General features: G+C 41.2%; 2 protein-coding genes across 4 annotated transcripts in view; one reads left to right on the top strand and one right to left on the bottom strand.

Annotated features, from left to right (window-relative positions):
- The first annotated feature begins 23585 nt into the window (after positions 1-23585).
- WASF3 (WASP family member 3) lies at positions 23586-106308 on the top strand. 2 transcript variants are annotated; one of them, XM_074568821.1, is made up of 11 exons: positions 23586-23702; positions 48429-48522; positions 49257-49328; positions 73534-73676; positions 86818-86952; positions 90305-90458; positions 92595-92712; positions 100676-100842; positions 101692-101955; positions 103580-103950; positions 104630-106308. In XM_074568821.1, exons 4-11 carry the CDS (start codon positions 73544-73546, stop codon positions 104785-104787), a joined length of 1500 nt encoding a protein of 499 aa, XP_074424922.1. In that variant the 5' UTR covers positions 23586-23702; positions 48429-48522; positions 49257-49328; positions 73534-73543; the 3' UTR covers positions 104788-106308. The 2 variants fall into 2 exon arrangements, with proteins under 2 accessions (XP_074424922.1, XP_074424913.1); XM_074568812.1 differs by lacking the exon at positions 100676-100842 and adding an exon at positions 98692-98867.
- Positions 106309-133552: 27244 nt separating this feature from the next.
- Positions 133553-144179, bottom strand: part of GPR12 (G protein-coupled receptor 12) — a 12910-nt gene continuing 2283 nt past the window's right edge. For both annotated transcript variants that reach the window (XM_074568787.1, XM_074568797.1), the window contains exon 2: positions 133553-144179. This exon is cut by the window's right edge. The gene's annotated coding sequence lies outside the window, so the exon portion shown is untranslated.

The raw sequence follows: 144179 nt of genomic DNA, 5'->3' as shown, positions 1-144179 counted from the left end.
AGGGAGGAAATTTGAGATAATAGAGCAAAAAACAAATCAAAATCAGCTGCTTTCAAGTGCATTCAGGGGTTACAGTAGCTTGAGCGTGATTTGGGAACTGAGGGACTTCTCAGCAGCCTGAAACTGATGCAGTGAAAGAGGCAAAGATACAAGAAGGAGCTTATGAATAGAAACAATAGGTGCTGCAGTGGCTGCTGATAATATCTTTGCAGAATTAGGACTTTATTCTTCCTGGTGCTAAAAGCTGTTTTTTGCTGGAGAAGCTTTTCTGTGTATTTATTCACTTAAGGTTACAGCCTTGCTGGTGGACGGGGCTTTCTGGTATCCCTCTAGCTGCATCAAGGAGTATAACATATCATGTAGCCCAGGAGTATAACATATCACATGGCCCATGTAGCCTCTCTCTTTAGCTAACATAGGGCTAAACACGTGAATGCTTTTAAATCGCGGATGCAATGTTCAAACTAAGAGCTGGGAGGGAATTTCACAGCCATCAGCCAGCCTACGGAAACCGAAGCAGTAAAACTTACGCGGGCACTCAGAGCCTGTAATTCTTCGAGCAGCATGTTATCCAAGAGAATTTATACACATTTACCAGGGAGGTGTCAGTCAGGAAATTCATTGTGTCTTTTAAAGCCAGCCTTTTCAAAGCATGATTATTCCTCTCTATCGACCGTACAGAGAACTGGGCGCAGTCAGATGGTGCCGCAGGATCTCGCCGTCACTGCAGGAACGCTCTGCTCCCCCTCTGCCTCCTCTCCACTGTTCCATCCTCCCCGAGGATGGCTGTCTCCATCCTTCTCTCCCACAAGCTTCAGCGTTCCCCTGTTCCCTCCCAGAGCCCATTAACCCCACTGGGTCAGCAGAAAAACATTCCCCGCTTGCTTCACTTGTGAAGATTGACCTTAAAGCCTGGAAAAGAGGGGGAGCCGAGGCCTGGATGTCTGACCCATTTTATATCGTCATTTTCAGCCAAAGTGACCTAGAGATTTCACCCTGAGGTGGTAGCCAAAGCTGACCCATGTTTATTCAACTGGGTTAATTCTCCTCCCTAGCGATGCTTTCTAGCCACAGCCCATTGATATTATTTAGGCTGCTTCATGCTATCAGAGAAAAACAAGACCTTCAGAAGTTCTGCTGTGCTGATTGTGACATTTGCTGGAGGGAGAACGATGGAAACAAGGCAATATTTAAATGGGCGTCTGAGATGCAAATACGCAGCAAACTACATGAGCTTCACAGGTTTTTCTTTGTGGTGAATTACAGGTAAAGTATATAACAGCAACATATTATGTTATCTCCTCTGGAGACCAGAGGGAAGACAGTTTGTAGATATTAAAGGTGGTTTTCACTTCCAGCCTGATTCCTAAATACTCTCCTCAGCATTTGCCTTTATACCTCTGACTCCAGTCCTAAGGACTATAACCCAGCTCTGTGCTGGGGAAAAGATCTCTGCTTCTGGACAGCAGAGGAGGACACCGATGGGGGGATGGTGCCTTCAGCCCTTTCTTCTGAGAGCGGAGATACGTCCTAGGTAAGAGAGTCTAAGCAAACAGACACATTGTGCTGCAGGGCTGAGATTAAAACTGTACTTATGCTTTGCTGGCAATTTAGTTTGCAATCTTCTAACAGAAACCTGGCCTTATCTCTTGGTGAGTAAATGGGGTTTTGTCTTACTGGCAGTGTCTGTGTTTACTCTGGAGGTGGGCCCAGACAAGGCTGGAAACGTGAGGGTGAGGTGCTAATCTGAGGGTATCACAAAGAGAGGAGAGATGTGAGGGAGCCTTCACCCTGAGATACGATTGTGTCCCTAAGGACTGACAAAATATCTGCAAAAGACTACTCTTAGGGATGGTATCTCTTAATGCTGAGTTCTGGTGGAACCCTGTCCTCAGCAAGCAGAAATAACATCTTTCCCAGCCTCCCTTCTCTTCTAGGAACTACTAGATGCCTCCTGCTGTTAATAGGAAACCTGAAGTATCACCCTCACTAATCACATCATGCCATGTTCACAGTCATGCTCCCACAAGTCGGCAGCCCTGTGAAGAAAGGTCTTCCCAAACCTCTCCCACGTGCAGCCCAATCTCAGAAATGTGCATGGTGCCATTCTGAGGGTCTGTCCATGTTCCACTGAGAGCACGTGTTGCATCCCAGAGCTGCAACCTTCATTCACACAGGAGATGGAAATCAGAGCTCGCCGGTCACCAGGAGACCGCATGTGGCCAGTCATGCAAAGATGAAAGTACAGACAGTAATTCTGTGGTTTATGCATTGTTCATGGAGGTTCCACGATGTCTTCTCATGTTCCGTGCTGCTACGGAGCTCTTTCCTAACTGAGGAAAGATGAGCAATAACCAGAACATAAGGGCTACCAAGACAGACCTTGCTTCCCAAAGATGCCTCATACCTATGTGGCTCTATGTGCCGCAAATCCCTGAAAAATACAGACACGATTCCCTGAAGAAACCAAAGTAAAACTTCTATTTTAGGATATGTTAGAAGTACAATAAAGGATATCGTATTTATGAAATGACTTTAAGATGTAAATATTAATAATAAAAAGGAAAAAAAATCACACAGGGGACACTTCTTGCTTTTGTTACATTGCAGTGAGCCACGACCTGGGTAACACTTCTGCTAGATTTACTCTTGACCAATCACACAGAAATTACTGACAGAGGCTACAGATTTCGTTAAGAAGAAACCAGAAAGCAAAGCAAGCATTTTCTGTTAGTAGATTTTAAAGCACTCTCACAAAGCACCGTCTTGTAGCAGTTTCTCTCTTTTGTGCAGTTGAACTCCTCGTCTTGGCAGAGGAAGATGGCAATGCATTTTGGGAAGAAAAAAGCAGCCAAAAATTCCTCTGAAAAAATGACTTTTTCTCAAACAACCTTATTTGTATTTTTATTTAAAACTATATATGATGATCTATCCACTAAAGCATTTGGAGAATTTTACAATATTGATTAACTATTAATTACCTTCTAATTATATCACCTCTGTATTTAACATCAGTAGGATCACATTAACTTACCAAAACCGTTCTTGAAAAATAAATCCAAATTCACAAATGCCGTATCAACTTGACCGCCTAGTCTAAGTTCATTCCACTTAAAGAAATTATCAGATCACAAGCCTTTATTGACCTGGTGTTCAATTAAATATAGCTAATGATTGGTATGAAAAAGGTAGAAAATCTGTACTCCTGTTCCTGTTTTACCAACTGAAGCAGAGTGGCCTCCCAGGAGCCCTGTTCCTTTTGATTCATATTACCAGAGCTAGAAAAACTTTTATCATCTGCTGAACAGAGGCCACGTTGAAGAGTGCAACCCATTAGCGACCAGTTTGGGTCAGTTCTCCACGAAGTAGATGAGCGATTTAGCCTCCATGGCTCCCTCTTTCTCATCTTACTAAAGTGAGAAGAAAGACATGGATGTAAGGCAGTGGAGTTTGGGCTACAGTATAACACGAGTTTATAAATGCAAAGGGTAAAATCATATTTTCGGGTAAAACAGGAAGCAGGATATTTCCACAGCACAAGAAGATTTTGAGGCACTGAATATTATTTTTCTAGAGGAAAGGTGCATCCCGGTTGGGGAAAAGAAACAAGCATACTGGAAGACAGCAGAGGAAAAGCTTAACCATTTAAATATAACACTCCAGAGGACACACTGGGTACTGATGAAATCCAGAAGTACAGGGATAATCTGGGAGCCAAGTACAGTGTCACGGATCCTGAGCGACTGCATGTGGCCTGTGAGTAACAGCTCCGCAGCGGAGCTGAGCGCTCCCCCTTCCTCGGGAGGCCCTTGGTGACATTAAATAATGTTTCTGGAAGGAGTCATTGCTGGGAAAGCTCAACAAGACCAATACCACAAATCAAAATAAATTTAAAAAAAACAAACAAACCCCTTGGATTTCACAAATCTGAATCCTATTTGAATTTGACCAGTATCGTAATTAGAAGCAGACCTCAGCCTTTAGCCTAAAGAAACAGCAAAACCGTCTGCTTTGAATCCTGCCTGCGTGATTCTGCGCAGCGATTCTCTGTGCACACCCCCATCCCTCCTTAGAGGTAAGAGACAATGCATATCTTGCCTGGGAAAGCAGTAAAGTGCAAATTCTTCAGCAGAGAAATGGCCTATTGTTGGGTGTGGGTACACTTTCCCAGTCCATTCAGCGCTGACACAGATTATAGACTCTCAGCTGAGCCTCCGACTGCTTTGGGTAAAGCCCTTCCATTTAATCCAAATCACCTTCAGACAGTTTTATCAGGAAAAAGCTCAGAGATCTGGAACAGAAAAGTACCTTTTGAAGCAATAAATTGCAGATCTCTGTTTTGCTTGCTGAAGCTATTTATATCGTTACTTGAAAGATGGCATACAACAGGTTTGAGTCATTGCTGAACAGCTGAATTATAGAATTACTAATCTGAGGACTAATTGCACTGAGGGTTTAGTATGTCAAATTGTATTAGACATGTGGGGTTTATTTGTTGCCTCATACAAACAAGAACGATTTTTCCTGGCACCGCCCCCTCGTACCTTGTACTTACTGCCAGGAGGGACTTAAAAAAATAGCTGCAGTAATAAAATTTTAAATATTCTTACTGTAATCTCTTGCTTGAGGGGCTAATGCTGCTCAACGCAGAAGGCTTTGCAAAGCGTTATGTGTAATGAAGGATGAGCTACGAGAACAGAACTGAAGGAACGATACCATTATCACAAATTGCAAACTTCTTCAGAGTGATGTTTGGCAGGAAATTACAGGCTGTCTGTGACTTCCTTTCTGCAGCTGTGAGGTGTTTACTATCAGAACATGCAACCTTAAATTAGAGGGCAGAGAGAAAGTTGGGAAACACAAAGAAAATGCATGCACATTGTAAAGGCATATACACTGTGCATAGGGGATTGCTCTCCTGTCCCCAACTACTGTCCTTTCCTCACTCAAATTCCTCTTTAATTCACTTATTCTGCAAAGGATTTAGGTGCTAATCTGTCAATGAACCTTTTTTTTTTAAATGTATTTGTAATCACAATTTTTTTTTTTTCAAAAGCAACCTAAAAATCTATACAGCAGACAGATTGGGCATCCTCTTCTCCAGGGGGTACCGCATCTCTCAGAGAGCTGTTCTTGCATTTCATTCACCAATATCCTCTCCAGTTTGTCTGTAGCCTGTTGTTTTTTCCCTGCCAGACTTTCAGAGGCACTGAATTCCCACTGGGGCTCCTGGTATTGAGTGAGACTTGCAGGTAGCAGCTTTGGAAAGTCAGTGGATTATCTGGATGATTATAGAAGGAGATGCTGGCATTTCATCTCCTAAACTCATCCATTTCAGCAGACATCTGGTACTTTCTGAGCAAATGTTGGAAGTGCTGAAGCAACCAGGGGAAAAGCAACTCCAAGTAGTCAGTAAAAGGAGGATTATCCCAAGGAGTGTGGGCTAGTTTCAGGAAGGCTGTACTTCCATCTAGATGCTCAAATCCCTTTGAAACTCCAGGTCACTGACCTCATTTCTTGGTGATGCTGCACCTGCTTGAAATTGCTCTCCTCAGGCAAAATAACCGTAAAACCAGCACAGTTAAGAGCTGACTCTGCCTCTGTGGACAAGAAGCTGGTATAATGGATTCTACACGTCCAGTATCAGCTGGGGCTTCCTTCTGCTCTGTGATGCTTGGCTGAAGGCTGTCTTAATAGAGTGCCACAGCCCCTTCGCCACAGTGCAGAAACAAAAGTGCTGGGGATGATCTCACATTTTTTGGGACCTTGTTCCGTCATACTGAGAAAAGCAGGGAGAGCACGTTTAAACATACGGCACAGAGCTGCTAGGAGTTGGTGGGAATTATCTGCATGCACTGCAGAGTCATGTGAAAGAGTGATGTTTCTTACAGGAATTAGAAATCCTTTATACTTAGGTCGGCTATGTAGGGCCTCAGTGAAGCTGCTACTCCGGCTGAGTGGCTGTAATGGATGCTCTGAGACTCTGAGCGTCTCTTTCCTGCTCTTACTCACGTTGTTCAGGGAGAATGGTGAGAATGTTAGTGCCTTCAGGTGCCTGGTGTGCGTAGCTGTTAACAGAGAGAGAAATCAGAAATGGCCTCAGTCCCCAAAGCACCGGGGATTTATTGAATGCGTTAAGCTCAAAATCTTGTTATGGACAAAAAGGAAACACTCTTCATATGTAGCGCTAAGAATCTGCTGTTAACATAATTGAAATCTAAATGATCTAATCAAGGAATTCTTACTAATCCAGATCTAATTATTATAGGAAAAGAAAGACAAAAAAAGAGCAAAGAATACTACTACACAAAAAATTTCAATAATAACAATACAGATAAAATTATTATATCCAGTCCTAGTGTCTCGTCCTTTTCCCAGTGTTTTGCAACCCTGCACTGCCCTTCTGGGTGCTCAGACTGATGGCTTCAGACCAGGGGGACGGGGGGTGGGGGGGGCATCAGCACCCCTGAGTCCCTCGCCAGGTTGATGGTTTCTTCCCCCTCCCTGTAGGAACCAGTTGGGATAATTTTGTAAGTTTGCTAATTTGGTTCACACCTTGATTTGCCACTCTGCATGGCAATCACATTTACATATACGATACCTTTTCCTTATGTTAGATACTTGTTCTTTGTTCTGTTTGCTACCCCTGAAACATGCTTTGTCCAGCTCCCAGGTCTTCATTTCTTTAATTGACCGCTGGTGAGTTGTTTACAGCCCTGGGCTCTGCCATGTCGGCCTCTGCCCCTTTTCTTATCATCCCACGCCTGTACGCTGCGTCCTGTGTCCCCGTGTTCAAGGCCCCGGCTATTGTGCCCAGCCCGCCTCCCTCTCCACCACCTCATTGTATTAGGCATGAAGATTTCTTTCTGCATGGAAGAGCTAGTTGTTGCTGCCGTCAATGTAAACATTATGGTTATAGCATGCAAAAATAAGCAAAACGAAAAAAAATCAAGCATAGCCATGGTCATTAGAAAAAAAAAAGCAGATACAGCTAACCAGGCTTAAAACAAAGCTCTAGGCAGGTTAAGACGAGCTCAGAGCTGGATGAACCTCAGTCCTGAGACCTTGCAAATTCAGCACTGCACATAACGGCCCGTTACGAGCAGTGGCAGCGCTGTGCTTACAGGGCTACAGGGCTATGAAATGTTTAAGCCTCTCAGGAAAGCTTAGCGCTTGTGCCTCATTCTTCATCCTCAGCTTCATCATGCTTTGTGACAAAGCGGCAAGCTCTTAACTCCTCAGCACGTGGACACTTGCTTTCTGCCACGATCTGCTGCCTCCAGCCTTACTGGAAAGGCAATTTTTCCCTTGGTAATACAAGGTTCATTTCCTTGACTGTTCCTCTTTTCACCCAGTTGGGCTCTGTGCTGCTGGCTCACCTGTGTCTCCTTGCTGACGTCAGCCTCTGCTCCCTGTGGTGGCCCCAGATTCCCAAATTATGTGCTGTGATGACTGTAGATATTTCCATATGAACTGCATCCATAGTCACCCCAAACCCAGGCTCCTCGGAGGAGCAAGCAAAGAAAAGAGCTCAGATCCCACGTGGAACTGAAAGATGCCCCTACTCCTTGCAGGTACATGGGATGGGGACTCGGAGGGGGGGCTACAACTTCAGAGTAGAAATGCCCTTGCAGATTTTGTCTACGAAAAGCCAGAGGAGAAAATAAAAGTGGGTGTTGAGCTACTTGGACATCGTTACTCTCACGCTGTGTTGACCTCTCCCCAGCAAAAGCTGACCATCAGGACCAGTCAGGTGAGCAAACAGCTGTATCCTACATATATATATAAAAAATAACAGCCAGCTAGCAATAACATATTAATAAGGAAGAATACCGTGGTTAGACACTGAAGAAGCCTGGAAATCTTTCTAAGATAAAAATGTGCCAGCAATATATAAAAAAATCCAAAGAGGAAGAAATAAGAAATAGACTAATGATTTAAGTGTTGAAGGTGTGGAAAAGACAAGGAAAAAAAGCAGATTTTTTACTAGCAGAAAAAGTAGTTAAGGAACACGACTGAGAAAAGGTTATTATCATCTCACCCATTGATTTGCATTTCTGAAGCAGCTAGCTCAGAAATTTCTCAGTGCTTGGATGCAGGAGTGAGGACAACACCACTGGAGATCTTGAAGTGGAAATACAAGTGCCCAGGAGGTCCAGACAGCAGCAGAACAGTTAATAAAGAAGTAAAGGTCTCTAGGACAGTCTCAGAGAGCTCAGGTCAGATTATCTTTGCTGCAACATGTGCAGGAATGGCAGCAAAGGAGGCTAGAAAAATTCTGATCCAAATACAGCATGTAAAAATTCACGGGATCTTCAGCACTGACTGGGAACAGACATTATGCAGGTGAAAACGGGCTTCTGGGAAACGCGGGAAACTTGCATTAGAGCTTAGAGCACGATCTTTTATTCAAGTTACTTGCAGAAACCTGTCTCAGTAAAACCCGACACTCAGAGGGGCTGGCTGAAACACAAATATTTCCTCTTCTCAGCTGGTCACGTAACCCTTGGTGACAGAATAGGTTAAGCTTTGTGAGAGTTGTGTTGGCAAAGCAGAAGTTGCCAAATGCTGTGGGATTGCTCCAGGTTTCAGGAGTTGGCAGCCAGCTGTGCTGTGCCCAAGAGCTGGACTTTCTCCCTAATGCTCCTTGCTGGGAACTTTTGAAATACTTTTGGGCACAGCTGGGTAAGTGCACCTTGTGCTTGTGCCCACAGTGACCTGTGGCACAGCCAGGTCATGTCCACGGGGTGGGAAAGGAAGCTCTATTCAGCCCTCTCTGAAGGATGCTGGCAGCGAGAGGGGACTTGGGCGGTGGGGAGGGAGGCACTCGGCTGAAGACAAAAATAAGTATTGAAAGGGAAGGCAATTACGAAGCTAAACCGGTAGGAGTGATCTGGGCCTATGTTGTGCTGTCTTGGAAAACTTTCAAAGCCTTTTTAAGCAATTGGCATGAAGCTTTCTGCTGGCTATAAAAATGCCTTTTGAGAATCATCTCCCATTTGTACTTTTACAATTCATGCTTTTAATAGGAATATTGTACCCATTGAAATTGCAGGCTCGCTTGACAGCCTGAGAGAATGGAGTTCAGACAAGGCAACATCAGTAGGTGCCTCGGCATTATCCCTGCCCTGCGTGCGTCAACCCTGCCTCAAAGAGAAGTGTCTTGGGGTGAAAAAGCAGGTCTGTTCATAAGGCTGTTCCCATCCTTTGCCTTGTTGCTGCCCAGGTATGAAATGAATCTGGGTTGTTGTAGTGGCTCTGATCCCAATATCTGCTCAAAAGGAGCTGCCCATGGGCAATGAGCAAATTTCACACTGATCCAGTAAGGTCAGATGACTATCGTTCTTGGCTGGGATGAAGCCAGCAGCCATGACCACGAGGCAGGAGGCATTCCCACCGGGAAAGCACTTATGTGTAGTGTTCACTTTACACAAATTTCTGCTCCACTGAAGCGGATGGGAGTTCAGTGTGTAAATGAGAGCTCCTCTGAATAAAGATGTATTTCAGTGCGTAATTCACTACTGCTTCTGAAAATGGAATTCTAGACATGGAAGACTGAGGCTTCATCCTCTATTTCTTTCTTGATGCTCTGCATCACTTTAAATTTGGAAAGTTGTCTTCATGAATCACCACTAGAACTACATACCTCTTGGATCTGAGGAACCAAGTCATGCCCCAGCACCCTCGAGGCTGGCACCACAGCATGAGCACAGGGCTTCTCCGTGCTGCAGCAGTCCCAGGGTGCCAGCCTGACTCCTCAGACAGCTGTGAATGCATCAGAGTAGGCTTGAGGCTGCTCTGCTCAACTTCAGTGATCTTTGTAGGTAGCTGGGCTCATTCTGTAGTCAACGGAGAAAAAACAGGACAGTAAGTTAGACCCCTGCTCTGGCTCAGTTACAGGAGATGCCGGTGTTTCTCCATTCACTATAGCAGGACTCTAATCAGACATGTTGAGTTGCCTAAAATTGTGGTGTGAGCATCCCTCCCGTGCTCCCAGATGTGCTCTTGTGCCAAGTCCAGCTTGAATAATCCGGACCTCTATATTCCATAAGCAGTCCTTTGAGCTCTTCAGTCTTCTCTTTTGAATGCAATGTATTTTTAGACTGCAAACATGAGTTTGCAGTCTCAATGCATATGTTTTGGGAGTGGGGAGTCTATGAGAATGCCAAGTAAATCAATCCAGGTTTAGCACATCATTATTCTTTGTTGCAATGCCATGAGGCATTTATGTATGCCCTTTAGTAGAGTGGAAAAAGAAATGAGGAAAACTGTTATATATGTGTAGTAAAATTTGATTCGAGAGGAAGAGTTTGCATCTGAATTGTATGAAGTCTATTAAAATTTTGGTCTTCTTTAGACTAATAGGATTATGCCATTCCCAAACCGATTGTTTCCAAGCAACGATGCAGATCCTAGTATGTGTTTGCTTATCTCTTTAGTTTGCTGCTAAACCAGAGAAGCTTCCAAAGATAGCTGCAAAACTGATGATATCAGGTGTTATACATAATTTCAATACATTGTTTTGAAAAGATGGTCCATTTATCCTCTCTTTGGAAGCTGATTTAAAGGGTGCATCGGGGCTTATATGAGGCTACTGGCAAGTGATTTTTATTATTATTATTTTTTAATAAAGGAAATGACCTGCACTGCCACTAGCACGGCATGCTCCAATAAGCCATTTTCATTTGGACATAAACACTTTACTGTGGTTAGGGCGAATTGCTCTCTCTGAGGAGCAAGTCCTAAGTGGTAGCTATGAATAGCGGTACAGGTCTTCAGGAACTGCGGTTCAGCAAGGCTTTTCAAACCTCCTCAAGTGTGGCTGTCTAAAGGGCCAAATCTTTCCGGCTTTACTAATTGAAAGCTCCCTTCATGTATTATAAAGGAATGCGCAGCTATGTAGCCCTGTATACTAAATAATAAATAGCCATTTGCAAATGACATTGCTGTTTTATAATCAGAACTGTCCAAATTGTGTTGAGATTTTGAAAGGTGCGTTAAGAGGAGATTAGAGTATTTTCTCTCTTTCCTGGCTGCTTTTGGATTTGATGACATCATGGGATAAATATGATTTAGGAGTCAATGTTTACTATTTTGGCATTCAAAAAGGCTGCCTAAAGAGCTCTGTTGCTAGATGTCATTAATACATTTTCTTTAGAGTAAGAAAATTGTGCATTTATACATAATTTAGTATGAAGAAAGAGCTTTATAGAGTTCTCTGATGGCTACATAAAGAATATAGTGCAGCTCTGTGTACATCTGAATTTCCATAGAAGGTAATTGATCACCTCAGAAGAGAAATACATCAGCTATTTAGTTGTGTAAAGCAACAAAGAACAAAGTTTAGGACTGGAAGTGAAAAATACTGTTATTGGTAGAAATTTTAGAAGGAATTTATTGTGGCAGAATGCAATTACCCAAGTGGATGGAGTGCTGTGATTTATGTTTGTGCCTGTGTAAAACGCTTTGAGATGATTAATAACTGGCTCAATCCTTTATACTCATAACAACACTTCTGGCACAATAGCACTTTAATGATCTGTCACTCTGGCTATTGTGTTATTGGATATATAAGATCCCCTGCATTAGGCAAGTGTGGAGTCTTGGTGCTAGTGAGAAGGCAGATGCAGCTCCTTTACTATTTGCATTGCAGTATTACCAGAGATCTAATAAGGGCTCAGAGCCCTGGTGGGCTAGACGCTGATCAGTACTTGAAATGAAAGATAGCTTTCCCTTTCAGAGTTCACAATTTAATTATGTGATGGGAATCAATAGATAGATAGAGCCCAGAGGGAGGGCTGCATCATAGGAGTTGTTGCACTTCATATATTAAACACCAGCCAGAGTCCATCATCTGTCTGCATCTCTTACAAGACCACTATTTGATGGAAAATGAAATTATCTCATGTACAGGTTGAAGACAGATAATTTCTTCTCATTTGTACTTTAGCAGCAGCCAAAGATATACTGAGATTGTACTGTTCAGAGTTTGACTGCCCAATGAGTTGCAGTCAAGGTAAGTAAAATATAAGAGAGATACCCCTGAAAACGTCATGTAGGATGTGATGGTATCCACCTTAGTTTGGCTTCCTGGTTCTTTGAGGGAAGTAGGGCAGTGAGGAAAAGACAGTGAGGCTTGAATATTTTCTATTCCTTAGCTGGTTTAATGGGGGTGCATAATGACTAAACACACAAACAAATGAAAGAGATGATGCATACAAGTGAGGATAGGGTGGAGGAGAGGAAGGCAGAGATTGATGTAAGGAGAGTGATGCTGAGATGAAGACTTTGGAGGGATTTGTGAGAAGCCTATGAGAAGAGACGGGGGGAGTCCCAAGGGCAATTAGCAGTGTAATGATACCCAGTGTCTGATAGTCTTTGGACACTGTTTCTTGCACTTGTTTAAGACAACCTGGCTGCCTTAACCCTGAGGATGGCACTTCCCATGCCAAACAATGGGACTTGACATTTACAAGCAAAATTACATGGCTTCTGAATGAAGTGATATTGTGTTCAGAATTTCCACCAGGCCAGTGAAAGAAACTAATATTTGTCAGACAAAGGAACAATACAGTACAAGAAGCAGGAAAAAGTTTGCCGTAAAATTTAAATGTATTTTTTTCTGCAAAATCACCAGGGTCAAAATTGACCTCTCTGGCCCTGGAAAGCAAAACCAGTGATATTGAAAGAGTCACCGGGATATACACCAGTGTCACTGAGAAAAATTTGACTGACATTCTCCCCCTCAGCAAGACCACAGTTTTGAGTAACTGAGCAGTTAGAACGGTCCAAAACCAGTTTTATTTTGTGCATGACTTTGGCCGATGCTTCCTCTCTTCCTCTTCCTCTCCCAGCAGTGTGTGGGCACACACTGCTCTATTTCTCTTCTTTGTTTTTGTGCTTCGCTTGTGTTGAGGTCTCCTCCCTCCTCCTCCTTTGCAAAACCACCAAGCTCCAAGATATGCAGCATTAAAAAAAAAAAAAAAAGAAAGAAAAACAACAGAAAGAAAACTCACAACCAATTTCACATTGCCCTTTTCAAAGGGCGTGACAAGTAATGGGAAATAAAGCGGAGCCCTGGCTATAAAACGCAGTAAATCACAACACGTGTCACCAAGCCTGCTGCCCCTTCCCGGCCGGTTGCCAGGCGGGCCTGCTCGCCCACGGCTGGGAGCGGGCGGCCAGCCCCGGGGCTCCCCGCGGGGACGGGGGGAAGCAGTCCCCGAGTGGGGGGGCTGCCGTGCAGAGTTCCCTCCCTCTTTCCTTCCCTCCCTCTTTCCCTCCCTGCCTCCCTCCCTCCCTCCTTCCGGGGGTCCCGGCTGCCGGCGGCGGGCGCGGGGTTCGGGCGGGCGGCGGGGCCCGGGAGCACCCTGTCCATGGTGCTGAGCGGCGGCGGCGGCGGCCCTGTCACCGCGCCGCGCTGAGCCCTCAGCGAGGGGAAGCGTTTTTCCCTTCAGGTTTACCTTGAATTACTGCTGCTTGCGCGGTGCAACAGATGTTTGCCAGACGGGATTTTCCTCTTTTAGCCACCCTAAGAAGGCAGGGAGATTAAGTAAAGGCAGGGTCCCCATAGGTGAATGGCTCTCCATGTGCTCAGGGGGGTTCTCTCACTTTTTGTGTTTGTATCGTCATCAGCCTCTTGCATAGGAGAGAGGATTAGATCAACAGCAAAAACGGCTTCTGCTTTGGTTTGCTTATGTGTTTACTTTTAATTTTTAGGATAACTGCAGAAATAATGAGAAACAGCAGGGAATGGGAAATTGATTGAGATTGATCGTTTCGTGTATTCGGCTTGTGATGACCTTTGGGGAAAGTGGGTATTTAATTTTTACTGATGTTGTAAAGGCACAGACAAAGTCCTGACCTTTCTGATCCGGGGTGACCACTATGAGCATCCCACAGAGAATTAATTACAATTGCCTGGAGCGGCTCCAAGAAGCATTTATTAGAGTACTATAAATGTGGTAAAAGCGATCAGTATGCCTGGGAGAAGCCATTCCATGTGCCTGCTGTGATATCTAAGAGAAGCTCAGACTTGTCGGCTTGTTATTTTGTTTTGTTGTTCATTAACAAGACTGAAATAGGAGAGACAGCGTTAGAACTCCAGGGCAAGCATTTCCCATCATTCTGCTCTCTACACAGACACTTTTGTATTAGATTAAGGCACAATAGATAGAAGTAGGCAGAATAAAAATCAACCATCTCCCCAAGAGACAGGACATGGTGCAATTCTCTGCCTGTACAAAGCACAATACAACAGCCTCTTCTAGTAGCCTCCAAGAAACGTAAAGTGGAAGTGAACAGAAAGTTCCACGCAAGAACTATAGAAGGAAGTATTTAAAATTCAAGATATGCTATGATGCCATTGTATTTCAGCATCTAGCACAAAGCAGGGGTTATTAGTCACACGGGAGTTTGGGGTCCTTTTCCCCAGGGATCCATCTAAAAATGGAAGATCAGTTATGTGTACAAAGTTTAGGCAGAAATAGTTCATATAAGATATGAAGATATTGTCAGATACCCTGCCAAAAGGACTGCAATAAGGAGGTTTAAATAAAAATTGTAAACCCATCCAAATTTGTTTTGGAGAAAGATTTAATTGGGAATGATGATAAAAAAGCCAGAAATGTGGATTAACCTAAAATGGAAAGGGCAGCCAAGTTACAGCAGATGGCTTTTTCTTGTTCTTTAAGTACCTTATAATGAGGAAAATATGCTATGTAATGTCAGTTGTTTCTAAACTGACTTTTCTGGGGGGAGGCGGGGGAGGTTTCCCATGAGGCATTGGTTAAAAAAGGAGAATCAAAAAGACATAGCTGCAGACAGTCTGTATTGAACTGTTTTTGTTCCGGAGTTCCGGAGATTGGTTTGATGTATGGTAGGATAGACAGCCATCTCCGTTTCCGGCTAAAACCAAACGAGCAAAGAGCTTCTATTTCTCCCTTCTGCATTGTGTCCCTGAGCATCTACATTGCATAAGGGCTCTGCCTCTCTCTTCCTTTCATAGACCCTCCCTGTCGCCCTTTCTGTGGGTTGACTAAGATTTCTTTATTCTGACAGGTTTTTGTTCTGTCTTGCTGTGGTTGTTTTTCTTTCTCTCCTGTATCAGTTAGGAATTCCTCCTCTAATGCTGTTATCCAAACAACAGATTTTCCTACAATTGAAAAGCTGCTGTTAAGATTTACTTAAAATATCCCCCTCACTCTGTATTTTGATTCCTTTCTACTCAAAACGGGGCTGAGGGGGGGAGGGAGTGAAGGAAAACAGAAGAGACAGCCTATTCTATATGACATATGCTCGATTTCCCAGCAAGGCTTAATTACCGTTGGGAGTTCGCACTCCTGTTCCTTTTGACACACCAAGCACTCACAGTGCAGGGCAATGCCTCTTGCCTATTCCAGTTTGCATGCGCATGGATAAGATTTGCTTGTGCATTGGGGCAACTGTATATGAATTGTATACAAGAATGGAAACTGTAGGCATCTTCCCTGAAGACTGTAGGCATCCATGCAGATTTCAGGCAGAGTTAAGACTCACAGAAAACGATACTTTTCATGCTCTTTTAATATATGGTTTCATCCTGCAAAGAAATGAGTGTACTGACCCAGAAAGTACAGGTGGAACTTTCAAAGCCCCATGTAGCTCAGCCAAAAGGTCCTACAATAACACAAGGGCAAGGGAGCTTTGCAGTCGTCAGGACTGAACTCATGACCGATATCTGAAGAGACTCATGCTTCATGGTTTGTGGGTACACAAGTGTAATTGGAGACAACAGAAGGCTTAGGATATAATGTGCAAGATGGAAACCGAACACGGTGATTGCTTTTCAACCTTGCATAATGAAATGTGCATTGTGTTTTGAGGAAGAGCATGATTTCCCTTGGTTTCGAATGTAAAACATAGATAAATTGTATTAGCTTCAGCCAAAGAGAAGAATAAAAGCTAGAGAATTCACATACCGAAGCTCAGTTCTGTTGTTAAGGACAATTAAAGAATATGCTTCACAAAAGAAATCCAACAAATACAGCACTTCAAAATTCATTACAAAAAAGATTGTATTTTTCAAGATTAAAAGCATGTCTATGAAAATAAGTCCTTTCCCCCCTCCCTGTTTTCAAGCTCTAAATTTTAAACTATCAGTTGTATCTCAGCTTTATATAATTGCACTAACATTCCAGACTACTGCAGAAGTCTGTCCTACCAGAAGAAGCATTAATAAGTTGCTGAAATTATCTTGATAATTAAACAGTTTAGCTTTGTATTTATTTGCTGAAAAATCCCCCAGTGACATATTAATTATGCATAAAGCTTTGCCTTGTAAAAAAGTTGGTTGGTTTTCAAATACCCATCTCATCTCTATTTATTTTTAGAAAGCTGGTCTTTCAAACTGACAGCATTTCAACTATTTTAATACTTGGATGAAGATCTAACTTTCATCCTGATTATTTTTCAAAATTAACAGCTAGTGGTTTTTTTGATCAAGGCACAATCACTATTACTTCTGAAGCAGGAAATAACTTTGCTTTTAATCTTGGTCTTCATTGAGCTCTGCCTTATTCAATGCATCTTCTTTCACCAGAGGGCTGCTCAAAAGAGGAGCTCCGTCTATAGCGGCTGGAGCTGCTGAAGAAGGGCTTATGGTGAAAAAATATATTTAGAGCAATACAGCTGTTTGAGGGGGTAGAATGGGTATCGAAGCCCACTGAAGACAGCGAAAGTCCCTCTCTCTCATACGAGGTATCACTAGTCAGTCTTTACAGTGATAATATCATACTCCTGATAGAGTCTAGGCAAAATTTTTTAGTATCATCTAACTCATTGCTCAACTTTGGGATAATATTTTCAATGAATGCAATACTGCCAGATGCGTTACTGAGGGATACTGGGGAAGCATAGGGAAGTGATAATTTGGAGCATTAGAGATGGAAGGAGGCCTTCCAATCTGTGTAAAAGTGATGTTGACCCTCAGTCATGTAAGCAAACACTCAAATACAAATTACTTACCGACGCTCAAAATCTAAGGACCTTACAGGAGTGAAAATCCAACTTCTGCCTGCCTGGTGTGCAAAATGCCTGGCTTCCACTGACAATTCTGAAACAACATTTTGTGTCTCGTGCAAACATAAGTGTTCTACACTAGCTACAAGAGAGAAGTAATCAACTTCAATACAAACATGAATTTTAAGGAAATGTTTAACTTCAGCTCCCTCGAAAATGTTGGTATAGATAGAGGTTTTTTACATTGCTATCTGACGTGTCTGAATGACATTCTTTTAAGAAGCTGGAGAAGATTGTTTGGAAAGCAGTAATCAGACATTGCTATCTGACGTGTCTGAATGACATTCTTTTAAGAAGCTGGAGAAGATTGTTTGGAAAGCAGTAATCAGAGAATAGTTACTGAAAGTTCACTGTTACCATGGAAAACTTTTGGCTGAGATCCTCCAGGGATGTGTCTTGAGTTTTCTAATGTTTCGTATTTACTTCAGTGACCTGGATGATGAAGTAGAAAGTATGTTTAGCACATTTTCAGATGTCACAAACCTGGTGGAGTAGCAATCAAAATGATTCTGACACATGGGACAGCTGGTCAAAAAAACCAAGAGGAACTTCAAAAAAGGAGAATGCAAGGTCTGCACTTAATCTGGAAAAATCAAGTGCATTAACACAGAATGGGAAACAGCTGACTAGGCAGAAGTTTTGCTGAAAAAGATGCTGAGGTTACAGTGACTCACAAGTGGAATATGTATCAACAATGTCATACTATTACAGTAAAAACAAACATGCAGCTTTGCTATTGAGTGTTGCGTGTCTAGTTCCGTGCAGTGAACTTCAGCAAATGTGGAGGCAATCCAAAAGAAAGAAAGGAAAATGACCAGAGAATTAGAAAACATGCCCTATGAGGCAAGACTGAAAGAGCTAGGAGCTTAATTTATTGAATGAATGACTGGAAAGATGTGAGAAGCCTTCAAATAATCATGGGTTGTCATCTGTTCTCCACATCCATTGTGGATAGCATGAGAAAAGAACGCGCTAAAATTACATCATGGAAGAGTTACATTAGACATTAGTAAAAACTTTATAACAATAAACACTAGGCAAGAATGCAGGAGGAAACTGTGGAATTCCCTGATTAGAGAATTGTTTAAAATTCTCTAGAGGCTTTGTATTAAATATCTTAAAATAATCAAACATACGTCAATCCATATTCGTATATCTCTCATTCAGCCTTGGCACAGGAGAGTACATTAAGATGTCATTTTGGCCCCATTTTCTGTGTCTCAATCACTACTCTCCCTATTTAATTTTAGTGTGAACTTTTCTATTTGCAGTTAATTTACATATATTTTTGAAGGGTGGGCTCAATAAAAATCTGTCTCACTTCATCCAAACGATATGAGATTCATGCATTTAATTTCCTTCTGTTGCTCTCTTACTGTTACCTCTGTACCTCAAGCATTTACATCTCAGCTTCTTACTCACTGGGACACCAGATGCTGAGTCCACTGGGTAAGGCTAACTTGTGATCCAGCTGCGTCTAGGAGCTGGGGTCAAGGCGTTGGGGAGGGGCATCTCAACTAGAAAATGTGCTCCTTGGCAAGGTGCTGTGAGGAACGGAGACAGTCTTACCGGCCTTGTGTCGCTCCCCTGCCATATAACAGGATACAGCAGTGCACTTGTCATAGGACTCCAAAGAGGAGGCCTCATACCTTGGGCCAGGGAAAGTTCAGAAGCATTTTATGCTCATTGTTGTGCAAATTTATGCACACATTTGGTCCCTGCCACGAAAAGACTGCAACTTAAGAGCGGGCTGATAAACGGCTGTGCATATAGAGAGGTTGATTCCTGTGAGGCAGGACCTGGCAGTCCTGTGAGGACTGACACTGAGGTCAGTAATTAAGGTGTTCCCATGACAGTTTTATTCTGATGAGTTATGCATACTTGTATGGTTGAAAGACTGGGATGCTTTCAAATTTTTTGTATTTGTATTCATTTTTGATTGTATTCCCCATGCTTGTTTGATATGGAATATGCCTCTTCCTAACAATTCCAGGAGCATATTTTTTAGTGGCACCCACCATGATTTTTATAGTTGAATAAAAAAGATGGAAAATCATTTAATGTAACTAACCCTTTCATCACTGCCATCTCCTTCATTATTCTTCCCTTAGCCTACCTTACACCCTAGACTGCAGCTAATGTCCGTCCAAAGAGGTGGGATGCTGCTGGGACATTCCAAGATCTTGAACAAGGTTGGGTTTGGCTCTGAAGTTTTGCACATCCATGTGTCATTCCAAGTATCTTCATATCTAAGGCAAATCACAGAGGTTCAAATATAAACCAAAGCCACATGATGGTCAGATAGCTTATCTTCATGCTCTGCTCGTGTCTAACTGTCCCCCTGACTTTCCCAAAGTCAAAGATGTTCGTGGAGTACAACGCTGATGCACTCACTCTTGTGTGCTTCTATGGAAGAGAAGAGAGGTTTCTAAAGGCACATAGGGGAGCTAGATGATATCCTCATGCTGAAAGTCAGTAGAAAGTGGATGATCGCAGTCTGTCTTGGTAAACTTTACCCATGATATTACAAGAGAGACAGACAAATCAGATGGGGTGAGGCTACCAATAACTATGGGACATCAGGCTGGGAGCAATCAAACATAGTATAACGAATTTTTCAATATCCATGTCTGTTTATGGGCTCAGTAGAGTGTGAAAGCAGCTAGGGACTTCCCAGAACTGAGCTGCATAAATCCTCTGACACTGAGCAACATGTTGCTATTCCTTACCTTTTTATTTTTATGCAGGAGAGCCTATAAGAGATTTTCTTTCCGCCTTTGACATTAAATCTCTGTTATGATTGTCAATCATAATACAACAGGGCACAGAAGTTTAGGAAAGGACTGTTGGGTCTTTAACAAGCATATGTCTACCGTGAATCCAAACAGGAGAAATAAAATTTAGCTCATCCTTAGCTGATGGAAAAGTGTTTGGTACAGCCCACTTTGAAACACTACAGACTGTCCTGTTTGTAGGACTCTAACTATCCTTGAGAGCTGACCTTCTCTTCTCTTCTTTCAGATCAGATATTCACCCCATGGTTCTTGTTTCTTAGCTTCATCCCATTAGTCCTAGCTGCGTCCTGCATTGTACAGCTGCTAAACCAACAGTCTATTACTAATTACAGCTTTCTGTATATCATTTTTTGATCTGCTGAGGAACTTGGAATCATGTCTTTCATGTGTTTATTTTTAAAAAGGGAGCTTGTTCAACTGATGATGCTGTAAAACCATTAAGAGACTACGTCCACTCCCGCTATAGATCATCAGTCCCTGCTTTGTAGGATGCCCTACTACACTGCCCTACCAAAGTGTCAGAGCCAGCAAAGACAGATGAGTGCTTTGCATAACAAACGGTTTTATGACTTACAGTTAATGGACCTTACTATTAATTGGCAGAATTACAACTCTTCTTGAGCTGATGAAAGTAGCTGTCTTGAAAAGTTATTAGACTTCCTTTTGTTCTTGTTTGCCTGCATTTTTTTTCTCAAGATTGATTACACAGTGCCTCTTTGAACTTATATTGAATGTTTCCTTTGAGGATCTACTTGCATCTTGGTTTCATATACTTTGCTAGTCTTTCAGTATTCCAGTGATCCAGGGATATTAGAAGGAAAACAACAACAAAAAAAGCAAAACAATTAATAGTCTCAGGAAAATACTCCTGATAAATGTGAATAGTATGGAAATATCAATAATACTGAAAATATGAAGAGTATGAGAAATACGTATGCAGACTTATCAAGGCTAAACAGTTTTACATTAATGGAAAATAAAGTCCATCAACAGAGACATAGCAGTGAACAAAGCATCTTATGTTGTGCATTGCACGTATCTGCTAGCTGTCCTAAATCAATTACTTTAGTCAAGACATGTTTCCCCTTTCTCTGGGGTGCGGCTGCGGCTGGAGGGAAAGCAATTTATTTAAGAAGCTGATTCAGCAAGAGACTCTTCAGGGCCCCATCAATGTCCCATTAATAATCAGAGATGCTGTAATGATTATCGGTGGCATTGTAAATCATTTGCGTAACACTATTTGTTTTAACATTATTCAGCAATTTTGTGTTTCCTGAAAGACAAAAAGATTTCCGTATCATGAAATATGCCCTTCAGCAGGAAGCAACAAGAGGTATAACAGACTTTTCAAATATTGATTCTTCTTATGCTGTACCTTTTTTGGTGAAACTAACCATTCAAGAAAAGGAGGTCCTTATAAATTTGATCTAAGCCAGTGATATTATAATCAGATATTAAAAAAATGTCATGTTCACTTCCGCTAACTCGTCTTGGCTTCAGTCTCTAATAATCCTCCCTTTTCATTACTCTCTGAAGCCTGCTTCTGTCTTCAAGTGAAATTAATGGGAGAAAGATCAATCCTGGACATCTCTTGGTGTGTCAGTCTAAACCTGAACCTACTGCCTTCAGAGGACTTTTCTGAAGCATGATTTCAATAAAAATAACAATTGAATTATCCCTTGCAGAGAATTTAACCACCTTTTTTTTGTCTCTTGATGGAAACTCAGTACAGATTAAATGCAAAGTGTTTGGCAGATTTGCCTTTTTTGCAAATTCTAAGGCAAGGTCAAAACAGCCATAATAAAGCTCTGCCTCAGTTCTTTTTTTACAAGATGTAGATGTTATTAAAACAGCATTTAAAATGTCATGAATACAGAGGAGAAAAATGAAAGCTGAGAAGGAATCCAAGAGCCTGGAAAGCAGCTGGAATGAAATAAGTGTTCATTAATACCTTGCGTCACACAGACTCCTTACTTCTATTGATTGAACAGAAAAAAAATTACTGGTAGTGATATGTCTGTTTGAAATTAATATTTTTCAAACCTCAAGATCACATTTTCAGTATGAAAAAAGCATCACTGAATGAGCATAAATGCAGCTGCATTTTAGCAACGCCAGGTCATTTTCCTCCGTTTTATTTTACAGTCTGAAGAGTTTCCTCTTGCTGCATACATGTTTTAGGGAAAATACTCTCCTTTTGAAAAGAACGACCTTTTCTCAAAACCTAGAGACTATTTTCCTTTTACAATTTTTGTCTTAGTGAGTCCTTATGCTGAGTAAAAAGACTGCTGCTTCCTTTTTTTAGGGTTATGTTACTTAATGACTTCTTTTCTGTTTGCTTTGCTAGTGATCATAAAACTGTCACCATCCGCACTTCAAAGCTGCCTTGCAGCTTATTGTTGTGTAACCTTGAGTGATTACAGCAGTGATTCTCAGCTGCTGCGTCTTACCACGACCAGTATCGGTATCTTAAGCACAAAAAAATTTTCTAAAATTAATAGCAGTACTGTGTATTATTTTTGGGGAAAAGGAGGTGCGTGTGAGCCCGTGTCTTTGCCGTAAGGTGAAGTGTGGATAGCTGAAGCCAGTGGTGCAACTGGGTTTGAGTTCAGTAAACTTTCAGTTGCCAAACACGATTGACTCGAGACGGTGTTTGATAACCTCTGCTTTCATCTGTGATTATTTATTGAAGTGCCCCAGGCCATGAAAATTTGGTGATTATTCTAACCCCGAAATCTCATTCACATGACAAAGTCCGATTTAATTTTTTTCTAAAGGCTTTGCAGTGAGCAACAAAGCTCCTGTTACAGGGCTAACCACAAAAGACAACATGACATCTCCGGCAGAGCAGGGGAGGGGGACATTGCTGGGGCTGGGCCAGCAGCTGCGGTCCTCACAACACACCCCGCCCAGCGGGGCAAAGACCCCCGCCGCCCTCCCAGAAACCAGCCCCACCGGCGTGCGGCTGCCTGTCGGTACTAACGTGACTCCCTTTAGGGCCTGGCCCCGAAGTTGGATGCAGCGGGAATCGTGTGGGAAAGGCCGGCAAAGGGCAGGGGTGATGCCAGTGGGGGATGAGAGCAGAGGCCCCGGCCAGGCGGATGAGGGGCCATGCCGGCGGGTGGATGACAGCGCAGGCCCCATTAGCAACCGGGAAGGCTGGGGGAAACCCAAGACGGCCCCCATGGCTGCGGGGGACTGGGATGAGCGCCCTGAAGCCGGGAGAAGTGTGACAGGGTCCCGAAGGCCCGCACCCCGGCCCTGCGTGTGAGGGGAGAGCGGCCCTGAGGGCAGGGGGACCGCAGCAGCGGGGTCAGGCTGCTGAGGCCCCTGTGGGGGTGCGGGGGCGAGGCCGGCGCGGCGCCGGGGCGAGAAGCGACTGCTCCTGAGGAGGTTGAGGGGGAGACAGCCGCCAGGCAGCCTCCACAGCCCCGGGGAAGGGGGCGGTCTGGCGACCCCACCGAGCGGCGGGAGCGAGGCCCAGGGCGGCGGTGGGGGATGGAACGAGCTGCCGCGCCGGTCAGCGGGAGGAAACTCCCCTCCCCCGCCTCTTGTGAACCCCAGGTAGGGGCCGCTGATTGACAGCTCTCCCCCCCTACCCGTCTGGCATTTTGATTGGGCGTCTTTCACGCCGATCAGCAGTGTGTGGGGCCAAGCGCCGGCTACCATTGGCGCACCTTGCCCCGCCCCTCCCGGCACGGGTCAAAAGGGAGGCCGAGGGGGGCGGGGCTTGAGGCTAAGGGGCGGGGCGGCGGCGGGGGGCGCGGAGGCTTAGCCCGCGAAGGCGGTCGGCGGCGGCTGGAGCGGTCGAGCGGCGGCCGTGTGGGATGGGATGGAGCACGGCGGCAGGTGGGTGCGGGACCCCACTCCCGCCTCGGCGGAGGGAGGGAGGAAGGAAGGAGGGCGGCGGCGCTGAGCGGGGTCCGTTACCCCACCGCCGGGAGGGGCGCTGAGAGGGGAGCAACCGCTTTTTAACGGTCTCTTACCGGATAATCCCGTCGTTGCCCTGTGGGAGCCCCCTCAGCGCAGCGGTGGCGTCGCCTTTCTCCTCACGGCCGCGGTGAGGGCAGCTCGGGGCCGGGCTGAGCTACCCGTCCCGGGGCCCTCCCGCTTCAGCCGGGAGCGGGGAAGCTTTGTTTCGAGCCCCCCTGCCGGCCTCGGCCCCTTGCCGGTCCCCAGAGCCGCGGGCCGCGTCCCCTTTCGGGTCTCGGGGGGGGATGTTGGGGGGGAGCTCGGTCGGGGAAGAGCCGCCCCCCCCCCCACTCCCATCCCCCGGACTCGGCGGTTCTCGGAGCTGGGCGTCGTGTTCCCCGCAGCCCGGTCGGAGCAGCTCCGACCGGGCTGCGGGGAACACGACGCCCAGCTCCGAGAACCGCCGAGTCCGGGGGGCGCTTCTTCCCCGACTCGTAGCTGTGACACCGGCAGGTCTCTTCTGATGCCCAGCGGTCTTCAAGTACTTAAAAATAATCGTCTTTGGCTTTGAAGGGCGCTGGGAGACCTTGGCGGCTCAGGAACTTTTAAACGCCCCCCCCCCTTCTTTCCTTTTTTTTTTTTCTACTCGTGTTTTTTTGCAGATTAATCGGATTTTTCCCACTTCATAAGTGAATGTGCCGCTGAGAAGAAGCTGGGAGTCTGAGTGAGTGCAGGCGTGTGAAGGCAGGGATTTATTGTAACTGCTGAATGTCTAACGCTATCCGAAAAGTGGCTAAGAAATGCTCATTCTCTCTCTTGTCGTTTCTGGTCTAATTCAGTCATCTCTGCAGATAACTAACAGAAGGACTGAGCAACAAGGTCTTAGACTGAGCAACAGTTTGTGAAGTGGGGCCAGTACTTGAGTGATGGGTTATTGGTTGCGGTTGTGAGATTCCTTGATAGAAAGTACTTCAAAGCACAAATGGTTTAGTTTGTAGGCTGTTTGTGCAGCAATAGGAAAAAGCTGTCTAGCTGTGGTTCTCTGTGCTTCTTTTGTGAACTATTAGAAAAAGATGGGGGCAAATTACGAAAGCAGCCAGGAGCTTCAAGGCTTGTAATCTGAAGGTGACAAGGAGGAGGTAATTTTGCCTTGTGTATCATGCCAGACTGATTTTTTTTGTTGTTGTTCAAAACAACAGTCTGTCTCATACAAATGTAACATTTTTAATTACATTTATGAGAGACAGACTGTTGTTTTGAATTTGCCTGATACAGTGTTTTCCATAGTCATTAATAGCGTGTGTGCCTGAAGAAGGGAATGAAGTAATGGAATAAGGCTGTAGTTCTTGCTCTCCCACGCTACAGTGATCTGTAGCTCAGATGTGAAATTGTGTGGTCTCTAATATATGGAGGTTGACATGATACAGAATAATTATTTAGACTGATATTCAAGTTGTAAATCTGTTGTGTTAAAGTTATAGTGCTTGCAAACTTAAAGATTCAAGATTAAACCCCATATTTGAGCGGTGGAACTGAGCTTTGGTAGGTGTTGCGTTCAATTACAGCTTACTTTTGCCTTTGAGTTCTCATCATAAGAAAATACACTAAGATGGCAGGACAGTTATCTGCCTACACTTAAATAAAGGTCCTAAATTGTTTGTACTCAGGAAAAACATGGCTTTCAATAAGTCCTGTAAGAAGGATGTTTTAGCTGCAGCTCTTCAGCTGAAACCAGGACCAGACCATGTTCCCTTTGAGCAATGTGGAAGCTCCTTTTATTTTCAGCTGAATTTTGGGGATGAGTTGTGCAAAGCAGACTTTTCCTGTTGCTTGCTGGAAAATTAGTTTTGTGTTTGTATTGCTAGTGACAGTGTGAACGTAATTATTAGGTGGTGAAAACAGAGGTTTTATGGTACATGAAATAACACATAATTGAACAAGTCATCTTCTCCTTTTCCATGGCTATTTTCTTCAAATAAAGAAAAATTAGAAAACATTTTTTTAATTGGATGGATACTGAAACAATAGTCTTGATTATACACAATAGCTACTGAAACTGTGTGGTCTTTGCCAATCTTCCTATTTGTCCATGGAGGTAATAAAAGATGACTTTATATGTCAGAAATAGAATTGCTTGTGCTTTAAAAAGGGACTTTCATAGTAGGAATAAGTTATTGAGGCTTCATGTTTGATTTATATGGCACAACACATATGACATTTCATAGTTAATAGCAGCATAAACCTGCTTTATTTTCAGTATATGCCTTGTCTGTACAACATGCCTCAAAGGATTATGATTTTAGGAGTAGTAATATAAACTTCTTACAGGCCAGCTGCTCACTGGTGTGACTACTTTAGCTCGGGTTTATTTACTTTATTCTTCAGTGAGAAGGTACATGCCATATATTTCACTGAAACAAGAATAACATTGTCTGCAGGCAGTGTTCCTGTATGGAGGAAAGAGGAAGAAAAGCCATCATCTGACAGATGATAGGAATATTATTTTGAAGTTTCTTATATACAGTGATTAGCAGGACAGGATTTCTAAAAACCAAACCAGAGCAGATACTTCAGTGAAGAATTCCAGAAGAGCTGACGGTAGCTGAGTCTTTAAGTCATGGTATCAATGTCACCTGGACAGTGAGTTAGCTTTCATGCCTTTGCAAGTCTTCCCTTGTTGATTAAACTTCCTGCATGGACGATTACATCTTGGTGTAATTTGCACTAATTGGAGTGGGAGAGAGCCTTGAGAGAACTAAGTGGAGGACTCGTGATGCAAGATAATAAATATATGCAGTTAAATTTTTGTTCTTTTGAGCTCTCCCATAGCACCGTCTTCCAGAGCTCTCCTGACTGCTTTTAGTGAGGAATGATCAAGAAATGTTATTGCAGTTAATTGCAGTCTGCTCTTTCAGGCCTGTCTTTAGTTGGTGTTCACATGATATGGCTCTTGTAACTGAGCTTGAATCTGATGTACGTTGTATAATACATCACTTTTTGGCTTTTTTTTTTAATTCAAAGGTGATGTGTTGGTATCTTCCTGATTCATGTGTGGCTTCAATTAAAATTTTTGGACATCTTGTATTTGTTATTATGACTTCTTTTTATTTTATTTTTACTTGCATAGGCTATTGAGCTACAAGCTGTGTATCAGGTGAATTGCACTACTAGTGTAAGTTACTAACCAGGCTATGGGTGTCCAGTGGGTGTTAATACTAAATTTTGTTAATTACCTTATTAGCAGAAAGATACAAATTTACAGTACTGATGGGGAGAAGTTGCTTTTATCAGGCTTATTTCCTAGTTCTCTAATCTTAAAGCCATTCAGTATGTGAAGATCATTAATAGGATCAGGTTACAAATACATGTCTTCCAGTGTTACATAGAACTGTACATTGCCTTCAGAAGTTTCCTTGTACAAGGAATACTATGGGTCACAGATTATAACTGCTTATTCTCTTAGCAAAGAAAGAGGTAGAGGGTGAGTATTGATAACTTCTCCATATGGAAGACTTGCATACAGAATACCTGTAGTGTAAGAAAACTGGTGACTAGACTAAGAATTAAATTGAGGCATCTTGAACCCTAGCTCTGTAGCAGAACTGCTATAGCACTTTCATTCTCCCCTGAGAACTTAGTCTGCCCTTAGAGGTAATAATGAAAATAACCTGAAGTTACACTAGATTTATTTATTCAACTTTAACCTGTGAGTGCATTCCTTCACACTTGCTATTATTTAGATCTAACTGTTCAGAAGCCAGGCTGTTGTAAAAGCTGTTGAAATGTTGCACTGGGGTGGTGTTTTTAACTGGAAAAGCACTGTTGTTTTTCACCCCTCTCTTGGAAACTTGGAGAACTGAAATATTTTTAGGTGCTGATAGATGTCACTTCTTTTTCCTCAGCAAAAAGGGGAAACACAACATTTGGGAAGAAATTAAGAAATTTGTGTGTAGAAACAGCTGGAGATCAAAATGGAAGTCTTCGTGCTCATTTAAGATGTAAACTAGGAGCTTATCTTGTTGAATTTCTTTATTTTTGGCAGGTGAGATAGCTGGAGAATTTTTGTTGAAGGCTTATTAAGCATTTGTTGGATTTGCTTGTTTTTTTTTTTTAAAAACATATCTAAATTTATTTGTGTTAGGGATTTACAGGTGTTCTGAATTTAAACACATTGCGAATTAGTTTTTCCTTTCTCATACTTAAATATTCTGCCATTAAACTAATGGTGTTTTCTGGGTCTAGATTTGATCACTGTATGTGTTTGGGATTTTTTTTATTTTTTGGACCTCTCTTGTTTAGCAGATTTTTTAGTTACTCTTTTTTTTCAAGACCCTTGGAGCTGCTTCCTACCTATTGGTTACAAATATCATCTCTATTCTTACAGAGATTTGGTAGCCTAATACAGTGATGGGAACAATGTGTGTTTCTGTTAAGTGTAGGACATCTTTATGCCAAATGTATTTAATATTTTATTTTTGAATATTCATTATACTCGTGCCACTCGAAGGCATACTTCAACACTGAGTTAATATTTTGTATTTTAAAATACATATTTTTCAGAAGCAGAAAAATTGAATGTTATTCAGGTTGAACTTGGTTCATGTTTGTGTTAAACACAGATGTCATTCTACAATAAAACCAATAGAAAAATATTTCCCCATCACTTGTATACTATCAGACAGATTATACTTAATGTGTAGGTTTTCTTCTAAACCTTCATAACTGCAAATGTCCTTGTTTTGGTAAGAAGTACTGGCAAGAACTGACATGGACTCTTGAGTGCTGAGTTAGAGAGTTGGCTAAACATTAGTGAACATAGTAATGTAACTAAAATAAGTGTCTTGGATGTGGCTGGCATGCAGGTATTTTTGCTTTAGTTTTTTAATTAATCTTACATTCTGTAGATACTTAGGTTTTATAATAGTCTTCATGATATGATGCAACCTTTAAAATGCTGCTAAGTGACAAAGATAAAGTAAGTATAGATATCAGTGGTAATTTGAATCTGTTCAGTGTTCATATTTTACAGTCATCATAATTGATATAAATAGAAGTAGTCTACGCTAAGGCAGTTGTAACTTCCATTAATCTGTCAAAACCAGAATTTTTGGTTGAATGAAATGTGTTTTTCTCCAGGACAAGAAGAAAAAAGAGATTTTCAAATGCTGTGTACAGAATTACAGCCTGGCTTGTTTTCTCTCTAGTTCCATAAATCATAAATCTATTTCACTGTTCCTTTGGCTTTTATTGCACATCCCTGTTGTGGAAATCTGCCCAATATAGAAACTATAGAATAATTTCTTGTCGTTAAGCTCTGTTGAACGCTGTTCATTTACACAGCAGTACGCACAGATAAATTCACATCGATGAAAAATACTTATCACTATTAATTTCAAATGAGACAGACTTTCTGGAGGCTTCTGCAGTGGTTATGTTTCTTCCTATGCTGGTGTAAAAGCATAGTTCATGTTTGTTTGGGTGTTGTAACTATGCATTAATATGTTTTTGATGTTGGTTTTTTGGTACCTGAATATGCACTTGCACTAGAGTTCTATATAAGTTATGGTGATTCTCAAGTCCTCTGTCAACCTTGTGTTTGCTGATGAACTTCAAAACTATGAAGGAAAGTTCAAATTATAAGTAGTGAAAATACTGTTTAATACATGATCTAAATGAAATTGATAGATTAAAAAAAATCTTCAACTTTGTAGCAAGTGCTACTAGAAATTACAATTTTTCAGACATTTGAAATTTTACATAAGCCTAATATTTGATACTTTTCATTAGGTAAAGAATGCTGAAATACTTTGCTGTCATTCAGACTTTCTAACTTTTTTTTCTTTGAGATTTTGTTGAAATTGTGTCTTTCAGCCTTTCTAAGGTAATGTCATGTTTTCACGTGCCTGGCTTGTCTGTGAGCACATGTAACTATGTATATTTAAGCTGTGTGCTGAACTGTTAAATATTAAAACAGGGTGCTGTTTGGGCTGGGGCTCTGCTAGTACAGCGTGGAGGCTACAGCATCTTGTTGAGTTGAAGTGCTCTGTCTGCATGGCCACACTCAAAGGGTACTGCATGTATTTTCCTGTTGGGTTACCTGAGGGGAAGCCCCAACATTTTAGGGGTGTATCTCTTAATAGTGAACACTGTACTGTCTTACCATTAATATGTTAGAGATTCCTCATTCAGGAAACACTTGCATCTTCTTGCCAGGAATTGGGGTGATGTTATATTTTTCTTGGAATGCTGTAATCTGCTACTTCTGCTTCTATCTGTCTATGTTCTTCTCTAGTGTCGTGTCCTTTAGGTTGCTGGGTAATTAGTTGGATTTTGGCATGTAGTAATATTCTGGATTAAAGGAATGTGCTTTCTTCATGACCTACAAAGCCTGTTTAATGTTCTTGATGTATTGGTAGGTTATGAAGGCAGAGGTTGTTGACGAAATAAAATATACCAACAGTTCTGGGCTTTGCAATATAAGCAGGATATGAAAATACTACAGTGTGCCCAAAGAGGGCAACAAAGAAGGTGAAAGAACTAGAGGGCACGACTTAGGAGAAGGGGCTGAAGATACTGGGTTTGTTCAGCTTGGAGAAGAGAGTACTGAGGGGTGACCTCATCTTTGTCTACAGCTTCCTCATGAAGGGGAGCGGAAAGGGAGGTGCTGATCTCTGCTCTCTGGTATCTGGTGGTGGGACATGAGGGAATGCCTTAAAGCTGCATCAGGGGAAGTTCAGATTGGGTATTAGGAAAAAACTCTTCACTGAGAGGGTGGCCAAGCACTGGAACAAGCTCTTCAGAGAAGTGGTTGTGACCACTTGTGTTCATGTTCGAGAAGGGTTTGGACAATGCTCTTGTGCATCTGTTTTAACTTTTAGGTTGCCCTGTGTGGATTCGTGAGTTGGACTTGATGATCCTCATGGCTCCCTTCCAACTCAGGATACTCTATGATAACATGAAAGCTATAATGCAATAGTATTTTAGAGGCCTTACAGGACTTGAATTTCACTGACTATTTAGAAGATAGCATATGCAAAAATATTTCCTTTTATTGTTGATATGTTCATAGAAACTAAAAGTGAACAAAGCACCTCATCAGTGAAGACTGAAAAGTGTGTATAATCTAATAAAAAATGTACTGTTCCAGTCTGGTTGCCAGTGCAAAGAGAACATAATGTTAAGGCTGTGTGTAAAGGACAGTGAGTGTAAGTTGGGAATTACTGGAGATCTGCCATATTTATAGGCAGGGAATATGATATAAAATGTGACCATCTGGACTATTCCATGGACTGGTTAACTGGTTACCTGCTTGTCACTTACTGCAGAGTGGAATCCCATTGACAGGGCTGTTAGTAAAGGTTTGGGTTCAGATCGAATCTGGGGGTGAAATTTGTTCCAGTGCTGAAGACTGTAATTGGCAGCTGAGTCTGAATATTCCCTTATTTGAGGGTTTATAGTTGTATGCAGTCATAGCTGATGTATGCAGCTCTTGTCTGCTTGTCTCTCTCAAGAAGCTTTTTCTTGCAGCCTAGCACTGCTGTTCTTGTTGCAATGCCCGCCTTTGACAGTCAGAAAGAGCTAACGTATCTTTTCTGTTTTGTGCTTCTGATGCCCTATAGGGTAGGGACAGTGGTGTTTGGGTCACTGTTGTGTACCAGAGCAGAGAAGCCTGTTAGAGCAAGTGAGCAGTATATAACTCTTGGATCAATAACTCGCTTCATCAAAAAAGGTTGGTAAAGGTTGAAACAGATTCTATTCTGCATTCCTGTGACTTGGAAAATTAAATGGCATTTGGGCACAAACTTTCCTTGTAGCCATAGATTTTAGTTTTTCAGCTGATGGATCCCAAGTTTTTTGTGCATCTTCATAGTGGTAACCAGTTTGCTTGTAATGAGTAGTAGTTGGAGAGTTTGTGTATGTAATGGGTGACAGGCATAATATGTCAAAACATGTTAACAGTATTTCAGTGAATGTTGGAATTGATTTCTTGATGTTTGTTTTGAAATCTCATAGTGGAAAACGTTGGTATTCTCTGATGCTGAGGAGGACCATTCATCTGCTGTGGACTTGATTCTGTCCTAACAGAGCAACAGGCAGCTGTGGGGACAAGTGTGCTACAAGACAAGGCCTGGGAAGCTTATTTTATTTTGAAACTTCAAACAGCCTTTGGAAATGCTTCTTTGAGAAGTTCCTCTGCCTCATTACATGTGAATGAAGAAGAGTTTGAACTTCCGAATTAGAGGGGGGGGGCTTTAGTGCAAATGTGGCTTTTTAGTTCTTTCTTATACAGCAGTTGAGCTTGCTGCGGAGTCTTCTATAGAATGTTGAAATTCTCTGGAACTCATATCAGCACAGGTTTATTGTAGAGTTATTTCCTGGGAAAGTACTGTTTTTCTTTTTAAAGCTTGGCTGCTGCTTTGAATGCTTAAACAGCTGCAGACATGGAACAGATAACGCATCACTTAAATGAAGCCTGTGTTTGATTTTATGCTGAATTTGAAGACACTTTCATATATGTATTACTGTTTTTTTGCACACGGTTTGACTGTTGAAGTTCCCTCTAACCACTGCATGCCAACTCAGGAGCTGGAGTGGGGCTGCAGTTAAGTAAGTCATGTTTAAAGAGAATGTCTTGGTACAGTTATACAAGTGTTTTGGTTACAGTTTCAGGTTATCTAACTTTGTAGTAGGAGAAGAGTATTTGCCAGGCTATGCTAGACAAGCAGATTTGCAAGCCACACGCTCTCTGTCCACCCTTTTTTTTCGCAGAAAGAACCAGGAACTAGCATTTTAGCAGCTTCATTTTTTTCCCAGATGGAGGGCATTCTGTCTCCTTCAGCAAAGTCAGCATGCCTCTCTTGAAGCTTTCCATTCTTCAAATCCTACAGGTCTTGTACATCTTCACTGTAGCAATCACTTTGTATTTATAGCAATTAAAGAGATGAAGAGTTTGTGAATGGCAAGCATGAAATACCTGAATGTTGAAGTGATGAGGTACAAATGCCTTCAAGAGGAGTGTCTGAGACTGCACTGGGGTATAGTCTTCCAGCCCTCAAATGAAATGTAGTTATTAGAACATTTGCCTCTGTCATCAAATACTGGTCATGCTCTTGTAGACTAGCTTGAAATTTCAAGCATCCTTTGATTCAGGGTGGGTAACACAAGTGCATAGATAAGATTAGGAGCAACACCTAGTTATAGCTCAAGCTAATAATTCTGTAAAGACAGACCATGTCTAGCTGCTGAATTTCTGTGCTGGATTTGCACTGCTAATGACAGGAAAAGCTTCCATGTTGGCGGACTAATAAGCAGTTGGGTTTTTAATGTTAAGGATTTTTATTAGCCTGAAATAGGTGCATCTGAAATACTACTGTAAGATCATTTGGATTCTGACCTTATTTTTCTAAAATATTTGCTATTCTACTGTAGAAGGTATGTGCTTTGCAATAATGTTATTCTGGTTGCCATACTAACAATTCTGAGGGCTTCTAAGCTTGCATGGATCTGCACCTTGCTGTTGCTTAGGAAATTATATTCTTCTTGGTCACTCAGCTGGCTAAACTGTTGGCTTGATTTTGGAGCAGGTTTAGCAGCCTTCAGGAATTTCTGTGTCATGGAGAGTGATAGCAAGGTTCTGTTCAATGGGATTTGTAACTCTTATTTGTAAAAACTGCTGGGAAGTGGTAATTAAAATTCTGTGATTGGGGAAAATTACAGAACTTCTGTTGTCCTAGATGCTTCAAGTTGACTAACTATTTTACATCACTTAGTAAACTGGTCTAGTTACTATTTCTGTGAGGTACTAATTGATGTCTAATAAAATGAATAAAGGATGAAGTCAAATATTGTAGCATATTGAACCCTTGTCTTAAAATTGTGGCTTTCTGAAATGTAAAGAAATAGTAGTCTTATGCAGTATATAGTCCAGTTTGCAGGTTTCCATTACCAGTTCGATCTCTTAATCTGAGACTATGGAGGAAGTGGTGAAATAAACACCTTCAGTGGATGGGTGGTATTTTTGCTGTCTGTGACAACAGCAGCTGAACCCCCAAATCTGTCTCTTTTCCCTGTCTTACATTTTAAGACTAAGCTGTTAATGTTCTTTGTTGTGTGCTACTTCCTCGTTTGGGTTTTCTGTTCCACTTCCTCCTGCTGCAGACTCTCTCCTAAGGATTTCTTCTGCAGCCTTCTTTTACTTCCCTTTCGAACGCTTTCTTTTATATCCTAGTATTCCCCATAAGAAAGAAATGCATTGTGATGAACTTCTGCTTCGTGTCATTTCTGGTGAAACCCACAGATGCCTTTTTTTTTTTCCTTTGAGTGAAATGCTTAGAGATGAAAAAAACCAAAACCCAACAAACCACAACAAAACCCCTCCCCACTGCCACATTCATCCCCAAAGAAACTTAAAATGGAGGGAAGTAGATGCAAGACATGAAATGTAAACCCGTGTTCCCTCAACTGAGTGAACTGCCTACTATCAGATTTCTTTAAACCACAGAATGTTATTTTTGGCAGGAACATCAGAAACAGTATTCTTTCTTTTTAAACAGTTGTTGTTTGGAAAACAAGCATATGTCTGGCATCATCATGGATTTCTAAAAGAGGAAAAAGTGATTTTATTTTCAAAACATGTAGTAAAAGTGTATTTTCAGCAGAATCAAATGTTAAATGCTCTTGGAAGCTTAAATTTAACGGTGTGTCCTTACAGTTGGTTGTCAAGGTTGAAACAACAAGCACAGTTAGCCCTTAAGCTGCTAAATGCTAATCATAGCTTGGCAAGAGTTTTCCTCAGCCAAGTTACTGCACTGCAGAGAAGCACACAGGCAGCCTGTAATAGTTTTTTGAAGTTTTTTCAAAGCTAAACTTAAATGTGAGGTTCAGATATAAATAAATAAGGCTTCAGTTTATGCTTACTGGAACCGTGATGTTAGCTGTAAAACCCACAGCTAGAAAGATGTAGTTTGAGTATCCCCACTCTTGTTCATCTTGGTAGAATTATGTCTGTTAATGCCTTTGAATATTAAGCATTAGAAAATACACTGAAGTAAGTTTTGTGGACCTGAGGGATGACAGTCTAACCAGTGAACAGCTTTGATTTGTTGGTCAAAGGTAACTTTCTTTATGCCTCAGTACAGAACAGTAAATACACCCTGCAACAGTCCCAGGTAACCAAGGAAATTTGTCTAGGTTCATTCAGTTACAGGGATAGGATAAGAATGGCTTTAGCACTGAGTGGGAAACATTAGGGAGGTTTAACTGTGAGGGCAGGAAGTATGGCTATTGAATCTAAAGGAATAAAAAAAGTGAATTTAATTGAGGGTTACTGAAAGTTATTATATTCTCTTTAAGATGTTCAGCCTGATATTTTAGTTCTAAAATATATGGAGGAAACCTTGAAACAAAAGCTTGTCTGAAATTCAAATCTTGAAGGACAAGCGTTCTTTTGTCAGAAGTGTATTTTTGAGTCTTCTAAATCAACTTTGAACAAAATACTAAAATAAATGTAACTGTAGGAAAGATAAGACTGTAGAAATAATTAAATTCCACTGTGGATTAGCTAATTTGCATGATATTACCAGTGTTCTATAAAATATGCCTTCCATGCTTTTTCCCCATTTCTGCAGGTGCATAATGAAGTGTTGATCCTCTTTCCAGGTTCAAAGCATGCAGGACTTGCTGATTTAAATCAAATTCTTATTGGTTGTTAAAAGAAGGATAAACTTGTCATAAGTGGGAAGCTTGAGCATTACTTTTTCTCTAGGCTTGAAACAAGATTTGGTGATTCTGAATAGAAAAGAACGTGACCTATGGAACAGCTGGCCCATAGGGATGCAGTAGCTGCAGGTACCCTGCTGTCCTCTTCCCCCTCAAACAAACAATGTTAGTTGTTAACTGTTTTGAGTAGGATTGGGATTTGCAGCAGTTTTATCCAGGAACATATACTGATGCTCTAAAGGCTTAGGAGAAAGTGAAGTTCTCTTCCATATTAATGAGTAGTCTTTGCTAGATAGATTCTTGGTAGCCAAGAAGAGGCTTTATAAATCACTCAACTGATCTAATAATGGTTTTCACCTACTGTTTATTTATTTTTAATGCCTTTTGTTCCTAACGCACAGATAAATTGCTTTAGAGCTGGTTGTGCTTGGGGATGAAAATTATTTACTGTTGATAGCATAATATCACTTCCAGCCATTAAATTAATGTTCCCCTGTTTTGCAGAAAGAGATGGCAAAGAAGGTAAGTTGCAAAGGGGCATCTTGTGTGTTCTGATATGCTTTTGTTTGAATTCTGGCTAATCCCTTTTATTTTGCATTTTATTTCTTCAGAAGTGCATCTGGTACAAGATGGATTTAATGTTAAAAATTTTTCTCATATGTCTGTTTACTATTTAATAAAAAACCAGAATGTAGTAGAGAAATATTTATCATCTGTACTGTAACTGTACAAGAACTTGGAAAGTTTAGCCTTAGATTAGGCCTAGTTAGCGATGCCTTACTTTACTGGGCTTGGTTTAAAAAAAAGTGCCACAATTCCTCTAAAGGAAAAGGAAGCTTGTGCTAGGGAGGAGAGATCTTGTATTTGTGGGAATAGGTATTGTGTGGGTTCCCATTGCCACAGATACTGCCCATTGCAGTATCACTCTGTGTAATAGTCTGTTTGCATTTAAATTTCTCAAGTACAAGTCCTAACTCTCCTTCAGGCAAGTTCACATTTCAAAAGAGCAAGAAGCTGGTAGGGGAAGGGAGAATTCTGCTAATACCTGAAATCCCGTTGATTTGTCCAAAATTTTATGTGTTACTGTACTTTTTGTTATTACTCAAATGCTATTGTCCATTAATAGTTGTTAATTACTTGAATAAAAGCAGAACAGTGACTGACCTGAGGTGATCAGATGCAGGGAGTCTAATGGAAAAGGGGTTTTGAGATTAAAATTCCACTTAATTGCACAATACAAACTAATGTATTTTTTGCACAAAACTAGTAATCTATTTACCTGAAAAATGCAGAAAAACATTACCAGTGGAGGATCAGTGCTGGTGCATGGTTGGACTTTTTCTACTACTTATGTTTGTTTTGCTTTATGTTTATGGGAGAACATCACTATTTTTGTAGCAGTAAAATTATGTCTAGAAAGCTGTCTTGATCCTAGTTGGAAAATCTTAAACTTCAGTCTTTCAGTCGGCTGTGTGAGGACAAAGATCATTGTGTGGATTCAAGTTATTGTTACGGTGACATTTTATTGGGGAAAATGTCCTCTCCCCATGACTGCCTACTTGGTCCTGATGGTTGTTTAGTTGTTTATTTTTTAAGCACTTGAATGTGGGCTTGTGCTAATAATGTCTTAAGTTGTCCACTTTAAAGTTGCGAGATTCCCTTTTAAAGTAGTAGTTTTGGTCCAGAACATTTAATTATTTACATGTTAACCTGATAACAGGCTGCTCCTAAAGAAAAGCCTGTCTCAAGGGCAGGGCATCTCTGTACTGTTTGTCATGCTTGAAAATGAGGTAGGTGGAAGGGTTTGTTCCCTTTGGTTTTCTTCTGTATATGTCAGCAGCATGGCTAAATCTCACTTTCTGGAAGTCTTGACTTCAAAAAGAGGAGGGGAAAAAAAAAAAGACGTCAGGGATATAGTTAGTTGACTAGTGAAACTTAGCCATATTTAAATGCCATTTTTACATTTCCATTGGTCTAAATGTCCCAACAAAGTTGAAATTTATTGAGTATCTATGATCCAGAGATCTGAGCTTGGATCTTCCATGTGTGTCAAAAGAGGAGAGACAATCATTCATGAAACTTGGTTGGAAATGTGTTGATTTTTCTAAAATATACCTGCATGGCAGGAGTAAAATTGGTGAGACGGGAAGCGTGTTGCCAGTAGTTTATGGAAATGCCAGTTTATGCTTCTAGTTAATAGAAAATGCCACTATTTCTGCAGCCAGTAAGTTGTGAAAATGTAGGATCTTAAGTGTTGGGGGCAATAACCTCTTTTTTTTTTTTTTTAAATAAAAAGAGGCATGATTCCCATGGTAATCTGCAATGAGTTGCTAAAATAAGAAAGCCAGTACGCATTTGTGCTGTGCTGAGCTGAAATAAAAAATATAACATGTGGGAGCAGGTGATACTTTTAAGTAGTTCCTCATAAAGGAGCCTTTGGAGGAAAAAAAACAACCCAAACATGAAAACCCAAACCTCCAAATAACAACAACAAAATAAAACCCCAGACCCCAAAAGAAACAAGGTTCCATGTTGCTTTGGATGATCTGTTTAAGTTCATTGTACTCGATACAGAATTTGTCAGGAATTTAGTAACCTGTAATAACATGAGAGGTCAGTTCAGATGATTGTGGTGCGTATACCACCTCACCACATGTTGGTCGTAGAGGTCACCTATGAAGAACTACATGAGCATTTCAAACCAAGGTCACTTGTGGTTGTAAGGATGAGAGTAAAGATAAGGCATCAAGTTCTCAATCTGATGTGGCTTTACTTACTAGCTTCCACACATCTGCAATGCACGTGCATGATTCTTTGAGCAAAAGCTTAACACACTGAATATCAGTAATTCTCAAACTTTTAACTGAACCTTCCTTTTTGGTAATAGTTTGTTCCTCTACTGTTGTTCTGCCAGCATCAAACAGATGTTAAACAAAGAGGGAAAGAGGAAGCAATGTGTCACAGCTGTCTTACCCTGGCCCTGTCCTCTGGGAAGTGGAGCTGGAGCCCCAAAGCATTGTGTGGTTTCTGCTTTCCTGTATGGAGGTGGGAAGAGGTGGATTTGAAGCTCTGCCAGGTTCCCTGCTGTCCTTTCTATTTCTCTTCCTATCTCAGAGTGGTCAGTAAAACCCAAAATATCTGGTTGCTTCCATTCCTGAGCGTAAACCACATGTTTGCTTTGGAACTGTCAGCTGTTCCTTGGGTAGTCATGGTATTGCCTTGGGACATGGCATGCTTCCTTTCCTGGGATACATTCCGTGCCTCCACTCCTGTCTACATAGTGTTAAAGAGAATAGCTTTTGCTCTTCAAGTTAAAAAAAAAAAAAACAAAACAAACTGCTGTGGATTTCTTGGCAGCCTATGCCTTTCAGTAACCAGTTACCACTGTTTTAAAACACTTAAGGTTTAGGGTTTTTTCCAAAGTTGAAAACAGCATTATTTGTTGTTTTCAAAATCTTCAAGAGAGGAAGGCAAGGGGAGTGTGACTTGAAAATGTAGTTGAAATGGGTAATTTATGGTTGTTGGAAGACTGAGGAAGGGACACAGGCAAGAAACTGAGAGAGGACAGGATGGCATACCTGCAATCATATTATTATGAACTGTTAAGAGGGATCTGGGATGTATATATATACATGCAGTATTATATGTATTAAGAAATTTAGGTTTTCTTAGACTTGGTTATCAGATCAAGATTTTTTTCATTGTTTCAAAATCTCTCCATGGAAATTAGTTTTGTAAGATGCTGCATTTGTGGCAGCTGCCTGCCTCCCCCATGCCAACAACAGCAACAGAAAATACTAAACATGGCTGTCAAAATGATGCGGAAGTAATGTGAGGAATAGGATTTATTGAATTTATGAAAGTATTTAGTGGGAACAGACAAATCTGATCTCTTGAGTTAGTATCAGCTGCTTGGTGTTGAGTCTTATGGTAAAGCAGTAGATAACCTGGATGGGTTATGTGATTAGGATAATGAAGTTCATACTTTTCCTTACCCATATTAAGCAGTGTGAAGTAGAAGTAGTTTTAAAATTCTCTTTTATGTAAACAAATCTTAATTAAAGCCATAAAAATCTCATGGTAACAGCAGGCATGATGGCTTTAAGCCACTTCAACCTTCTTTTCAAAGGGAAAAGTGGACTTTATTTCACATACTTCTGGATTTCTGTGATTTGTTTGATCTTCCTAAACTGCTAAGCTCCTCTACATTGAATGAGATTTGAGGTCACAGATCCATGCAAAACTGCTTAAATTTAACTGGCTTATAAGTAAAAACGTTAATAAAAAAGACCCAAAAGAAACAAACACAACTGCCTGTCTTGTCTGGCCCTTTAAGAACAGTATGGGGTGGGGGGGGAACCCTTGAGAAATCAGGATAAACTTGAACTGTGTAGTTAATACTAGAGTATGCTAATCTCTTTCAAGAATAGCTCTCCAGCTAGGGTGTAAAATGGAATAATTAAATACATAAGTTTCACCTGTTAATGCTTTCATTTTTCTCCCTCCTTTCTCATCCTCCTTATTTCTTTACATAGTGATGTCCTTAACTGAACCCTATAGATGAACTGTAAGGAGTCACTAACCATTAATTCCATTGAGTTTTAATTTTATAAATGGTGGCTTTTTAATCATTAATCTGTGTGATACCTACATCTGTCTAAAAACAATTTAAATGCTTTTTGAGACTTTCAAATCGGGGGAAACCCCATATTTTTCATAAATATCTTCCAGTCTGTGTCCTACTGAACCTTTGTAAAGGTTTTATGTGTATAGAGAGATGTGTATCAATAGATATGTCTCTCTCTATATTTCTAGATATAAAAAGGCTTTATAAATAGTGAGAACTAAACTACAATAATATATATATCTACATGCATACCTAAGTATGTACATATGAGAGAGAACGGTTCATAAGAATAGAATATTTCAGTTAGAAGAGACCTACAGCGATTGTCCAGTCCAGCTGCCAGACCAATTCAGGGCTGACCAAAAGTTAAAGCATGTTATTAAGGGCGATGTCCAAATGCCTCTTAAACACTGACAGGCTCAGGGCATTGACACCCTCTCTAGGAAGCCTGTTCCAGTGTTTGACTATCCTCTTGGTAAAGAAATGTTTCCTAATGTCAAATGTAAACCTCCCTTGGTGCAGCTTTGAACCATTCCCATGCATCCTGTCACTGGATACCAGGGAGAAGAAGAGATCAGCACCTCCCTCTCCACTTCCCCACCTCAGGAAGCTGTGGAGAGCAATGAGGTCGCCCCTCAGCCTCCTTTTCTCCAAACTAGGCAATGTGAGGACCTTAATGTTGTTCTTAAATTGTGAGGCCCAGAACTGCACACAGTACTCGAACTGAACTGCTGCTTTTGATGGGCTGGTTGTACTGTGTTTGATGCACCCCAAGATGAGGTTTGCCCTCTTGGCTGCCAGGGCTCACTGCTCACTCCTATTGAGCTGCTGCCGACCAGCACCCCCAGATCCCTTTCTGCAGGGCTGTTCTCCAGCCACTCCTCTCCCAGTTTATACTTGTGCCTGGCATTACTCTGTCCTAGGCTGCAGGATCTGGAATTTGGCCTTGTTGCATTTCATCTCATTAATTATAGCCCTATGCTCCAGTCCATCTGGATCCCTCTGCAAGGCCTCTTGTCCCTTGAGAGAGTCAACAGCACCTCCCAGTTTGGTATCATCAGTAAACTTGCTAATGGTGCATTCAATTCCTGCATCCAGATTGTTGATAAACATATTGAACAGAACTGGCCCTAGAATTGAACCAAGAACACCACCACTGATGGCTGGTCACCAGCCAGATGTAGCCCCATTTGCTACAGCCCTTGGAGCTCTGCCCTTCAGCCAGTTCTTCACCCAGTGCACTGTGAACCCACTCATCCCACAGTTGGACAACTTTTCCGGAAAGATGCAGTGAGGGACAGTATCAAAAGCCTTATAAAATCCAGAAAAAACACATCCCTTGTTTAGAAAGGGGAGAAAGGAGGACCCTGGGACCTACTGACCTGTCAGCCTCACCTCTGTGTCTGGGAAGATCATGGAACAGATCCTCCTAGAAGCCATGCTAAGGCACATGCAGGACAGGGAGGTGATTCAAGACAGCCAGCATGGCTTCACCAAGGGCAAGTCCTGCCTGACCAACCTAGTGGCCTTTTATGATGGAGTGACTAGATCAGTGGACAAGGGAAGAGATATGGACGTTGTCTATCTGGACTTCTGTAAGGCCTTTGACATGGTCCCCTAAACATCCTTCTCTCCAAATTGAAGACAGATGGATTTGATGGGTGGACTGTTCGGTGGATGAGGAATTAGTTGGCTGGTTGCATCCAGAGGGTAGTGGTCTGGATGGTTTTTAGCAGGGCCTCTTGTGATAGGACAAGGAATAATGGTTTTAAACTAAAAGAGGGCAGATTTGGATTAGATACAAGGAAGAAATTTTTTACAATGAGGGTGGTGAAATGCTGGCATAGGTTGCTCAGAGAGGTGGTAGATGCCCCATCCCTGGAAACATTCAAGGTCAGGTTGGATGGGGCTCTGAGTAACCTGATCTAGTTGAATGCGTCCTTGTTCATTGCAGGTGGAGTGGAGTAGATGATCTTTAAAGGTCCTTTCCAACCCAAACTATTCTATGATTCCTCTCATCCACTAGGTGGGTGACCTTGTCATAGAAGGATATCAAATTAGTTAAACAGGACTCTTCCTTAGTGAACCCATGTTGACTGTGCCTGATACTTGCATTGTTCTTTACATGCATTTCAATAGTACCCAGTATAATCTTCTCCATGCTTTTTCCAGGAACTGAGCTTAGACTTGCAGTTCTGTAGTGCCCTGGGTCTTCCCTCATGCCCTTCCTTTAAATTTGAATAACATTGGCTAGCTTCCAGCCAGCAGGGACCTCCCCAGACTCCCAAGACCTTTGGTAGATGATGGAGAGGAGTTCTGTAACATCCTCTAGCTCCTTCGTTACTCTGGTTTGAATCCCATCAGGCCCCATGGACTTGTGAACATTCAGCTGATACATCTAGTCCCTTACAATTTTCTTGGCCACAAAGGGAAAGTCACTGTTCCCACCCTTGTGGCCTTCTGACCTGGGGGACTGGGCAGCCCAAGGTCTATCAGTATTAAGACTGAGGCAAAAAAAAAAAGGCATTGAATGCATTTGCTTTTTATTCATCCGTATTAATCAGGTGACCATCTTCACCAAGTATTGGTCTAATGTTTTCTTTAGACCTCCTCTTTCTATTAACATAAAAAAGCCTTTTAAAGGGTCACAGAGCAGTTTACAAAGGAAGCAAGCTTTGTATCTCAGATGGGTTTTTGAATGAAGGATGTGGCCTCTGAGGAGAACATAATTACAGGAAAGGTGAGGTTTTTCCATGAGCCTGTACCACAAAGCATCATTCTGTCTACTAGGGTGAAGGATGTGCTTCCTATTCTCCAAACAGTGAATCTGAATGCTCTTGTCTTTTTCCATTTCTCTTTCATTTCCAAACTGTAGGGGAATTATAGAGTGATGCAAGTGGTTACTTTCAGCTAGATCCAGATGTAAAAATGTGTCTTGCCCTTGGATGGGGTGTGCTAGGGAGAGCAGCTGCTTTCCTGATCCAGCCTGTGACCATCTGCATAATTCCGATTCCATGGAATTGAAGCTGGCTGTCAGCTATGGCAGTGCTGAGCAAGATACCGTTAAGTATGACCTTGCTGCTGCCTCCTTTCCTGTTGCACCTCTTTATAGATGTGATATATTTTTTCCCTTTTTAAAATTTACATCAGTTCTGTTTAATTTGCCTTTTTTTTCTTTAGGCATTCTGAAGCCTGCTAAATTTCATTTATCAATTTTAGTAGTTAGGTGTCTCATTTTAGTGGTGTGTATATATATACGTACAAGTAATATTTCTAACACTTTTCAGTGGGGTTCTGTATCCTGTGCTGATTCATGCTTCTGTTATTCTGCCACTTCTCTTTAATGTTATGAAGCAGTAAGGTATGAACTGCATGACCCTCTACTACTTAATGGGAAAGTCTGAGCTGAAGAAAATAGTAAGTTTTGTCCAGCACAGGGTGAAGTCTGCTGTTTGCTTTGAATGTTGACTGTTAGCTATCTGACAGTGTTTTTGTGTTGCTCATGTCATCGTATCCACCTTTTTTTTAAATGAAGCATTTAACTTTGAAAGCCTGTACCTCTGTCTTTCCCATCTAGCCTTGGACTAATCCCTTTATTGAGGCTACAGGTTTTCTTTCTGTCTGGGGTACGTATTTATGCAAAGCCTCTCTCTAGATGTTCGTGCTTTGTAGCAGTATCTGCTAACCACGAGAAATGAGGTTGAATGCTCCAGAAGGCAGAATTTAAGGGACCTTTTTATTTTAAGAAGCACGTTCTTAAATCTTATTAACTGACAAACAGTGCTATATAATGTCCCCCCGGCTGTATGAGCAATAACTGAAATTACAGAGGCTGTGCCTGGTGAGGAAGGTCCATTTTTAGTATTGTTACTCAAGTGGATCTCCAGTTGGATGTAAAGCCAGCAGCATTCCATTAAGTAAAGCATTAGGGGGACATCTCTGGTCACTGGGAGTGGAGGTAGGAGGGAGCTCTTTGCCTTTTTGTAAAGATGTGTGCACCAAACTTCTGGAGAAGAGTGTGGGGTTATATTGGGAGAAGGAGCAGGCTGATAGTACAGAAGATTTGTACTATGAGATTAGGATTGTTACCTGTGAAGATTTAGGGACAGCAAATGCTGCCAACAAACCTTTTCAAGTGTTTGAAAACATTTTAATATTGACATCCCAGATGAAATTTGCTCCTTCTCGGAGTATTAGACTTATTTCTTTGTTGGTGATTGAAGAATATTTTCTTTTTAGATGGAAGGTGAGAGAGTGAAAGAGGTACTTCCTGCCCGTTGTACTAGTCATTTGTTGTACAGCCTTATATTTACACTTGACTTCATTTGCAGTAAAGAATCATTGCTGACCATTAAGGGAGAGGGTTGTCCTTTCCAAGCCTCTTGCTAATGATGTACCAAAGAGGTGAGATGTTGGGGCTGGTCAATGCTGGCATGTTGCTTATCTGACAAGAATGTCTGATAAACCAGTGCTGTTACAGGCTGGCTCATAGGCTTGATGGGCTGTCTTTTGTAGACTGCAAAATCTCTGAAGATCAAGTGTACAGCTTCAGATAAATTCCACAAGATATTTAGGATTTTGCCAGACTCTAGTTAAGATATATCTGCTCTATGCAGTACTGAAGGACTGCTGTACTCGGTCAAGCAGTGAATATTCGTACCATAATCCAAGTGAGATAAAATGAATAAAAGAGATATCCAACCTGTTGTGGAGTACCTGATATTTCTACTTTGTTGTCTGCCCGTGCTTTAAAGAAAAAAATCCAAGAGCTTAAACTTGTTTGGAAGGAATTGGTGGCGGAGGACACACTGGGTGCTGTGACCAAGTCTGACAATCAAAGCAGTTCTCAGAAAGACACAGAGTAGGAAATTGTCTCTTGAGGGCTTGGCAGAGGGCAGATTTCTCCCTGCACTCCAAGGACAGTGTATGTTGTAAGTAAGTCCACATTTCTGGATATCTGTGGAGACTCAGAGTTTGGGCTAGACAACAGCAATTGAATCTTAAGGTACAGACCACTTGGAAAACATGAGCTGCTGTGTCTTCCTTTATGCTGCTCCTGTTACATGCCCAAGTTTAATACTGGGATCTGGATCAAGCCTAGCTTAAAGATAAGAAACTTTCTAGTTGTCTTTAACAGTCTCATGAAAGTTGCTTAGGGTGGGACACCGAGAGGGCTGTTGGTTCCAAGTAAATGATTGTTTGGGTCTCTTACAGAAAAGCTCCTCCATCCTACTGTAGAAGTACGGAGTGGGTTGTAACCACTAATTGATGTGTAGTTTTGCTCTTTGAAGACTCCAGAACCTGTCTGGGTTTTCCAAATGTCTGCTGTAGAGTTACAGTAGTTTCCAAGATTTTAGTTTCATGCGTTTAAGATTGAGTACACGCAGGAAGTTACCAAGGCAAATCAGTATGGGAGATTTAAACCACGTCCTTTTTTGTGTGTATGCATTGATAAAACAGTTACTTTGTAATTCAAACTACAGTAGTAAGCTTTGGATCTCCATATATGAAACTTATGATTTAAAACCCCTCCCCCCACCCAAGAAGCAGACTTTAAAATAAAATCCTTTTTTTTTTTTTTCACCATTTTGATGATGACCTACTATTTGGATACTTTTAATCCTCAATCTGTATAAAAGTTACGTCTTGCATTAAATCCTTTATGTTTGTTTTTTTTTTTTTTTTTCCCCTTGTGGATTTCTGAAGTAATCCTCTGAGTGCCATATAGCTTGTTCTTCAAATTGCTTGCGTACAGTCTCCTAATTTCTAGGAGTCCTGCTTAGAAAGTTTTAAATCATTGATTTTAAACAAAATTCAGCTGGATATATGTTTCTAACTAAAAGTCAGCATATACACTCTGCATCTCTAAAATCTTACCCTGTTGAAACTGTTCAGTACTTTCTGTAATTTAGTCAGTGAATATGAATCAAATGGGGCACTTAGCAGAGGAGTCAGTGATGTACTTAGTAATGAGTAAGAATCTTTTTATAATGGCTTTTGTTGGGATTTCTTTCCTCTTGAAGATTTTATGGGAAAGAGAGAATCCATTCAAAAGGGAGTGTGTATATTTACAGTTATGCCAGTAGATAGATATTGCTGGAAAGTTAATGGTGTACTGAAATATATTTTCCTTTCTGTATCTTATGTTGCATGCATCTGCAATGTTTTTTTCATTGTAACTGTGTATCTTAAATGTGGAACATGTAGTGAGAGAGTCCAGTATTTCTTCTCTGGCTTATCCTGGGTCCTTTTCTTAGTATTTTACTCTTAAAAAACAAAACCAAAACAAACAACAACAACAAAAAACCCCAAAAACCAACAACAAAAAACCCAAACCACAAAAACAGAAAAATCTGATTTAAAAAAGATATGAAACTACTGGACATTGGCCATATCTTGATGTCTTTATTTAACCACATAAGGATTTATACTAACCCCTGGAATATATGTCGGGATAGTTGACCTCAGTTCACCGTGAAAACTGTGCAAGAGTCTCATCCTTGCAGTTCACATGGTAATTCCCGGCTTCCTTCCCGTTCCTGTATAGGTCATGCATATTGCTGGCCTGAGTGGAGACTTCTTTCATCACAGGATGGATTCTGTGATCCTGTTTATGTAGTGCAGCACTACAGATGTGTTGATGTAACTGATGGAAGCAGTGAACCACAGTGTGCAGACAGGAACGAGTACCCAATGTGGGGAACTGAGAGCTTCGTAACGTGCCTTTGCTGCCGTGGCTAATGCAAATGTGCAGATATGTCCTCAGCCACCCTGTTAGTACTAGAGGATTTGAGTTCTATATAAAGTTCCAGTCACCTTGTACTAGGCTAGGGCTCTCTGACATCTATTTTATAGTGTTTTCCAATCTAGGGCTAATTGCTCTAAAACAGATTTACTGTTTCTTGAACCACAGGTATACTTGAATAAATCACTGTTGGTTCAAATCACTTAGGTTGACAGGATCCTGACTGACATAATTTTAGTCAGGATTGCGAAGCTGCATTTGGAAGGCACCTTCCTCCCCATATGCCACACCTATCCTGGTGATAGGATAGGAGGACCTCAGAGTGTGAATGAACTATATGTACCTGAGCCTTTTATAATGTATAACTTGAGAACAGGTCCTTTTGTAAGCATATAAACACTTAAGTGAGGACCAAGGCTGTGGCCAACTTGTAGATCTTGGTAGCAAGCTAACTAAAGGGCAGGCAATATTATGTTTGGAATAGGTGGCTGCTGCAAGATGTTGAACTTTGAATATTTTGAGGGAGGATGAAGGAAACTTAGAGTGGTGAAGTGGTGCTAGCGAACAAGAGGTGTTGTCTAGGACACTGATGTCTTGCCTTTGAGAAATCTGTGCACGGTGACTTCATCAGTGTCTTGTTCTTCTAGATGCTTTGCTATAAATCACATTTTACATAAGTGTCCTTGAAATAGAAGGTTTCTTTTCTTCTTGAAATTTTTGTCTACAATGTCTAATCAAGTTCCATCAAGGAATGTATAGCAGCAGTCTTTACAAATATGACGGTAAGATTAGTCTCTTATAATCAAATTTTCTAGTTTAGAGATCTTCTTTGTACAGTTCTTGCAGAAAGGGTAGCTATGTCTTAACCATAAAAATCTTACTTTATAAAAACTTAGGTTATGACTCAATGATAGAATGGTTTGGGTTGGAAGGGCCCTTAAAGATCATCTAGTTCCAACCCCCTGCCCCGGGCAGGGACACCTCCCACTAGACCAGGCTGCTCAAAGCCCCATCCAGCCTGGCCTTGAACACTTCCAGGGATGGGAATAAGTAATCTATAAATCAGAGTAATCTCTTGATGCTAGGATCTGTAATATTTTCATGGAAACATCTTGATACTTAATTTTTGCAAGAGATTCTCATTGCTTTTTTTTTAGTGTGTTTGTTTTGTTTTAGTGGGTTTGTGTTTAGTAATATTTAATTTACTGTGAAGTATATCAGAGGGACTCAAATCTGGTGTTTTATTATCCTGTACTATAGGCCGTTACCTTGTATTTTTCTGTCCTCACAGTCTTTAAGTGGGTGTTACCTTCTCTGCTGATGTTCCCTGTTAAAAAAAAGAAGGCATTCATTATAAAATAGCAGAAGCTATTTTCTTACCTTGAAAAAATTTAAACTGTAATATGAAATAATGTTTAGCTCAAACCAGTTAAAACTATTTCTAGATTCTACTCATGCTTGTTTCAGTAAGTTTTTTTTTTTTAACCAATCACTGAAACTGATTTTTTTTTAATGTGTATCTCTAATTATTCGGTTACTGAAAAGCTAAATTTCAATTTGTCTTTGTTTGCAGATAAAGCCACCTGAGTGTGTTAACAAGTTATAGAACAGCTGTCTTCTCAAACGTGTAAACAGAAAGGATGTTCTCTACTCCCTTTTTTTAAATGGTAAGTTGTTCAAGGGAACTCTTACTGAACATACCTTGTCACTTACTTTGCATTTGTGTGAATCTGTTGCAAATAGCTTTGAAAACTGTGGTAAGTCCTTAAACTGAAGACCAGTGATGAAGTCTGGAAACTGTCCAGGAGGTTTTGAGTTAGCGTTATGAAGGAGGTTTATAGTTTTGTGATGTTGAAGTTATGCTCTATTAGGCCCTGAAACAAATGTCAAAAGCACTTCTGGTCCAGGAGACTAGCATAATTTAAACACTAATCTTATTGTGTAGAAAACAGAAGTAAATTTACTTTATTTGTGGATGTTCATGAGATATTGGATTTCTAAATTTGCATCTGTTAATTACTTTTACCCTGTATAATCTGTACTTTGCTGATGTGTCGTTTTAGAGATTTAAACTAAATCTGCTGAGGTTAAATGTTTGACTGTTTGCCTCAAAGTGCAACGGATAATAAAAGATTTATATTTATTGATATTAAACTAGCTTTGTGGGGAAAAATCTCCCTTCTCCCCAATCTGTCTCAGCTGTGACATGCACACCACAGACTTCTAGACAAGGAATATCTGTTTTGTTGGTGGAAGAGTATGAAAACAACTGTGTTGCATTTCCTTCACTGTGTGATGTAAGATGTGGGCTACGCTGGGTGGTGCTAATGAAGGATTACTGTCAAAGTGCAGACAATTTTGTTAGAATTTAAGTAAAGCTGATACTTTTTTTTTTTTTTAGGGGGCTGCAGCTTGTCTGCTGCTGCAGTGGGAAAGAGAAACCTTTTGAGCAGGGGAAGAAGCTGGAGAGCAGGTTTGTTGTTCTTCCTTCTGAGAGCATGAGTAGGTTAAAAGTAATATTAGCTACTCATAGGAGAGACTGCTTTCTTCGTGCATTGCACATCACAGTGCTGCCTTTGCCAGAAACCACAGCCAGTCTTGCTTCAAGGTCTCTGAAAAAAGCAAAGTATGCAGCAATGCTTTAGGATACTGTTGTTGGCTTTGCCTATGTCCTAAAGCTGACCCTGGCTATGATTCTTTGGCACACTTATCTGTTCAGCTGAAATTCACATATGCTTATTTTAATTTTGAGTTCTGATCATATGCTTGATGATATTCAAGATGCTTATCAGTGTATATGTTGTGAAAGATATTGCACCCTAAATTAGGAAAAACTCAAAGGAGTTCTGAAAACTCCACTATGTATGCGTGCATTCACAGTGTCAAGTAAGAAACTTTATTGTGAGGGATGAAGGGATGAGGAAGCAATATGGTGCACACAGAAATGTGAAAGGTATGGCAACAGCCTTGGAAGGAGAAGGATGAAAGAAAATCCCTTCTTTCCCCTGTCTGCCTCTTCCACTATTCCTATTACATGGTAAGGTAACTTGATGGTTATATACTGAATTTTTTTGAAAAAAGATCACTTGCTATAAATTTCAAAGGCGGAGGAGTGTGTCAGGGAAAATAAATGGTCTGCAAACAATTTGGTAAACAAAATGGACATATCAAAGACTGAAAATATGCTTGGATTAGCATATTCTTATTATTTAATGAAACAGTGAGATATATTCCTCTTAATATATGTATTTAGTGCCTCAGGTGTCCTGTTGTCACACAGGTGTGCGTACAAATAAAGGTATGTGCAAAGGTGTCTCCAGTAGCTAATTCATGCCTATGGTCACTCCAACAGCTGACTCTGACCCCGATCTCTCCAGTATCTGGCCCCCAGACATACCGTCTCTCTAGTAGCTGGCTTGACAGACCTCTTATCCTGCTCTTGGGATTAAAAAAGTCACTGCTGTCATGTTGTAACTTCCAGTGTTCCTTTTTTTTTTTTAATATTATAAACTTAACAATTGTTATAGCACAACAGTTGTTATATTTCAGTTGCTTTCATGCTGCATGGAAACATCATTGCTTGCTTTTATTCATTGTAGAGATTAGTTGTTACAGGAATAAGAACCTACGTTTAGGAATATTTTATCTAGGTTGTATTTATTCATAAAATTTCAAAAATTATTTTGAGATATTTACTGTTCATACTCAGTGTAGTATTATCGCATATTTTCTATGTCTTTGTGCAGGTTAAGCGCAACTTTCGTGTAGAGTTTAATTGAAATGTATCTAGTGTTTAATAGTCTGGATTTTAATGTTGTTGAAGGGTATTTAAAGACAGAATACTGAACATAATTGAAAATAATCAGCTTGTGATTTTTTTAAAATTAAAACCCAAATTTAGTAAACATAAAAAATTCTAATTTTGGTTGAACACTAATCGTTTATATATCACAAACTTTCTAATAGGATATACAATTTGGAAACTACCTGGTCAATAAAATGACAAGCTTGTATTTAAAATAATGATTGATTTCTACAAAACCGTAATATTTTCTTTTTAAATTTCACTTCCAATTCATAATTAAAAACTTAAATGTCTTAATTTGCCTGTTTTGCATGCATAGTAAGGCATTTTCATTTTAAACCAAGTCATTGGTTTAAATGAGTTTAAATGACTTTAACCAAGTCATTTAACATCAGGTAGTTAAGCTATGTAGGGAAAAAATCAGGAGGGCCAAAGCCCAGCTGGAGCTAAACCTGGCTTCTGTTGTCAAGGACAACAAAAAAAGCTTCTATAAATATATTAGCAATAGGAAGAGGACTAAGGATTATCTCTGTCCTCTAGTAGATGGGGCCGGCAACATAGTGACCAAGGATGAGGAAAAGGCTGAGGTACTTAATGAAGTCTTTGCCTCAGTCTTCAGCAGTAGGACCAGTTGTTCCCTGAGCACCCAGACCCCTGAACTAGAAGACAGGGATGGGGAGCAGAATGAAGCCCCTCTAATCCAAAGGGAAATGGTGAGGGACCTGCTTCAGCACCTGGAGGTGCACAAATCTATGGGGCCGGATGGGATCCACCCAAGGGTATTGAAAGAGCTGGCGGAGGTGCTCGCCAGGCCACTTGGTATCATTTCTGAGCAGTCCTGGACAACCGGGGAGGTCCCAGCTGACTGGAGGTTAGCAAATGTGACACCCATCCACAAAAAGGGCCGGAAGGAGGATCTGGGGAACTACAGGCCAGTCAGTCTGACCTCGGTGCCTGGGAAGGTCATGGAACAGATCCTCCTCAGTGCCATTACACGGCACATGCAGGAGAACAGGGTGATCAGGCCCAGTCAGCATGGGTTTGTGAAGGGCAGGTCATGCCTATCAAACCTAATATCCTTCTATGATAAGGTGACCCACTTAGTGGATGAGGGAAAAGCTGTGGATGTTATCTACTTGGATTTTTGCAAAGCTTTTGACACTGTTTCCCACAGCATTCTCCTGGAGAAACTGGCTGCTCATGGCCTGGACAGGTGTACTCTTCGCTGGGTAAAAAACTGGCTGGATGACCGTGCCCAGAGAGTGGTGGTAAATGGAGTTAAATCCAGTTGGTGTCCGGTCACAAGTGGTGTCCCCCAGGGCTCGGTGCTGGGGCCGGTTCTCTTTAATATCTTTATCAATGATCTGGATGAAGGGATCGAATGCACCCTCAGTAAGTTCGCAGATGACACTAAACTGGGCGGGCGTGTTGATCTGCTTGAGGGTAGGTTGGCTCTGCAGAGGGATCTGGACAGGCTGGACCGATGGGCTGAGACCAATGGTATGAGGTTCAACAAGGCCAAGTGCCGGGTCCTGCACTTGGGTCACAACAACCCCATGCAGCGCTACAGGATTGGGGCAGAGTGGCTCGAAAGCAGCTCGACAGAAAAGGACCTGGGGGTGTTGGTTGACAGCCGGCTGAATATGAGCCAGCAGTGTGCCCAGGTGGCCAAGAAGGCCAACAGCATCCTAGCCTGTATCAGGAACAGTGTGGTGAGCCGGACTAGGGAAGTGATCATCCCCCTGTACTTGGCACTGGTGAGGCCCCACCTCGAGTACTGCGTTCAGTTTTGGGCCCCTCGCTACAAGAGGGACATTGAGGTGTTGGAGCGTGTCCAGAGAAGGGCTACAAAGCTGGTGAGGGGCCTGGAGGACAAACCTTATGAAGAACGACTGAGGGAGCTGGGGTTGTTTAGCCTGGAAAAGAGGAGGCTGAGGGGAGACCTTATCACCCTCTACAACTACCTGAAAGGAGGTTGTAGAGAGATGGGGGCTGACCTCTTCTCCCTGGTGACAAGTGATAGGACGAGGGGAAACGGGTTCAAGTTATGTCAGGGGAGGTTTAGATTGGATATTAGGAGACATTTTTTCACTGAAAGGGTTATTAAACATTGGAATAGGCTGCCCAGGGAGGTGGTGGATTCACCATCTCTGGAGGTGTTTAAAAAAAGGGTAGATGGGGCACTGAGGGACATGGTTTAGAAGTGGCTTTTGTCAGGGTAGGCTAAAGGTTGGACTCGATGATCTTAAAGGTCCCTTCCAACCTCAACAATTCTATGATTCTATTAATTTTGTCACTTGAATTATAATTGTGCCTTATCTTTTTTTGCTTCTCTGGATTTCCTAGTGTGTTTTGCTAATATAAATGCCCCCAAAAGTTGTCAAGTTACTCAAAATAAAATACAGCTATTAGATGTTTGTGAAAGCTGCCAATTACTTAACATGCCATCCTGTGTTAAATAACATACGCTGGCTTTTCTAAACTTCCCTTGTAATCCTACAACACTCCACTACAGAAGTGTTTCCCACAAAGAGAGTTAGGGTGTGTAGTCAGGAAGGCAGTACCAAATGTGGGGCTTCAGGAAGGACCCTGATGTTTACCAGCCCCAAATGTCAATTCACTTGACCAGCTGAAGAACTCCTTTAGGAATTGCTTGTATATGAAGACAAGGAATACGTATTTATAGTTCGGCCTATAAAGATGTTATGTATTCACTTAATGTTTTGAAGAAAGATGTTAAAATTATGTTTGTGATTGCTATGTGGATAAGACTGTTCTAGTCTTTAGAAATACTTCTATTGTGAAAGCAACTTAGATATTTTTAGTTGGGGTTAAGCCAAATTTATTTGCAAGGACTTTTCCCTGCTCTATCTGACTCTTCAGTCACATAGCCTATATACTTAGTGGCTGGCAAATTATAGAATGATGTAGTAATTTAAATTCTTGATTTAAAGCAAGCTATTAAGAAAAGTTTCCTCCAGATTTTTTTCAAAAGACTACAGTTTGCATTTTCCCTGAAGGAAAGCAACTTTTCAGAATACGAGAGAGTGAGTGCAAAAGGTAGGTTGGATAGGAGAGAGAAATAGTCTTCTGGAGGGTGGCAGAAGGTTTTTGAACTGCTCAGCAAGCCAAAAGCTGAAGATTGCTAATTACATAGCAGTGGATGGGGGAAAGGTAGGATGTTTCCCAAATGGTCTCCTGGGGAGAAAAAAGGCCTATGAGAGAGGAGAGAGAAAGTATCCCAGAATCCTTGCATTACAAATGATAAAGCCGAAAGAGGGTAGACCTGATTTTGGGAGAGACTGACTTAAGTCTGGTCACGGATTCTCATCTTAAGAGATCCATGTGTTTACCATGAGCTTTTCTTGTTTTCTGTCTGGTTTTGATACCAGAAGAGGCTGAATATTTGGGCTCAACACTTGGGCCTGTCTTGGGTTAAACTGTATTCATTGTGCATTTACTCACTTTATATTTTTAAATTGTAGCCTGGCAAAATAGGTTTGATGTTAATACACAAGGAGGAGTAATTTGGTAAAACTGGCATCTGTGCAGTGAGTGCCTTAGCACGCTCATCATGTTTTCCAAGATAGTGATAGGAACACGTACAGAAATCTTCTTCATTATTACTGTCTGAGACTGTGGGAAATTCAGTACTACTTCAATACTACACATAAATCCAGTCGTTGGCTTGTTCTCTGAACTTTTTCTGTGATTGGCATCATAGTAACTTCCCTTCTGAATTATGCAGCTAGTGCATAGGGATCTGCTTGAAGAGGAGATTTAAGTCTTGGTTGCCTGTGCAATGATTAACTAAATCAGTTTCTAAATTTAACTGATGTAGTAAAATTGCTTCTTGAACTGTGTGTAGATTAGTCTCTAATGGCTTGATTTTTTTTTTCCATAAATGCAGCTTGTGGTCTCTGTAGATTACTATTTTAAAGTGTAGTTAAGAGCAATGCAGGTATTGATGGGTTTGTTACATAATTTGGTGGGGTGTATGGAAGATCCATGTAATCACAGATAACTATAAAAGACATTCTTTGAGAATTGGAGTCAATGTGTTTGTACCTTGTGTTACTCTATCAGTACACACAAACTCTGGTCTGCAGTGCAGTTGCACAAGTTTTGCTCAAATTGATGATTCTCAAATAGCCTCAGGCAGGGTGCCAACAACTGCAGTTTTGTCTCCTGAAGCCTCATCACAGAGGTGGCAATAACAATCCTCTTCTTGCTCAGCAGCCAGCTGGTTACAGCCGTAGTCAAGAAATCTATTCCTCTTGGATTGTGGGATCTCATGAATTCAATGGGATTTAAACTAATAATTGCCTTTCACAGGAGAATATTTTATCACCAGAATAACAGCAAGTTTACAGTAAGCTCACTTCAGAATGCTGCATCCTTTTTTGTTTCTGTTTTTTAAAGAACAACAAAAACACTCTGGACATCAGCATTTTAGGATTTTGTTTCCATTGTTTTTACTTCAGCATGTTTAGGTTTAAAATCTACTTGCTGGTGTTAAGCATGAACGTTTAGGAAACTTTTGTTCAAAACAATTTAATGACAGATCAATATTGAAAGTATTTTGGTCCAATATGCAAAATATTATGAAGCAAACTCATGGCAAACTTCAGGGCTAACCATTGTGGAAACGGAATGGGGAAATAATCAGATTTTTTTTTTAAAATAGGTGTTGAAATTAAGCTCATATTGCTTTCTTTAAGTTCACAAGAGAATACAGTGATCATCAGGATCTAGATGGTTGCCCTTTCCTCTCTAACTTCATGAGTAAAATTAAAGCATGTTTTATGGATACTCATTGCAGTAATATACCTTTTCTTGTAAATAAAACGTTAACTTGTAAAGCTTCCTCACTTTTTTTGTGCAGTTTGTATATTTATAGGATTAAATGGTCCACCCTTAAACTCTGTTCATCTGGTTGCCGCCACATAGCTTCTTTCTGCCTCAGCTATGCATTAAACCAGTTTATAAATAGGTATTAATGGCTCCTTATATATTTATAATATATGTATTAAAAAGCACTGAGAATCTTTGCAGGCAGCTGCCTGATCTGAAGCCTGCTAGCATTTACTTAGCTAGGCACATCTTCCCCATGATCTGTGGAGAAGCTGCATCCAGTCGTCAGGGTTTGTGTAAATAGTTGACATATGTTATGGGCCCTGTCTGAAGAATTTTCGTATTCAAATAAGAACACAGTATTTGAATAAGATATTTTATCCTGAGAGTGAGAGGGGGCTTTGGGAAGTCTGTGGGGTGTGGATAGGAAAGAGAGCAGAGCAACTACCCTGTCCCCATTCTTTTTGCTACTGGACTCTCTTTTGAGAGTAAAAAACAATCTTTAGAATCTGTCTATGACTAGTAAACAGTCCTAATAGAAGAATCATAGAATGTTTCAGGTTGGAAGGGACCTACCTTAAAGATCATCCAGTTCCAACCCCCTGCCATGGGCAGGGACACCTCCCACTAGACCAGGTTGCTCAAAGCCCCATCCAGCCTGGCCTTGAACGCTTCCAGGGATGGGGCATCCACAATGTCCCTGGGCAGCCTACTCCAGTGTCCCATCATCCTGATGGTAAAGAATTCCTTTCTAATATCTAATCTGAATCTCCCCTCTTCCAGTTTGAAACCGTTACCCCTCATCCTACTGCTCTACTCCCTTATAGAGAGTTCCTCCCCATCTTCCCTGTAGGTCTCCCTTAAGTACTCGAAGGCTGCCTGAAGTGAAGAAAAGAGCTCTCTGTCAGTAGGGCTCCTATAGAGGAGGAAAAGGTTGGATGATGGCTCTAAAATGTGGGCAGGGCATCTTATAGAATAGTTTGGGTTGGGAGGGAACTCACGAAGGGGAGGTGCTGATCTCTGCTCTCTGGTGTTCAGCGATGGGGCATGAGGGATTGACTTAAAGCTGCACCAGGGGAAGTTCAGATTGGATATTAGGAAAAAGTTCTTCACTGAGACGGTGATCAGGCACTGGAAGAAGCTTCCAAGGCAAGTGGTTGTGACCCCAAGCCATTTGGGGTTTGAGAAACATTTGGACAGTGCCTCTGGGTGTCTGTTTTAACTTTTAGGTTGCCCCGTGTGGAGTCAGGAGTTGGACCTGATGATCCTCATGGCTCCCTTCCAACTCAGGATATTCTATGACTAAAATCCTCTTTCCATGACAATATTGACACCATTTCTTGTAGGAAGCAGTTATTAATCTGTTTGGTCTAGTTACCACACTTTAGGTAATCCCTTGTGTTTAGCTTGCTATTCACCAAGCCACTAAATGTTTTAAGTGGTCTTTTGAACGCCTCTATCCTGTTCCAGTATGAAATGGGAGGTTAGCTTGAATCACTGCTTGTCTGTTGTTTTTTGTTTTTTTTTTTTTTTTTTTCCTTTGTACTGAAGCAGATTGAGCACTCTCACTATCACTTACGTGGTATCAGCTGTAAGGGCAGTAATTCCATAAACTGCTTTGACTTCTTTCCTCTGGATTATGTTTCTTCACATTTCCAATCTGATTCCAGCCCTGGAAGCAGCTCAGCCAGGAGCAGCAGCTATAACAGCAGAAATATTGAAACAGGGAATGGGGAGAAGAATGCATTTAATTAAATGAAGGAGTGGTTGGCTTACAGCTGTCTTAAAAAGCACAACTGTAAGTGGAGTGGATCCTAAGGCAATAACTGGGTTTTGCTTCTGAGAAGGAAACATAACTCATCTTGTGGTTGAAGCATTTGTTGCTGAGTATTGGTATGATCTAGGTCCAATTTCCAGTCCTTCTACGGGCCTTGTGTGCTGGCCAGCATCATTAAGTAGCTTTGTGCTTCTCAACTGTATAATTGAGATGCTGCTTCTTGCCTTTCTCAAGTTTGGAGAGTAAATTTAATTTCTAGGTGTACAGATATTGTAGTAACATGGGTATTATGCAACCTTACTGTAATAGGCTTTCTGATGCTATTTTGCAGTTGCAACTTTGCTAGGCTTGGGCAGTCTATTCCTCCTTCAGTGCATTTTAGTTGGCGGTATTTCCAGGAATTTGGTATGTGGTTGACTGCCAGTTAGTGGGGAAGATGGGATCCTTCCCCAAGTGTTGGGTGGCTGAGTGCATTACAGTGAAGGAGAGGACAGACGAAGCTCTGACTCTTTTGCGTAGAACATCTTTATTCCCTCTTTTCCCATGGAGCCTTCATCTGTAAATATTGGAGGGAGCCATAATTAAAAAATACTGTCTCTCAGATTTTCAGCCTTAAGATGATTGTGTTTTTTTTTTTTCAATCAGCATTTGCCTTTTTTTTTTTTTCCCCTCCACCTTGTCCTCATAAAACTAAAACAAAATACAACCATTGTTTTTTGGCCTTTACGTAGTGAATTAAAACATTGTGCCCGGTCCTGCATTTCGGTCACAACCACCCCAAGCAACGCTACAGGCTTGGGGAAGAGTGGCTGGAAAGCTGCCCGGCAGAAAAGGACCTGGGGGTGCTGGTGGACGGCCAGCTTAACATGAACCAGCAGTGTGCCCAGGTGGCCAAGAGGGCCAACAAGCATTCTGGCTTGTATCAGGAATAGCGTGGCCAGCAGGAGCAGGGAAGTGATCGTGCCTCTGTACTCGGCACTGGTGAGGCCTCACCTCGAGTACTGTGTTCAGTTCTGGGCCTCTCTGTACAAAAGGGACATTGAAGTGCTGGAGCGTGTCCAGAGGAGAGCTACCAGGCTGGTGAGGGGTCTGGAGACCAGGTCATACGAGGAGAGGCTGAGGGAGCTGGGCATGTTTAGCTTGGAGAAGAGGAGGCTGAGGGGAGACCTCATTGCCCTCTACAGCTACCTGAAAGGAGGTTGGAGAGAGGTGGGTGTTGGCCTCTTCTCCCAGGTGAATAATGACAGGACCAGAGGAAATGGTCTGAAGTTGCAGCAGGGGAGGTTTAGGTTAGATATTAGGAGGAATTACTTTACTGACAGAGTGGTCAGGCACTGGAACAGCCTGCCCAGGGAGGTGGTTGAGTCACCATCCCTAGAGGTGTTTAAGAAACGTCTAGATGTGGCACTTCAGGGCATGCTCTAGTGGCAGAGATTGTAGGTTGTTTGGTTGGTCTCGATGATCTGAAGGGTCCTTTCCAACCATGAAGATTCTATGTTGAGACAACAGGCACTTTAGGGTGCATTTTGCTATTGGTTTGGTTTGGATCCAGGAGTATGTTTATGACGTGAATTCCCCAGTTGTGGAGTATATGAATTCTTTTCATTTTGCTTGAGTCTAAATGAAAAAGATGCTCTCTAGGAGCATACTCGATGGTGTTCAGCTTCTAATGGGCCATGAGACCAGTTGAGAGCTATTTTGGAACAAATATCCCTGCTTCCCTATGAAAAAAAAAATTATATAAGACAGGATCATCAGCACTAACCACTCTTCTCTGCAGGTCTCTTTGCTCCTATTGTACCACACAGCTTGCTAATGTAGTCCTTAACCTTTGTTACTGTTTTCTGAATTCCTTTTGAAGTCTTTGAACATCCCCAGAGGTCCACAAGTGGAAAACCACTGATGGATGGTGCTGCCCTTTCTTGTGGATTCCATGTATTTTGTTCAGTTCTGCTTTTATTTTATACTGTGTAATACTACTATACTATTTGTTTCCTCCGAATTCACCCACACTTGGCATTGACTAAAAGAAAAGAATTACAGAGATAACTGTAAATCAGTATGATACTTCCAAATATTCAATGTTAGGTTCTGAAACTTCATAGACTCTTAAAAAAAAGATGTTTACATTTTCAAGACATATGCATACATGTCTTGAAGAAAGACATAAAGACTTGTGTTTACAAAAGGTTCCACAAAGGATATTTAAATGCACTAATTTGATATATTGTAGGAAAGCAGAGTTTAAAAATTATGATTGGTAACCTCTGCATCCTCAGCAATCATAGCTAAGATTTAATGATTTTAGCTGGGGAAAGAAAGTTGCTTAAACCTCTTAGTGATTGATTATACATGGTAAGAATACTTTTTTTTTTTTCCCCCCTTGAAGCTGGTTTCTGGAGCACTTCTACCCTGCTAGCTCCATGGAGATCTGTTGATACAGTGCCAGATTTCATGGAACGCAGCTTTTCAGCCTTCAAGTCTTGAAAGGGGATTTTTAGAGAAGACTTAACTGCTGTATTCGGTCTGAGACTCACTATGGTTTTATAGTAGCTTATTTGTCTCATAATGGGAGTTACTGTATGCGTAACAAGGAAATCTCTTTAATGCTGAAAATAAGGTTTTGTAAGCCAACATTACTGTATCAAAACATGTTACTTTTACTAATGCCTGACGTTCATTTTAGGCTTTACTTAAAAACCCACGCACACCACCACCCTCCCCCGTCATAAAAAAAACCAAAACAAAGCAAATCCAAAACAAACAAAAAAGCTGAGACAAGTATTATATGTTGAATTATTAGGAAGTTAATGATGGGAAGAACTTTGACACCTGAATTTGGGATGCTAGTAAAAGGGAGGATTTGTCACAAAAGAGCCAGAAACACCAAGGGAAAGTAATGTTTTATATTCTGGGAGATGTAGCTGCTATCAATCTTGATGTGCTTCATATGTTAAAATATTAGATATATCAAGTGTATTCAGATTATTTTTTTTTTTACTGCAGTTTCATTTCTCTTGGTATGCTGTTCCTGTGAAAGGTATAAATGGGTATCTGTCTATGTAACTTAATTTTTAAAAATGTCTTCAGTATTGATAAGGCCAGGAAGAGAGGTATGGACCCTGTATTACTTGCATGTGATTCAATTGTAGGGGTAAAGGAGCTCCTGTGCTTCTTATAACTGGATGTTCTGCTGTGCTATCTGTAACTATTACTGTTTTGTTTTATGAACTGAAAAATTATGAATTGCTAATTTTTTGCGCATCAAACGCGAATGGTTTCTGTGATTAACTTGACCACGTGGGGGAGAGAGAGGAAGGTTACCTGAGAGAAGTTGCACTGTTAATGTTCAAGTTACTGAACACTGGCATTAGGAAAGATATAAAAAGCATCCCCACTCTGGGAAAACCTTATATCAGAGCTCAGCCCTCCTTTTGGCATGAAAGCGAAATAACTACAATACACAAAGAATACCTGGCTGCATTAATGCTGTGGCTTAATAAGCCTACTTGTGCTTTGTGGTGTGGGTGGTTTGTTTTGGCTTTTGGTTTTTGGTAGTGTTTGCTTTTTTTGCCACCGTTTTGAGTGTTGTTCTCTATCATTCATAGTATCTTTCTTGATTTATGCACCAGTCCTTGACTGCCTGGCACTTTGTGACACGCTGTAGTACAGTAGCCACCAGAAGATGGACTTCATGGGAACAGATGGTGCACTTGGCTCAGGATGAAAATAGTTGGGAATTTTTGTGTGGATTCACTTGGACTCAGCTGTTGGATTCAAACACAAAATATTTTGCTCAGTTTTTCCTTAAAATGCACTCAAAATAAATCTGTGATGTTCCCCCCGCCACGTAGATTGGCTGCCACTTCCAGGTTTCTGTTATATAGGGAAAGTGCAGTGTTGATGGTAGCTTCACAGTCAGAAAAATTAGGGAAATCCCGAGTTCCCTGCTGAAATTCCATGGCAGGGGTGGATGGAAATCTTCAGTTTGAGGAATTTTAGGGGTGCTGATTTATTTTGTATTAACTTAAATCTTCATGGGCTGTCTGCATGCTGGGAACATGTGGCAGGAAATTTCTGCCCCTGGCTGCCAGAACCTGGTTGTTCAGGTGGACACTGAAGTTGCTTGACTACAAGGTATTTTAGGGGTTGTGGTATACTTTAATAGCCTGATAGTTGTTTCCTAGTGGGAAGGTCTGTTCTGCCTGGTGAGGACTGGGAGTAGAGAAGGCATGTTAGGAGTCAAGGCAGACAAAGATTAATGCTGAATTGTCACGGTACAAAGTGTTTTTTTCTTCCATAGTTTGACCTACGTTATTGCTGTCTTCCATCATCGCAGAGTGTCATGTATAAAAAATGTGTATGTATCTCTGTGTGTATTTGTATATATCAAATATATATGTACACAAACTGTGTACTTGTGTGTATATAAGCATATATGATTTTTTGGTGGTTTTTTGGTATGGAAAAGAATTATAAAAAACTTAATACTTCCCTATGACACTTTAGATTTTGGATTAACTGAACTATGAGAAAACTTAACACTTCCCTGTGACATTTTAGATCAACTGCTGTAGGGAAGAATAGTTTAAGAACATTTTTTTTTCTTAAAAATGCTCCTCTGAAACGATTTTAATGGTAAATTAGTTTATAAGGGAAATAAGGAACACTGTGTATTGCTGTAAAATTGATATTATTGGAATGAAGTGGGTACTTCATCCCTTTTGTACTGTTCCCTGCAATTTAGGGTTAATTGGAGTTCTGAGAAACAAATTACTGAATTTGCTTCTGGTTTAGCTTCAGGTCATTTGAGGATCTGAACGGCATGTTCTCCCTGCAGGCGGGCTCCTGAGGCCTTACCGGGCTGCCTTTGTCACATGGGCTGTGACCCAGACAGTTATTTCAAGCGCTTTAAATCCAGTAAGGCTCTGTTAAATGGGATCAATGTAAGTCAGCAAGGCCTAGCTGCAACTTACGTTTTCTTTAAATAATCAAGGTATTTGCTGCTGATAACACTTACTGTTTGTGAAGGAGGAAGGCTGAGACAAATGCGCTCAAAATGGTCTCCAAGAGCTATTTGTATTGTAGCCTAAACGTGAAGGCTAACATTATTATTGTAGCCTATATGTTAAGAAAAGGCTTTTTTATAGTTGCAGACTTTTAATATTCTGTTTCAAGTTGTTCTGGCATCAAATTGTCTAAAGTAGGATAAAGTATCATATGGTAATGATTCTTGTGTTACAGAATTATTCCATTTCTGTAATGTAGATAAAATGTGACTTTCCATAACTCTAACTATTAGAAGAATGTGTGTTAGATATCCAAAACACCTTTAAAGTAAGCACTCTTAAGAAGTATAAGACCATTATTCAAGAGACCATATTGAAAGAATCACACTTATAATAATCTCTCAGTAGTTTATAGCAAATTGGGAAACTAAAAGCTACTCTGTGCCCTCTTATTTTAATTGTCAGATGGATGAAGAAGGAATTCGTGTTTGTAATGATGCTTTTGGACTGCAGTCGAAACAGATCCTGGTATAGGCAGGTGGTGAACAAGAAAGAAACTTCCTGTAGGTGGGAAATGTCCTGGTAGGGTTGATTGTTAGTTAAGTAACAATATTTATTAAATAGCAGTTCTGTTTGGTTTTGTCATTTTTTAAATTTTGTTGCCCTGTGGTATTACTATGCTAGAAAAATTGAGGTGCTAAATAGATGGGAATCACTAAGTGTTGGAAGCACACAGCAAAACATTTGAACCATGATTTACTTCTAAGGCTAGGTTCATCTTAGCTATTTCATGGGAATACTTTGCCTGGTTGTTGAAATAGTGGCCTGTAGACATTTTCTCAGATATCTGGGCTGCTGAGTTTGGCTATGAAGAGAGAGAAATATGTGGATCTATCTGCACAATGAACTCTATACTCAAATCTGATAAGATCCAAGCCTGCTGACATCTGGAAACACTTTGACCTGCTAGTAGAAGGCTGTTCCTGACCTAATTAGCTTGGTGTTATAACCAGCTCTCTGCTGTTTTGTGATTTTGTTCCTTTTGACCTCATCCAGTTTATGCTCCTCACTGGATTTTGCCATTTAGGTCCTAAAGGTTAAAACAAAATTAGATTTCACAGGATGCCATTTTTCCAGTCAGTGTTTCAGTACTTCTGAATTTTCATGTATGTAATCGTTGGTTATTCAAAGTAGAAAGAACTGAATAATTCAGCAGCCGTATGGTTCGCACATGTCAAGACGATGATACAAAAGAGGGGGGATGATCAATCTAAGTCTTTTTTCCTGTGCTGCAGGACAAAGCGCTGCTTCCTTCGCTTTCTTAACTCCACGCTGAGTTCCTTCTCCTTGTTCTGGCTGAGTGCTTCTTTTCAAGAGATGGTATTCTTAAAGGGTAAATGTTATTTGAGAGGTAGACTGCATGCCGTAGCAAAATATTTATCTCTATTTCTTTTTCACCTCTGCTTAAAAAACAAAGAGCTACCACTATATCTGTATATGCACAAGGAAAATATTTTTGAGTTGCTGTGCAAAACTGTTCAAATAAAATTTAAACAAGCTTAAATGCATAGTGTATATCTCTTCAGTAAAGACAAACAAATAAAACTAAAGGGAAACAAATGGTGACTCAGTTCAGTTCTCTTTGCTTGAATAGGAGAAGGGACGATAATAAATTCTTGGAGAATAATACAGATTTCAAGAAAGGTCACATGAAAGAAAAATGTGTTTTCAGTGCAGTGTAAGTACTTGTTTATTGAAACAAGTCCATTCTTAAGACAGCAAAAAGTAAACAAATGCTCTTATGTGACTTAAAGACATTTTTCCTTTCTCATGTACACGCATAACACTTTTACATAGTGTTAGCCTAGTAGTATTAGGTTGAAATAGTAAAATTGATAGTGGCAGTAAGGTTGGGTTTTTTTTATGTATAAAGGCAGTGGAACAGATGTTCAGAACAGTATGGAATATTCCTTTTTCCTCATCCCACTATTGCTTTCACACTGAGCCATCTGGAAAGGGACTATGAGCAGGATGAGCAGCCATCATGCTAAGAACAAGATTAACGTGTCGGCATCTTTTGTTGATACTTTAAACTGGTCACTGTTCGTTCAGTGGAAAGCAACAATGTGAATTGTCGTCATTGCATGTGTGGTTACATTATCCATGTGGGTATGGAAAGAAGACAGAAGAGAAAATGTGATTTATATAGAACAATGAATAAATTTAACAGTGTTTGGTCTGGACATGACCCCGGACGGGCACAAATCAACTTTTTTTCCCATTCAGCATGCTGTATTGATGTGACCAGCCACCTTTTACCTTCAAGCACAGTATCAGGTCATATCGTTCTGTTAAACCAGATTTAAATTTTATGTTGGATCAATGCTTCTGTACACATTTTCCCAGAGTTTTTCAGTCCATGCTCTTCATGTACTTTTTTATCCTGATTTTTTTTTTGTACAGCAAGAGGTATATCACATGTGGATGACTTCCAGTTTAATCAGTTGGATTTCTTTAGTACCCTTTAGCCTTATTTCTTTTGAGAGAAAGCGTGATTAGTGTTTTGGCATAATGAACAAAATTTTGGTTGGGGAAAGGATAGCATATGATCTAGAAACGAAAGACTTTAGTCATGTGTGAAGATGTCCTGGATCATCTTTATCCTGATACAGGATGAGTAGAAAAGGGTGGGTGGATCCGATGCTGGCAGAGTGACTGGATTCAGTACAGCAAGCTATTGTATTGTGCAATCTCTGAACCTGTATTAGTTTTCAGGTAAGCAAATCTGTTCTTCAATAGATATCTAAGTAACATTAAGTGTACCAAAGAAGATTAAAATGTGTTAGTGAAGGAGGAATCTTATTTAAAAGCTTAAGAAATAGCTTCAGTTGGGACCACAGGGTTTTTCTTCCACTGTTTTGTGTTTAAGGAAAAGAATTTTAAGGACTGGGAATCTTACGTTAGATTCAAGAAGGCTACTTGAGAATGAGACGCTTAAAGCCTGAAACTACTATTATTGTAGTGCACTAAGCTATTCTAAGTGAGAAAGTTAAACAGAAGAAGGTGACACAGCCAAACAAAGATCTCAGCTTTCAGAGGAAAGATAAGCATGAAAAAAGAAGAAAGGTTAAAACTAACTGAGGGATATTCACAGATGGGGAAAGCTTATCCTGTGAAGAAACAAAGTAAATGATTAGCGTTTTTTTTAAAAAAGCAAGTACTTCAATATGAAAAATACAGTGTGTATATGTTTGCCTGTATCTTTATAAAAAATCATAAAGCATCTTTAAAAAGTATAAAGATTTAAGTGACAGGGGAAAAAAAATCCAAACTAATTTACTGGCGGTGTTTTTTGTGTATTTGGCAGTGTGAAAAAGTGCTGTGAATGTAAATTGCAAAATCCATTAATTTGGACAATGAAAAAATTTAATTCAGGGGAAAAAACTGATATTCCTAGACAGTAGATGTGTTCTGTATTTCATAGATATCTTTTAGTTGGGCCTGAAAGAACTATGGTTGTATACCCAGAAATGGAGGTAAAACAATGCAGTAACCTTGATTATGCTACTGATTGTATGCTTGCTTCATCAGCAGAGAGCAAGAAATCTTTCTATTTCTTCCTCTAACAATGGTGAAGCCATTTAATTGGATGAGATGTATACGATCCTTTATTCTGGAGCAGAAGATGAAACTTTATATTTCCTTGGAAACTGCTGGGGAAAAATGTTGTGATAGAGAAAAGTTAATGTGGGGATTGTAGTTTTGGAATAATTTCTATTGGGAAGAAAAAATTTAAAGCAGTAATTTCTTTAAAGCAATCCTTCAGTCTTGTTCATTGAGAAATGCTTATTAAGCAGTGAACTATAGACGCAAGTACTTAAAGTTGCTGAGACCTTTAACACTGTTACAGCATGGCAGGTGCACAAATAACCTTCTTAAAGCACAGTCAACAGGTAATGCAAAGATGCCATGGTAGAACAAAGCCAAAAAAAAATACTAATCATCCAGCAAGGTTTGGAGAAAATAATGCAGATTTCTGACTTGTCTTCAGAATTGCTGATAATATTTTAAATCCTCCTTTATATTACAATGTGTACTTTCATAGAAAGAATAGTTACTTAATTTCAGTTTATATAATTTTCAGGACCTTTTTTCCATACATTAGGGAACGTCATCTTGCAGATGCTTATTTAGAGTTAATATTAGTGTGAAATTCTGATGAGAACTAAATGTATTAAGGTAATTGAAACATAAGTGTTCAGTGCTGTGGAGACCCATTTACTTTTTTCTCTCACAGCTTTTTAATTGGAGGAAACTTCTAAATTAATATGTTCACCTTTTAATGGTTCTGTAAACTTTTTGTGTTGCAGACCCACAGTGGTAGCAGAGGTTACTACCAACTCAAAATTTTTGTTATGCTTCTTATGGGTTTTTTGGAGATGTGGAGGGTTGGCTAGGGAAAAGTAAGTCCATAAAATATATTTAGGTTGTAAATAAAACCAAACACCATCCCCTCGCCTGTTGTCCTTTTTCTTGTCATTGCTTAATATCTTGATTCCTTCATAATATCCCTGGACCATAAAATCTGCCCTGAATTGCTCAGCACAGACAAAAACCCAGCCAAATAAAAAAAAACCAAAACCAAACCACCACCTAAGTTGGTGAACCGTCAGAAATAGCTCATTGCAACAGACATTAAAATGAAAGCTCCATTAAAGAAACAAAATTGCTTTAGGGATTTCTGTGCCCGTTTCATCATTGCCAGTACTCAGCTTGGTATGGCGTGAGAGGAGAATCAGAAGTGGTGGTCTGATGCTAAGAAGAAAAAAACTTATTTTCATTCCAGCCTTGACTGTCATGCCTTTCAGGTAGATCAGGAGGAAATTCTGGGGAGATAACATTGATAGAGTTTGCTATATATTAAATTTTAGCTATTCTTTTGAGATGGGCATTTTCTAGGCATTTCACTTTATGTGTATTGTCTTGTTGAAAGATGTTTGCTATGGATAAGAAAAATTGTTCTTGATTTTCAGTTATCCGTAAGGAACAGAATTCTATTAGATGCTGTTATGTATGTCTAAAAAATGTTCCCCCTTGTTTCAGCAAACTCAGTATCAAAATCAAGAGAGTTGCATTAAAAATTAGGGGAAACATGAAAAAAAAGTATACTAACTAATAAAAATTAACACACTGTTTGTCTCTTAAATTGTGACAAATTTAAAAAAAAACAAACCCAAACTTTAAAAAGTGCAGAAGAATGACATTATATGGATCACGAACTTAAAATAATGATTCCCAGACTATTTGCTACTTTCAGTGTATTTGTTATTAAGTTGTCACTGATGATAAAGTAGATGATGTTCACAGATGATAAATAAGAAAGGTTCCTGAACATCGTATTCCTAGTCATCAGCGTTTAGGCCAAAGGAAAAAACAGAAAAGGACACAAATAAAGACATGTGTATTCCTTTCCTTCCCTTAAGTTAAGAGGATAGTGGTGTCTGCTATCCATGTAGCCCCTTCTTTGTGTTCTGTGGTGAAAGATGAGGGGCCTTTTGAGGACAGGGAGATCTGTGATAATAGCGACTCTGTGGGAAAAAATGGAGAGCATCTAAAAAACTAGTGTTTGGGGTCCTTCATCTTCCTCTTTCCCTTCTCTTCCTATTTAGCACATACATAAATTTTGAAGGTGAGGCGATTGCAGACTGTCTAGAATTACAAACTTGAATAGGAAAATGGGCAGTATTACCATATTGGGTGCCATTCAGAGATGGAAATTTAGCCTGTTGAATTGAGTGCAAGAACACTAGGTATGGGAAAACTTAACTGCCTGTGAACATCTGAAGTGTTGAAATGCCCTAGGCATAGAGACAGCGTGATTAGGAGGTAGTGTAACTTCATCGTGGGGCTAGAGGTGAGGAAACTGACAGTTTTTCTCTGGTTTTGAGGTGAAATGTGGTTCTAGATTCAGACACCTAGATTTAGGTGGGTGCATAGCAGAGCTCACGCATGAGGTGTCTGAGCTCACCATGTCATCCTGCTATCTGTCTATCAATAGATGCAGTGATTTAGTTGCTCTGTAGGCTTCTGCTGAATACGGGCACTGAGCTCATACATGTGTAGTTATACAAATTTAGGTGCTTAATTTTGAATGGAATCCTATCTGCTACATGGGATGTGGCAATCCATATGTGGACAAGCTGTGTATTCAATCCATCTCTTGTTTTTCTTCTCCACAGGAAGAGAATTATGGTAGTTTCTCCCTTTTTATACGGGACCATGAGATTCATCAATGAAAAGCTCTAAAGCTCACTGAAAATAATAGTGTATATTTGGGGAGAATTTGGGATGGATGTACGGAAAGCTCTTTTTCATGGTAAAAATGTTCAGCTTTGTTATATTTTACTAGAGGCTATAAGAAGGAATCTCTTAAGAGTTTAAAAAAGGGATTGAACAATGTCTTTGAGAAAATGTAATAAGGAAACATTCACAAGTAGAGGGACTGTATAATGAATTGGCATTCGTTTTGTGGTATAAAGAACTTGTAATGTTACAAGAACCATGAAATTCAGCTACATACTTTTAGTCCTAGTGTAAATAACAGTGCCTTTTTGGGGATGTGAAAGGGCAAAAGGCAGGTTTGGGGAACAGCTGGTGCTTTGGGTTTTTGCCAGTTGCTCAAATATTTGAAAACCCGGCGTGTCTCTTGTAATAGCTGTGCTCTGCTGTTGTTTGGAAAGATTGTACATTGTGTTTGTCATCTTTCATGTTTGTTACTATACATCTGCTTTCTACTTGATTTTTTTAAAATCTGACTTGCCAAGACAATGTCAAACTTCCTACATGCAGTTTAACAGCTGTTGGCCAGAGGAAGGTGGTCCGAGCTGACCTGGAGCGATACTTCTGCAACTACAGGGGAAGTGTGGAAAGAAAAGCAAAAATTCTTTGATTATTTCTTTCTGTACCTTCCTTGCCTCTACAGCAATAACTACTGGGATAAGTGCCTTCTAATTTTAAAACAAAGGCAGTTACGCAAGTTTTTATGGGGGGTGGGGGAAAAGAAGAAAAAGGGAGGCGAGAGTACTGAGGGAGCATGGTTAATGTGAATTTTTAATGGGCTGATCTAAGCTAATTCAAGCTTCTGATGTCCCATCCTTTCAGAATGTGTGTGGAAATGGAGTTAGGTTAGCGCTGCAGTTGCTGATGGCTGTGGGGTTTGGAGAGCAGTGTCTGGTTGTGCTCCAGTCAGAGTTCAATCCAGCCAGATGTTGCGTCCGATCCACATCCAACGAGGCACGTATGGATTTAGTAAGATGTTAAGCCACATCTTACCCTCTTAGTTTTCTTCTTCACCTTTTGACTCCCAATTTTCTGCTCCCGTTTTTCTGGTCTGATGCTAGTGTCTTATACATGTCTAGTGCAGCCAGTTATATATGTGTGGTACAGCATCTTTCTACATCCTCCATCTCTCGTGTCAGATGCAGCCGGTGGTTTAAAGCTAGCTGTGTCCAGCATAGGTGTCTCTGTGCAGGGAGCAGCGTTGGACTTGTTTATGCTGGTAAGTCTAGGGCTGTATTGCGTACTTAGCCAGGGTAAAATATGTAATAAAATGATCCACTAGGATTGGTCCTGATCTTCTGAACTGATACAATTTTTGAAAAGAATAACAACTTCTTTGCCTTATGTTTTCCATTTATTTGGGGCTAGAAAAAAAAGTTGTTGTTAGTTAACCTCTGTGTTGTAAATCTGAGTGTGATTTACCAAATGCTAATGTGTTTAACACAGTGACAGAGTATCACAATGAATCTCTCATCTCGTAATAAGCTGGGGCTGAAGTGTGGCTCGAAACAGGTGGAAGATGAATTGGGAAGGCAATGGAACTGCTATTGCCAAAGCTTTTTCTTCTGCACCTGGTAACATACTACCCCCCAGCCTGGTTGAGCCTGATGAAGCTCCTGTAATTGGGGCTTATTTTGTCTTGTTTTCTTGTTTAATCTCCTGTTACATATATTTTGAAAAGATATTAGCTCCACTTCTCATGAAGTTTCTTTGAGAGATTAAGTTCGTTTAGTTGTGTGTGTGGTGAAGAAAAGAGAGGTAGTGCTTTAGTGGCAAGGATGTGAGCTTTTCTATTTACTAACAGGTTATATGTTACTTTGTTTTTATTTAAATTGGTAAATAAAGAACAGGTGTGTTTCTAATAGGCAAAGAGAAAATTTTTCAATGCTGTGATAAGCGCCACCATTGCTATCTGGTAGTTAAGTCAGAAACTTAAAAAAATACTGTGTGTGGTTTAAGACTGGGTAGGATCTGTAAGTGTTTGATTCAGATAGTTGAAGGTTTTAAACCAGAAGAAAATTGCAATTGCAGGCTTTCCCTCCCCGGCTCTGTGCCCCCCCTCCCGCCCCCCCACCCCCCGATCAGGAGCAGTTATGGCATTGTTTAATCTGTGGCATGTATTTACTCATCAGTGTTCAGTTTACCTTTTGGAATTAAACTTCACACTGAAATGAGGTGGATGCATAATAATTTAAATTATGCATTCAAAAATTAAACTTGTTTTTCCCCCCACTCTCAGCACTGCTGTGTGTTTTAGCTTGCTCTTTAAAGAAATGGGACGTCTTGTGTCGGTCTGTCTCTCCCCTGTGCTAACTCTTGAACGCATTGGACCATTTCATAAAGAATTGATGAGAAAAGGAAAAAGTCAAACTGCAGTTCTATGTTTTCTTCAAAATAGCTTTTATAGGCAAGGAAGAACATGATGTGGAGAAGGCACTTAAATTAGTGCTCCTGGTGAAAGGAATTTTGATTATACTCAGTGTGGTGGATGTTTCAAGAGGTAGCAGGCAATTAGCCAGCCAGCGTGCAGCCAGCTTCCGACTGGCCCTGGTGCATTGCGTGGGTTGGGGGGGAAAAGTCAGGTAAACTGCAAAAGGTAAGAGGGGGGCCAGCTCTGAGAATGCTAGACAGAAAGCCATGGGAAACCAGGCTTTATTCTGCTAATCTTCTGGTCTTTTCATTTAAGGGTTTAAGTAAGATCAGTTAAAAAAAAGAAATTGAGAGGATGAACATGTGTAGCAAAACACATTCCCAGTAATTCTCTTAAAAAAGCAAACAAACCAACCTCCACAATGCCCAAACCCAGTAGAATGGTTGCCTTTTTTACCAAAGTGTTTTACTGACGAATTGCACATAAAAATTAGTTCTAAGGAAAGACAATTTTGAGATGGCTAGTCACCCACCAATATTTCAGGAATTCTGTTGTCATTGTTGTAGGGAGTCTTTTTACCCTTTTTTTAATGCCTGTTTGTATGACAGTGTTGTTAATAATACAGAGAAAACCAAAAATTGCAGCTTGTGTGTTGGAGTAGTACTAAGATTTGGAATTGGCTGCTTTAGCACTGATTTATGCTCCTGTTAATTTACTTCTTACTAATTATGTTTATGAAACTTTTATTGCCGAGTGAAATAATTCCTCATAATGACTTTTATTTCATAGTTGCACTGTGCTAGCCTAGCCTATTTGCAGTGTGGTGTTGCTCAATGTTGCTCTTCAATAATTGTGAATTTCCAGTTTTTACCTATTTTTTGATCAAGTCCAGAAAACTGACTGCATTGGATATGAAGCGATATTTTAAAATGCATCTGTTTGTAGAGGAATACGAAAACATGGAACAGAAACAAGAAGCTTTTTGGTCTAATGTAAAATAAAAATTGTTCTTCTCTTACCTCTGATGTATTGTTTAAAACTTAGCAAACTCATCTGGCCTTAAATTCTGACGTATTTGAATAAACTTTCTCATATTAAGAAAGATGTAAAATGAAATTCAAGGCTACTGCTCAGAAGTCATGAGCCTATTTCTTCCTGGCCTGTGCTGAAATAATCTTACAGTTAAATAATTTGCTTTTTGCTAATTGCTTAAAAGTTGTTAATTTTTTAGAAATGTTCTTGAGAAGAAAATATTTTAAACCTTCAGGGGGAAAGTCATTACAGAGATCACTATGCAACATTTGAAAAGCAAAAAAGGTCTTTTTAATTTACTAATGTGATTTTAATGAGAGAAATGGAAGGGTTACTTTAATTGCTTTAGTGCAATAAAAAAGAAGTTTTCGGTTAAGTCTTTTCCAAATGAACTTATGTCCTTGGTAACACTGTAACTTCTCATTCCAGAAAATTTCAATACCATATAATCTTTAAACAGAATATTATTCATAAGTAATGCATGGACATTGAATTGTCAGTGTTTAAAAAAAGCTAATCAAATAGACTCATAATTGTGTTAATACCATTTTAAAGAAAACCACTTCAGAACTTTTTATATTATATGCTCTCATTTCCCTTTTGGGGGAATTCTGTCCCCCTTGGGCATCCTTGCTCTCAAAGCTGCTCTCTGCAAGCTGGTGTTTTCTATGCCATTGTGCCTTTTTGTGACACTTTGAGATCTCTTTTTGTATTTGTTTTCCCCATCCTAGTTTCTTCTATTTTTCCAAGAAAAGCAGTTCTGACAGCCTTTGTTTTCTCAGATAAATGTCATCTTGCATCTGCCGTGCTCCCAAAATCTGTTCAATATGTGCTCTTACTTCATTCAGATTGTCATTCAGCACCACCTGTGGAAAACCATCTTCTTCCTTACATTGCAGCTTCTTATTCTCACCCAACCTATTTCTGTGAGGCCCTTGCCCTTATCTGTCAGATGAGTTTAGCATTTTGACGAAAAACCTGTTGGAGCAAGGGTAGGCCGGTGTCTGACGTAGTCAGGGGGCTGTAATGCATGGGTAGTCCGTCGGTGTCCAGCTTGCCAAGGCAGCCAGCCAGCTTGTTCCAGACAGTGATTTTCCTGCCACTCCTGCGGGGACTGCCAGTTTTTTATAAATGCAAATGTGCACTCAAGTTAGGTGATTCTGGTACTGGAGCACAGGTCTGTGTAGACAGTAGATATTACACTTTTTGCCTTGGATTTAGTTTATATTATCTACACAGACTGTATCCTCTGGGCTTATCTGCAGTGCTCTTGTTGTGTTCTGGCTTGAGTGCGTGACTCTGATGCCTCGGTAGGAATTATACAGTATCTTACAGTGGGAACGTTGAAGCAAAGTGCTTTAAAAGAAGAAAGGTGAAGTGTATTTTGTAGGGAAAAAAAAACCCAAACAACCAAGGAATATGTGCTAGACAGATGCATATCTCTTAATTTCATTTTTGTAAATATAATACATAATTTTCTGTAAATTCCAGGTTGTGAGCCATGCCTTTGGTGAAAAGGAACATTGAACCGCGACATCTCTGCCGAGGAGCTCTGCCAGAGGGAATTACTAGTGAACTGGAATGTGTAACGAATAGTACCCTTGCTGCTATCATACGCCAGCTAAGCAGCTTAAGTAAGTATCTGTAACTTCCTGCAAGTATTTCATTCCTGATGAAAAAACTGAATTAATGAAAAGCCTTAAGACTACTTGTTTTAAATAGCAAAATCATGATACAAGACATTGCCGCTTATGTAATATAATAATATAATGGTACTTCATTGCTTTTACACTCTTCTATATTTTGAAGTTTATACAAGAGCCTCTCTAAGATTTACAAGTGTAAAAAAAAAAAAGCCATGAAAAAAAACCCAAACAAAAAAAACCCCAAACAAACTCCCTCAAAACTATCAGAAAAACAACCAACCAAAAATATGTTATAGAAAACCGGGAATTTTTCTAAGATGAGAGAAATTGGTGCAAGAAACAAGACTAGCACTTGAGTTATTCTTGGCTTTCAGTTGTATAGGATGAAGCCAGTAAACTCTTGTTTTAATGTGCTAATATTTTTTAAGGCTTTTCTTTATATGTGTGTGTGATCAATTCATATGAATGAAATGAAGCACATACACTGAAAGAATGGCATTCACTGAAAAAACCTGTAGGCTTCTGGTGAGGCAAGCCAGCGTCAGCTCCATACAGAGCTGACAGTACCGTACACCTGTTAGTTGACACCCCAACTAGCAATTCTGGAAGCATGCCTGGAGTGCTTGCAAGAAGAATAATATTTCTTAATGAATGAGAAAAAAAGATTTCTTCAGAGAGTGTTTAACAATCAGCAGCTGTTGTTTGTGCTGATAGCTCTGGTCCTAGAAAAGAAATTATCATTTCATCGGTTTCTTCACTTTGTAAATGGAAATTGTTGAAGAATGTAAGAAAGTCTGTATGGAGTTTAAACTACGAGTCCCACTAAGTCTGGTGTTCAATTTGTGATGATACGAAATAGCCTATGCTTAGCTAAAGAGTAGAAGAAAGACAACATGTTCCCCTTACCGGTAGTCAGTGATGCAGGGATTTTCTGAGCTGGAGGTCCCTCAGAATCATCCCGTGTAATGAGCATTTGTAAACCTGTCATGTGCGGAATTGCTTAGAGGTGTTCACATAGGGATTGCAGTGTTTTCTTGCCCAATGACGTGTGGCAGAGTGTCCCACAATAGAAGTTGATCTGTTTCTTCCTTCTGACGCATTTTTGTTCTCGAGTTATGAAAAATAATGAAAGGTGTTTTCATCTTGTGTATTTCTGTAATCATCTGTGATTTTTATTAAGTTTTTATCGTGTTCTCCTAGTGATGTCTTTTCCAGGTTGGAGTGTCCTGATCTGTTAGAACTCTCTGGATAGAAACCATTTTGTAGTTCTGATCATTGTTATTTCTGCTTTGGCTGTGTAAGTTGGGCTATGTTGGGGTTTATTTAAGGTGGAGTGTTGAGGACTTCAAATCATAATCAAAACAGACTTTTTTTGTTTATCACTAGTTCCCTAAGAATTTATAAAATTTTGATTGCTGCTAAACATTGAGTTGATATTTTCAGCGAAGTTGCCAAGTGATTCTCTGGTCTTTCTTGAGCAGTAGCTGCCGATTTAGTGTCTAATGTTATTTATAGTTAATTTGTGTTTGTATTGTCATTTTGTTTCATTTACTCTCTTATCAGGCAGTTGCTCAGTATTGACATCCTTAAGTTTCAGAAAATTGAGAAGAATGGCTAATATCTCCTTAATTACATTCACGTATATTTGATAAGACCTCATTTGGGTACTGTACAACGCCAACGTGTCAATAATACCCTTTTCACTTGTCTGACTTGCTAGGAATGTCTAGCTTTCATTTCTCCAGATTTGGTCTTGGGACCAATCTGCCTGTTACACTGCCTATGCAGATCCTCTTACGATTGTTGCTGAGGAACTGGCTACTTACACAATCCGTATCCTGCAGTTTTCCCTTGGTGTATTTCTTGGGTCATCAGAAGTCTCTGTAGACAGCCCTAAAGTTCTTTATTTGTGTCAAGTTAAAGATCTATGCAAATAAATGATGTGTCCTTTGTTTTAACAGATGAATACATGGTATTTAATGAGTGAAGTCTGTCACCAGGCTTGTCCACAAGTCTAAAATCTGTGATGTTTGCAGAGGGTTTTTTCTGTAGACAGCGTTTGCTTTGCCTGTGTTTCAAGCCAACTGGGAGCAAGGAAATGATCATAGAAAAACGCTGTGCTGGAGCTAATGTAATATGTCCCGCTGACAGCATCAGAGCCTGTTGGTATTCCCACAGCTTGAAGCATAGAGAGAGCAAGTGCAGGTCTGTCTTGCAGTCACACTGTTTTTTAATGTTGCACTGTGAGTTCAGTGTGGATTTTAAAAACTGGCAGATCTGTGCTGTTGCGTACAAATTTGGCTTGCTTCTGCCTCTGCTCTTTTCAGGAGATGTGAACAAGTTCCTGTCCAAAAGGAATGTGCTCTCAGTGGAGCTGCTTTTTTTTTTTCTGTTATGTCTTCAGATTTGGGTTTGTTTGCAGCCAGCTGGCTTGGAGCACAGGCAGAGTGAGAAGCATTCTATATGAAACTGTGCACTTTTATATAAGGCAAAAACTTGACAAGGGGATTCACCTCCACTTGGGAGGAGAGAATCTACCAGGGGCAGGACTGGGAGCGTTTGCAGCCCATGCTTGTGAGTACCATGATGCTTTACATAGTAAACACAGTCATGGAGCAAAGGCTTTGAAGAAAGCTTCCACAAAATACTCCCTTACTTCTGGCAGTGGAGTTTGGTCTGATGGCTGCAGGACTCTAGCCAGTGAAAAAAGCTGCTTTCTGCAACAGGATCTGTTGCACTGTGGTTTCATTCTGGAGTTTTGCATATATGTACATATGGGGAAGAAATAATAAATTACATCTGATTGTCATTGAAGACTAAATATTAAAAGTCCATATGTACTCTTTTGTTGAGCTTTTCTTAATTAGATTTCAGTCTGTGCGTTAATATATTCATTGTGTTTCAAGTTACATTACCACGTCTTAACTTCTTTCCTTTAAATATTTTGTATTTTTCTATCTTTGGCTTCTCCATTCGTTCAGATATTCCCTGTCAGGCTGAAATCTTATTTCTGCACAGGTATAAGCCATCTGTACATGGGTATAGTGTTACTTACTTTGACCCATATGCAAGTGATACTGTACATTTTTTGCTGTACAACAGAAAACAGAGGAATTATTTTGCCTGCAGGCCTGAGCACGCTGTGTCCCACTTTCTGTGACTCTGCTCTTTACCATGGCTCAGTTGGGTTGAGTTGAGAAGTCAGCATTTTTTGGCATTAGGTATCATGCTGGAGGTACTAGGATGAGGCAAGTAAGAATCGAGACCTGTTCAGTAACAGCCTACCTCTTTTGCTTATTTTAAAAAAAAGGCGGGGGGGGGGGGGGGAAGCATGATTCTAATGCCTAATTAGTTAGAAATGTGTAGGTGTGTCGTGGTTTAGCCTCAGACGGCAACAAAGAACCACGTGCTGCTCGCTTGCGCCTTCCTAATACAGGAAGAATCGTAAGAAAAGGCAAGACTCTTGGGTTGAGACAAAGGCAGTTTAACAGGACAGCAAAGGGAACAGGCAAACAACAACAACAACAACACGGATAGGGGAATATACAAACGCGATTATGGAACCGCAGCTCCGCTCGCAGGCTGGACCCGGGCCGCCCCAGCCCGCTTTTAAGCAGCAACTTCCTGCCCCCTCCCCCGGCAGCTCAGGGTGGGCGTGGCTCACATGGCATGGAATACCAGGAAAAATTAACCCTATCCCCACCAGAACCAGGACATTATCCACCCCTTATTCCATACCATCTATGCCATGCCCAGCAGGTTCCAATGAATTGCCACCACTTTCCCCTGTTATATATATATATATATATACAGTGTATATATATATATACTATATATATAGTATATATATATACAGTTATATATATATGTGTGTGTGTGTATATATATATATACACACATACATATAATGCCCTTAGTTTATGGGCCATCCCTCCAAAGTGTCCGTTGAGTTCTTTTAATCCACGGCTTTGGGCTCCATCTGTTAGAACAGTCTCTCAGGGCAGGTGAGATGCTGGGTGGTGCTGGTCTGTTGCATGCTGTATTTTTCGGAGCTTGTGACTGGTGCACCTGGTGTGGCTCATGCACGCAGTCCGTGGGCTGAAGATGTAGATCTTGAGGAAACTGCTGGGCGCCAGCTGCTGAGATCAGTTCTTATCCCATCATCCCTGTGCCTTACTTGTAGTACAACTGATAGCAATTATAGCAATGAGGACATACAGTGACAGTGTTACTTAGCAATTAACAGCACACAATCTGATTCATTGGCTATTCTCGCCCAAAATCAGATCCCCATGAGGTACACATCGGACTTCCCCATCCTGCCGCATCACCCACCAAGTGCACCCAGGTCCTTGGGCAAAAGCAATCCCACGGATGGGTTTGCCTTTGCCTGAGGCAGGACTAACCCAGACTGTCTTCCCTAGCATATTCTTCATGTGCACTACGGGGACTTTATCCCCTTCCACAGTACGTGGAAGTTTTGATTGGGCAGGGCCAGCCCGATTGTTAGATCCCCTGGTGTTAACTAGCCAGGTAGCTTTTGCTAAATGTGTATCCCAGTGTTTCAAAGTCCCACCACCCATTGCTCTCAGTGTAGTTTTTAACAGTCCATTGTATCGTTCTATCTTCCCAGAGGCTGGTGCGTGATAGGGGATGTGATACACCCACTCGATACCATGCTCTTTGGCCCAGGTGTCTATGAGGCTGTTTCGGAAATGAGTCCCGTTGTCCGACTCAATTCTCTCTGGGGTACCATGTCGCCACAGGACTTGCTTTTCAAGGCCCAGGATAGTGTTCCGGGCAGTGGCATGGGGCACAGGGTATGTTTCCAGCCATCCAGTGGTTGCTTCCACCATTGTGAGCACATAGCGCTTGCCTTGACGGGTTTGTGGCAGTGTGATATAATCAATCTGCCAGGCCTCCCCATATTTGTATTTCAGCCATCGCCCTCCATACCAAAGAGGCTTCAAACGCTTGGCTTGTTTGATCGCAGCGCATGTCTCACATTCATGGATGACCTGTGCAATAGTGTCCATGGTCAAGTCCACCCCTCGGTCACGAGCCCATCTATATGTCGCATCTCTCCCTTGATGGCCTGAGGAGTCATGGGCCCACCGAGCTATGAATAGTTCACCCTTATGTTGCCAGTCCAGATCCACCTGAGCCACTTCAATCCTAGCGGCCCGATCCACCTGCTGGTTGTTCTGATGTTCCTCCGTGGCCCGATTCTTCGGTACGTGGGCATCTACATGGCGTACTTTCACAACCAGATTCTCTATCCGGGCAGCAATATCTTGCCATAGGTCAGCAGCCCAGATGGGTTTGCCTCTGCGCTGCCAGTTGCCCTGCTTCCACTGCTGTAACCACCCCCACAGAGCATTTGCCACCATCCATGAGTCAGTGTAGAGATAAAGTACTGGCCATTTTTCTCGCTCAGCAATGTCCAAAGCCAGCTGAATAGCCTTCACCTCTGCAAACTGGCTCGATTCACCCTGTCCCTCACTGGCTTCTGCAACCCGTCGTGTAGGACTCCACACAGCAGCCTTCCACTTTCGATGCTTTCCCACAATACGGCAGGACCCATCAGTGAACAGGGCATATTTCTTCTCATTTTCTGGCAGTTTATTATATGGTGGGGCCTCTTCTGCACGCGTCACCTCCTCCTCTGGTGACATTCCGAAATCCTTGCCTTCTGGCCAGTCCATGATCACTTCCAGAATTCCTGGGCGACTGGGGTTTCCCATTCGAGTTCGCTGCGTGATCAGTGCAATCCACTTACTCCATGTAGCATCGGTTGCATGATGTGTGGTGGGGACCCTTTCTTTGAACATCCAACCCAGCACCGGCAGTCGAGGTGCTAAGAGGAGCTGTGCTTCTGTACCAACTACTTCCGAAGCAGCTCGAACCCCTTCATATGCTGCCAATATCTCTTTTTCTGTTGGAGTGTAGCGGGCTTTGGATCCTCTGTATCCACGACTCCAAAACCCTAGGGGTCGACCTCGAGTCTCCCCTGGTGCTTTCTGCCAGAGGCTCCAGGTAGGGCCGTTCTCCCCGGCTGCGGTGTAGAGCACACTTTTAATATCTTGTCCTGCCCGGACTGGCCCCAGGGCCACTGCATGGACTATTTCCTGTTTGATTTGTTCAAAAGCTTGTCGTTGCTCAGGACCCCATTTAAAATCATTCTTCTTCCGGGTTACTTGATACAGAGGGCTTGCAATTTGACTGTAATCTGGGATATGCATTCTCCAAAAACCCACAATACCTAAGAAAGCCTGTGTTTCCTTTTTACTAGTTGGTGGAGACATAGCTGCTATTTTGTTGATCACATCCATTGGGATCTGACGGCGTCCATCTTGCCATTTTATTCCTAAAAACTGGATCTCCTGCGCAGGTCCCTTGACCTTACTTCGCTTTATAGCAAAACCAGCGTTCAGAAGGATTTGGACTATTTTACTCCCTTTCTCAAAAACTTCTTCTGCTGTGTTTCCCCATACAATGATGTCATCAATGTACTGCAGATGTTCTGGAGCTTCACCCTGTTCCAGTGCAGTCTGGATCAGTCCATGGCAAATGGTGGGGCTGTGCTTCCACCCCTGGGGCAGTCGATTCCAGGTGTATTGGACGCCCCTCCAAGTGAAAGCAAACTGTGGCCTGCACTCTGCTGCCAAAGGGATTGAGAAGAATGCATTCGCTATATCAATCGTGGCATACCACTTGGCTGCCTTGGACTCCAGTTCGTACTGGAGTTCTAGCATGTCCGGCATGGCAGCACTCAGCGGTGGCGTGACTTCATTCAGACCACGATAGTCTACAGTTAGCCTCCACTCTCCATTAGATTTTCGCACCGGCCATATGGGACTGTTAAAGGGTGAGCGAGTCTTGCTGATCACTCCTTGAACCTCTAGTTGACGAATCAGCTCATGGATGGGAATCAGAGAGTCTCGGTTAGTGCGATACTGCCGCCGATGCACCGTTGTGGTAGCAATCGGCACCTGTTGTTCTTTGACCCTCAACAACCCCACAACAGAAGAATCCTCCGAGAGACCAGGCAAGGCAGACAACTGTTTAACTTCTTCTGTCTCCAAAGCAGCTATGCCAAAAGCCCAGCGGTACCCTTTTGGGTCCTTAAAATACCCTCTCCTGAGGTAATCTATACCAAGGATGCATGGAGCCTCTGGGCCAGTCACAATGGGATGCTTTTGCCACTCATTCCCAGTTAGGCTCACTTCTGCCTCCAGTACAGTCAACTCTTGGGATCCCCCTGTCACCCCAGAAATACAAATGGGTTCTGCCCCTCTATAGCTTGATGGTATTAAAGTACACTGCGCACCCGTGTCCACTAGAGCCTTATACTCCTGTGGGTCTGATGTGCCAGGCCATCGAATCCACACCGTCCAATAAACCCGGTTGTCCCTTTCCTCCACCTGGCCGGAGGCAGGGCCCCCCTAATACTGGTCATAGTATCCATTACTCACTTCTTGCATAAATGACTTGGAAGTTCCTTCAAGAGGATCAGAAGCAAGATCAGGCCTTCTGCTTTGTCTGGGGAACGGCCCACTGGAAACTGGGGCGGCACTTTTCCTGGAGGGATCCCCTTTTGTGGTTGTCCTTCCTTGCAACTCCTGTACCCGTGTCCGCAGGATCGAAGTAGGTTGTCCATCCCACTTCCTCATGTCCTCTCCGTGGTCCCGCAGGTAGAACCACAGGGTGCCTCGTGGTGTGTACCCTCTGTACTCTCTCTCTTGAGTGGGGAAATGCCTGCTTCTAATAGCTGAGATGCTGGCCTGTGCAGGTGGGGAGTAGGACATATTCTCTTCAAGTTGCTGGACCTTCCGTGACAGTTTCTCCACAGCTGAGACAAGGGGGGAAGAGAGACTTTCTTCATATCGCCGGAGCCGGCCAGCTACCTCATCCACCGTTGGTCCCTCTTCACCTTTCCATTCCATTACTGCCAGGGAGTTGGCATATGACGATGGTGCGCTCCGTACAAACTTCCGCCACATGGGCCTTGTGCATCGCACCTCATCAGGGTCTGTGGGTAAGTCTGCATTGTCCAAGTCATAATAAATCATCTCCCGCACGGCTAATTCTCTCAGGTACTGGATACCTCTTTCCATGGTAGTCCACTTGCTTGGCTGACATACAACATCCTCACTGAAGGGGTACCTCTCCCTCACGCCTAACAGGAGTCGTTTCCAGAGGCTGAGGGCTTGGGTCTTTTTCCCAATCGCCTTGTCAATGCCGCCTTCCCTAGACAGGGATCCCAGCTGCCTGGCCTCCCTACCCTCTAATTCCAGGCTACTGGCCCCATTATCCCAGCACCGGAGCAGCCAGGTGACAATGTGCTCGCCTGAAAGTCGGCTGAAATCTTTTCGCATATCCCGCAGCTCACTCAAGGATAGGGATCGAGTAATTATCTCTGGTTCTGCCTCTTCCTCCTGCTCTCGTGATGGCCCTGGTTCATCATCATCTCTTACTAAGCGAACTGATTTCTTTGTGTACTACTTCTTCTGTATGGGGGCAACTGATACCGGCACGGGTTGGTTCCCTGGTTCAGTGGCAGTGTCCACCATGGGGGCTGCAGCAGCCGCAGGGGCCGACGCAGGGGCTGCAGCAGCCGCAGGGGCCGACGCAGGGGCTGCAGCAGCCGCAGTGTCCGACGCAGATCTCCGGGTGGTAGTCTTAAATAGTCGCTTAACCCTAAACAAGACCTGGAACGTATTCAGGAGACATAGCACTAGGAACACGCTGGTTTGAGTATCCCAAGGATATTCAAAATTCTCAAAAGCTGTCATGCCTGACCCGAAGGAGAAAAGGGAGGCAAAAGGGCTGGGGAAATTATTAACAAATTCTGAGAGACGGTGTCCAATGTACGGACAGGACAGCAAAACCACATAAACACCCCAAAATAGCCGTCTGAACAGTGATGTTATCATATCATAAACAGATATCGCACAGGACAGCAGAATGATAATCCTCATCCCTCTTCCAGACATGGTAAACAGCATCGCAGGGAGTACATAAGCCATATAGGAATTTATGTAACACAGCCATGAGAACAAACCAAGCAACATGATGACCAGTGACTATTTACCTAATAAAATAAATGCATACAAAAAAAACCAAAACCGTTTTTTCCACGTTCTAGTTGGATTCTGTCGTTATCTCAACCCTTCGAGCCCCACGTTGGGCGCCAAAAAGGACTGTCATGGTTTAGCCTCAGACGGCAACAAAGAACCACGTGCCGCTCGCTCGCGCCTTCCTAATACAGGAAGAATCGTAAGAAAAGGCAAGACTCTTGGGTTGAGACAAAGGCAGTTTAACAGGACAGCAAAGGGAACAGGCAAACAACAACAACAACAACACGGATAGGGGAATATACAAACGCGATTACGGAACCGCCGCCGGCCGACGCCCCAGCCCGCTTTTAAGCAGCAACTTCCTGCCCCCTCCCCCGGCAGCTCAGGGTGGGCGTGGCTCACATGGCATGGAATACCAGGAAAAATTAACCCTATCCCCGCCGGAACCAGGACAAGGTGGAATCACTGTCTTCTGCTCCATGCTGTGATAAAATGGTCATGTCCTGGGTGAATTCCAATTTCCAAAACACCACCTAGTTCTGCAGGGCATTTCAGTCCTTACCTAGGACCCTGAGGAGAGCATTAGTGCGTCGCTGGCTCCCTTTGGGGGAGCCCAAGTGTCATCTTTCTTCCAGTGTCTTGTAGAACTGGCATCCTGATGCCAGGTGATGCCATTGCTCTACCTTTTCTCTTTGATCATGCATGTTCATGGTGTTAAAAACCGTAACCCTTTTAATGCACTGTAAATCTTTCTGTTAGCTTGAATGTGTTCTTCCATGTACTTGTGCTGTGGAACAAGGAATGCAAAGCAAAGCTGTACTTTTTAGACTCAAATATGTGAAAGAAAACTAGCCAAAGTAACACTGTTGGGTTTCCAGTCTTCAGACAAACCAGCACCATTGTTGAATTCCTCTTCTGTTACAGCACTGAGCATTTTGACTGCTGACAAAAAATACCTTTGGGGCAATGTATTCAATGTATTAATGCACACCTTTTTATGCAGTATGTGAAAGTCAATTGTAATTAATTCAGATGGTGTCTAGTCTCTGCTAGAGATGTTATAAACTGATATGGCAAGATGGCGTTTCATGTAATTACTGTAGAACTTGGGTAGAGGTTTCACAATTATTTGTGAAATACTCTGATATGTGAAAGACTCTTGATAATGTCTCACAATGCTTGGAAATTTATTTTGTGAGCAACTAAATATACAGCTCTATGAAGATGACCTGTGGACGTGCTAGAAAGATGCACTTCTGTTAAATGACATTGAAATCTGTTGAGAGCGGGGATTTGGTGAGGCAGCGTCATGACTAAACTTCGCCTCAGCTACTTCTGTGGTTGGACGGAGCATTAGAAAGAAAGACTGTGTAATTCCTTTGGTGGTTTTTCTTTTAAATTAATGTTTAGGTTGCCTGTATGTTGGGAAGCACCTCATGTTTTAAAATGACCAAAATCAGCTCTTAAGTTGAAAGATACATGCTTGTAACTTCAGGTGGTTTTTTTTCCTGCTTGTTTCTCTATTGTTAAAAATATAATAAAAAAGATGTTAACATAGAAAACGAGAGAAGTATTACTTTTTCTAAAACTTACTGCATCATGTTAATCAGAATAGCACGTTCCAATATTACTTTACCGTGTCACTGTTTTTACTGACAGAAGATTGACTACCTGTCTTTCACTTGTTTTAGAGTAGCAAGTGTTTTAAAAAAATAAATAAAAAAAATACAATATTAAAAGAAGTATGTTCCCACAAATCAACTTTATGACTTATTTTGCCTTCTGAAGGATAACTGACAAGCACCTGTCTGCTTGACATCTCTAGGGGTGATGTGCTTAATGTTAGAATCTGGCAGTCCTCCCTCCGCAGGCTGATTTCACTATATTAAGATAAACTAGCATCCGTTAAAATTTATTGATGTTTTGAGCTCTGAATACTGGTGGCTGAAGAACGTAATGCCTGCTTTATTTATCTGCAGAGTTGAAAAGCTTATTCATTCCATAGCTTGGAATAACCTTTTCATTTGCAGCAACTAAATCAAATGGGGATTATAACTGAATCTCAGCTAGCTGCTGGGAAGCACTTAGAGAACCCTTTTAGCGTGAAGGTGGTTGAACACTGGCTCGGGTTGCCCAGAGAAATTGTGGAGCTTCTGTCGTTGGAAGTGCTCAAAACTGAACTGGACACAGTGCTGGGCGACCTGGTCTGCTGACTGTGCTTTGAGCAGGGAGTTGGACTAGATGATTTTCAACCTCAGCTATTCTGTGGTTGTGTGACTTCTGTTTTGGAGGGGGAGGACGGTAGGAGCAGGAGGGCAGCACACCTTACCTATCCACCTTCCACATACATATGAAGCAGAGCTTGGATACACCAAAATATCTAACATTTTGCGTTAGTTATTGGCAGATCTTATGTTTAGCGAGAAAAATCTATTACAGGTAAAGTCCTCCACTCAAAGCAAGGCAATCAAATTTCTTTTTTTTTCATTTGTAGTTCACAAACAGTGCTTTCAGATATTGTTTTAGTGTTGTTGCTGTTCTCTTCCCCCCAACTAAATGATCCAAGAAAAGGATCCTGTTGATTTCCTAAGTGTGGCTATTTTTTTACTTTGAATTATGGTCTCCAGATGTTCCCAGGATGGGATCTTGACAGAAATTTTAATTACGTCTTGTCTTTCCTCTGTAAAATATTAAGGTTGGTTATAGGACGCAACTTAAAATGTCAACAATTGCTGTTCTTTTGGAAGTCACTGGCATTTAGATGGTTAATATATATTCCATAATGTTCCAACTGTTAAACAAAGTCTTACTTTCCCTCTCCCCTACATTTCTGCTCTTCAGACTCATCTTGATACAGGTCATAACGAGAGGAGTTTAACTCGGAAGTAGAGTTTTAAAATTTATTTTTGTTTAAAAGCATGGTTAAATGCAGGAGACAGGATTTTACTTTTTCATGGAGAACTGATGGAGTGTGGATGTCTTGAGAAGGGTATTGGCTGCAGAAACTGTGGAGGGGGAGATCTTAAATGAAGCAGCAGTATCTGGGTAGGAGGGACTAAGAGACAAGTAGACGCAGTACTGTCAGTTGAGTGAGCAGGAGCAATGGATTTGGGTGGAATCTGAAATTTATAGGCGAAGTTCCGGGGCAGGAGAAGTGTTAAACTGGGGCTTCTGATCTGGAGTGGTTGAGAGGTTTGGACTGGGGCAGAAGGAGAGTCAAACTGTGGATGAGAATGCCTACTCCTTTGGGAGGTGGGAGGTCTAGGAAAGGAATGGGCCTGCCTGAGGATCTGTGGCCCCAGAGGGGATTGGGTTTATCATGTGGCACTCCTGTTCTCTCTAGCACTTTTTGGGTAGAGCCTGAGGCTGCAGATCTGAACTGGACTATCCAGTCTCATAGGGATGGGAAAAATAAGGCAGCTGAAAGGGAGGCTGAAAAGTTTGAAGGCTCCTCTTTTGAGCTATAAGTCCAGACTGGCCACAGGTAAATGTGGTCAGTGCCATCTTAGTCTCTCAAATGACTCCAGTGACGAAGCAACATTTCTACAGTGAGCATTTGTAGAGGTAAGTGGGCTGCCTTGCATTAGGATCCTGCTTTTTATCTGTTTCACTTCGCCTTCGTTTTGGTGTTGGGTTTTGCTCATGTTTACAATTAAATCCTAATGGTTTGCAAGATTTTAGATTTCAAAATTTACTTCAGAAGCTTTTATGGCCAGACATAACTTTGATGGGCCTTTGTTTTCATCACAGAGGCAGGTTTTAATGATCAGTTTTGTGTCTGTTGGCAGTAGTTCAGCTACATATGGATGAAAATTTATTTAAGTGGAAGACTAACCAGAATGTCCAGGAGAACAGACTTCAGGCAGCATTTATGGTATATTTTGAGATTTTGTCCAAATCTATTGCCTATAATTTTGCTGAATGACAAACTGAGCTGTTATAATCTTGCAGCTACTGTGTTTTATTATAACTTCATGATATTGAAGCCATTTGTCTTGTGTTTTGTAAGCCCTTAGCAAAGGGATTTCCCTGTATATTTTCTTACACAGGCAAACATGCTGAAGACATATTTGGTGAATTGTTTAATGAGGCCAACAGCTTCTACATCAGAGCAAATTCCCTTCAAGACAGAATTGATCGCCTTGCTGTCAAAGTTACCCAGCTGGATTCGACAGTAGAAGAGGGTAGGTAATTGCATGAAAGCATTGAGCCAGAAGTGATGTTGACAAGACCACAGTATTTAATTACACAACAGTCTCTGTCATTTCAAAGTAATCCTGAACCGATATTTCATCTTGTTTTTTCAGAAAGGCAAGCTGGGAAAAATCATGTTAGCAGAGCAAGAAAAAATATTCTTGAGTCATATAGCTGTCTTCATTTTTTTTACTTAGTGTTGCTTCAGGAAGCCCCTGTAGTAATGGAGCCATTGAGCTACCATTTTCCCGTCAAAGGGAAAACTTTTAGTTTGGGAATGTAATAAATCAGAAGTCAATAAATCTAAAAAACCTTACTGGAGATAAATCAGAATATTGGGAAAAGTTTGAGACAATAGGTCTAATTATTTAAGGATAGGGTGGTCACAGACTGTGTTAGTAGCATCTGTTCTGCAGTCATCTAATATCTTTACCTCAATGAGGCACTGCGGGTTTGCATCAACTAGGTGAGATTCTCTCGGGGGTTCTAGTCACTGGAAACAGCCATTTCCTTTAAAATGGTGTTACATCCTCACTTGCTTGTGTTTCTGGTCATTCACTTTGTAAATACAAAGTAAAACCAAAGGATTTCAGTAACATCATTACATTGTTCAAAAGCACTTATTTGCGAAAGTAAAACGTTTCTCTGTCTAGCTCTGAGAGCTGTAACGTGCATGTTTGCTTCCATGTTCAGTTACATGTCTGAGCCAACCACTGTGTGTACTCCCTGTTTAGATGACTCCTGACATTTAGTAAAACGTAATATTAGTAAAATTGTTATATCAGGACAGTAGAGTAATATTTACTTAGTAGTAGTTAATGGTACTTATGATATCATAGAATCATAGAATGCTTCGGGTTGGAAAGGACCTTAAAGATTGTCTGGTTCCAACCCCCCTACCATGGGCAGGGACACCTCCGCTAGATCATTTTACTATATTTAATAGTAGTATTTATATAGTTCATATATTATTTTATATTTGTATAGCTTATATATTATATTCAATACTACTATTAAGCTTTCCATTTTTAGCTTGTTACTGTCTGGAAATTATTACATGCCTGATTTTTTTCTGGTTTTGGGACACAGAAATCACAGTTGATACTCCCACTTTTCTTTTGCCATCTTAGAGGTAAAGAGCTATATGGGAATATAAACCAAGCTATTATAACTACTATTCAGATTAGTTTTTGAGGCATATTGCGGCGGTAATATGAGCAAACTAGATGATATTCATACACTGTACTTTCTCTGTGCTGAGGTGGATGACGTCAGTCTTCATGACTTTCGAGTCCAACGTTTTTGGAAATGCAGTCCTCATCAGAGGTCGCTTTTGCTTTTGCGTCTTTTTTTTTAATGTCTCATTTGTATTATGCAATACCTCTTGGCTAGTTTCCAGAGTTTGCAGAGTAATTAAAAGCAGCCTGTTGGGAAGGGAGACTAGTGTATGGACTGAGAATTTAATCAGTTCTTATTTTAAATTGACAGCATACTCTTGCATTGCTAATGGTCTTTCCCATTAATAAGCTATGTATACAAACTGCTGTCACTATAGTGTCAGGAAGAAGTTTTATTAGCTATTTAGCTGTAGAAGTTGAAACCTTTATAATAATTCATTGTACTGTCACTAATACTCAATGTATTTCTGGGTAGCTTAGGCATTTAAGCATAATGTCATTTGCTAGGTTGATTTTAAAAAACCCTTTAGATTTAATTGCATCAGTAATTTTTTTACATTCTTAGGTATAACTAAGATGTAGTGTTTATATAAAAATATATGTAACTAATACTACAGTTGAAAAAAAAACATTTTAAAATAATTGACATTTTCAAAAGAATATAAATAACTTACACTCAAAAGCCCCATAAAAATGGGATTTGTGCTCTTTTGAATGTCTTCCTTCAAACAAGAATGTAACAATTCAGATAAATACATCTGAAAAAACGCCTGAAATACCTTACTGGTTTCCTTAAAGGCAGGTTTAAATAGAAAGTAGTTTCTCAAAAATGGTGTTCTGATACTTCACATAACGCGGATGGGGGAAGGACAATTTGGAATGAAATCTTCTACTTCTAATTTTTTGCTCTTTTAAAAGCTACGGAAGAATTTAAGTGATCTAAGAGCTCACCACAGATGACAAAAATAGTTGGGTGGAGAAGTCTGAGTGGGATTTGTTTTTTTCCATCATGACAAAGGATAACTGTGTACCTTATAGGGTCTCTATCAAACTTCATGCCTTTCTGGTTCTGCAGGTGGTCAATATATTAAACTTCTGCCCAGTGACATTCTCACTGTTTGTTCTTGATAGTTGATAAACACTAGATGAAATGTCAATGGGAATAAAAAGAAAACAAGCCTGTGCATTTTGTTTGCACTACTCCTACACCTTACACGTTTGTAAAACAGTTGGATCAATTCAAGAAGTGATTAGTGTCATTGTAGACAAGCCAATGAAGACTTCAGTGTTCTGTTCAACTGCAGTCAAAACCCTGTATTTCAGGTTGCCTAAGAATGGAAGATAATGTGGAGAGCTTACTGCCACTTCTAAATTGTGATTGGCATTATCTGGATCTTTTTAGCAATGCTCACTCCATCTCAGGAAAATTTATATTAAGAATAAAACAATTTCTTGCTAGAAGTGACAGGAACAATTAAAAGCAACTTAATCTTTCATTTGAAAGGAAAGAATGAAAAGGCTAGTATTGTTTCCCCCAGAACTGTATATGCGAAAAGATAAAATAGAAGTGTGTTACTGGGCTGTATAAAGAAGGTAAGTATTCCTCTCTATAGAGAGATAAGGAAAACTTAAGATCGAGGGATGTCCAATTATGTGGAAAGATGTTGGAGTTGAAAGACGGTAAAGGATGTGGAACTCTCTCTCGCAGGAGGTTGTGGAGGCCATAATTCAATTAAACTTTGAATGGGGTTGAATGTATATGGATACCACATGTAATGATAAAATGCGCTGTGTCAGAGGAATACCAGACCTGGTGTTTCAGGCTTGAAGCCAATCTTTCTGCTATTAGGAGTGCAGGTTAAACCTCATAAAAAGGGGAGATCCTTGGACATCCGCATGGTACAGGACATTATCTTCCAAGGCAGTCCATGGTCCCATTATTTTAAGTGAGGTTCTGGACCAAGTGGGACTTAAATCTGATTTATTATGGTAATTCTTACATGCCTTTGTACTTAAATGTCATCATTATCCACTAAAGAAGAATCTTCCAGTTTTCCTTCTGTATTTTGCTGAAAATATTTTAAATAGCTAGTGTAAAATGGAGTTTGTTTATCCACTTATGTTAATTTCAGACCTGTGATAAATGTATTTTTGTTTCTAACAGTATCGTTACAGGATATCAACATGAAAAAAGCATTTAAGAGCTCAACAATTCAAGATCAGCAGGTAGTTTCAAAGAACAGCATTCCTAACCCTGTGGCTGATATTTATAATCAGAGTGACAAACCACCACCTCTGAATATTCTTTCACCTTACAGGTATGGAAATATTAATTGTCTATGTTCTTGTATTTTGCCCGTTATCTCCTATTTGTATGCAGAGAATAATTATAGCAGAAGGAAAAAGCTGTATTGGTTGTTGAGATTTGTTTTTTCAGGGACTTTCCTGTTCATGGAAACAAAAAATTGCTGTTACCACACTTAAAATTGTAAGGTGTACCTGACAAAAAATCATCATATTTCAGCTAAGTGTTACATGGCAGCACAGGATCAGACAGCAAGGGCTATTGATTATGTAAAACGCGAAAAGAAATTTAATAATTTACTAAACTGCTGTGTTTGGTTAATTTATCCAGAAAGCTGGATTTGTTGCTTTTGCCTTCCCTCCATTCTCCCTGTTCCCCCCAACATACACAGCTGTGTGCACACGCAATCTTTGCCTTTTCTTTTCCTGGTTACTTATTGGTGAATAAATGAGCAGCAAGCAGGACTTCCTTTCCTGTTTTCTTTTCCTGTTTCTTGAATTTTATTGTTGCTCATGAAATGAATATAATTTGTCTGTCTGAAGGGTTGTGGACAACGCCTTTTTACTGTGTCCTTCAACTTCTGAGAGGTACTAGATTGTGAGGTATCTGTCTGAAGCAGGCGCTCAGTCTGCAGTGAATTATTTGAATTTTTTTTAGGAATGACATAGCAGAGCGTTTGCAGTGTATTTTATTTTTAAGAGCTTTTACATGAAAGGTAAAATTTTTAGATTTGTAGCTGAAGGCCATGTTTTTTGCCACTATTGCAGACAATGATGGTGTTTGATTGTTTGTAGGCATCCAGTTACTAAAAGCTGTTATCGATCAGCTGTTCTGCACAGCTGTGTCCTAATACGTATGTGGATGACAGTGTCAGTGACCTTTATTGTTATTCCTGTTTTATTAGTGATACTTTAGGGAAATTTACTTAAACTATATTTCTTGGTATGTCTTTTACATCTACCAAATTTAAATTATTTGTATTTGCCTTCGACGAAGCTTAAACAAATTTCAGATTGTAGTCTGTCTGAAGCTGGAGGGGTAGAAGAGTGGCCTCAGTGCCCCTGTCAGTAGGTTAGATGTTTGTAGCAAGGAGATCTAGCACGCTAAAAGTAAGGGGTTTATGGTTGTATGACCAGACAGTATACAAGATCTACTCTTTGTACTCTGCTTCAGGGGTTATAAGGTTTCCATGTGCTGGATCTCCATCGCTCCTGATCTTGCTGGTAGAAATTAGTATTCAGCTGCCATCAAAATTTGCCCTCAAAAGGAAGAAATTAGGAACCCACAGCCAAAAGGGACTCTGAAGGACACCAATTTAGCAAGCTAGACTGGTGTCACCATCATATACTTTTTGGACCATGCCAGCTGCCCTGCCATGTTGACTCCCCGTGTACCCATTGATTTCCAGGAGTTGAGGATATTAGAAGATTCCCTATTTCCAGCCATGGGGTCAAATTAAGATTTGATAGCATAACTTTTTTGTGGTTTCTTAGCCTGAGTGTCCCTGGCTCCTGCTGACAATTGGAGCTGACAAGCCCAGATCAGCTCTGTCTCACATCCTCCTAGAGTAGCCTGGTAGGATTCAACCTTTCAGTTGCCACCCCTTTCCTAGCCCTTCCCCTAGTTAGAAGAGTCCCACTGAGAATAGGTGACTGTCTTGTGCTTCCTGTCATAAGGGCAAAGGTACTCAGACCCACCTTGTTCCTAAATCCAGATCTTAAGACCCATCTGGGTTGAGACGAATACTCCTTTTCCAGTTCTTCTGAGACAGCCAAGTTCCATTCTTATGCTCCTCTGTCCTCTGCACACCCTCTCTTGGCACCTATCGTCTTGCAGCACCATCGAATTTCACTCCGGTGAGGTGGCTGATCCAGGAGCCTGGTCAGCTCCTGCTGAGCTCTGATGAGGCAGAGCCTGGGAGCATGTTTCGCGAAAGGTTGTGTATTCCACCCTTTTCCCCCTCAAATTCTTGGCATGAATCAAGCCAAATATAAGCTGTAAGTACCAAGAGTGGCATTTAATGCACTTGGCATGCTATCATCCTATAATGCAAAAAAGATTAAGCTTGGATGATCGTCAAAGGTGAGTTTTGTTGATTTGAAAAATACTAATTCATATTTTCTGAGCTTTTCTTCTACTGTATTTCCAGGGATGATAAGAAAGATGGATTGAAGTTCTATACTGATCCTTCCTATTTTTTTGATCTTTGGAAAGAAAAAATGTTACAAGATACTGAAGATAAGCGAAAAGAAAAGAGGAGACAAAAGGTAAAAGCAGAAACATAATAGCAAATGTGTGCATTACAGTTTTGTGTACGGTTGTCCAGGCATAAAAATTGCTAGGTCATACTTAGTTTGTGTGCATGGAAAGACTATTCCTCTTTATGTGTGGCTGTAGATTCAGTTGGTTCAGTTTTTATAGCTCATACTGTCTATTTTAAGAAGCTGGCAAATTGAATTTTAGGAACTGTATTTATCTTCTTAATTTAGGAATCGTAGTTATCTTCCAAGATACTTTCTTTAATCCTTTGCCAGCATCTGCTTATTAGTACTCAGCAAAATGGCCCTGTTGTGCTTTGGAAAAAGACACTGTGACTTGGGGGTGGGGAGAATTTGAATTATAGTTTCCTTTATTTCCATAGTTCTTCATCCAGCAACATCAACTCCTGTAGCGAAACATGAGCTTATCCAGAAATAAATATTTCGTTGGGGTTTTTAATTCCTTGATAGTAACTCTTCACTTTTTTTCTACACCTGTTACAAGTTAGTAAGATGATAATACACAGCAAAATTACTCTGTGGCTCAGCAACAAGAGAAGATTAATTTTAGGAGAAATATTCTCTGTTTCTTCTAAGTTCAAAACCATAAAAAAAGACTTTTTCATAGTGTCTTCAGTCCTTCTGAAATATCTTCAGCAGTTTGAGCCAAGATGTGTGTTGTGATGCAATCAAGATTTTCTTAATGGATTTTAGTTTTGAATGAAGAAATCAGTTGCTACTTCTGTGCTTCTTTGCGGTCAATGTATTTTATCAAATCTGAGGGCTTTAAGATTTTTGAAGATAATTATGAAAAAAAATTGAAGAAGGAGAGTTTGAAGCAATGACTGCCTGTCTTATCTGGCAGAAGGTGCCCTTTTAGATAGGTTCAGTGAGAGATAAGGGATTTAAAATAAAAGGAATCCAAACAAGATGCACAGACTGCTCAGAGGAAATAGAAGGAAGCTACTTAATTTTTAGTACACATACACACACGTGTGTGTATGTACACATACGCATATATATCATATTTATCAACATACCTATACATGTTTATATATAAAAAGGTATTCTACTATATCAGCATATATATACATGTATTGTACACGTCATATATACATGCTGTCTAATATGTGAATATACATGTGAATGTGTATTTGTGTATATACATTGTGTGTGTAATACATGTGTGTGTATATATGGTACCTGATAAGAAATCAAATTGTAGGGCATGACTGGGAAGTTTTACTATTCTGTTTTTATAAAATTCTATGAATTCCTTGTTCTGTTGCTAGACAAAAATTTATGACTACAACATTTTTAAACAAAACACAAAGACTTGGTTTAACTAAAACATTTTGTGAATTCATGATTTTCAAAGTTCTGGAAGAGATAAATCATGAGTTCCTGCTAGGAGTATGAGACAAAAATGTTTTCTGTTTTGGCAGGTATTTCAGCATTGAAATATTAAATAGAGTTGAAAAAGTTGAGTAAGCATTTTCAGTGGAAGTTACTGTCTAAAGCAAAGTATTGGAAAATATTCAGTTTGTTATTTGTATAATTATATACAAATGTATATGCAAGAATATAATCCCACTATTATCCTCTGTATGATAAGTCACAGAGCTGATTAGAAGACTTGAAATAATTAAAGCAGCTTTCATTCTCTGGTTTAGTTGTTTTTTTAAAATTCCGTTCAGTATTTCTTTATGAAAAATATATAGGGATGATTGCAGCCTTTGGATTTTTTTCCTCCCACCTTTTTCCCTTCAAATTTAGATCTCGTCACTAGAGAGGGATAAACGGAAACTATCAACTGCTATTTTTTCCCATTCTGATTTAATATTAAAAAGGACAAAACACAAAAGCTTTTGAAAAAACTTTAACAGAGTATCGCTTGAAAAATTTTTGATAGCTTTAGAGAGATTTTTACAAAACCACTTTATATATAAACTTGCTTTTAGACTATGTTTTAGGCAACACATCTCACTTATTTCCATCTATTTTTGTAGATTTTAATTGTCTTATTACAGTCTACAAACCAGATGTAAAATTGCTCAATTCTAGCCCTGTAGGATTATAGCCGTACATCACAGAAATACCCCGTGATGAGTTGTAACGGAAGTGCTATTTGATCTGATTAAATACATGACAAGACCAACTAAGAAGAAAGCAGCATAGATTTGAGTTTCCGTGGGTAGGTGTCACTTTGACAGGAGGAAATCTGGTTTTTGTCTTTGCAAAACCTGGTGTGCAAATTAGCTTTTTCTCATCTGGAACCTTTAGAGAGCTGGAGGGTTTGGGTGAGATGTCTCACAGGCACCATTTGTTCCACAGGTTGCTTAACAGGCTGTCATTTTCTTTTGTTCTTGTCCTTATAATAGCAGTGACCAGGAATGATTCCAGAGCGTCTATTAACAATTTTGTGGCTCAATTTGTATTTTGAAGCTACTGAGTGAGAATTCCTTATGTGATTTGTATTCTACAGAAGCTCAAAATATGAAAGTTGTTGAGAAACTGTGCAGGTGAAATACATGTGTATTGTTTAGCAAATTACAAACTAGACATCCAAATGCAGTCCTACTCAGCTGACCAAATACAGCTGGTTTTTAGCCTCAATTTTTCAGGTAGTCAGTGAAGCCTTGAGAGTACTCCTTGCACGAGAGAATCAGTTTTCCAGTATTATTTTGGTAATTTGCCTTAACTGCTTGAGCTGTTGCAGCAAAAGGTTTGTGAGGAGTTTGATATTTGAAAGCAGGAAAATTATACTTACATATTGTTTCTGTATTCAGTTTAACTGAAGAAGTCTAACACAAGCATTCCTTGATTTGGCTCTTTCAGGTGAACTTTTTCTCCAAAGAAAACTGTAATTTTAATTCTTTAAGTTTAAAATCTGTGGTGTAGTCTCTGGGTTTTTTTTTTACTGTCAGACTCTTAGTAGATCAGTGCCTAAGAGTTCAGTGAAGTTAGTTTTGACTCTTCAACATATCAGTAATATTCTGAATTGAATGGCTATAGTAGACCAGTTGCTAACCATTGGTTAACGAAAGGAAAATTGTTCTACTTTGCTTTTTATTGTTCCCCATTTTTTCTGAGGGATGATTAGTTATTTAAATAAGTAGAAATATTTAAATTTGGAGGGCGTACATTTTTTGAGGACTTGTGATTGGTAGGATCTTGTAAATTGTGAAGTCAGGAAAATACTCTAGGCTCATGCTTCCAGTTTTTTGAAAGTATTGCAAATACTTGCTGAAGCCACTTTCTATTACTAGCTCTAATTCTTTATTAAGACGCTTGAAACATCATTTGCTAACTCTTGATGCAAATACCAAACTTAAAATTAACCTAACGCTGTTTGAGGGCTCTAATACATTTGTTGTATTTGCTGAAATCGCTTCCTGCTGACAGCTGAATGATGTACCTATTTTCTGACTTAACCTACAGCATCCACTTGTCTGCCACAGCTTCTATTACACTTGGTTAAGGGAAGTAACTCTTCTTAATATTGCTTAACTTTCCTAGGAAAGGTTTCTAACTATAGTTATTTTGAAAGGCTTCAGCTCCCCTAAAAAAACCTCTGTTGTAATTGTCCTAGGTATTAAAACTAGAGCTGTCACCATTGTTTGTCAAGGTAATGACGGCATTCCTGGAACAACTTAAAACTACTTAGAGGTGTATATATAGTTTTGTCAGCTGCTAATAATTGGCTTGCCCCACTGTTTTGGAAGAAATGAAGTGGTTTAGAGATGTATGTATATAATATTTGATTCTAAAACCAATACAAGTAGGGTTTAGTACTGTCTGAGTAAAAAGGGCGTCAGCATATTTATTCATTAGCACACTTACAGATGCTGGTTTGGAACACCCTATCCAGCTGGAATCAGATCCAATAAAAACAAACTAAGCTTTGTGTTTATTTTGTGTTGTTTATTTATAAGTGCATGTGTTTTTACCTTTTTCATAAAAAACATAGCGATCTCTCTAAAACCCAATTTTTAAATAGGTGGTTGTATGTAAGCAGTCATGTAAGCACTCCTTATGGTATAGGAATTATCTCAAAATGACTGTCTTCTGAGCAGCATCATACATTAGTCAAAAGGTGGATATTTATTTTATCTAGAGACTTGCATGAAATATGTAGTTGTGACCCTTAGAAAATGGAGTAACTATTCTGTGAGAAAAGAAAACTAAAGCATATTTTTGGTTAACCAGAAGGCTTATTTGTACTTTCCCCTGCAACGATTTAGTAACAAAACCTTAATAAATGAACCAGGATAAAAGTGACAAAACAAATTTAATTTTGTGGCAATCAAATGGAAGACAGATGTAAAGCCTTTAACAAGCACATATTCAGCTATGGTGGTTAGCAAAACTTTTTATGTATTTAAACTGAAGCATGACTGAATCTGTCTCCCTTCTGCTCCAATTCCTGTATTGGGAAGTTTTCATGTGAAGAAGTGGTATTAAAGGAGAGAGTGAAGCCTTTCATAACCTGGATAAAAAAGGGTGTGATTCTAAAAAGTTTGGAGAGGAAAAAGATTTTCTAGGAAGTAATTAAGAACGAAGGTGATGATCTTTACTTAACATGAATCAGATCAAAAATCTACTCACTGCAGGGGCCAGGAGTGAGCAAGTGTTGTCGGAACATTTGGATGTTGAACTTCAAAAAGACTTCTCTCTGTCATTCTTAATGTTAGCAGATGTGGATCAGCAGGTCCCTAGTATGGACATGCATGAACAAGGAAGAGATCCAAAACATGGGCAGGCACGCCATTCAGTAGATTTATTTTTTTGTTAGTTGTATAACGACAATTACATTATTTCGAAATTATTTGCTCAGTGCTGTTTGACAGTTGAAGTAAAATATCTGTTCATCTGTGATGTACTTTTTTCTTTTTGGTGAGACTGTCTTTCCAACTATTATCACTTACTTTGACGGCAGAGATTCCCCAATAAAATGCTTGTATATCAGTATTTTACCAAACTCTTCTCTAAATGCAATTGAATATGGGTGTATTCTCAGAATATCAATATAATTATTTTCTGAGAAACTATTTTTCTAGCAGCCAAAAGTCTCATACTGACTTATTAATAGATAAAACATGTTTAACGTATTTTTGAATTAGTATTCTAAGATGTGGGCTCTAGAGCTGACTAAAAAAATAAAATTAAATATTATTACATCTCATAAATGCTGAGAGAAAGAGTAGCACATAAATACCCTTCCCACTGTTAGGAGATCTTACTGATAGATAAACACTGACATTGCTTGGGCCTGAAACTATATAGAAAGATTTAAAAAACTAAACAGACTGATTTGTCATGAAGCCATCAAGCTGTAATATATTATTACCGGCCTGAATATTAGTGACACATTGCAGAGAGGATTAGCATCATTCATTTTTATATAAGATAATGGGATACAATGATGAGGAAAAACTAGGAGGAATTTTGGTAGTTAATCAGATCTAAGAAGGGAGAGGAAGTTTAAAAAAAAAAATCATTTCACATAGACTATGAAATAGGGAAGTGTTTCTAATTTTTCTATACTTCCCCAAAGTCTCAGGTGATTGTGACCCTAATGAATAACAAAAATAACCCTGATCATACGTAACATATTTGCATAAGATTGATTTGCAGGAGAAGGAAATGACAAGTTCTTCAGGATGGTCTAAATAAATGACATAGAATGTCAGAAGTAGTTAAATTTTCTGGCTTTTAAAATCAGTCACACTTCTGTATTGGGAAAGCCAGTAGGTCGTTATCACATGAGCATGTGCATCCTACAGAAGAAGGGCAAAGCTGCAGTCTTAGTACTAACGAGGTTTGTAGTGTAAGGAGATATTCTCAGTGCAGAGAGATTTTATGAAGACTTGGCTTCATCTGTAAATCTGGTCTTATTTTCATGCACTCTAACTGCATTTTAACCAGCTTTTTTCCTTTCCTTTTTTTCTCTCTTTGCATGCTTTATTTCTTTTGTTTGAACATTAGGAGCAAAAGCGCATAGATGGCACCACCCGTGAGGTGAAAAAGGTTAGAAAAGCCAGGAACAGACGCCAGGAGTGGAATATGATGGCGTATGACAAAGAGCTTAGACCTGACAACAGGTTGTCTCAAAGTGTGTACCATGGAGCATCTTCCGAGGGATCACTGTCCCCAGATACTAGGTCTGTTTACGGCAAAGACGTTTGTTATACCACAGTTGTATGTTCAGAAATACTGAGTAGAATTAGGTGTTTTTACAGGTTGGGAATAGCTAGAAGAGAGAAAACATACAATGCATCTTTTAAAGTTCTTCTCAACATTATTTTAAAGCATAAATAACGTAACAAATTCTGTGATGATTTTTTTCTTCCTCAGCTTCAGATGAGCGTTTTGTCATCATAATGTTATACACTGTAGTGAAATAAGTGTTTGTTGCATGCTTTATAGTTGATCTTGAGTAGCTGTAGTTACAAAAGCATTTAAGTCTGCCTGTACTAGATAATGTCAGTACCTCTTCCTTCCCGACTAGTTTGTCGTATGTTATGCTGCTGGTAGCTTAATAAATATTTTTCCGTGATCTACTCAGTCGAGCATACTTTCACCTCTAACAGAATGCTTTAATGGGGGAATAGTTCAGCTTTATTGATGTTATGTTTGTCTAAAAAGCAAGCTACAAAACTAGATGCAACATTATTGCCTGAAGTAGCAGAAATCTCTGCTTAGAGACACGCATTCATCTTTGTTGAGTAGGATTCCCCTTGAGCTCAGTGGGAGTTACTTTCTCCTAGTGTGCACGGAGGTCTGAGTTTTCACTAAGCTGGTCTCACTAGAGGATTTTCCCACTTATTTCATTTTCTCTGTCGTGGTTAATTGCTAGCAGTAATGTTAGGAATAAAGAGAATCTTGAATGGCTGGGTTGAGGAAGCAGCCACCACTGCAAAAGTGTGGACCAATACCTTTAGTCTGCTGTCCAGTGGAGATTAATTTAAAAAAAATAATAATCTGCTCAGAACTTTGTATATGTACTGTTTTGGTCTTTGTGAAGAGTAATCCTCTTGTAATTGAAAGAAATTTTTAAAAATTGCTACTGCTGTTTCAATAATATATTTGGACCCCCTCTCTTTGTCTAAAATCCTTTAATCACCAATTTTTACTTTATTTTTTTTAGTTTCAAATGCAAAATATTGTGTCCTGTTTGCCAGTCTGTAGTGTTTCACTGAGACTATGCTTTCTGTAGGTTGATCTGGTAAAATGACATTGATGTTCAGCTGTCAAGTGCAAGATGTGGATTTTTTCGTCATGAATTCTGCGTTTCACACATTTTGATTCTTTTTCTAGCCTTAACACCTTGCTTCCAGGATTCCCAAGTTTAAATAATCATATTGAAGTGTTTTGCTTTTATATCCCAGCAATTTCAACGTGTATGTGAATGCTTGCAGATATCCATAGTATTTGCAATCTGTAGGGTTTTTTAAGCAGAAATTGTAGGATGCATCATTATGTTGGATATAGATGTTCTAAGATGACAGATATCTTGTACTTATATAAGCCTCTATCAAATTCTGTAATGTATGGAGAACTTTCAATCACTGATACTTTATTCATTGAAATTTAATCCTGAAGTCTGTTTTACATGCATGAAGGGTTAATTTTGTGAGTGGTAGTGAGGTGGAGAGAAGGCTTTCGAATTTTTGTGTTGCGTTAGTCTTAGCTGTAGGAACTAAGCTATAAAATACCCCATACTTATAGAAATAAGTACTGGTTTCAGAGACGCTTTTATGCTGACAGCTACTGCATGAGCAGTGTTTTGTAAATAAGGTCTGAAAGAAGTGTATTTGGCTATATTGTGGTTCTTTTTTAATGCTAAAGTAAAAAAAAGCTCATGTTTCTTCTCGTTTGCTAATTATAAGAATTACTCACTGAACATTGACATCCAAGTGTCCAGACTGTCACAATTTACAATGTATTTGTTATACTTATTGTACTTTAGAGAGAGAAACACAAGCTGAATCCAAACAGAAACCAGCAAATTAATGTGAGAAAAGTAAGAACAAGAAAAGAAGAGTGGGAGAGAAGGAAAATGGGCATTGAGTTCATGAGTGACGCAAAGAAAATGGAGCAGGCAGGAAGCATGAAAGAGGACAAAATGCCCAAAGGGTTTGTCATTTTGTTTTACTCAAAGCCCTGGCTTTTTGTTGCTTACCTTGCTTCCAGTCTTACAGATAAGTGCATCAGTTTACTGTGTTCACTAAAAGCCAGGCTGCACGATTGTTCGTTACTAAAACAACTATTTGCAGTAATGGGATTAAGAGATCCTTTTGCTCCCTCTCTTGGGCTTATTTGACAGAGCATCCTAGACTTTGTATCTTTATGAACTCTCTGCTCAACTAATATTTACATTTCCCAGTTTCTCTAAGCCTTTCCAGCAAAATTAATTGTGCAAACAAAATAAAAAGCGTTTTCTAACTTTTGAAATTGGTTTCCTCTGCTTTGGTGAAATGTACTCTTCTGCATAATTGTGTGTGCTTGCAGTATTGCTTTCCTTTTTCTGCTGCCGTTGTTAACTTAAGGCAGGCCTGATAAGTATTATCATTTCAAACAGTGGACTGTCAAAATCATTGTCAAAAACAATATACCTCCTTATGGTTACTAAAGAACTCTAAACTCTGGAGAAAGCTCTAAATTTTTTTGCCTCTGCATTATAGGAGGACATTCTGCATGCAGCTAGTATGCTGAAATATTGAAAACATTCCATTTCAGTCCTTTTATGCTGACTTTTCAGACTAATTTATTTTCAAGTCATGTTAAACTGAACCATGTTTTTTTGTTGCATTTGTTCTTGTGCTTTCTGTGGACGTACAAGGGAATGGTGCTTAATCAGGGAGTCCTGTTACAACAAAAATAATTCTGTTTGCATTCTTTTTAGCTTTTCTTGTGAGCTATTTAGATAATACCCTGTTACACTCACATAATCTGTTCTTCTGCATCCATTTACTTTAATTTTAGGTCCCATGCATCTGATGTTACAGATTATTCTTATCCTGCTACTCCGAATCATTCCCTCCATCAGCAGATAGCAATGCCTTCATATGGAACAGGAGATGGTCCGCAGTACATGGCAGCATCCCAAAGCCATGAGCATGAATACAGACCACCTTCCACCACTGTACGACATGCTACTTTAAACAGACCTCAGCAACCACCTCCACCTCCACCCCAGCCTTCAGAGGGCCAACATAGCTCAGTACCTGTGGTACCAGCAGAATATGGGTAAAACTCCTGATTTATTCCAGTGGATTCTTGACAAAACGACAGGGATGCATGTTTTTCATAACCATCATAACATATAATGCATACACGCAAAAAGACCCCAAATACATTTGTTATCTCCCTGGGAGGACTGAAAAAAATTGGTATAATTTCTATGTATGAACTGAATTTAAGTGAAAAAGTAGTGAAAGTATTGAGTATTGAATGTGGTGAAATCAATATGCTTGTAAAATATTAAGGGTTCCTAATATGATATTAAAAAGGGGATAGTTTTCCTTTAATGTGGAAAGTAGCGTAATTTGAATAATATTTTAAACTCAGGCAGCGTGCAGAAAAAATATTGCTGAATGTGATTAATATGGCAGTCTGTGGTGCATCCCTGAAATGACTTTTTAAAGGAGCTTATGGCAGAATTGGAAGGGATCTCCTCAGACACAGACTCGAGTTCCTCTGCTGTCACAGACAACTCCATAATTCAAGATATGAATTTATCAAACTCCTATGTAGATATTTTGCCTGAATGCATTCTGAAGGAAGGCTGGCGCCAGAGTCCTAGCCCTGCGATGGCAAGAAAACATCTGTTTTCTAACCAGTCTGTGCCTTTTTGTTCTTTTGCTTGCATAGCTTAAACTTTCAAGTTGTAACCTAAGGAAAACTGTAATCATTCTTGCCTCTGTTTTAAACTAAGCAAGGCAAGGTTTTTCAGCCTCACTTGATACATCCTGGGATAGCATTTGCCTGATTCATGACTGTATCATGCTGTACGTGACTCAGTTATGCTCTGATTGACTGCTCCAACCTGCATTTTCTCTGTTATTTCCAGTTTATAACAGAAATACTTGTGCTTAGTCCCCAGGTACATAGCCATTGTCAGTGTATCACAGTCGTCATACATTGACACGCATCACTGAATGTCATCAGTAACTTCCCTTCAACTCCTGTCTACTATATCTAGTTCTTTACCTGCTTCATAACTCTTACATTGATTCCCATTTTTTCTGCTTAAGAATTTTTTAATGACATTTTAACAAGGAAATAATCTCTTCCCTGTTCTTCCTCTTTAAAGTATCAGTCAAATGTATCAATTTAATTAAATAATATTTAAATTGATAAACTTGACTAAAGAAGCACATGAGATGCATGATATACCTTTGGGTAAATCTTTCCATTCATACTTTCCGTTGTCCTCCATGCCTCTGTCTCTTACTATCTCTTAATATTTGTTCTAACACTTGGTCTTCAATGGAAGTGATATGCATAGTCTCCAGTTTTCTTGGTCCCTTCTTCATCATAGGCACTGAATTTAATATTCTCACAGAGTAGATGTTTAGTAACAAATACAGCTTTATACTTAACTAGGCAGGAGTATTAAGATAAAAAGTCTCACTTTGTGGAGTGCTGAAAGGAATGCTGCCTTTAACTTCGTCATCTGTCTTAAATCTCTCAATGTATTATCAATATTTGACAATTCATACGTTTATAGTCACTTGCATATTTAACTCACCAGTTTAAAATCCTTTTGATCTTTGTTTTAGCTGAGGTTGGATGAGAGCAGTTTAAGGGGTGATGATTCTGTAAGTCGTAACTTTCAATGCATTAAATGTTTTTGTTCTGTTTTATATAGGATGCTTCCAGCTCAGATGGTGGATTATTACAATCCCACCGGTCCTCCCCCTCCTCCTCCTCCCCCTATGATTCCTTCAGCACAAACGGCATTCGTTAGTCCCCTCCAGCTTCCTGTGCCACCTTCCCATTCTGGACTGGTGACTGGCTCTACCTATGCAGCTACTCATCCTCCTCCTTCTAGTGGGCTTGTTGTCACTGCTCCTCCTCCTCCCGGCCCACCTCCTCCCCCTCCGGGCCCTCCTGCTGCAGGTTCATCCCTCTCTTCCTCCCCAATGCATGCTCCTCCGGCTGCAGAGGCGAAACGTCACGAACCTGCACAGCCGCCAATAAGCGATGCACGGAGCGATCTTCTTGCTGCCATTCGAATGGGTAAGTGGACACTTTAGGTATTTCTTTTTTTCAATGAAAAGCACTGTGTTTTCCAGTGATCTGAGTTTATGGCTTCTGTTCCCAGCTGGGAAACTGGTTAACGCAGAGACTGGTTAACCAGAGGTACCACACACCCATTCTAACATGTATTGACCCTGACTTTGGATCTTTTTCTAATGCCCAAAGCTTTGTCAAACATGTTCTAGTGCTTGTGTGGACATAACCAAATGAAAACAGAACTTGTGTTTGTTACATAAAGTAGCCAGTAGGGGTACATGGATTTTTCCTTCTGTTCAGAACTGAGTTATCCAACACCAGGCTTCAATTCACTGATTTTTAACAAGTGACTAATGGCTGTTCCTGACTTTGCTTACAAAATGGAACTGTAGGTCTAATGGTCAAAAGATCAAAAGGACCCGTACAGTCTTGACTATTTAGTTTTAACATACAGTTGAGAGTTTTAGAAGTCTAAAAAGTATTCAGTCTCTGAGAATGGATTCCAGTCTGCCTTCTTTGTCTTTCTCTCTTCCTTGCTCAGGGAGGCTCTCTGACTCAGTGGTTTCTTTTTTTCTTCTTCTTTCTGAATATATTTTTAGAATACAAGAAACGCACCAATAACAATATGAAATTTAAAATCTCTTATGCAGAAAACTTTGTCTGAGAGTAATTGTCTCTATAGGAATCCAGCTGAAGAAGGTGCAGGAACAACGTGAGCAAGAAGCAAAGCGAGAGCCTGTTGGAAATGATGTGGCAACCATCCTTTCAAGACGCATTGCTGTGGAATACAGCGATTCTGATGATGATTCAGAGTTTGATGAGAATGATTGGTCAGATTGAACCTGGTCCAAGCCCAGTGGCAAGTTCAGTAAATACTTGGCTTCAGTGATTACTTTCTTAGCAAGATGTAAAGCAGGACGCTGACATGTATTAAGGCTAGTGATCGAAGTGCTAAAATTGAGTTGGTATTATTCAGAAGGCTGTAGCTTAGCAACTCTGGTAATGATGATGTGATTATGCTTATGCAGATCAGAAACTTGTCTTACTTTCAGTATTTACCGCATAATACTTAAGTGCCACTAAATGTAGCAAATCATGTGCTGCATGCAAAATATGCTGCAGTTGTTGCACTGTTACAGAACCAGCATTTTATTTTACTTTCCTGATCTTGAAGGGATAAAATATATTTTTTTGACTTTACATCTTATTCTTTTAATTATGTAAGCAATGTAGGTACTTGTGAAGTGGTCTGGTTGTTAGTCTTTGAGGGCAGTTAACTATATGACTGAGTGAAGTGTTGAGTTCCATAAATAGGATTTTTAGCTTTTTTTATTAGTTACTGATTATGCCCACCTTAGTCTATTTTTAATCACTTCTGGGCGTAGGTTTTTTTGCATATAGAATTGTTTTTATATAATCTTTTTTTTTAATCTTAAAAATGTAGAAGATGATGAAATGTATGCTTTGAAGAAGGAATCCATGTGATCCAAAATTACCGTTTTGTGAGCAGACTGGCTAAGTTTCTAACAGTACCAGCTCTGGGTTTGCTGGCTGCTTGTTGGGCAGAGTGCTGGGGAGTCCCTGATAGGTAGCGGATTCATGTCCACATTTCAAATGAAAGTTAAAATACCTGTAGAGCTTTTCAGTTTTGTGGTACAGATCAACTAGATGCAAAGACTTCAGGATAGACCTGATTGAAGCCATACGGTTATTGCAGTGTAGAAATGTGACTCTCTTATTACTGAACATTGGAACAGTCCAGATCTAGCAATCAGATACATTTCACAAGTATTAAACTTGGGTTTTATGCCTGGAGGTATAAATGTTTGTAAATAAGTGTTGTTGTTGGTTTGTACATGTATAGTCATGACAGATCGTTTTCTGTTTCCTGTAGCACGTTTGCTCAAAACTATTATTTTGAATGTATTTCTTTTCCAGTACATCCCGTTGATAAAACATTGGCAGTTAAAGCAGTTGTAATGTCTGTTTAGGTACTATGCCATATATATGCACACACTTGTTTTCTCCTTCCCTAGGAAGAGTTGCTGCCATACAGTCTGCTTTGGCTGTCTGTTTTCTTTAAAAGTAATAACCTTTTTTTTTTTGTACAGTATTAAAATGGTTTTTTGGGTTTTTTCTTTCTTCTGGACTGAGAGTCAGGCTGCTGCTTTGCCTGATGAGGCTTTTTAAAAATGTATTCATAGCGGGGGAAGAGTTCTTTCCTTACCAGATTACAGTTTTAATCTTTGTAACTGAAGTCTGTGTAATTCCAGGTCCGACGTTTGGTAAAGCTCCTTTTTTCCATGAGACCCTGTCTGTTCTTAAAAAAAGAAAGTATGTAAAATAAAAAGAGAAATGGAAGATTATTATCTAACTTGTGTTTAAACAATTAACAGGCCTGGAAATGTAACAGTCTAACACGATGTTTGCATGTGAACTATCGGCTACTGCATTTGCTGTTTATTCTGCGTTATGAGTTTTCAATCTGCGGTGGCTGTCTTTATGGTAGGGTGGTAACATCCTGCCTCGATGTTGGGGTTAAAATTTATCACGTAAAGTATGACCAATCTCTGCATAACGGCGAGCAGCTTCAGCTCTTGGGAACTGGTGGCAGCTGGAGGTACTCATCTCTGTTGCAGTTGGAGCTGGCTTTGTCTTTGCCTTGAACTACAGAGCTGAAGTCTGCTTTATTTTGTGTGCTGGAGTCTGGGGTCTGTGTGTCCACCACAGAGGACAGAATTTAGGCCGTAGCCCGATGGTGGTTTTCATCACTGTATGAGAGATGACTTATCATCATGCTGTGCTTGCGGAGTGGCTTGCAAAATGATTCTTTGGAGGGAGTGGGCTAAAAGCGTAACTGGGACTGCATCGTTACGTCGCTGTATAGGTGGGGAGAGTACTCTCAGTATTCTTTTAATACATGCTGAAATGAAATATCTCAGTAGAAAATTCTTTCCAATCTAATGAAATTTGATATGACAGAAGATATATTTTATGAGCACAGGAGTTGGGTGTGTCTGAAATTTTGTAATTTGTGTTAATTTTAAATAATAAGCATTCAACAAGCAATCAGTTGTGACCAGTTAAGATAGTGTAGATTTTTCAGTCATAGTAGCTGACCTGTTTTTCTGAACCTGCAATGTTGTCATTTTCCTTTCGGTATTTTATTAATAGAATGTGAATTGAATTTAGTGATGTAAACTAATATTATTCTAGGCTGTTTTTATCAGTTTTATCACACTTTGAGTTGTGAAGAAGTAACAAATATGAATAAAATCTCACTTTTAAGCCTGTGTTTCTTTCCTTAGATTAGTAAGATTTTGCTATTATTCTTTATCCCTTCTTGATAAATAACGGAAATGAAAATGTAGAGCTCCCAAATGCTATCTGTGATCCCAGGAACCACGATTTTACTGCGTTGGAGGCTGGAATCTACAAAACCAGACTCCTTTTAAGGTCCTGCTGCTCCTCCTAACGTGCATACTTCTTTGTTCTTTTGCAACCTTGATGCAAGCTCCAAGTTGAATTTCTTGGCTGGTGTAAACAGGCTTTAATTTCCCTACACGTAGCTTTATTCTTTTTTTCAGTGAAATGCATTAAACAGCTTTGCTTCCAAAAAGACAGAACAGAATGTACGAGTTGTATTAGCAAGTTCCCTTCCCCACTTTTTTTAATAAGAACGAGTCTTCGTCAGTTAATGACACCAAGCATGATACTGTAAAATGCAAACCAATGTCTGCCTACTTGAAAAATATTTTTAATCTTTTAATTGCAATCAGGTTAAGACCTGGTATGGTAACAGGAGAGGCTTTTCATCATACTGGGAAGAACTTACATAAACCAATTGTGTAATACAGTAGCCTAATTGTAAATTTAAAAGATTTGTTTATGCATCTTAGACTTGGTTGTTTCCTGGGAAAAAAAATTAATCTTTACTCTGTTCAACTGAAAATTCCAGGCCCTCTTGCGCTTGCTTCTTATTTTGCTGAAATTTTCCATCGATTTGACCTTAACTCAGGTGATTTAGAGCAAAGACACCAATAAAAACTGAATTTATGAGCTTGCAATTTGGTTCAAAGGCTGTTTAGTAAAGCATTTATAACTGCTCGTTTATCAGTTGGAGTTAAGACTGATCACTCGGTGTACCGCTTCTACAGGTTTTATGGTTGTCTTTTGAATGTTAAAAAATATTTCCATGCAACTAAACTGGCATCACTTGAGTTTTTAGGTATTTTGGATTTTTCTGTACTAAGATGAACTGCACGAAGAATAAGGGAAAAAAAAAATCTTTATTGTGAGAGAGGTGCATGCTGTTCAGAACAAGCTCAAAATTGAGCTCGTTTGTGGTATGCAAATGGAGTTGGGAGGAAGGGAAATTTACTCTTCGGGAAATCTATTCCTGTGATGTATTTTGCAGGTATGCTGTCTCTCATGTGCCAGGCGTAGTTTTAATAATGAAGAGGTGTTTGCTTCCACTTGAAATAACACACAGAAGGATACAGCAGATGTGTAACTTCTGAAAATGTTTAAAATCTCACTGTAAACTGAACTGAGTGTAAACCTCTGATGATAATGAAAAATTCATTAGAATCTTGAGGCTGGAAGCTGAAGTTGCACAAATTCAATCTCAAGCTGAGATACTATTTCCTAGCAGAAGAGTAAAATAAATATTAGAACAGCTTATCCAAAGATGGCTTTGACAGTGTTGGGGTTTTTTTTAAATATTTTTTAAATTTTGTTTTTTAAGGTGACATTACCCTTCTTCCTCCTGAAAAACCAAGCAAAAAAAAAATCCAACCTACCATAGTCTGCTTTTTGGAAAAGTTTCTTGCCCTGGGAGGGGAGGTAGCCAGCATGAACTGTAAAGTCTGAGTCTGAATTTGAGGTGTTCCTGATACCAGCACATACAAACACACAAGAACTGCACACACATGGAAGTCCAAAGATTTTTCAGCATCTTGAGGCAGCTCTGCATTTGTGCACTTCAGTGTTGTCTGTGTGCTCGGTGCCATACAGGGAGTGAAAATAAATGGGATCCCTCCTAGAATCTCTCAGCCCCTGGCATCTGCCACAGAATAGTTGGGAGTGATTTGAGCATGGCACTGAATAACCTTCCTGGTTCCCTTGGACTTTAAGGAAGTGTGGGAACTCCAGAAGGACTGTAGGTTTCCAGTCAACCATTGTCTTTCATTAGAGGTGGATAGAAAGAACGGGAACGCTGAAGAAAAAAAAAAAGGTCCTTTAAGTACAAAACAGGGGGAAAGAATATAATATTTTGATTTTTCTACTAATACGAGGAGGCGGTGGAGGCAAAGAGTATCTTTTTGTGTGCTGTCAAATATCTGTAGGTTTCTATGGAGAAACGTGTTCTCATCTAGATGACATAGGTGTGGGCCACTACATGTGGAATGTAATGTCGTATGTTTGTGCTGGACTGCGCTTTCCTTCAGCTGCATAAGAAAACAAGTAGCCCTTAAGAGATTCTTAGCTAAATATAGTAGTCTCTTTAGAGATTAATTCTTAGTGCTGCAGATAAATAGAGAAGTTCTTATCTGATTAGCCGGAGGAGGGAGTACTTCTCTTCTTCTGTCTTGGTGGGGGAGGTCACGTGCAGAGTGCTTTGGAGATTAGAGCTGAGGGCAACCGTTTCGGAGATGTCTCAACAGCTCGTCTTAGATGTGTTGCCTTTCTGAGCCACTCAGCATTTTCAGTTGCTAACACGCTGTCATGCCACGTGAAAACTAGTTGCCCCATTCAGCAATCGCTCACGTTGCCAGTGTAGTGTGGGTTAAAGGAAGGAAGAGAGGGCTGGGAATCTGAAAAGTTACCCTAATACCAGCTAATATTGAGCAATCTGTGCCGTCTGTCTTTGAGAGGAACCTTAAACAGGGGTCCTACCATCTATACTGAAGGAGATGGCAGAAGTCATGTTTTCTCTGTTTTTCTTGAAAATCAGGCTGATGCATTCCTTATTCAGTTTCCTGAGTAAACCTGCTGTTAATATTCTCTTTCTCTAACAAATTTGAGTTTGTGGTCCCTTATCAGGTACCTTTCCGTCACTTGCTGAATGGCCTGTGCCCATTGCTTGTCACCCTTTGCGAACTGGATGCAGTCCCCAGCTGTTGTAAAAATACCTTTACTCTTCTGAAGTCAATAGCGCGGTGCTGATTTTCACCTGCAGCCTGTCCCTTCTGTGTCCTTCTCTCTTGAGTCTCTTTCTTCTGGTTTTTAATAGGTAGTTTGCATGTTACCAGCCAAGGATTTTCCCATTAACTGTGTCAGCAGGACTTTGGTTGTTTGGTTGGTTGGCCATGGCTTCTTTCCCTTGAATAGATTCTTGTTCTGTGCCTGTGCTGGTAGCAGTGGATGTTACAAGGGGTGCTGCTTCCAGGTACAGGGCCTCCTTCCACACAGGATGATGGTAGTAGCAGGATTGTTTATCATAGGCTTAGCTTAGTGATGAAACTTGAGTATTTCCAAAGTTCCTGCTCATTCCAGCCATGTGAGACCTCATGTTAATCTTGTTTTGGACATAGGGCTACAAATACGATTAGGGGACTATAAAATCTCTCTTATGAAGAAAGGCTGAGGGATTTGGGTCTTCTTAGTCTGCAAAAAAAGACTGAGGAGGGACCTTATCAATGCTTATAAATACTTAAAGGGTGGGTGTCAGGAGGATGGGGCCAGGCTCTTTTCAGTGGTGCCTGGGGACAGGACAAGAGGTAACGGGCACAAACTTGAGCATAGGAAGTTCCACCTAAACATGAGGAGGAACTTCTTTACCCTGAGGGTGGCAGAGCACTGGCACAGGCTGCCCAGAGAGGTGGTGGAGTCTCCAACTCTGGAGACATTCAAAACCCGCCTGGACGCGTTCCTGTGCAACCTGCTCTGGGTGACCCTGCTCTGGCAGGGGGGTTGGACTAGATGATCTCCAGAGGTCCCTTCCAGCCCCTACCATTCTGTGATGGCTTCAGATTTGTGTGTATTCATTTTCTCTAGTCTGTTTTTGTGGTGTTTTTAGCTACATCTGGATTGGTTCATTTGTCTGTTCTGTTTGGGTTTCTTTCCAAATTTAGCAGACGTCCTAAAACTCTTTTTTTTTTTTTAAGGTGCCTTCACGCAGCTGGCTAAACTGCTTCTGAATGCCATTGCTGTGAATGTTATTTCTGTATTTGAGGAAGAAGGATTTTATTTTGTTTCATATTCTCATTATGACTACCACAGTAACACTTTCTAGACTGTAAAAGCTTTCTCATAAATTTATTTCTATGTGATTTCTGTTTATGGCACAGTTTCTCTTAACAAAGGGTTAGAAGTTTTGCTTAGTGTAGTTAGTGAACTTTTTGGATTGCTGTGAAGATCTCTTGTGTAGGTTCATCAAAATATTTAATCTGATTGTGACAAGAGAATGTTAAGGTATGTAATGTCTGCAGCACTGTGTTTCAGTGTGTACATTGAAATATTGACATATACCCGGACCTTGATTATTTATAATGTCAACGGTTCCTCGGGGCATTTGGAGTTCACTTTGAAATACATGGATCCTGATGGCTCTCGTTGCTTCTCCCAATAACCAGTCACTGACTTCCCATAGCTGTTGAAAACCACCATTGTGACATTTCACCAGTCTTCTAAGATAGATAAGCAAGATAGCCACCTTGTACCCAACTGACTTCATCAGACGAATTCTTATCTGAAAAAAAAAAGTTATCTCATTTTTGTTCATTCTCTGTATTCTCTTCAAAGCCCTCAGTGACTGTCAAGTCGCCCTTTGCCTCTTATATTATTTAAGAGCCATCTTCATTCTTTAAGTTGACATAGTCTGTCTAGGAAACTGAATTTAGGTCTACCACATGCTTTAAGTAAAGGACGCTCCATCCCTCTCCTGTGGTGCCCCTCCTGACCTATATTCCTTGCTATGTTTCTAGAATTTATATGAATTATGTATGTGGCATGATAGATTTACTTTGTACTTTGCCGAAAGTGATAATAAATCCTCACTTTAGGGATTTTCAAACCTAGTTAAAACACACCAAATTCTGAGGCAGGTGCTAACAACTAGAATTATTTGAGATAAGAGACGTGGGAGTTATCTAGCTGTAATGTTGCTTCTTACTTACCGTTTTATCAGAGAAAAAGCATTTAAGTGCAAGATGCCTCACTTCAATGGGGAGAGTAACACCACAGATCTGTGGCATTCTTCTGTCTCTTAAATGGGAGGTAGGAAAATAGAGGATTTTAGGACAGAGATGGTGAAGAAGAGAAAGGCCAGGATTTCTCCTGTGCTAAACAGAAGATATTTTGGTGAATAATTGATGATACTTCTCTTTGTATTTGTTTTATTTTATCTCCATACAGAAATACCCTCTGAATGGTGAGGCTAAGTTTTAACCTTCTCCCTGAAGATCACCTTATCTATTTTATTCTCTTCACCTTATTAGTTGCAGTATGTAATGACCTTTCTCTCCGATTCAGCCGTCTGCCTGCTTCAGCTTTTATTTCTTTCACTGATCAGATGAGACATGAGAGCACAAACGGCACTGGCAGTGCTGCTGGCCTCAATACCTGATTTGGATAAATAGACTTAAGTTGACATTTAAATAGGAAATAGTCGTCTTTAAAATTCATGAATACAAGAATTATTAAAGGAGTCGAGCGAACTGGGAATGTTTCCTACTCAGAAAGCGAAACATGAATATTCAGGGTGGTAGGATATTTAAGGAATCTGTGGGTAAAGCGTACTTCTAAAGTCGAGCTCTATTATAAGGCTTCCAGGTGTGAGCTTTGCACAATTGCTGTAATTGCCAGCCTGCTGCAGGTATCGCTTCTCTCTGGGTTTTGGGCAGCAACCATTATTCTCACCCATCTGTTCCAAAGCTAACAGGGATCCCAGCACTGTAGAAAGGTTGTAGAAAAAATTGGTCGGCTCTGGAAGCATATGTGGAATGAAATGGAGTAGTGGTGGGACGGAAAGAGCAAAGTGTCTCTCTGAGAACATCAGGGCTCTTGGCAGGACAGAACTGAAGTTATCGAAGGCACCATTAATTTATTAGCACAGAAGTTAAAGAAAATAATGTAGAACTTGAAAGTGCCAGGTCTTGAGATACATGGCATGGGGATGTCTCAGCTCATCAGACTTCATGTCTCCATTTTTCCATTTGGTGCCCAAACCAGAGATGCGAAGGCAAGGAGAGTCCCTGGTAGTGTTCCTTTCCTTCCACTGGGATTGCTTTGAGATCCATAGATCACAAGTCCTCTACTGGAAATAGGCAAAACTGCAGCCTGAACAGGCTTCATGTCATCTGGTTGGTCAGCCCTGTCCATGTTACTCGGAAGCAGACCTCAAAGGGAGCCAGTCTGTACACGGGAGAGCAGTGGGTGCAGCAGTAGCCAGGCTTCAGGAGCTCTGCTTCCCGCTGCTGCAGCGAGAGCAGGTCTCACACTAAGCTGCCTCTGCGAGGAATCGAATTCGTGCGCTGCTCCATGACGGGAATTAAAGCATGGCAAGCGGGAATGAGCAGATTTGCTTCCAAAGTGCTTCTCATCCCAACTAAAATACCGGTATGGGCAGTGTCTGACCAGTGGCTGTGATCTACGCGTGACTGCCCAACAGCTCTGTTTTCACGGCTGTTTACCCTTCCCCGCCACACTCCCTCCCTCCTGTCCGCTGCTGTCGTCAGCCTTCAACATCCTACGTTGCTCAGCTTGGGAGAGGCAAGCACCCCTAGCTCGGATGTGCTGAACGTCTGGCAAAGTGTTGGCAGTTGCTGAAGAAGCATCGCTAATGAGGGAGCGTTTCTGAAAGCCGCGTGGGGCAGCGCATCTCCCACGCAGCGCGTGTAGCAGCCTAAACAGGCGCCTTCTCTGGAGCTCATCCCGGCAAACGAGCCAAGTAGGAGTAACTAGACAGTAAAAATCTATCGCCTGGCAATTGCACTGTAGTATTGGATTAAAATACAAGGCCAGGTAATGCAGGAAGCATGAAAATGTTTGAACGCGTTTATTCATCAGTTCGGAATTCCCTGCCCAACGAGGTGAGAGGGGAGCAAGGCATTTGCCTCCTACAATGCTGCAGTGGTGGCAGGAGAGCTGCAGGATGGCTCTCGGAGCTTTTGCCCTGCTCGAGCCAGCTTAATATCTGGGAAAACAATAAATTTGAGGTTCCTTCAATTTTTTGTGTGACCTTATTAAAACCTTAGCTTGATTGAGAAGGGACGTGCGAGGAGGGGGCTTCCTTTGGCAGCGATGGACCCATACTAGGCTTCTGTCTTCATCTTGGACCTGAAGCCTTAAAATCCTGTGGCAGGAGAATGAGGTGCTGCTGTAGGAGTTCTATCCCCTGTAAAGGCACCAGGTAAGAGGGACTGTCTTTTTGTAGAAGGATACTGACCTCCAGTGGACAAATGGGGCAATCGTTAAGAGTTCGTTCTAATTAAAATTTGGCTGTATGAGAACCCAGACAAGAGAAGTTGTTCAAGATACGGAGATTCCTGCACTTTGCTATACCCCAGACTCTCAATGCTTTTATTTTTCTGTACAACCACAGAGCAAAGATTCCAATGTACCTTGGTGAAATTTCGTCGTCTTTAAAATTGCTGGTCGTCTTAATAAAATGATGTCCCTTCAATTTCCACACGTTTTCTGTGGAGGCACTGCCCCGCGCAGACAGGCGTTCTGAAATAAGAGAAACCCAGCTATTAAGACATGATGCAATGTGAGCTCCGCTCTACTAATTTGATAGTTCCAAGAGGTCAAAGACACTGGAACTGTCCTTTGCAGATCTTTCAACTGTTTGTTCCTCTCTCAGTAACCGTGTGGTACCATGGTAGAAGCCGGTGTACAGCAAAAATCTCAGTGCATGTGCAGCTGTGACGACCTCTGGAGGCTCGGAGTCCCCCAGTCCTTGATGAAGTTAGAACAAGGCAGAGACGCTCCGAAATGTAAAACTGCCATGAAGCTAAAAGCACTGAAGCGACAAGATACAACAGCTGAGGAAGTTACTGCACTGCTGCTGAGCTCCCTCCTGCCTGTGAATGTCCTCAGAAGTCCTCTGAGCCTGCCCTAGTTGTGAGGTGATGTGACACTGCACAAATGAAGAGGAGGCCTCCAGGGAAGCTGGGAGAGGGGAGTGAATTGCAGTAGCTTAGAGTTGGATGTTTTAAGCTTTTCGTTCACAGAATCTCAGAGGGAATAGAGGTGGAAAGGGACCTCTGGAGGTCATCTGGTCCAACCCACCTCCTCAAGCAAGGTCACCTAGAGCTGGGTGCCCAGGACCATGTACAGATGGCTTTTGAATATCTCCAAGGGTGGAGACTCCACAACCTCTTGGGCACCCTGTGCCAGTGCTTGGTCACTCACTGTGAAAAAGTTTCAGAGGGAACCTCCTGTGTTTCCATTTATGCTCATTGTGTTCAGTTGTGTGCTTGAGCCCTAGGGATGCCGAGCATCTCTGCTCACTAACTGCCTTGCTGTAAACATAATGCTTGAGTTAAAAATGGTCGAGGTCCCTCTTTTTGCACGGGAGATGATGTACGGCTGGCAATGGATGTGCTGTTCTGCTTCTCAGTTACACGGCAATAAAAATCACAGCCATCACAGTTGTACAGACTGCATTTGCACAGCAGGTTCCATCATCAGACTTCTGGTGGCTGTAGCTGAGCATAAGATGAAACTAGAAAACCTTGGTTGTTCCTCTCAAGCCTTGCTTGACAGATGTGCTTTGAGTTTCACCATGCTGGAAAGGTTTTCTAATGCCCATCAGCAGCCTAATGAGAAATAACCTGAGGACCTTGTTGGGTCTGATGAGGCTGTTTTTCAAGGAGGAGGAGAGAGAGTTTTGTGGCTGCCTTTTAGAAAAGGACTGGAAGGGCAGAGTGAGGTTTTGGCAGACCTAGGTTTTTCTCTTTTCTTTTGTGAGCAAGCATGGGTTTGGAAGGGGAAGTAATTGGGAACCAGTCTCCCAGCCAAGAAGGGAAGTGTGTTCAGCAGCAAGAGCTAGTGGTGTTTCCTTAGGCTCCAGTGCCCCTTTGTGTGGTGGAAATGAGTCTTCATAGAAAGCCTTTCCTCTGGTCTTTCATAGGACCACGGGGTAATTCAGGCAGGAGGAGGCCTCAGGAGGTCTCTGGTCCAATGTGCTGCTCACAGCAGGATCAGCTCTAAGGTCAGACCAAGCTGTCCCTGCTGCCTCTGGTAAGATATTTTTTTTCCCCAGTGTGTGACAAGGATCTTCAAGATATGGGACTAAGCATTCCCCTCCCAAAGTGCAAAGACTGATGACGTGGGACCGACCACTGCCTCCACCATCGCTGTGAAGAGGAGAAAGCAAATGTTTCCTGGTCATTAAGGGAAGAGCACGTGGGAAACACCCTTGCTGTGGTATGGGGAGAGCTGCTGGCGGTGCCAACCTTCCTTCCTCCCCGGGCAGGCTCTCGGGGGAGAAGCCAGCTCGGGTGTGGGTGTGTTTATGCTGCTGCTTTGCTTTCTTTCTCCTCTGGAACTTCCCCAGATTTGGGGAATTTGAATAGTTGGTAGATGGAAGGTGTCACTGTCTTCCCCTGTCCTCCTCTGGTGAAACAAAAGGGGATAATTCTTCCCCTCGGGACAAAGATGGTGAGCTATATTTTTTGCAGCATTGCTGCGTACACCACACCTTCTCTCATAAGGAATCCATCCCAAATTTTCCTTAGGATGTTTGATGATGTGGCTGTAGATGCAGGTGTCAATGTGCAAAGGCCTAACCAGATTTCATTAGGTGTGTTATTGTCTGGAACTTGCCAATAAGTCGGCCTGCTGGTGTGAGAACAGATCGATGCTTGAATGACAACTAATCTATATTGTGAAATATATTATAGAATCTTTAATTTACATAGAGATGAAGCCTGCTTACTGGGAGTGGAAATCAATAGTGGCTTTTATGTCGTCCTCTCGGCGGAATATGAAATCTGAAACTCCATAATATCTAAACTGCATCAAGAGATTACAAGCCAATAGTACTAATAGCATAAAAAGGATGTTTTTTTCCCTTTCTTAATAAACTGGATATATCTGCAGTTTCCAGGTGTGGTTTTTTTTTTTTTTTGCTTTATCAGAACAAGAAATGTGTTGCAGGCATTATCATTTTATCAGCATTTGGGGTCAGAAGCTTGCGATGCCAGGTGGTGTATAAACACCAGAAAGAAAAGGTGATCCCTATGATTTGAGGGGTAGGTGGTGGGCAGCTACGTTATTTAAAAAGGAGCCTTGGGTTTTTCTTAATTCAGAGCCCACTCATGCACACAGCGATTTGCCATAGACCAAACTGTGCTCAATTTAATGCTGTAAAGATATCAAGCAGGGAGTGGATTCAGATTAAACCCAGCCATCCCAGCAAAGACCATAGAATCACAGAATGGTTCGGGTTGGAAGGGACCTTAATGATCATCTAGTTCCAACCCCCTGCCATGGGCAGGGACACCTCCCACCAGACCAGGCTGCTCAAAGCCCCATCCAGCCTGGCCTTGAACACTTCCAGGGATGGGGCATGCACAGCTTCCCTGGGCAACCTGTTCCAGTGTCTCACCACCCTCACAGGAAAGAATTTCTTCCTAATATCTAATCTAAATCTCCCCTCTTTCAGTTTGAAACTGTTACTCCTCATCCTATAGCTCCACTCCCTGACAAAGAGTCCCTCCCCATCCTTCCTGCAGGCCCCCTTCAGATACTGGAGGCTGCTATAAGGTCTCCCCGGAGCCTTCTCTTCTCCAGGCTGAACAGCCCCAGCTCTCTCAGCCTTTCCTCACAGCAGAGGTGCTCCAGCCCTCTCATCATCTTCGTGGCCCTCCATGTCGCCAGTGCGTTCCTACAGTGTACCGTGTGATTCCCAGTCCAGCTGGCTTCTGGTTCAGGTCTGCCCATAGCGTAACTGCAGCACCGGTCTGCACCGTGCCTTGGAAGGGCATTGCTGCTGCTTGATTTTGTTGTTCTTTGAGCTGACAGGAGCCGTATAACAATCTGCTTCAGCCATGCTGTTCTTCAGGCTCTATTTTTTCTACAATTTGCTTTGATCTTGAAAAGATGGGAAAGGTGACAATGAAAGAAAACATTTCCATCAGAACAATGTCTCTTTCCAAAGGCTTGTCACAACATGAAATACAATTAAAATTGACTGAACGCCCACAGTTGGTACATAAAATCTTCTGCTGTGCAGTTTATGGTGATTCACAGTAGCAGAGCACAGTGAACGCAGTGCGCCCGAGTATTGATGCTCCCTGGCTGGATCTCTGCAGCTTCTGCAAGTCCAAGTTGCAGCGCTATTTCTCAGCCCCCTCCACCCCCGCTGCTCTCTTGTCTTCTGTATGATGCATACAGTCATTAGTCCAAGACTAACTTTATTCAGGCTCTTTATATCACTTTTTCATCCTCTGATTTTAATTAGCTTTGCACAACAAAGTTAGGTCTGCCTTAAGTCTGCTGTACTTTAACTTACAAAGATGCAAGAGGCCAACTGTATGAGGTTTAATAAGGCCAAGTGCCGGGTCCTGCATTTCGGTCACAACAACCCCAAGCAACGCTACAGGCTTGGGGAAGAGCGGCTGGAAAGCTGCCCGGCAGAAAAGGACCTGGGGGCGCTGGTGGAAGGCCAGCTTAACATGAGCCAGCAGTGTGCCCAGGTGGCCAAGAGGGCCAACAGCATTCTGGCTTGTATCAGGAATAGCGTGGCCAGCAGGAGCAGGGAAGTGACCGTGCCTCTGTACTCGGCACTGGTGAGGCCTCACCTCGAGTCCTGTGTTCAGTTCTGGGCCCCTCTGTACAAGAGGGACATTGAAGTGCTGGAGCGTGTCCAGAGGAGAGCTACCAGGCTGGTGAGGGGTCTGGAGACCAGGTCATATGAGGAGAGGCTGAGGGGGCTGGGCATGTTTAGCTTGGAGAAGAGGAGGCTGAGGGGAGACCTCATTGCCCTCTACAACTCCCTGAAAGGAGGTTGGAGAGAGGTGGGTGTTGGCCTCTTCTCCCAGGTGAATAATGACAGGACCAGAGGAAATGGTCTGAAGTTGCGGCAGGGGAGGTTTAGGTTAGATATTAGGAGGAATTACTTTACTGACAGAGTGGTCAGGCACTGGAACAGCCTGCCCAGGGAGGTGGTTGAGTCACCATCCCTAGAGGTGTTTAAGAAACGTCTAGATGTGGCGCTTCAGGGCATGCTCTAGTGGCAGAGATTGTAGGTTGTTTGGTTGGACTCGATGATCTGAAGGGTCCTTTCCAACCATGAAGATTCTGTGATTCTGTGATTCTAAGAGGAACCAGCAGGTGCGAGAGGACAGAAATAAGGAAAGGACGATGACAAAACTGGGGTAGTGGGAGGAGAATAGGTGCATGATGTGATGGGAGCAGGGTTGGGTGCCCAAGAAGGGATGGGGAAAAGCTAGTTAAGGGGCTGGGGATGGAGGGGGTCTGGGAAGTCTGAAAGGATGGAGCTGTGATTGCTGGTACCAAAAGTAGAGAAACCTGGTACAAACAGTCAACTAAGGGACAAGCTGCAAGTGGGGAAACGTGGTTTGGAGAAGGTAGGCAAAGGAAAAGTGTGTGAGGAAATGGGCAGGGGTCTCTGTGCCTTCTAGAAAAATCATTGCCGTGCCTTGATGTGGAATCCCAGAGCCCTTCTGCTGCTGGGAAAGGTCTTGGGAACCGGAGGCAGAGCCCATTTCTCCATGTCTTACTTAAACTGAAGATGGCCACGGGTTGCTGCGCGTTGTCCGCTAGCTCATGTTGTAAAGAATGCGAAGAGTCCAGCTGGGATCACCCTTGGGATGGTAGTGCTGGGTGTGGGATGAAATTTTGGAAGGCTTTTTAGGCAGGCTGTTTAAATAGCTTGAAAAATTACCTTTTTCAGAGAACATATAATGGTTTCCAAGTGAATTACTCAAAACCGGGACTTTTTGAGACTAGGGTTTTCTCAGAATTTCTTGGAGAATAGAAATTAAAGTGTTGAGCCAGCTTGGTCAATAACCTTCTGTCAGGCAGCTTTTGTGTGTACAGCAGGTACGTGTATAGACGGGCTATTTCTTCTCTAAAACTACGTCTCTACTGCAGCATTCAAAGCCTCCATCTACTTTGCATTCCTTATTTCTCATGCTGTCATGGCGAAGTCATTTGGTTTCTTCGGTTGTGCCCTATCTAGTCAAATAAAATACGGAAGAAAGCTTTAGATAATGCAAATTCCATTAAACAGATCGATGTTTTGTAGAAAAGAGAGCAGATTCTGAGACTACTTTTTTTTTTAAAGATGCAGCCCATTTAATTAGTTATTTCAATAAATTATTTCTTTCAAGGCAATTTACTTCATTTTATCCACAGATAATTCTATTGAAGCGCCTGGAGTCTGCGAATTGTACAATTACCGTATCTTCCGATCTCTGTAGATCTCTAGCCAAAACAAATTCCAGGGCTGACATTTTAATTTGTATTTGCATTTCGGCTCTGCCAGGTGACTGCAGTTTCTCGAAGTGAGCTAGACTAAAGAAACCTCATGTGAACAGGTGGCAAAAAATAGAGCAGGCAGGCTTCTTTGCCAGTCCCACATTACCTTCCCAACAGTGAATCTCTTTTTGGATTCGATGTGTACGTGCTTTGCTGTGTTTTCATTCCTTTCTAGTGAAGATCCACTTTCTCTGTGCTGGGCGCCGGGTGAGCACAGGTACATGCCTACCCAAAGGGTGAGTTTGACACATCCGCAGCAATGTACTGATTCTTCCTGGCCCACTAGTAATTTCAGTAACGGAGGATCAATTTAAGAGTGGGCCTGAAGAAAAGCTTGTATACACCAAAAGTTGGAAATTTCACTTGTAACTGCTGAAGGTTGGAAGTTTCTGCCGTGGAAGCATGGTTTAGGAGTAGGCATGGACAAAAGTGAAGCCAAGAGCAACCTGAAATGGTACAACATAATCTGTACTATTCTAAAAAAAAATAAATGAAAGTTTCAGCATCCAGCATCCACTGAGAAGGTAACTGTTCCTGAAAAATCTGATTTACATCATACACTATGGAGGTGTTTGTAATCATTAGATTTAGGTTTAGATTGGATATTTGGAAAAATTTCTTCACTGAAAGGGTTATCAAACACTGGAACAGGCTACAAGGGAAGTGGTGGAATCGCAGTCCCTAGAGGTATTTAGAAGGTGGGTAGACGTGGTGCTGAGGGACTCAGTTTAGTGGTGGTTTTGGCAGTGTTAGGTTGATGGTTGGACTCAATGATCTTAAAGATCCCTCCCAACCTAGATGATTCTATGATCATCTTCATCTGAGGACCTAAGAGTTGCTGTATTGTTACCTTGCTGTTAAGGGGCATGGCACTGCGAAGCTCTCTGGTCTCTGAAAGCAGATGATTTGTTGTGACGCTGAGGATGCAAATACTCACCAAAGCCGAACACATGACAGCGCTGGAGCTGGTAGGAGCCATCGCTCTGGGTAGCAGCACTGGCAAAGTCCGATGCCAAAGAGCGTGGAAACGAACTGCTGCCTCACTGCTGCGCCATCCACAGAGGAGGTGGGCATTCGAGAACCGCATTCTCTGTCAAGTGATACTTCAGGCACAGACATAACTACGAACAGAGGGTGCAGATGGCACAACGGCAATAAAATTCTTATTGCTGTATGTTGGTGAGGGGTTTGGTTTGCTCTCTGTGTGCCACCTAGTCGTGATGCTCTCTGTGTCTGCACTGACCTTTGACAGCCCAGGCCTACTGCATATTGCGTATTTTTCCTTTTGTGTTAATTTTTAACCATCCTGTAGACTTTCCGTGTGTCCCTTCAACTGTTGGCTTTGGCTGTGCCACAGCTGCCGCTGCCAAGGCGTTCAGCGCGATTCCCTGTGCTGCTCACTTCAGGCAGGAGACGTTCAACAAAGGCCGAGAATTGCCTGTGAAATGCAAATCGCTCTGCCAGGCAGGAGGGCGAAAGCAAAGCAAACGAGGGTGTCTTCTAATTAAATGTAATGACAAGGAGGCCGAAAAGCATCCCCTGCTAATTCTTGAACTATGCTGGCAGGAGGCAGAGAGGTAGGAACAAGGGAGGAGACCAGCCAGAGTGGGGAAAGAAGAGAAAAACAGGACAAAATGGGAGGTGGCACCGCAGCTTGTCCTGACAGCCCCCTCCGGCTTTGGTAAGGGGATCTCTGCCCCCCCCACTCTCACCAGGACCAACTCACAGCATCCTTCGGCCCCTGGTGCTCGGCTTCTCCTCGAGAGAGAGACAGTTATACGAACAGTGGCTGTCTCTCATCCGTAGGCAAATCCTTTAGATGAGATAGCGCTGTTACTAGCTGCTCTGGCTTTAATCTTCTCCTAATTCTTGCAGGAATATGCATGCGCCTAAGATAATTTTAGTAATGTAGCTTCTGTAATTCCTTTTTATTGGTGCTGTAGAGCTGAGGAAAAGCCCTACTGTCCTGGGAGCTGTACTCATAAAAACAAATCTTCTTCCTTCAGTTTATTTCAGTTTCTTTGTCTTTCGAGTGAGACTATGCTCTGGTGCATCCTAAAATTGGCTTCTTGGCAGGGAGGATTAGCTCAAGCGAGATTTTGTGCTATCCCAGAGGTAGGTGGCAGGTACGCTACCCCCAGCTAGCGCATACGCAGCTCTGCTGGCTCTGTGTGAGCTGTACTTCATTTTATTGCATAGACACCACTTGTGGAAGCACCAGAGCTAAGCAGGCTCCTCCAGGAACTCCTCCTCAGCTGCTCCACCTCCTGCTGGGGAGTAGAGTGGTGATGGATGGGCATCACCTCATGGATGGATGTAAATGTGTGCGCACGCTATTTCTGGTACATCTGGATCTTCACGTTTTCTCTATTGTTAGTCTCCGCCGTGGAGTACACTCCACACGGACAGGACTCTCCACACACCTCCATCTCCTCAAGCATTCAGGGAGCGATGTGAGCACACCCCCCTCCCAGTCTCACGTTCTGCATCCTCCCAGGGAATTCCCTCCTACCAAAAGCAAAAGAGGTTTGGTGGCCACCAGTAAAGTGACCCAGGTCAGAGAGCCCAGGTTTCAATGGCGGGGCCAGAGGGGGACACATTTTTTCATTTTTTACATTGTTTTGTGTGTAGGCATTTTCCTTTTCTACAGGAAAACTTAGGAAAGAATGTTTTTCTTTTGAGGTGAAACTTGGGACAGTTTATAACTTAAATTCTCCTTAGGACAAGCCTCCCTCATATTCCCTCACGCCCAGGCCGAGCGACAAACCTCACCAGCAGCCTCAGGCCCCACCACAGGCAAGTTGCTGAGAGTTTGGTGCAGGGCAGCTTCTGGTGCGTTTCGCGGTGGGCTGACATGCCGCTCAGGTGTTAGTACTCAGGGTTTCCAGCGGCCGACTGCAAATAAACTGAGAAAATGTTTTTCTCCCAGTCTGATGGCGATGGAAGCTGCCAGGTGAGCAGTTTTTGGCTGGGCAGGATGGCGGTGGGCCTGTTGTAATGAGTCCAGGCGGCTTACGTGGAGATTTCCATCAGATATTTTTGAGTGTGAGATTCGTTTTTTAAAATGCGTGTCATATAAGTAAGTCAGGAACAATTTCTTGTTGCAGGTTCGAAACTTTGCGACGGGACAAAAGCCTAAAATCAGATTCAAAAGTAGTTTGTGAACGGGAGTCCTAGCAAGTGGTTTATACAGCCGTCTGGGACGGTGACAAACGAGCTGTTACTTCACGTACTCAGGCGGTTTGATTCATTGTCAAGCTAGAGCAGGGAACAGTTTCTATAAAGTGTGGATGCGTAGTATTTTATTTTATTATTGCAGCAAAATTATATTATATTTAGAGAGATAATGCCAGAGACAATATGGAAAATACTATTAAGGAATATATATTAGTTTAGCAAAACACCAGCTGCCATAGAGAATTTTCATTTCATAAACATCACCACTTGATCGGTAATGCTGGCAGCAGCAGGATTTTTTCCTCCTTTTTTTTCCCCCCTGTGACTTCAGTGTTTTTGAATATGTCATGTTGGTAGTCCTGGAGTCTGGAAGGCTCACTCCATCCAGAAATTGCGCAAGCGTCTCCGTGTGCCTCAGTCCTCGGGAGGACAGGACGTCTTTAAGTCCCTTACGGGCTCTCGGTTCTTTTCCAGTCCGGCACTGTGAATAAAAGAGGCAAACATCAGAGCCATTATGGGCAGTCATACCAACTAGCCCGACACCCCCAAATTATTTCAAGTACAGAAATAAATCCCGGTGAGCTGATAATTGTGATTGGTCTTTATATTTTTTTTATTTGTATTAAGCGTAGGTCAGCTGCGATTCAAAGGTGAGGACCCAGGGTGTGTTGTGCCAGGTACCCTGCAGACACAGAGTCCTGCCTGAGATGATCTGGCCTTGAGGACTTGAGATATGCCTACAACTCAACTGGAGTTGAGCGACCGTGAGACATTTGGTTTCACAAAGGATAAGCTTTTAATGGTATTGGGAGATTTTTCCCACTCAGAATCCGAATGCTAATGGTGCCTCGTGCTGTAACTCCGGTCTTTCTGTCGTTCTGGTCTATCTATTGAGGAGCCCAACACACAAGCATGGGCTTTCTAAATGCTATTTCTGCCTCTGATAGGACATAAACACATTGTGGGCCAAGGAAGACCTTCGTCTAATTTTAATTAATTTTATTTCCAAAGCTCATGCACCAAGGCAGATCTTCTGTAATGTTTAAAATTTTAAAATGTTTGTGCCATCTTTTGTGTGCACCCAAAGTTATGAATAATAGGAGAAATACTTAAAATTATGGAAGGCATCATGTAAGAAGTGGAAAAAATGGGTAGGGGCATATCCTTTCTCTGCCCTCCTCCAAAATGTAGGCACTGAAATAGTTTGCTACTGTTTAAGGCAGCTGATACCAAGAGGTAGAGGAGGAGGATCCAGTACATAACCTGTGGCGGCTGTGCCAGTAGCTCTGCTGTTACCAAGGTCACTGATTCCTAGCATTTAATACCAGAAATGGCCATTATATCATCAAGCCAGACCACCAATATTTCATAGGGTCTTTTTATTTTACAGACATTTATTCCTCTACTGAGTCCAGTAGTTTGTGCTTGGCTCAAGCCATCCCACGAGCAAGTTTAGCTGTCAGGAGATGGGGACCTCCATTTCCTGGGGACTGTCTTCCAACGCTTACACACCTGGGTGTTGAAGTGGATCTAACTTACTTCAGCTTCCATCCACTAGCTCATATTACATCATTTTCTGTTTGATCCATGTGCTCCTCATACCTCCTATTTTCTCCAAACGGTACTTCTACTATGCTATATTCATGTCACTCTTCAGGTTTCCTTGGGTAAGGAAAACAACTTGTGTTCTCAAGCCTCCCTCTGTCCATGAACGTTCTTTTTCAGACTCTTTCCTATGTAAAAACGTTAAAGGTTCTTTTACAGACTACGTAAAAACATACTTTTGCAAGTATGGGAACAGACTGGGTTGCAATGTTCGGGGCTCATCTCACCTCATCTGTACCAAACAAAAAGAGGAGATCACCTCCCAGCTGCCTCGGGTGACACCTCTCACTCAAGGACTCAGCTTATGAAGAAGTGATCCAAGGTACCCGGCCCAGGAGTGTTCCCAAAGTGTGTTCTCCTTTGAACACTGATGCAGGGTTTTGACCCATGGCCCCAAACCCAGGTGTCTTCTGTTGCCACTGGCCGGCAACAGGAAAATGGGAGAGGGGCGGCCCTGCTGAGGGGCTGGTGAGCTGTAGCTCTCCAGCCCCTGGGGAGGAACCGGCTGTATTTATCTTGTGACAACTTTGTTCAAAATTTGGTTGAGTTTTTTTGTGGGCAGTATGTTTTTAAAAGAAAGATTGGGTTCTGCTCTAAAGAAGCATAAGACCTGCACCCGATGTGCAGGTTGGGCTCGCCATACCCAGAGCCACCTCCTGCTGGGGCTGGGCAGCCGGGCTGGGCGAGGAGAAAGAGGGCAAGAGGAGTTTGTTTGTGCTGAAAGTTGCTCCCAGGCCAGAAAGGCTCTGTAAAAGGCTCTGTGTTACAAACCAAGCCCCGACGGGCTGGCTCGGAGCTGGGGCAGGAGGTGTTGCAGCAGCTCTGGAGCAGCTCTGCCGGGGCCGCAGCCTGCCTGGTGATGCGGCGTTGACGGAGATGCTGGCGGGGAGCAGCGCCTGCACATCTGTCTGGAAAAAGAATATCCGATCAGACCAAAGCCTTGCAGCTGCCATGGGGCTCTTAATCTCTAAATGTGGCTTCAGGGTAAAAGCCTTTGGCTTTTCTCCTGCCCAGAGCTCATTTCTGTATCTTCATGCTAGCAAGGGAAGCTGGGTTCAAAGCACGGTGGGAAGAGCTGTGTCTATTGGGCTCATTATGCAGAGAGTCTCCTCCAGGGCTCGTACACCCTGCTGTCATAGAGGTGGCACAGAAACTTGCTAGGTATTGGCACGACATAAAACCCGGCACATTGTGTCAAGCTGCACCGTTTGTATTTGTCCGCCTTTTCCCCCTATTGACTCCGAGCGAGAGACTCCTTCAGTAAATTATTGCTAGGGCTATCCAGAAGGCAAGCACCCACATCACCAAAAAAAGCCCCCCACCAAAACCTAAACCCTCCAGTTTTATACCTCAGTCTGCCTGTCACAGGTGATGGGTAAGGCGGCTGGATGCCTTCAGGTGTGTCTCATTCCCCATGAGGACCACAGGATAATTCAGGTTGGAAGGGACCTCAGGAAGTCTGTAGTCCAACCTCTGGCTCCAAGCAGAGTCAGACCAGGTTGCTAAGGGATTTATCCAGTTGGGTCTTGAAAACCTCCAAGGAGAGACCGCACAACCTCTCTGGCCAACCTGCGCACTGCCTGACTCTCCTGATGATGGGGAAAAAGTTTCTCCTTATACTCTGTCTCAGCCTCTTTTTTTTTGCTTATGCCTGCTGTGTCTCATCCTCTCACCATGCACCACCATAAAGACCCTGGGTCCGTCTTCTCGATAACCTCCCTGTAGCCACAGTTAGGTCGCCTTCAGCCATCTCTTCTCCAGGCCGAGCAAAGCTTCCCTGGTGTCTCCTTGTGGGTGTTGTGGAACCGCCTGTGACTTACCTGTACTGTTACCTTCCCACATGGGTACGTGTTCACAAAACAAATCCCTTAACATCAAAATGCTGTACAAGGTGATGTTGATTTGTTGAGCAGACTGGTCTCGGTTATCTTGATGACAATTTGGGTATTACATAGCCTGTGTAGGATAAAGCACAAATGTCTATATATTTTATATAAATATCAAAGCTTCCCATCCATTCCTCTCTGTTCTCCTCTGCTAAGTTTGATTTTATACACTGCTAAGATGTTGGCTTAGGCTACCAGTACCTCCAGGACTGTGCCCGCCTCTCACCACCTGTCTGCCCTCCCTCCGGCTCAAAGCTCAGGCATCAGGACTGAAATGCTTTCCTCCAGGCTGGGTCCCCCTCGGCTGCCCTGCTGGCTTCCCGTCTTCTCGCTTCACAGTTATCTCAAATGTCACCTCCCTGCCCCACCAGCTACCCACACCTCTGTTGCCTCCTGGCAAACCAGAGGGAAAGCAGAGCAATCAAGAGGTTCCCAGGTTGCTTCCTGAATTCTTAACGTTCACTGTAGGGAAGACAGGCTCTCACGTAAGACACACTCCATCTTATTGACCCATTTATTTCTGAAATACCGTATCCTAGCTGTGATAGTGTGCATGAAGGGTACAGTCCTGCTCTTCTACTTACACATTTCCTCTGTTTTTACCATCAGCAACAAACTTGTACTTTCTCCTGGGCAGCGTTTTATTTCTAGGTCTGGTTTTTGTAGTCAGCTGCTGCAACCTGGGGGCAATTACAGCGCTTTACACAGCTGCTAGGTGGTTTTTAGATGGAGTTTTGAGGATTGTTTTTGACTCAGAAAGCTGCAAATGGCCTGTGACCTTTCTGCAGGAAACAGTACCTCTGCTGCAGTTCAACCAATGGATGTGCGTTGCAAAATACCTCTTGGGCTCCGTCTTCACCAGGAAAAAATGAAGCCCTTCTTCATCTGTGTTACCAAGCATCTGGAAAACCCTACTGGAGACAAGGCTTTTTGTAACTTTTCATGGGTTAAGTAAACCATATGCTTCTTATGGCCTTTTACCTGATCCACTGACCAGAAACTCCCAGTTGCTGTGTCTCCCCTTGGATTTTTCACTGCTTTGGACTGGAGACATGTCTATGGTGCCCCAGGGGAGGTGGCACACAGGGCTCAAAGCTTCACAGAATCCATGAAGTATCCGTACCTTTCCCCTACCCTGTTACTGGAAGCCTTTGAAGTTACCATCTCTTTTTTACACTGGTATTTGCAGCTGCATCACCAGAAGGCTGACGCCAGCCTGTTTTACACCATAAGCTTGACAACACGGTAGTTTTATGTTAAGCATTACAACTGCTACGTGGTGGCGCACTCTTCCAGATGATAGAAGCTATTGACAGGGAGACATACAGGTAATGTGCCAGCTTTTTTTCAGGAGTGGAAATTGCTTAGAACTTTTAAGTAGATGTTAAATTCACTGCAATAATTTCTTTTAGGCATTAATCCTGCAAATGCACAGCGACAGAGAGCACTAGACTTACCTGCCCCGTTCTCACAATAAGCCCTTAAACAGGGAAGCAAGGAGGAAAAGCAGCAGATATTTGGATTTGCCGCATGCTTGGTATGACCTCTTTCCACTCACGGTGCCATCTGCTGTGAAGCACTTTGCCTGTTGTTTGCCAAGGCTTCTGTAGCTTTGAAAACAATACTGCTACTTTATCATAAATGGCCTGAATTATTCTATGTATGGCCCTTACCTTTCCACTTATACTGACATCTTTACAGGTGCTTAGCTGCTGTTCAGGATTTTTGATGCTGATTTCCACTGCGGGGGTCAGAGCCCTGCTGCTTTTTGTCTGAGAGCACCTTCCCAAAAGGAAGCGCTCTACCACGGAAGCTATTCACGGGGTAAACTTCACCTATGGCTGCAACGCAGCTGCGTCTGATGTTAAATATGAAATCCACTGATATTTTGACACATGGGAAAGACCAGTGCTTGAGGAAGTCCTTTATCATACGATTAAGCTGTCATTTACATGGTGTAAAAAATAACTTTGAAGCAGAGGAAAAGGCAACAGTCTTTTTGCAAATGACTGCTGAAGGTGAGATGATTGAAAGGGACACAGCAGCATTTTGTTCTGTTTTTAACTTGACTAAAACAAAGCACTGCATCATTTTGTGAAACAGTGAAAATGATGGAGATTCCGCTGCTTAGATCTCTGGAGAGAGATGCGTGTTTAATGAGTGCTCATTAAAACAGCCTCTAATAGAATCAAGTAGAAGCAGAAAAATGCTAACGAGAATAGGGGAAACTACCAGGCTCTGATGAATGCTTTATCTCATCTCTGAGGACGAATACAATGCTCCTTGCTAAGACAAATCAAGTGTAAATGCGAAGAAAACACTGAATTGATACGACCTGGAAACCACAGAGCTGCTGTGGTCTGCTGTGTACATGCTCCTCCCAGCACAGCCTGCACGTCCACGGGACAAGTCTGGCTTATGACACGTACCCATCTAGCCTGGTGACTCTTCCCTCCAGGAGACGCACCGTGCATGTCCGAGCAGCAAACATCTCCTGGACCAGTCAAAGTCTATTCCCGCACCTGCTCACAACTTGGTATCACAAGGGAAGGAGAATCAGCCTCCCTGACCAGTGCCTGCTGCTGTCTGCCCCTCACAACCCACTCCTCCCAGGCCCCGGCGACGTGGTGACTACAGCAGCAGCAACCAGCACCCCGGGAACGCTCTCTTGGCCTCCCCTTCTGCTAGCGAAACCTGCCAATTTTAGCAATCGCTCTGCGGGGTGCAGAGGTAGGTCACTGTCACCGTCATCTGAGGAGGGCTGCTGCTGCTCCTGGGGAAGTGGGCAGCTTGCGAGAGCGGTCCCAGAGCTGACACGCAGCTGCTGAAATTGAGCCAGCCCGAACTGCCCTGTGATGGCAGGCACAGGGGTTTGCAGATCTAAGACCAGACGCGTCTATTGGCAGGGCTGACCGTGTTTCTGTAAAGGCTGCGCACAAGCTCCGGCTGGACAGAAGGCAAACATAGACTGTCCAGAAAGAGCACGATGAATGAAATGGACCAAGCATCAAGGTCATGACAGTCTTCTGTGACTTCTTCCTAGAAGGGGGAAAAAACCCACACCAAAACCAACCTCAGCACAGAGAACTCCAGGGACCCTAAAACAGGCTGTTTAATTAAAAAACACCACCACTACCAACACCAAAACCCAGAGCTGCTTTATTAGTTCTCACAGAAAGCTGTCTGAAGGGACTGGGAATCCGGCATTGACAATAAATCCTGGAGTCCATTTCCACAAGAAACTAGGCTGCAGAAGGAGCCAAAGCATCAAGGGAGAGATGAGCTGTTGCTGCGCGGCCCTGGCTCAGCGCAGCTTACGCTGCCTTGCCAGGCAGTGAACTCAGCCCTGCCTGCAGAGCCACAGAGCCAAGGGAGTGTCTGCAGGCTGCACAGGGACCTCCACAGTCCCTGCCTCTTGGTCAGCGGGAGCGAAGTGGAAGCTTGCCCTTGTTTCTCTCTTGAGAGCAGTGGGTCGATTTGATCTGCTTGGATGTTCAGGAAGGAAAGATTTTTTCTGTTGGGTTAAACTGGCAAATAGCAAATGCTTCCTTCTCCTCCCTGATGCCCTTGGAGATGCACTGTTTGGCTAACAGTAATTTCCACAGATGTCCCCACAACTGCACCGCCAGTGGCACCACTGGGAAAGGCCAACTCTTGGAAAAAGCTGAACGGGAACTGGAGGCTGCAGCGATGGATGGCATGCGAGAGACAAGGGGGGACATTAAGGCTTCCTGAACAGCAGCCAGGAAGCTGCTTTGTCACCCCCCTCTTGTGAAGGCAAAAGAGTAAGAATATCCAGGGACGGAGGGGAATCCTTAGGTTAGTTTGAGATTTTGGAATCCTCTCGCTCACAGTTAGACCCGCCTAATGCCTGAAACTGGAGTTGTAAGGGCTCTCTCCCGCCTTGACTTGCCACATCCTCTGCACTCCCCTTGTAAGCTGAATGATTTGGAGTGTTATGATCCTTGTTCTGGAAATTGTAAGAGAATGCTTTTGAGCTTGACAGCTCAAAATGATGATGATGGCAAACTCGATGCATCTTAAAAACATATTTATATAGGCTCTCTGTCAAGCATCATTTAAATCCCATACATCATGATAAAAAATGAAGATGAAACCAGCTCTGCTAGGCTGCTAGTGTTAGGACAGTGTCCCAGTACATTAAAACACCTTTTGTTGTCAGATAAAGAATGCCTTGCATTGAAAGGCCACCATTTTTACAATTAGCACAAAATAAGGGGATGAAACACTTCAGCAGATACGAAAGAACAAAATCCTAACAAAATCCACGAGCGGAAGACCCTGGAGAGCTGATTTGCATGTAGTAACCAAGTGTTGGTTGTAACATGCTGTACAGCACTGGGTTTGCTCAGCTCACATCCAAGTTAGAGGAATGCAAAGAGTAACAACCGCAGGGAGCATTTCTGTTATGAGGATGACATCTCAATTAAAAAAAAAAACCAAAAAACAAAAAAACTAAAAAAAAACCCCAAATTAGGTTTGAGCTGCTAGCTTCAAAATAAATTCTAGAAGAAAAAAAAAAATTTAGATCTGCACGATCGTAGATAATTTCAAAAGAACTTCGAAAGCTATATACGAATTGGAGCTTTTTAAAAGCCTGAGTACCTGCAAATGGAATTGTCTTTGTCATACATGCCAGACTGATGGTATTTCCTATACAGTTTTCAGGGATGACCACAAAATATCCATGAACTGCAGGAGCTTCACACTTTGCACAGACATCACAGAGTCAGGCTATAGGACAGTGGTGAGGTTGTAGACACTCTCTGATACCCTTCTATAAATAAGATGATTCACAAGAATTTAGTAAGAAGGTAAGACACACTGCACCGTATCCCAGCGGCTCGTCTCTGATGTGACCTGCAGACACTTAAAAAAAGAATGTAAGAACAAGCATGTGCACCTGGAACGCTGCAGCCAAGCCTCCTTGAACCAAAGAATAACCCTAGACTACACTCTTTTAATTTCCACTTGTGGGCCTCATGTAAAAAAACTTTATTTTGCTTACTCTAGCATGGAAATTATTTGATGTCCCAACAGCTTTCAATTATTTTATCCTTGTAAACACACTGACCATTTATTATTGGCCACAGAAGTTTCCTGTTGCATACCCATCATTAAAAATTCTGCCGTTACCCTCTGCTTAGTTCCAGATTTAGCTGACATACCTGATATCCAACCACAGTGCATAAAGCACTATACATTTGGCAAGGGGGACAAAGTAGTTGTTACTGGGTGGTCTAAGCATTGCCAATGCCTCAAGTTCCCAGTTAATCCAAAACACTACTTTAGTAACAGTGCTGTTTCCTGGCCTTGTGATACTGCTGCTTGCTTTGAAGCAGGACGTTACCTGCACTAAACAAAAATGCAGCCCAGATACCTACCAGTTCTGTAATGCCACTAATACCTCCGCCATTTTAACAGGAATTCCTTTACAATTCTGGCTGAGTACCATTAAGTTTTTGCAGGTATTTACTATTCTATTTATTGATTTGTTCATACATTTTGCCCTCTTAATGATATTTCCATCTGAGACTGCTAGGGAGCTGTTAGGCTGATGCTGATGCTGTCAGGTGTGGAAGGGATACCAACACAGCAATGCCAAGATGCTTGAGCCATCCATCCCTGGCTCCTTCCTGATCTTCCTAACTGCAGAAGCAGGTTAAACGCATCATATGGTCAGAACAGGTTCAGTTTATTGTCCTACTTTAGGCTCCAGCAATCAAGCCCAAAGAGATCCCCAAACAGCCCTGGCCACATGATTTCAATAATGGCTTCTCCGTTAAGTGAAACATTTATTTCCCCTCCCTCTCTATTGTTTTTTCCCATTAATTTTTATTCGTTTTCCAGTTTAATAGATTGGATGGCTGATAGTTCCTAAGGGTCTATACTCTGTAATTGCAGTTCATGTTTAGTTAAGCAAAAACCATTCATCAAATACATCCTGATCACCACCGAGCTGTAGTCCTTTTGGCTGTAATTTGACTGCAGAAAGACAAACTGGGACTCTACCCCTGCACCATGACACCAATTTCTTCTTCTCTAGATAAAGTAGCTGGTGCCTGAATGTCTGATTTGAGGTGAGGTGGGGAGGACAGCTGTGTCTGGTAGAAGTAAACATCACTAAGATCTCCTCCAGCATACGCCTGCACTGCAGGACTATAGTCCTGCATAGTACAAAGGAAGCGGCCTCACTCTCCCTTACCTACCTGAGTATCTGTCAGTCACTGGGCAGTTTCTTTCACAAGTCATATTTTCACTGGCTACAGTACATAATACTCAGTTTTACAGTTAGAGATGTAGCTCATTTCATCAGCTTATATGCCTGGAAAGTAAGTTGGGTATTCAAGAAAACCATTCAGAAGAATTAAAATATACTTTTTTTTTTTTTAAATAATTTGGAAAATGAGACAGACCACCATTTTCTTTTAGCCTGTCTATAACAGTAAAATTGAAAAAACAGGACTCTGATCATGCATCTGATTTTGCAGTTACTTAATTGGAGGATCAGGACCAAACTTCTAAAAAAAAAAATAATTTAGGTTAATACAGTTTCTTTCAACTCTTACCTCTCCCAGTTAACGATCACTAACTCAAATATTAAGTATTTACATGCATTTAGCAAGACCCAATGCAGAGCCTCTTGTACATCCATACTGAATTTTGTTCCCTAAGACTGAGCATATACAATGATAACAAATGGCAGCGTGTCAGAAGAGAACTGCAGCAGAGGTAAGTTAACTTGGATAAGGAAAGTAGACTTGGAAGGGCACCCTGGCTTTCATTTACAACTCTATATTCAAGAATTCCTGGTAGCTCTTCTTTCAGACTTTTTGTACAGAACTGTAGTGCCTGGTATTTCCTTCTGCAGAGTTAGTGGATGCAGGGGACCTCCAGAAGTCCAACTGAAGTCTGCACATCTGAATTTAATCCCCCAAGTTTAGTTAGTGTCATCAGCCACCTCTTTGCACTGGAACATATTTAATTTAATATTTTTGGAAATAATATTGTTTTGTTATTTGAAATAGAATGTGCAATTCAATTAAATGAAAGGGACAACCATTCTTTTTTTTTTTTTTTAGAAAGGAAAATTTATTTATGGTTACATATACCACATATAAAATCAACATTTAACTGAAACATGTAATTGTTTCAATCATTTATGACTAAACACTGACAATGTTAACTACAAAACTGTACAGTTCATATTTATTAACCGATTCTTACAGCATAGTGCAATTGTAACATTTTATAAACAAAATAACTTGTGCCTTTTTTTAAATAAAGTGCATTAAATGACTATCTTGTATACAACAAGAAGCTCTGTAGTTGCAATCCAAAGCCTTAATCTTAAGGGAAACTGAGGCAAAGATGTTTCACTTCTTTTTAAAATTACTTCATATACTGGCAAGCTATGGTTCAAACTTCAACAACAGTTAAATGAAAAAACCCTAAATTAGTATAAGAAATAACCACAGGCTTTTATGTACTAAACCAGTAATTGGTTCTCATACGAAAAGCACAACATGCAGAATTTAAATTACTGGTTTAAAGCCATTTGGCTCCTAATGAGACTGTGTATCATGAGAGCTACCCCCATGCAGCTGCTTTTGCTGAAGCTTTTAGAATTCAGCATGGAACCACACTGCAGTCAGTAGTATCAGGAGTTTACACGAATAGTACATTGTTTCCTAGGAAAAGTTCTCTCTGAGAATTTCAAGAGATGACCATGGTAAATCACAGGTTATTTTCAATTGCATTTGGCAATAAAAAGAAAGTAGGGGTCTAGTTAGTACATCCAGAAAATTACAAGTGGTTCTACTAGCCCAGGGTATTCCAAATTTCATGGCCTGAAGTTAAATACAAAGTTTTAACAGCTTTATTTCAGAGGCACAGTTATAACATTTTATTGTATGAATATTTTTTTTATTTGTAAACACATTTACAATCAACTTTTGTAGGTTTTGGCTGTGACAGTGAAGCTGAGACCAAACAAAGGACGACACGACTGTAGATTTTAGCCCTAAAGAGTAAAAAGATGTAGACATACAAAATGGATAAAGCTCTGATGTGGCTCTTTCTAGAAATAGTGACAAAAATAAGAATGCCCATTTCCTTTGGTGGGCTCCGGCTGAGGCCCAACAGAAAAGTCCATATTGTTCTCCTTCTCCATATGTACACGGGACTGCTATCAGCTTCAACAGAAAATATATTTAAGCACAGGCAAGTAACCCTAGAGACTGCCTGAGTATTTTGCTGTATATGTAATCCAGGCAATTTACCTGCCTCTTCAGCTGCAATACTCATTCCACACTTTTGGCACAAATCACACATACTGTTTGCACATTCTGGAAAACCACATTTTCCTCCTATACATTTTAACCTGTGGGACCAGCCTGGGTTCACAAGCAGACTACTGTATATTCAGCTGCTCTGCTCTGGGACATCTGCTGTGTAAAAAGCTGTGTGCTGGAGCACGCCAACTCCCAGCAATGACTTACTCTCCTCCTCCTCGACTCAGGGAAGTCTCTGCTTACATTCAAGGGGAAATACAAAAGAAAGGAGCTAAAACTTGGTTGGAATGTGATCGAAGAAGGGTCACTATTTTCTATCATGTCTTCAGAAAGCTCTCTGCTGAGAGCAGAGCTCCCTTCCAAACCCGGCATGCTTTGATCCTGCGATCAACGCTGTAGAAAAGCCTTACCTCCGTGCTGTTTTCTCGTGAGCCTTCTGGGGCAGAGGCACCAGAAGGTGGACAGAGCATTGCTCACAAATAAAATGAGTACATTGTCAGAGGATAACTAAAGAACAGCAGAAAAAAAGCCCATGGATGGGGCACCACTCCCTGAGCTTAGCGGGGACACAACAGTACAGCCCGTTCAGGATGTGGGTATCTCAATTTTCGAAGGGCCAGGTCATGCTGCTTTCATTTCCATACTATAAAATATGTCTTCCCTGAAAGCAGTGGAAGCTGTACTCCTGATTATTTTGATGGGTTTCATCTTAGCAAACACTGAAGATAGAGGAAAATTCTATAGGGACCATAAACAATCAATACATTAAGAGCTCCATACCTTGGCCCTAAATCTTACAGGTCCTAGTCCCTTTTCCTAGAATGCCCCTGAAGCATATGTGTATTTCATGTACCCTTTAAAAATAAATGTATAAGATTTTTTAGATACTGTAATACTGCCCAGCTTAGGATCAGCCAGTGCAAAATGAGTACCTGTGTCGTATGACTGTGTGGACTGCTGTTTAGACTCAATGGTCTGTGCAGTCCTGTTACTAAAGCACCTACAAAAGACACAGAGAGAGAACACAGGTAACAGTATGCGCAGGAACATATAACTGCTATATAGACTCATGTTAGTGATAAATACCCTTCTTGTACTCTGTCCCGGGTGTGGCCATATAACACACTCCTGTAATCCCAAAGCTGGCAGTGGGATTTGTCCAAATTAAAGACATGAGAATTCACCTCCCTTCCAAAACCTCTGGGTTGTCTGTTGAAATATCGATTACCCGTCACTGACTCCTTCAGTGTTTGCAACATTCATACAAGTTTGGCAACGCTTTTCTTTAATCATATGATACTGCCTCAGCAGAGAGATTACACTTTGACCATTACAACACCGAAGGCATCTAGCATATCATACATATAAAAAGTAAATTAAATAATCGTAATAATTATGTATATATATTACACTTAAGTATGCAATTATGCTATTTAAGTATGATAGCTCATAATACTTAATTAAGTTAATGGCATACCAAAATACTCTAAGACACTGTTTCTCCACTCAGCGTGTAATATAACTAGTACTTATGTTCTTTAAGTTAAACCTGGACATAGGTATTGTCTTTTAAAAATTAGTTTATACTTTTAAAGGAAAGTTTTATTCCTTAAAAATGGAAGGCCCCTCCATTTTCCAAAGTAAATCCTTGCAGAATTTAACCTTCAGCACGTGCAGGTAGTATTGGCTCATTTTTTCCTTGAGAAATCGAGACTAGGCCTGTGCTCAGACATCACGGTAGATCATATGGTTGGGATCAAATAGTTTGAGGAAAAAACAGTATCACCTGTGTAAAGAAAACAGTAGCAGTTCACTTGCTCACCCACCCCCCATGCCCTCTGCAGGCAAACCATAAATTTCCAGTGTAACACAAATGCTCACTCAAGTTGTTCAATGAAAAAGTGCTGCTGATATACTTGAAAGGGTTATAACAAGCTATTAAAACTTTTGTAAATAAGTTTTTACCTAAGAATACAGCACTGCACTTATGAGAGGCAGGTTCTTAGAATCATAGAATCATTTAAGTTGGAAAAGACCTTTAAGATCATCAAGTCCAACTGTAAATCAACATTTGTCTTGAAAGAAAGACTGTGACAGACATCTTACTACTGGAGGGGAGAACACTCCACCCCCACCCCAGTAATTCTATGGCCATCAGCTGAATTACTCTATACTAGTAATGTAATGAGGCCCCTAAGTGTGCAGTGAATGTCCATAAGTACTCTACGCTTTTTAGAAGGGTCTGTTTTACTTAAGAGATATCAGATAAATAAATCCGTTCACTAATTCTGGGACATAAAATCTTCCCTCCACCTGGGAGGGGGAAACCGATAATACTATCTTGTCCAGTCAAATATTTAGCACATCAGCAAGAGTTTGCAAAAATTGCCTTGGCATATGTAGAGTGCAAAACAAAAGGTTTGGGGAGGTGAGGACAATTTCTTTGAAAGGCAGTTCAAAGAGTCTGGGATGCAAGTTTGATTGACCTTTGTTTTAAAATGAGTTTTAGTCTCTCAACCCACTTGCAAAAGTCCTCCACTGGAAAATCCCCCCTTATCCTTTCAATGGCACTGAATTAGTTTGCATCACAGCAGTGACGCACTAGTTACTTACAATATGGTTTCGTCTAACCTACGTTCATGTTTGGTTTTTTTTCCTTCTCTTCTAGGAGAAACTTGTATAACACAATGAAATATGCAACTGTTTCTTCTTCTTGTCTGGCTTACAAGATCACAATAATTTTGCAAAAAACCTGCAGTGTGGACTTTTTAGTTTTTTTGGTGCAAGGGCATATTGTTTTCAAAGAAACAGTTACTGGAAAGTTACAGACCCAGCTGCTCCTCAGAAGAAACAGAAATACGTAATGACTTACTCCAAAATAATCTGCTGTCGGTTCTACTTTTATATTTTCAATGTTTTTCCACAAAAACCCTCTTCTGATTTCAAGTGAAATCATGTCAGACTGTGCTAACAAGACAAGTTATAACCTGGATAAAACATATGAGGTCACGTTTTCAACGGAGAAGGACGTACCTGCTGACCATTATCTCCTCCTTTCTGTTCTCTGGGCACCATTCAATAGGAACAGTGATACCGCCAGCCTCAGGGACACAGGGACTGCTGCACTTCACCCCAGAGCAACAGTAGTCCCAGAGCCCCTCTCAGGTGTTCTATGTACATCAAGTAACGTTCAAAATGGACAGTTCAAAATAACCTTCTCACAGGGGATGCATTCTTTCAAGCATCCTTCCTATCCAAGCTCCAGAACCAAGTACCTGGCTGATTCACCAAGCCGTGAAGACTTACATCCTCTCATCTTTCAACAGCCACCTAATATGAAAGCAGATACCCTTGCAGTTCATCCAGATTTCTGATCTGTTAAAAGGAATTGCAAATTCTTGGCCTGATGAAGCCAGTAGCACCCGGTTTTATGGGGTAATTCCCTTTTGTACCAAAAAAGTATTTCCAGATATAAGACCACTCAAGTTTACTGGGAGTCGTCCCATCACTCTTTTGCTGACAGATGAGGCAGATATGCATGCTTAAATTATCTTTCCTGTACTATTGCTTATTCATGACATGTAAATCACGCCCCTTCCCTTTACTCCCCTCTCTATAAGCAGAAATTGAGAGATTTCTTTTTTCTCCATTGTACATCTCTGGAATACCATTAAGCCAAACTAAACGTGGCATTGAAAGAGAGGGTAAACCACCACTGCTTTATATAATGGCATTCAAAAAACAGGAAAAAAATCAGGAAATTGAAATATTATTTAAAATTGTGTTTCCTGGTTTATAGTAATGCACTGTTATCTGTACTGGCGGGGTTCTTTTTGGTTAAGCACCAAATTTCACATGCTTTTGAGTGGCCCTGCTGCCTCATACCAGTCAAGTTACAGGGCTTCTCGCTAACATGCAATATGCTAAGAGTCCAATACATGTGAAAATTTTGTTTTTCTAAGTTTACCACTGAAGTTATCAAACCGTTTTCGTAAAGTGACCTCCTGTGGTATTGTTACAAAGATGTTGTCTAGTTGCAAACAACAATTCTGACTGCAAATAGCTACTTTTTTCCTTTGGATAAACATGTAAAGAAGGACAACCTCTGGAGCAATCTCTGGTTCTAGAATCGACTGCTCCAAAAGGCAGCCAAGTAAAACCTTAAAATGATTCTCAGACCTTCTCCCAAAGATGTGATAAGTCTACATGTAGATATTTAACATATACCTTAACCACTTCTTTCACAGATGTATCTGCATTCTCGATCCACCTCAAAACATACATCACCATGATACCTTTCCGGGATAGTTAGCCAGTAGCACTTTAAAATATTCTTGAATTCTTAGAACATAGGATCCGTATCCAGTGAGAGTCTATCTGTTATTGCCTTCCTGCGGCACTATGATTTAAAGAAATGCTGTTCTTTTTCTGGTGCTATTCCTATACACCCAGGACTTGGTCTGTCTACAGCTGGTGTGCAGGTATCCTGTTCTTACTCCTATTCACAGCAGAGCTGTTATATCACGTTGTTTTGCACTTGCAACCATGCTTTTGCTCCTACTTCTGCTACAAAGTTTGTACACTGGCCTGTGGGTATTCAGGATTTTCTAGAAAGTGGCCAGAATTGGTTTCTGTTTCAAGGACTAAGAGCCATTCAGCATCTCAGATAAAGTGACAGAATAGCCGGTGTTTTTTTAAATAGTGACCACTCTGTCCAATTCTTAATTTTCTTTATTTATTTATTGTACATACAAAAAATAGACCATACATACTTTCTTTCCATAAAAGTCAGGGCCAATATTTTGAAAATACGGTTCTGAATGTTACAGAACCACATTATTTATTTATTTCTAAAGTAATGAGTGTGTAGTTATGTTTCAGGGGCTTGATTTGTAGCTATTTTACCCCAACTTCCAGTCACACTGCAGGCTGCTTAACACTTTTGAGAAACATATCTTATTTTTAAAAGCTAAACAATCCCTAAGAAAATGAGGCAACAGAAAAATAGATCTTTGTGGACGGAACAGCTGCTGGCCTAAGCCAAAGCTCACTGCTGTCCATGGAGGGGTTTTACCAACTCCAGGAAGCCTCAAGGCTGGCCCCTGAACACGAAGGATGGATGCAGCGCCTTATGTCACTGAGAGTCCATGCTAGGAAGATACAGCAGCCATAGAAGGCCTTTCAGCCTGCTTCCAAATACACTGGGTATCGGTAAGGTTTTTCTTCAATGACACCATAACTTTCTTCTTTTAAAAGCCAAGCTGCCTTCAGAATAGACTAGCACCATTTATCATATCCACCTTGATGGGCATCACAAATTTAGGTATTCTCAGTTTTTGTTTGGTGAAGAGTATTCTCAGTATCAAGTTATAATCGGAATCCCTGAATGCAGTGAAATTTATCCACCGAATGCTGCACAACTAAATGCCAAACAATGAAAATAACAAAAATCCCCACTGCAGTACCTAATTCTCTCTTGCAAATAGCATGAATTTGGGATCCAAGAACTAAGGTAGAAGGTTATTGCTGAGTAATTCTATTCAGGAACTCAATAACTGTAACACAAACCAACCAGAAATGATGTCCCACATCAGTCTGATAGCAACTGCTTAACAAAGGAAGACTTCTGCTTACTTAAAGTCCTTATGCAAGTTACTATTTTTTTTGTCTAAAGAAGATATTGCTTCCTCTCTATTGCTCTGAGTTTACTCAGCAGTTTATAGTACCCGCAACATGGAGGATTTTATTGCTCTTGTGCTAAAAGCATATTTCCCCTTATTGCTGAAATCTTACTGTTAGGAGAAATGGTCAAAAGAAAAAAGGCAATTAAAAAAAATCCGCTCCCAAGCTTTGAGGATGAATATATTAAAACACTGACTACAGTAAATTTTGCCCATCAAGATACAATCTGTTACTAACTTTGGGTCAAGCGTGTTAATAAATAAAAATGAACTTCAATTCTTTAAACTAAGTCACTCATTAAGAAAAAAGTCTTTTGTCATTACAATGGAGATATGAAAGAGATAGAATAGTGAATCTAACACCCCAATCTTACCCACGGGTGTTGTTTAACGGGACACCGAAACGACAGAATCCTGCAAGATAGCTGGATTTCTGCCAGTTTCAGAGGGATCTTGGATGGACACTGGCACCTCACCATACAGAAGTGGGGCCTATACTGTAACTCTGAGGTGATAGCAGAGAACTGTTTAATTCTTCAGGGTCTGAAAAGTGGCTGGCTGTCAAACATTTCTTTTTTGCAAGTGAGGTAGGCAGCTCTGTACCCACAGCTCTGGCCCTGCTCCCAAGAGTTCGTTCACAGGTGTGTTATATCACATCTATCCAGTACCACAAACCACGTTAAAGCTTGCTCTGACAGCTGTGGGCAAACCTCTGTCATTGACTCCCAGGAGGATTTTCTGGTGCGTGCTGCACAGTCTCAATTTAAGAACATATTTCTGGAAGAGAAAACATCCTCACTGGAGGTCACAGCAGCAGCTTGAGAGGCACAATCATGTTTCTCATCTGTTTGTGGTGAAAGGTAACCACGCGCTACTCCTCAAATGAGGGCAAGTCACATCCCTATGAGCTAGCTTTGTGGAACTTCTATAATTAATCCTTCTTTCCACCATTTGACTCACACTGCTCCTCAGGAGAGGAGCTTCCAATTACAAATCTCTCTGCTCTGGCACAAGGAAAAGGTTGGCTCCCCCAGCACTCTGAAGAGCCTCTGCGGATCCGAGCAGCCTGTGGAGTGAGGAAGATGACAAGGACACTAGGTGAACCAGCATGAGAAGAGGGGACGACATTATCTCCCTCTGTGTTGTTATTCTCTGGCGTCCCTACCACCCGGGTGCTGTGGAGAGAAAAACACTAGTGCCTGTGAGGTTATCCAAGAGGATGAGAACAGGTCTGCATAAGCAGCGTAACAGTTGCCCTCAGGACTAAATTTTGGTCACAGTTGTAGCTGCTCATCCTCATTGCACTTCTTAGCAATTTGATACAGAAGAACAATTGGAGAAAATAAAGGGAGGGGGATGTAAACTTTGCATGACTTCAACTCATTTTTTGTTTTAAAAAGTGCCACTGTACATTTTTCAGTCTGACTTTTACTGCCAATTATTCCCAATACTTTGCATGCTTGCAAAACTGCATGCATACATAGTATGGGTATTTATGAAGTGATTATTTCTTATACAAAAATTCATGACAAAATAGGTACAAGGCAATGACTAGAGTTTCATTAGCATTCAGAAGTAGATAAAAGAACACCGATATCCTACACTGAGCAGGGGTCATTGTCTAACTGTGCTGAGCATCTGTAAGTCACAGTGAAGCCAAGGGAGCTGCAAGTTCACAGCTCTACTGGACCATGCCATGCAATTATTAAACTAATTAGATTACAAAGTAAGAGCCAAATATCATGAAGATTGAACCAAGTAAATAATGGAATTTGAACCCAGCATTGCAACTAAAATTAATTATTGCTCATAAAAATCTCTACAGAGCCTTGTTTACAGACAACTCATTCACATTTGAGATTCAGCTTTGTGTATAGCATATGATTCTTAACATCACAGAAACTTTGCCACAAAAAGCTACAGTCACCCAAACATCCATGTGAAAAGGACAGATTCCATTTGGAAAAATCCAGACCAGCAACATGGTTGTCTCTACTATCTATACTATACAGGTATATTTTTTTCATTGAATTGTAAATATTGCTATTTTTACACTTGAGTTTGTTGGGTTTTTTAAAACTGTAACGGAATATATTGAAGCAACAATACAGTATGCTGACTTTGACCTTCAAGGGAATATAACAAATATGCAATTCTGTGATAACCTCCTACTGATGCCAGGGCATTAACACACTGAGCTCCCATCAACACTAATGGAAGCGGTTCTATAAACTCCCATGTGCTGACATTAGGGCAGACCTTAAGTTTCACGAAGGCATCTGCCAGGAAGATTTTCTCTGACAATCAAATCTTCAAATTAGAAAACAATGTTTTATTTCCAGTGCATTCTAATGTGGCTTCAGTAAAAGGTCAGAAGCGGTTTGAAAAGCTCTGCTTTTTTGACCGGAACTATCATCCTACAATGAACCGAACTGACACATGTACAGTGTGAAGAATCACAATCTGTAATGGATGAAACTGCCAGAAAAGAAGAAAATATTGTTTCATGTTGCAGTTCTGGTTGCATACAATTATGAACCAGATACGCTTTGAGAATTTATAAACCTCAGTATTTTAAGTTATATAGCAGAACAACAAAAAAAAGCGGTGATAGCTTTGACTTGATAACAAACTTAAGGGGAACCATTTCATGTACATGCTAAATACGTGTTGCAAGTAACGTGTAAGTTATTTCCTTATACACTTCTGAAAAGATAAACTTGTCTGAGAAACTTAGTGTTGCATCTATTACAAATGCATAGCCAGAAGAGGCCATATTGTTTCATCAATTTCAAAACGTCCCACTGAATTATTTTTAAAATTAATAACGACCTCCGATGTCCCATAGCTAAGTGAAAACATATGGCTGACTTTTCAAAAGGAAGGCAAAGTGTATCTTCTGTTTTAACATCCTGCCAGAACTCAGGAGAGAACAGGTAACACTTTAAAACAATTATCAAACTAATTCATGCCGAGACATAAAATAAAAAGCTATACACGTACTTACTCTCCTAGAGTAAATTTGTTGCACTGAGATTATTACAACAAATACCACATAAATCAGTACAATTGGCCATTATTTTGAAGAGTATTATGATGATATACAAACGGGG

The sequence above is a fragment of the Larus michahellis genome, chromosome 1 (genome assembly GCF_964199755.1).
Source record: "Larus michahellis chromosome 1, bLarMic1.1, whole genome shotgun sequence".
NCBI lineage: Eukaryota > Metazoa > Chordata > Aves > Charadriiformes > Laridae > Larus > Larus michahellis.
The sequence above is the reverse complement of the archived record's forward strand: the minus strand, read 5'-3'. Positions and strand labels throughout refer to the sequence as shown.

Bases quoted from the DNA above. Each gene is read 5' to 3' on its own strand.
- WASF3 (XM_074568812.1), top strand. From the start codon at position 73,544: ATGCCTTTGGTGAAAAGGAACATTGAACCGCGACATCTCTGCCGAGGA. The intron at 101,956-103,579 runs GTAAAACTCCTG...TGTTTTATATAG, and splicing joins GTGGTACCAGCAGAATATGG to GATGCTTCCAGCTCAGATGG. The intron at 103,951-104,629 runs GTAAGTGGACAC...TTGTCTCTATAG, and splicing joins TCTTGCTGCCATTCGAATGG to GAATCCAGCTGAAGAAGGTG.